Source organism: Canis lupus, chromosome 2 (genome assembly GCF_048164855.1).
Source record: "Canis lupus baileyi chromosome 2, mCanLup2.hap1, whole genome shotgun sequence".
NCBI lineage: Eukaryota > Metazoa > Chordata > Mammalia > Carnivora > Canidae > Canis > Canis lupus.
In genome coordinates, this window is record NC_132839.1 from 54,872,637 (window position 1) to 55,004,467 (window position 131,831).

Sequence of the window (131,831 nt, forward strand, 5' to 3'; positions counted from 1 at the left end):
GTGCCCGCGCAGCCAGAGGCCTGAGCCCGCCGCCCCACTCCGGGCGGGCCTGGTCAGGGCGGATCGCTCGGCGCCTCCCGCCTCCCGCCAGCCCGTCCAAACCGTCCGTGAGGCCACGTGGGGGCCGCGGCAGCTGCCGAGGGAGGGAGAAGTGGCTGCGGGAGCCTCTCGGGGACTCCGCCCGGCCCTCCCGAAGGGCCCATGACGCCCTTGTCTCTCCGGCCAGAGGCCTCTGCCCCGGTGGGAGCCCAGGGCCTGGGGAGACCCAGGACGGCCGCCAACCCCGGCAACCGCTCAGGGTAGAGACACTGGGCTGGGGCCCGGCGGGGCCTCCCAAGGATAGGGGAGCCTTGGGGGCTCAGAGCAGCTCCAGGTTGTAGGAGAAACAGTTTCTTAAGAAGAGCAAGGGGGCCCAGACCACAGCCTCCACTTCCTCTTCTGGAGAAAAACCGCAGCTCAGCTGTGCCAGCTGGTAGTTGTGCAGCTCTATCCCTGGAGCCTGCCCCGAGGGGTCTGATGTTTCAGCAGGTAGTGGCAGGTGGCCCCTGGGGCTTTGGATGGAAAAAATGGGGTCGAGAGAGGAGGCCGGATTGTCCAGGGAAAGAGCACAGATCTGGATTCCTTACAGTGCATTGTCTAAACTGGAACACTTTCAGGAATGAAAGGGAGCGGTCTTATTACACCAGGACAGCAAATGCAACCTGGGACTCTTCGGGGCAAACCGGGATGTGTTACCCTACTTATCACCACTTCTTAGCTGTGCAGATCTGGGCAATTACATAACCTCTCTGAATTCTGGTTTCTGCATAAAGAAGGCTAATATCATGTGCCTGCCTCCCAGGGCTGTTGGAGGGATTAAAGGAGTGAATTAAATTATGTGAAAATCTCTGGAACAGCCTTTGACATGGAGTGGGCTTTGCAGGTTCTCCCCCGTGAGGAAGTGGGGTCCCTGTCTTTCAAAGTAAGCAAGGACCTATCAGCTTGCTGGAGTCCTCATGGTGGGAGAGCCCAGGGAGGCAGATCCCAATCTTTCTTGTGTCCTCCACAGCCCTGATGAGGGAAGGTGGTAGAGGCCCAGACCCCTCCTCACCCTCAGGCCTTCCCGTACCTGGGGAGGGTGGGCTGGGAAGTGTCCCAGGCTGGAACTCATCCCCCATCTTCCTTCCAGCCGTGGTGGTGTGCACAGAGGCTCTGCTAGGGCCTAGTGGCTTGGTGGTCACTGGCTCTCCTTGGCTGTCAGGGGCACAAAGTCCCTGTGCTTCTGCTGTCCTGAGATTGCCCAAGTGCATGTGACCGCATCCCACCCTCCACCCCCAGGGAGATCCGAGAAGGCTGGAGGCTGGAATGAAGGAGGCCACTAACATTTTCCATGCCTATTGCTGGGGCCTGAGAACTGAACAGAGCGCATTCCAACTCAGAATTTTTAAGAGGGGAGTGTGGGGCCCTGCTCTGCCACTGGACCCTGGACTGGCCGCAGGCATCCAGACCTCAGGTTCCTGCCTCGAGGCGAGTTAGTAGGTTTAGGGTCAGAGTCAGCTCCATCCCCCTCAGCACCCAACTCTGGGGGCACCCTCTGCACTGCCCTTTTCTGTCCCAAGGCCCTGGGAGCCCCAAGATAGTGGGTACACCCTCGGGAGACAGTGGTCTCCAGTATCTGGGCAGAAGAAGCCTCAGGAAAGGAATGAGTGAGGCTGGAGCCAGGAAGTAAACCAATGTCTGTGGCATCAGCTCTGTGCAGAGGCCACCCTCTAAACTGCCCCCCCCCCCCCCAAACAAGCCAAAGCTGCCACAGGTGGATGTGACCTCCAGCCAGATGCCAACACTCCCAGGTGACCTTACCCAGCAGCCTCAGCTATAGGCCACTTTGTCCTGTTTCCTTTTCTCATCCCAAGAAGGTTCTTCTGGTTACTTGAGTAAGAGCTTGATGGTATCTTTGAAAATGTTAGCTCTGTAAGACTTTTTTATTTTATTTTATTTATTTATTCATAAGAGACACAGAGAAGCAGAAACATAGGTAGACGTAGAGGCTCTCCTATAGGGAGCCTGATGTGGGACTCGATCCCAGAATCATGACCTGAGCCAAAGGCAGACTCTCAACCACGGAGCCACCCAGGTGCCCCATATGGAAGACATCTTGAGAGAAGAGGACATAGTCCTCAGTGGACTTCTGTCTGGCCAGTTTCCTCTGTGTTACACGTGGAGCCCCAAACCCCCAGGTAGCAGTCGAGGAAGTAAGGAGTCGTGTGCAGCTGAGGGCTGCCCCTCAGGGTGGGTACAAGACCCGCCTCAGTACTCAGCCTCCAGGCAGAGCCCACAAGGCTTCCAGCCACATCCCATCCATTACCTTTGGCCCAGGCAGGGCCTCCTCTCTCTGACTGAGGTCCAGGAGAGAATTGGGACACCAAGCAGGTCTCTAAAGTTACTGACAGCTAAGAAACTGTCTCCAAAATTGAGGTACTAAAGCTCCCCAAAGAGGTGCCACATTAAGACTTTCTGGCCAATCAGCCTACCAGTTGAAGGTCTTGGAAAGTGAGACACCCCCCACCTAAATATTAAACATGATCAGCTCCGATATTCTCACCAAGAAAATGTTTGATCATTCTCTTGTTGGCTCCAGATTTGGGGATATTATCCAGTGTTGACAACTTAATAGGCAGAAGGATGGCATCCTCATTGTCCTAATTTATACTTGTAACTGGGGAGACTGGGCATTTTTCACATATTTGTGGGCCAGTTGCACTTTTTCTGGAAGAGCCTTTTACATCCCCTGTTCATTTTTCTGCTGAGCTGGTTTTCTTCTTTTTCATGATTTGTATAGGACTCTGTATTGTGGATATTAATTGTCAGATCTTTTTGTTTTCTCTGTCATTTGTCTTTTAATTTTGTTTATGTCACCTTCTGCAGAGTTTTACAGTTTCACAATGTCCCATGCATGTCTCTTCTGCGGCTTCTGTGTTTCATGTCGTGCTTAGAATTTCTCTCACTGAGATGATTCAGCTGCTGCTTCAGACGTTCTGAGAAACGACGGCCACAAGGCTTGCAGTGGCAGCAAATCATGCTTATTCAAAAGAAAACGTTTATTTTAAAAATAAGAACTGTCACCCCAAGCATTTATTTAAATATTAATAGTTACGGGTAAAAATTATAAATGGTATAACAAAACTAACAGCTTTACATTCACAGATGGTGAGATGCTGACAAACAAGAAATAAGATCTATGTACATTGAGATTTGGTTGTTATGAAAATGCATATGAAGGCTTAAGAAACGGTCTATTTATAGGCTTTGGGGGAGCCATAATCCCCAATTTTCTAGCGGCTCCTGATGCTGCTTGAGAACCATGCAAAGATGAATGAGGTCCAAATATGTTGGAGGATTTACTTTTAGAAGATGTCTTTCTGCATGCGGTGGACCCCCTAAGAGGTGACAAAGAAAAGAAAATTAAAATGTTAAATAAAATCAAAAGTGAACAGTCTTCTTTCTCTTAAACCTGCACAGAGCTATATAATCGGTCTGTGATGTTTTCCTTGTTCTGTGTCTCTGTTCATCTCCTCCTATAAATCCCCTGTAAGTTTCCTTTATAATTCAAGGAATAGAGGACTGCTGCCCTTTGCACAATTTTGTCCTAAATTTGTCTTCCTAAAATGGCAAGGACTATTTCTTAATTTTGTGACCTGAGACTGACCCCTGTGTCTGCACCCCCACCTACACCTCTCACTGCTGATAATCAAACCCCTCCCTCTGGACAAGAGCCCAGACCCACGTTCCTCGATCTGACCAAATAAAGGAAGTGAGAATACCTTGATTTAAGATCCCAACTGTCAGGACAATAGACACTCTGGAATTATTGTGCTTGCCCAGTTCTGAGAAAGGTAGCTTTGTAGGTGAGTGGAGCTGGGTCCTGCTTTGAGCCTAGCGGGGCGGGAGCAGAGCACCGCGGAGCTTCCTCCTGGCGGGACCCAGCTCACCCAGCAGCAGGGGAGTCTGCACAAGTGGTTCCCAGGGGAGGTGCTTGGGTCTGGCGCCTGTGTCATGGCCACGTCGCCAGCAGCTCCCTCTCTTGCCCACTCTCCTCTCCTACTCACTGCCTTCAAAACCAGGCAAGACGCCCTGCCACAGCTTATTACAAAGTCCTGCCAGCACCTCACTTCCCTGACTGACCTGAAGATACCAGCTCTTTTTTTTCCTCCCAAATGAAACAAAAGCAAAGAGCCACGAGGCCAGCATTTTACAAGGATAACAGGAGAAGCCTTTCCAAACGATGTGGGTTATTTCCCATGGTTTGTAACCAGTCTGAATCCATGCCAGAGTTAATTCCATAACACTAGGGCAGGCAAAGGGCCTCCTGCCTCTGAATTTAGGGGTCAGGGTCTCAGGGCCACCCACCTGTGGTAAAGGCATTCTGGTGGGCTGGGCTGCAGAGTGGTTTTTCAACATTTTTAAACTCTTGCTTGAGGGCAGTTTTACTGCAGAACTGGCAAAGATCTGCTGCACCGGCAGAGAAGCAGCCTTGAATTTCCCTACGCTGATTTCCTGCTGAGAAATTAAGCCCTGAGCAAAAACCTGCTGTTTATGTTGATTTACAGAATGAATCCGCCAACTGCGGTCTCTGCCTCTCCTGGGCCATCCATTTCACTCCCACTTGGAGAGCCCAGAACACAACTGGTTCATTGTGTGTTATTCTGAAGATGTAAAACTCTGAGGGTAGGGTGGGGAGTTAAGGTATCTGGCAAAGAGCCACTTGTATTCCGTTGCTGTGAGGACTCTCAGCCAGGTAAGCAGCTGGAAACTGTGGGAAACCATCACCGTGGTTCAGTGGGAGTGAGAATGAAAGCACGTGTACAAAGAGGCTGCTACGAGGGTTGAAAAAAAAAGTTACAAAACTCACTGGTTTCGGTTGGTAGGGATTAGAAAAGAAACCCGTTGTAAACACATAGGCTAATTAACAACTAGCATCAAAATTGGTACTGGTTTTTGGAGAAGTGTGAGTTTTACTACTACTCCCTAGATGAGGTTCTAACCCACAAGGCGAAGTGCTTCACTCTTACAAACAGAAGTTGGAAAAACTGCAAAGGGAGCCAAGGGCAATCGAACATCGAAATATGGCAAGCTTTGTTCGAACAAGTAAGAATGAGGAGATCATAATCATGGGTAAGGGATCTCCGCGGGCAACATGCAGAAATGAAAGTACTCTGGGTAGGCGTGGGTGAGCCAGAGGCCAGTCCTACCTGGGAAATTGAGACCTCCCTGGGAAAAGCCTCACGCAAGCCTTCCCCAGGCCAGGCCTCAGCTTCCTCATCATAAACCCCAAGGGGCTGCACCAGATGCCTTTTAAATTCTCCTTCAACTCTGTGAGCTCCTAAGGAAATGAGTATTTCCCAAAACAGAGGAATAGATGAGGAAAATAAGAAAATGTCCCCACCAGAGAACATCTGCTGGTCACTTGCGCACTAAAAACCACAAAATTAAACTAACATTTAGTAATGCCTTTAATTTCTGTACCCTGGCAGAAGGATTAGCACATACAAGATGTTTGTTTATGGACTTAACAAGAAAACGACAATTTGGTAACATTTGCCTTCCTTTTCTCTTCCCCCACTCAATTTTTATTATTACCCAGAAGGAAAAGAGGTAGAAAAACTGCAAAAGAAAAACACAACAGCTTGCAAAAGTTTTCCGAGGACTTGTTTCCCTTTTCCTGTAAGCAGTTCTGTTAGATCATCCAGTTATTTGGGGGCCACATTCTCCAGACTGATGGGGTGGTCCCCATCCTGCCAGACTTCACTTACCTGCAAGGTCAGGGCAGGGGCTGTCAGAACTAGTGCTATTATGAAGATGTCAGAACACTGTACAAATCACCAGCCAGGACCTGACAACACCCCATTCCCCACTGGCATGCAGGGAGCACCCTAAAGCTGCCGCATCCCGGCCCAGGGACATCCTGGCCCAGGGACGGGAGGTGGAAGGCCTGGCTTAACTGATCTTTCAGTTTGCCTGTTGTGGCCTTTTGTCTGCTGCCCTGTGAAGGTTGGGAGGCGGGTTCTTCCAGGTATTAATGAGGGGCAGGAGCACTGGCAGGGAGCATGCAGGGCTTCCGGGTGCAGGCCTGCAGATTCCACAGCAATACGGGCAGGGTAGCAGGTACTGATGCAATCATAAAAGCAACATGGAAACAAAACCCTTTGTTTGCTCAGCTAGTGTATGATTTATAACATTTTAGGTGGAAAAGTCCCTTAAGAAGAGCAATCATAAAACACTTTCGTTTTTTTCCCCCAAATACAAGGTCAAAACTGGAGACACTGGGGCAGCCGGGTGGCCCAGCAGTTTGGCGCCACCTTCCACCCGGGGTGTGATCCTGGAGACCTGGAATCGAGTTCCGTGTCAGGCTCCTGCATGGAGCCTGCTTCTCCCTCTGCCTGTGTCTCTGCCCCCCTGTGTCTGTCACAAATAAATAAAAAAAAATCTTAAAAAACAAAACAAAACAAAACTGGAGACATTTTCGGTCAAGTAGAAAACTTGAGTGATAATCAATTTAGGAGTAGAGATTTTAAAATCTGAAACAAATGTTCCTGTTTTGGATTCAATCTTAATCATCACTCCATTAACTAGGGAGGCAAACACTGAACAATGGATTATTTTAATGAAAGCTTCAAAGCGACCCGGAGCACTTGCGCTTTTGTACTTTCCTCCCCGATTCACTGCGACCCAGACTGCGGGCCAGGACATACCCTTTTGTCTTGGAGCCACCAAAGCCAGTTCTCCTCCTCTTAGACCTCTGGGTGGCTGACATCCTTTTCCTCTTTCTTTCATTTTTGGTTTTATTTGCAAAGTAGTGAGAAGATACGGATGTTTCCTCGTCGAACTCCTCAGGGGCACTTCTCCTGGTGCTTCTGCTGCTGCTCGGGCTGATTCGTGGGGAACCATCGTCAGCTACAAATGGACAAGGCAGACAAGTGTCCGTGACGCTGTGCTGGCCCAGGTCTTGTTACAGTCCATGTGGAGGTACACAACCAGGGGTGCAGTTTGGCTGCTACCTTATGCTTTCCTGGTGTCCTCCTGCCACATGGGTTCAACAATTCTACAAGAATAGAACAGTTCTCTTTTATGTGAACAGAGCCCCAAAGTCCTCACTGGAAATTTAAAGTAAGGAGATCAGAATTCATTAAAGAAATCCGTGATACTTTTTTCCTTTTTTCTTTTTTTTAAGTTTTTTTAATTTATTTATGATAGTCACAGAGAAAGAGAGAGAGAGAGGCAGAGACATAGGCAGAGGGAGAAGCAGGCTCCATGCACCAGGAGCCTGATGTGGGATTCGATCCTGGGTCTCCAGGATCGTGCCCTGGGCCAAAGGCAGGCACCAAACCTCTGCGCCACCCAGGGATCCCTCTTTTCTATTTTTTAAAGTAAGCCCTACTAGCCCCAATGTGGGCGTTGAACTTACAATCCTGAGACCATGAGTCCCATGTCCAACTGCCTGAGCCAGCTGGGCGCTCCAGAAATTTGTGATACTCTTTAGCTTAGAGACATCAGGTAAGCTCATATTCTGTTGTGTGGCCTGTGTCCCTGTTATCATTTGGGTAGTAAGTCCTGACAAGCTCTTTGAAAAGTATAAAGTGCGGGGATCCCTGGGTGGCTCAGCAGTTTAGAGCCTGCCTTCAGCCCAGGGCATGATCCTGGAGTCCCGGGATCAAGTCCCACGTTGGGCTCCCGGCATGGAGCCTGCTTCTCCCTCTGCCTGTGTCTCTGCCTCTCTTTCTCTCTCTGTATCTCATGAATAAATAAAATCTTTAAAAAAAAAAGTATAAAGTGCTATATAAAAGAAAATTTTATTTATCAGTTTACACATGCTGAAAAAAAAAAAGCCCAATATAAGAGAAACATTATGCTCTGCACCTCATCTTTGAACAATGGTTACTTAGTAAATGCGTGTCAGAAAAGCCTAGGACCTATTATACTCTTCAAAGACAAAAAAACACTTCTTTACATTACAGTTGTGAACATGTCACATGCTATGCAGTAAATGGGTCTGTATGAAAGCACTGGTTTGCACAAAAAAGGTGGTATTTTCCCTAAGTATTAGCATCCTAAGGCACCTGAAAAGCATGAAACCTCTCTATGGGTCAACAGGGATCTCAGCTCCATTCTCTGAAGGAAGGAGTTTCCGGGCTGGTCTGGCTCCCCTTCCTGCCCCCCACCCCGCCCCACCCCGACTGGCAGGAAGGGCCCTAACCCACAGGATTCCTTGTCTGTCCAACACTAGTTCACACGGGGAGGCAGTACAGCTCTGGTGAAGCTGTCATCCCATCATCCTAGCTGTGGGACTTGGAAATAAAAAGGCTGTGAAATGGGGTGTTGTGAGGACTGAATGATACTAGCAGGCAAAGCTCTTGGCACGGCGTCTGTCCCTCACTAAGTGGGAGCAATCATCACCACGCTGTGGGCTGTTTCCACAGAGCAGCCCGTCTTCTGTGGGCAAGAATCCCCTTCCAAATGAGTTACTACACTAAACAAATGTTAAGTTCCTACCAATATTCAAAGCAAGGCTCTTAATGGAATAATTACCACACAGAGGAATTTACAAAAACCCCACCTTTCAGCATTTTGTTAATGGGTAAAAAGAGGAAGAGGGACAGAATTTGCAACAGACGCTCACTCATTCCTCATTCTGCTTACCTTTTCCATTAACCTTGGGTAGAAACAGGGAAAACACTGACATTGTTACAGAAGCAGGGAAAACACTGACATTGGCCTGTCTCTGTGTCTTACTGCATGGCACGATGCTGGAGATGGGCACGGGGCCTCGTATCCCCTACAACACAATCTCCCTGTCTCTATCTTCCTGAGGTTAAAGCTGTCTGTGGCTCAGGGATGAGGTTCACAGTGAGGGGCTACAAGATGGGCCCAATGTAACCCTGGGGACAGTCTGCTAATTGCGCTCACTTGGGCTGATTCCTTCTGATAAGGATGATTATCTAGCATTCCAACCGCACGTTCATTTTCCCGAAACATTTAAACTCTACTCTTAAATTTTATCTTTAGACACGCTTGTCAGACAACATGCTCCTCCCGCAGATAAGGAAACCAAACACAAAGAGGTTATTTGTGGTCTGCCAAGGATAGCAGAGTAAGATGGGATTCCTCGAGAACTGGAATTCCTGGGTCCAAAGATCCTTCTCTGGATCCTACTAGCAGGTCCAGTACCTGCCTGGCATTCTCCAGGGGTAGGGGTGGGGCTAAGCACCAGTGTCCTCGAAGAGGTGCCTGGCACACCGCTGGGGGCTGCTCTGAGCACTTTGGTGCCCATATGACCGGCTGCAGGAAGCATTCACACAACCCAGAAACCACACAATTCTAATCCAGTGAGATGCAGTGCTTAACACGAAAACAGGCTTTTAGAAGACACGTATTTAGCAGTGTACCGAACCTGGCAATGTCCACTCAGAGTATTTCTGTAATATTGGAATCACTTCTGCACCATATTTTTCCAGTTTGTCTTCAGTAACACCATCAATTTGAAGCAAAACCTCGGGATCAGAAGATAGAGATTCTGTGCAGGGGCATAAAATCAGGAATTCAAATTACCACCCATAGAAAACCCACCGAGTTCATGCTCATTCACTCATTCAGCACATTTGTCAAGTGCCAACTAACTGCAGGGCACCAGGCACATAGGCCAATTTTCTAAAAGGCAGTTTGTGCTGACAGAGACAGCATACAGGCCCAGAGAACAGGAGTCCATCATACAGTTCCAGCAGCAAAGGCACATAGAGCGGGGGCAGGCGGAGACAGTGAGGGGCACGAATGGGGGAGGGGGATCAGAGGCGATGTGTCTCAGCCTTGAACCTGACTTTGCTCTCACCTGCTGTTCTCACAACAATGACTTGTCTAGCTGTCACAATGATGCTCCCTGTTTTTGGAGAACGCCCACATTTGTATTTCTGGCTCTGACTGCTCCCCTGTACTCCAGACATGTAGATCCTACTCCATAAGGCCACAGTTGAATTCTTACTCTGCCCCCACCCTAAACCCGTTCTTCTTCTAGTCTCTCCCATGTGGGGTGAAGTAAGTATTTGGACTTGAACAATGGACCATTACGAGTCCCCTGCATATAGATGGTGCATCAGTCTTGGAGTTAGACAAGCTTGTCATTTTAAGGATCGCTCCGGCTGCTCATGGAAAATGAACCATAAGGGAGAGAGGAAACTGGAAGTCCCTGAAGACCCCCTGCAGGAGAAGGCAAGGATGCAGTCAACTACAACACGGTAGTGGGTTCTGACTGAAGAGAGAGATCTGGGTCTGTAGGACTCATTGATGGACTGCCTCTTGGGGAGTAAGGAAGTGATAATTTCTACTATTTGAGCAAAGAAAAGGTAGACCTCAAATCTGTGATTTTCGCATCATTTCTATGTTTGGAGGAAAAGGAACAGGCCTGTGGGACAGATCAGCAGGTTTATGGGCGGCTGATGGAAGATGAAATTGGATGGGCAAGCAGAAATTCAGGTGCTGCTTGCCGAACGGCCGTGGTCCCCTGGATGCATGAGGCCTGGTCACTGCTGATGGTGCTGTGGGCACATCGGCAATGTCCCAGTCATGCTGGTGCCACCTGAGTGGAGTCTGACCGTCACAGGAATGGCCGCCAGAAGATGAGAGTGTGAGAGCCCTGGGAAAGTGACTGTGATGCCCAAAAGTGCAGGGTCATGGGGGAAGGATCTGCAAGAATATAGCTAATATCCTTCTTTGAGGAAAAGGCCACGAGGCCATGACACCTGTGAGCAACATCCTAGCACTTAATGGGACCCAAAAAGGATGCCTCACGTTGGTGGGGCAGCATTACATGTGTGTGCCTGAGAGATGTGTGGCCTCCTGTTGTCACTTCCTGGCATCATCAGGGAAATGCCACCATCAAATCAGGACGGCTGACACGGGATTTGATTAAAATGCAGGGGTAAAGAGTGGAGCGTGCCTAAAAGGCTGTGTCATTCTCAGTGACAGAGTTATGTATGATAAAAAATCTGTACTTAAATAAGTCAAAAGCAATTCTTTCCATAAAAGCACTGTGTCATTGTTTAATTAGCACCATTTTTGCTTTCTTAGTAGTACACAAAATAGCAGTGTCTGAAAACAGACAGCATCTCAGAGTTGATGAGACACTGTGATGATCTAGGATGGTAGGAATGGGAACAGAACAGAGAGGTGTGGATCATAAGATGTGATGAAGGAAGAACGCAGAAGGTAACACATACATTAATCAGTCAGCTATGTGAGTGACTTATTTTATTTTCCAGGGGTTTTCCTATTAGGGTTCTGGGCTGAGCTGTTGGGAGCAATGGAAATAACTCAGGTCAGCACATATTTCTTAACTCAAGATAAGCGGTGTGCTAGATTCGGGCTCAAAGAAGCATGAAACATCATGTCTTTTCATAAAGAACATAGCTCCTTGCAGAGACATTTGTACATAACATAGCCAAATGTCATAAAGCAGGCAGATAATAAACACAAAATCAATGAGTGAAGGCTAGTATTAGTGATTACAATTATCCACATCCTGACATCTGGCATTAGAGGGAAAACTATAAAATTAAAATTATACTATGTGTCCAAATAACACAGTACTGTACATATCTTAAAGACTGCATTTCATCTCAAGTTTAAGTTATTTCTTTGAGCTTTTAGTTTAGAGATTATATAAAAATAGTGAAAATAAACTGAGCTAGATCTCTGCACTTAAAAAGTTCCTTAGTGAGATAAACTTTTGGCTTATTAAATCATGCCAATAACAGAGGACTCACCCACACCTACCTGCAAGCTTCTTGAGAGTCACAGTATTAAAAATATTAAAGTAGTGGACACCAAAAACTTTTCCCAGAGATTTACACACTTCTGTCAGTTCTCCAAGACACTTCTTTACCACTTCTTCTCTCTGAGACATCTTTGCCACTAAAGCAGCTTTCTGTTTTTTTATACTGGTAGAATTTTCCGTTTCTATAAAGTCTACCTTTGTGAGAGAGAAAGTGATCACAGGAGTGGGTACATGCACACTTGTATCTAAATACAGGCTTCATTTAATTCTTAACTGCATTTTTTAGTTTTTTGGTGTTTTCTTTTTTTTTTTTTTTTTGGTATTTCTGTTATGTCAAGCAGTTACAGCAAGCCCCTCAGGAATAGGGGCTGTGCATTCCTCATCTTTACATGTCCAGTGCCTGGTGCAGTACAGCTTCTTGATAAATGTTTACCTAATGAATGTATGGTGATTCAGAGATCAGACGAATTCACTTTGACAGGTACTACATTACTTGGGTTAAATTTTAAGATCTCTTTCAAATTAAGAGGAACAAAATATGTTCATATAGGACAGTATATATAAATGGACAGTATATATCCATAAACTTTGGAGAAGACCCTCTAATTTACAGTAATGTATTTTTAGTTTTACCCACTCATTATAAGATAATTAAATAAAATAAACATTTAAAATACCATACCTTTAAATGCCCATTTAGTACAGTTTGGGCTTTATTTCCTGGCATCACATACGCAATTGGTTGGTCATTGGCATTGATATATAAGTCTTCATCCAAAATCTTGTCAAGTATCAATTTCTTAAAAAGTCTTTCGGCATTGTGTCGTGAATAAGTAGATCCCTGTCCAAATATCCCCGACTGAATTTTTGCACTCTTACTCCCTGGTAAGAAGGCCCCAGAAGCTAGATTAGTAAATGTAGGTTCTTCAGAAGCCTCTAATAGGAGAGGTTGAAAAAATCATTTATGGACAAGTCCTGATAAGTGGAGTAAATAATCTGTTCCACAGGAAAACCCACAGCACAAATAAACACCCATTTCCATAAAATGAGAATATTGGAATAGAACTCTAAACTTTCTACAGTTCTATATACTTTTCCTGATCTTTTTTATAACATGCATTGACCAAAACCAGCAGCAAAATAAAGCTTCTCATTTTAGGATGTTGCATTTATACCTTATACAATTACATTAGAGCAAAGAAATCAGATTTACATAAACTTTAAGCACTTCATATCACTGTGTTACATTAGGATAACTGCATTACTGATTTACTTACAAAAAGTTTGGACAATCATTTTTACAAATGCCATCTCTGGTCTTGTACTGAAAGCACTACTTGTTTGCGGTCCAATTATTTAAGCCTATACTTTTTATGATCTTTATAACCTGTAAAACAAAAGCACCTCCCTCCATGAGACTGCACTGCCCCCCCCCCCCGCCCCCCACTGGCTGAGAGTACCACCCTGGGCTGGATCTTTGGTTTCATATCCAATCTGCTGTAATTATTAATGTCTTCATTATAAACACAACTTTATTATAGCAATCTACTTGAGAAGACTTGTGACACTGATTATAATCAGAATTAACAGTTACTTTGTAAAGCTTTAGCTCTATTTTAAGAGTTCCAAATAATTACGTTATTGTAAATGTCAGATGGCTTCTGGTCACATACGCCCCATGATTCAAGTTTTCCTTCCTTCAAGTGGTTTGTATCCCTGAAACGTCACATTACAGGATCAGGACCACTGCTCTGGTAATAGTGGGTTTGGGTAATGTGGACCAGCCTGGTGCTGCAGATAACTAAGAAAACTGGAAAAATAAACTTAAAAAAAAAAAAAAAGTTGGGGGATGGGGGAGCTAGCTTGCTCAGTCGGAGGAACATAGGACTCTTTTTTTTTTTTTTTTTAAGATTTTATTTATTCATTCATGAGAAACACACACAAAGAGAGGCAGAGACACAGGCAGAGGGAGAAGCAGGCTGCTTGTAGGGAGCCCAATGTGGGACCTGATCCCGGGACTCCAGGATTGCACTCCTGGCCGAAGGCAGGCACCAAACCGCTGAGCCACCCGGGGATCCCCTGAACACAGGACTCTTGATCTCAGGGTTATAAGTTTGAGCCCCACACTGGTTGTAGACATTACTAAAAACAAACAAACTTTGGAAAAAAAAGAAAGCTGAGTGAAACAATTTTCTTAACATGAGAAAGAGCTAACAAGAAACTGATATGTCGGGAATCCCTGGGTGGCTCAGTGGTTTAGCACCTGCCTTCGGCCCAGGGCATGATCCTGGAGTCTCCGGATTGAGTCCCACATTGGGCTCCCGGCATGGAGCCTGCTTCTCCCTCTGCCTGTGTCTCTGCCTCTCTCTCTCTCTGATGAATAAAAAAAAAAAAAAAAAAACAAAACCCAGAATGTCAGGAAATTGTTTGACTTAGTAATCTTTCTAAGAATCCACATGAAAGGTGCAATCAGTGATGCAACTGAAGGTGTATTTAAGAGGCCATTTATCATGTCATTATGTGTAATAGAAAAATATGTCCTTAAGTAAGACTACTTAAATACATCTCATCAGTATGATAAAATATAAATTACTAAAAGCTATTCTAGAATAAAAAATTAAGAAATGCTTATCTTATTAAATAGAAATGATATAAATTATATGTACAATGATATGTGATTGTGAACATATACACATTAAAATATTAGCAGTTTTGGGCAGCCCGGGTGGCTCAGCGGTTTAGCGCTGCCTTCAGCCCAGGGCATGATCCTGGAGACTGGGATCGAGTCCCGCGTCAGGCTCCCTGCATGGAGTCTGTTTCTCCCTCTGCCTGTGTCTCTGCCTCTCTCTCAATCTGTGTCCCTCATGAATAAATAAATAAAATCTTAAAAAATTATAAATAAAATATTAGCAGTTTTTTTCTGGAGTTACTTACATTTTCTACATATTGCAATGTGGAGTGATTATGTATCACTCTTATAATACATTATTTCATCTGCAACCCCTTATTCCCCCAGGCCCCCCAAAGAGGTCCAAACTAGAAGGCAAGAATCCAGAAAGAGGGAGCATTTGGGTGGCTTAGTCAGTTAAGCATCTACCTTTGGCTCTGGCACATGATCTCAGGGTCCTGGGATGGAGCCCTGTGTCAGGCTCCCTGCTCAGCAGGGAGTCTGCTTCCCCCTCTCCTCCTCTCCCCCTGCTTGTGCTCTTTCCTCTTCAAATAAACACAATCTTAAAAGGGTGGGGGAGGGGTGGGAACACCTGGGTGGCTCAGTTGGTTAAACATCTGTCTTCAGCTCAGGTTGTGATGCCGGGGTCCTGGGATGGAGCCCTATGTAGGGTCAGGCTCCCTGCTCAGCAGGGAGTCTACTTCTCCCTTTCTTTCCCTCTGCTGCTCCCCCTGCTCATGCTCTCTCAATCTCAAATAAATAAATAAAATCTTAAAAAGAATCCAGAGTGTGAAGATCAATGCTGAAAGTTGCTTTTGTCCTGAGGAATGAAGGTCCAGAAGGAACAGCTGAGAAACTGAGTAAACCATATTCCTATGTCAATCTAGGTATGTTTTAATAAATAAATGCATCTATTAATTGCTTTATCTATTTTTTAAATTAAAGTAAGGCATGTCCATGGGAAAAATAATAGTACAGAAAGGTTTGGAATAAAAAGCAACATTCCTTTTTAAAAAAATATTTTATATACTTATTAGAGAGAGAGCGTGTATGCAGGCACAGGCCTGGGGCAGGGGAGGAGCAGAGGGGGAAGGAGAGGAAGGGCGAAAGAATCCCAAGCAGACTCATGAGCCCATTTCATGAGCCTGAGATCATGACCTGGGCGGAAACCAAGAGTAGGATGCCTAACTGACTGAGGCAGCTGGGTGCCCCAGGCAGTCCTGTTTTAAATAGCTTTTGTTTTCAGCTCTTCTGGTGGCTCCTTCTAGGAGGAACCCAAACTCTTGCTGTCTAGTCATTCTACTAGCCAGTGCTACCATCTGACATTTACCTACTAACTCCCCACTATGAAAGATGGGGCTTCATCTCATTTAGACCACTCCCTGCGGGCAGCCCTGGTGGCGCAGCAGTTTGGCGCTGCCTGCAGCCCAGGGTGTGATCCTGGGGACTGGGGATTGAGTCCCACGTCGGGCTCCTTGCATGGAGCCTGCTTCTCCCTCTGCCTGTGTCTCTGCCTCTCTCTCTCACAAATAAATAAATAAAGTCTTAAAAAAAAAAAAAAAGACCACTCCCTGCATTTCATCTTGCCCCATATTTGGCTAGTTATCTAATATCGGCTCATTTCTTGATTATTTTGTAATTTTAGACAGAACTTGTGGCTACTCTACCTTCTACCTAGGAGAAATGAGCTCCCCAAGTACTCTCCCCTTTTGTTAATTGTACTTTTATTTTTACATCATCAAGATTAACACATCTTGTCCTGTGCTCTAAACAATTTACCGTTTATACATTGACTCTGTCACAGCCCGTCAGCAGTGTTTATGACAAGTTTCCTTCCCTACTTAGAAGGTCCTGACTCCTGTGCAATCCTCAGGAGAATGTTTATTGCACCCAGACAACTGGATTATTTTTTGTACATTTTATCAATTCCTCAAAATCATGTAACAATTTCCTTGGTTTTACACATTTGACCTTGGCTCTTTTTGTATAATCTTTCACATGAAATTTCTCAGTGTCTTTCTTCTTGTTGAAAATTAATATTTGCATTCTTAAAATTGTCATCAAAAAATTTCATTTCTTATTCCTTCTCACATTGCTTTGGACCTATTTGTCTTGATTTTCTGTTATAATTTGCACAGACTGCTTATTGGACCTGCTGCATAGCTTGTGGATCTGGGCTTTCTTCTCCCTGGACCCATGGGTCAGCTCCCGTTTATGGTATTAGAATGTGTGCACTCACTTTGCCTTCGAGCTTCTAGGGTTGCTGACATTAACTGCCAGTTTGGCTTTGGTTTCTGTCTTTCCAAAGTTTTCATAATTATCTCTGAAGGGGTCCAGAACATGCCACTGTGGCATAAACATTATTTTAAGCAGAAGGCATTTGAGTTCCTGAGACCTCTTATCTGCAAAAAAGCAGAGACCCCCCAAAACTCAATTGTCCGAAGTTCTTTCCCTGGGAGCAACCAAATTAGACTGATTCTTATCATTGAAGATGAGAAGTCTCCATACCACTCCTAAACACTGTCACAAACTATCTTATCTCCCTCTCATCTCTTCTCCTAGAAGGGCCCATTTATCTTTCCAAAAAACCATTTGTTTTCCCCTAAGTGCTCTTTTCCCCCTTCTGCTAGTAAGATGGTATATAAGCCCCAACTCTAATTGGCCCTTTGAATCTTCCCACCTTTTTAAAGATTTTATTTATTTATTCATGAGAGACACAGAGATAGAAGCAGAGACATAGGCAGAGGGAGAAGCAGGCTCCCTGTAAGCCTGATGTGGGACTTGATGCCAGGACTCCGGGATCACGCCCTGAGCCAAAGGCAGACATTTAACCACTGAGCCACTCAGGTGCCCCTGAGTCACATTTTGATGAAATCTGTCTTTTGTCAGATGAATTTACAGGCCCCCAACCACTAAATATAACAGGATAGAGGAAGTTTTTCTTCCCCAACATCATTTTATTCTTGGCATTCTCAAATCTCATCTTATAAAGTATCTCCTTTGGCCTTCAGTGGAAGGTTTTATTCTGAAGGCCTTTTTCTTTCACTCAGAAATTTTCTATTATCACTGATTTGATAACTCCCTCTACTTTCTATTTCTTCTTTTTTTTAAAGATTTTATTTATTCATGAGAGACACAGAGAGAGAGAGAGAGAGAGAGAACCAGAGACACAGGCAGAGGGAGAAGCAGGCTCCACGCAGGGAGCCCAACGTGGGACTCAATCCCAGGACTCCAGGATCACGCCCTGGACTGCAGGCGGCGCTAAACCGCTGCGCCACCAGGGCTGCCCTCTACTTTCTATTTCAAAAATTATGTCAGATTTCACATCTCCAAAGAACTGATCTATATTATTTCTCTCATACTTTTCATGTATCTTTTTGCTCAGGTCCCAGAAAATTTACTGACTTTATCTTTCAACATTTCCACTAAACTTACTTTGTCAATCATTAAAAAATTTTAATGATTTTTGGGGCGCCTGGTCAGCTCAGTTGAAGGAGGCTGAGTCTCTCGATCTCAGGGTTCTAAGTTTGAGCCCCATGCTGGGGATAGAGATTATTTAAAAATATATAAATAAAATAATAATAAAAGAAGATTTATTTGAGAGAGAGCATGAGCAGGGAGGAGGGGCAGAAGGAGAAGCAGACACCCTGACTGAGCAGGGAGCCCAACGTGGGGCTCAATCCCAGGACCATGAGATCATGACCTGAGCTGAAGACAGATGCTTTGCTGACTGAGCCACCCAGGTGGCCCAATAAGTAAAATTTTTAACAGTTCTCCCTCATTCTTTGTATCTTTTCCATAACATTATTACTTAAGTCTTTGTGAAGATTCAAAATTAGGAGTTTTTCCTCCCTTCTCCCTAAAGCTACTGATTATTTTCTAAATTCTCTATATCCCAGGGTCAAATACTTACTTGGGTTTTCTTGATCGTCCAGTTGTATTTAACCTGCAGGCATCAGGTTAAACTTTTGAGGTGGATTTCCTGTTATTTAATTTTTCTTAATCCGAAAAAAAACCACTATATTTTATTTGAGAGAAAGAAAGAGAGTGCATGAATGTGCAAGGGGAGGGGCAGATGGTGAGGGAGAGAATCTCAAGCAGACTCCTCACTGAATGTGGAACCTGACGCAGTGCTCCATCTCATGACCCTGAAATCATGACCTGAGCCAAAATTAAGAGTAGGATGCTTAACTAAGATATCTAGATGCCCTTCCTCTGTTATTTTGTATCTATTTCCCCTCAAATTCCTCCCATGAATAGGAATACCCAGGTTTGTTTTAGGGTGAGTGGGTGGGCTGGGTGGTCCCCAAATGCCACTTAGGGGCTCGGGCCCCTAACTCAGCTGCCTTTCTATTCCTTTTTTAAGAAGCTTTATGTTTATTTTTAAGATTTTATTTATTTATTAATGAGAGACAGAGAGAGAGAGAGGCAGAGACACAGGCAGAGAGAGAAGCAGGCTCCATGCAGGGAGCCTGACATGGGACCCGATCCCTGGTCTCCAGGATCACAACCTGGGCCGAAGGAGGCACCAAACTGCTGAGCCACCCAGGCATCCCTGCCTTTCTATTCCTTAGGCAGTTTTGTTCTAGAATCAATTCCAGGCTGGTATTTGATACAGTTCTCTTGTGGGCAGACTTTAACTGCTCCCTCCTATTTCTGGCTCCCCTACTCTCGCTCCCATCCCCTGGGCCTGTAGACTAGTCTGAGGCTCACTGATAATGGACTTCTGCCTGGCTGACAGTCCTTCCTCTTCTATGACTCTCTCCCTACATTCATTTTGCATGGTGGCCTTTTGTGTTTCAGTACACTTGGCACCATGCTTCTATCCATTTCCTAAAAGATTTGAAAAACCTTGAATCTGATGATGGTCTCTTTCTGGTGCTCTATGCCCTAATGAATTGAATCCCCATTTTATTTCCTTACTATTACTTTAATAGGGCCTCAAACAAACAAAAAGACATACTTTTGCCCAGGCTGCCATCTGGAACTAGAAGTCATTCAACAGATAATTCTCCAATTAAGTTATTTTTTTTTTCTTTTTTTTTTTTTTAATTTTTATTTATTTATGACAGTCACACAGAGAGAGAGGCAGAGACACAGGCAGAGGGAGAAGCAGGCTCCATGCACCGGGAGCCCAACGTGGGATTTGATCCCGGGTCTCCAGGATCGCGCCCTGGGCCAAAGGCAGGCACCAAACCACTGCGCCACCCAGGGATCCCTCCAATTAAGTTATATATTCCACTCATTCAGATGGAATTTTGATGCTTTAATATTTTCTTTGTATTAATTTTTATTATTACTATCTTTTTGACATATAATTGATATATAATAATATATCAGTTTCATGTGTACAGCATAGAAATTCAACAATTCTAGACATTGTGTCTTGCTTACCATGAGAGGTTGTCACCAGTTGTCACCATACGTTATTACAATATTACTGTTGACATTTTCTATCCTGCACTTCTCATTCCCATGATGTATTCATTTTATTTTACTTTATTTTTAAGATTTTTATTTATTTATTCATGAGAGACACAGAGAGGCAGAGACATAGGCAGAGGGAGAAGCAGGCTCCCTATGGGGAGCCTGATGCAGGACTCAATCCCCAGGATCACGACATGAGCTGAAGGCAGATGCTCAACTGCTGAGCCACCCAAGTGTCCCGATGTATTCATTTTATAACTGGAGGTTTGCACCTCTTAATTCCTATTACTCATTTACCCTATTATTTCCTTTTCTGAATATGAAGAGCTCACCTTAGTGACATATAAATTCTATATAAATAATTAGTAAAATTAATAAAAGCTTATTTTTGTTTGTAACTCATAAAAGTTTTATTCTGAAATCCTTAATTTCATTTTTAAATGGTTTAAAATTTTTATTTACTTGAGAGAGACAGAAAGAGACAGAGTGTGTACATAAGCAAGGGGAGGGGGAGAGGGGGAAGCAGATTCCTCACTGAGCAGGGTGCCTCATGCAGAGCTTGATCTCAGGACCCTGAAATCATGACCTGAGCCTAAGGCAAATACTTAACTGAGTCACCCAGGTGCCCCCGAAATCCTTAATTTCTACAAGAAAATAGATGAGAGATTTTTTTCTGTGTACTTGTGATGAATTCTTTAGATGCTCAATCTTAATTACTATAACTCAAACAATAAAACAGACAACTTACCCAAGAAAATGTCAACTAGCATATTCATAGTAAATCTCCCAGAAGGACCTAATTGGTTTTTAATTCTTGTTCCTTGTGATGAACTATGTTCTTGAACAAATCTTACAATATTTTTTACATCATCAGTCACATCTCTTGTCTTATAATCCTATGAATAAAAAGAGATTACCAAAAAAGAAAAAAGAAAAAAAAGGAGATTACCTTCTGCTGTAATGAAGCCAATACCTAAGTTGCTAGGGTTTAATCTTACCTGCGGTAGTCTTACAACCAATTTCCACACCAAAACCAAGACCCAAACCCAAATTTCGTTTTTTAAAAGATTAAAAAAAAATGTATTCATTTGATGGGCAGCCCAGGTGGCTCAGTGGTTTGGTGCCACCTTCAGCGCAGGGGGTGATCCTAGGATCCCAGGATTGAGTCCTGCATTGGGCTCCCTGCATGGGGCCTGCTTCTCCCTCTGCTGGTGTCTCTGCCTCTCTCTCTGTGTCTCTCATGAATAAATAAATAAAATCATTAAAAGAAAAAATGTATTCATTTGAGAGAGAAAGAGTGCACTTGTGTGCACACACGAGCAGGGGGAGGGGAGGAGCAGAGGGAGAGGGAGAAACAGACCCCGCTGACCAGGTAGCCTGACTCAGGGCTCTATCCCAGGACCCTGGGATCATGACCTGAGCCAAAGACAGATGCTTAACTGACTGAGCCACCCAGGTGCCCCCAAACCCTAATTTCCAATGTTCTTTCTTTTCTAAGTTCTTACATTAACCTTGTGCCTAGAACAATTAGCACTCTACCATATCTACTTTACTACTGTGACATTCCTCTCCTTACAGACATTCTTCCATTCCTCTTCCATTCTGTTACTTGGATGGTGACTTCTGCAATCAAAAACACTGCCCCCCCCCCCCCAAAAAAAAACCCACTGCCCAACCATGCAAATCTATGAGTTCTGACTGCTTTTGGGCCTTTGGTGCCGTAGTCAACCATTTTAATGATGGCCTGGCAGCTCCCTTTCTTCTCCTCTCTGGTCTCCAAACTCAGCCTACTTTTTAAAGTATTATTGTATGATTTATCTGCTTTCATCTATCCTAGATCTCCAAACTAGTGATTCTAACCACTCACTGTTCTCAAAAGCGGCATCAAGCTCCTGGCCTCTGCCTATGCAGCCAGCCGCCTCACCTTCTACCCCTTGTTCCTCTGCCACAGTCTCACAACAACAAGACAAACAGGTTTCTTGTCTTATTCTAACAGTTGGTAGTGATTCTGAGGTTCTATCTAGAACCATCATGAAACAGTGCTCTGTCACTCTAACACAATTCCTGCCTTAATTCTTGGTGACTCAGCAGACAGATGCTCCACCTTGGCCTCTGGCATCTTGATCTCCTCTGCCCCAGTGACCCTGTCTTCCATGTTTGCAGCAGCTCACTCCCCTGGTCACACCTACCACCTTGGCCTCACTAAAAGCGGCAACCCCTTCATTCTTTGACTGCCACCTTATGCCATCTTGTATATTCTGACTCCAACAACCCACTCATTCCCATCCTCATCTGATCTCCTAACTCAGCTTAAATTCCACAGCCTGTCATTACAATACTACCTTTCATGTACCTTAAGTTCCCTTGCCTTTAGGTCACTTCATCACATTCATTGTTCAACGGATGATACACATTAGATCCAACTCTTCATCATTCCATGCCCGAGCCTTGGTGGCTGACCTTGGCTGGAGAACATGTGCAGCCATGTTGAAAGTCTGCACTTTCAACAAATGGCCAGAAACCTCAAGTGAATCCTTCACTCGGCCAGGTCATCATCACACACCCTTGGTCTAGTACCCCTCCATTCAGGGATCAGCACACTGTGGCCCATGAGCTGTACTCCTGTTTCCGTACATCAAATTTTATTGGAACAAAGCCATGGAAAATTGATGTATTTACTGTTTATATTTGCTTTTGGGCTAAAAGAGCAGAGTACTTGGTTTTTTTTTTTTGTTTTTTTTGTTTTTTTAGAGTTGAGTACTTGTGACAGAGACCATGATTCCAGGACCCACAAAGCCTGGAGTATACACTCTGGTCCTTTAAGATAAAGTTTGCTGACCACTGTCCTAGATGACTACTTCTCTTGCTCCTTTATCTTCAATTCTCTTTTCCTGACCATCAGCTGACCACCTCATCTGCTACTTCACAGAAAATGAAAGCAACCACAGAGAGCTTTCACAAACTTCCCTCACATCATCTATCACTGGCAAAGGCTCCATAGTCTTCTTCCTCCTGCTATTACGGATGGACTATCTCGGTTCCTAAGAGCCAACTCTGGACTTGTGCACTAGATCCCTCCACCACCCACCCTCTTCAAGCTCTTCAAGGACATTGCATCTGTGGTTCTCCCCTCTTCTGACACATCAAGTTTTCACCCTATACAGGTACATTTTTTTTTTTTTTTTAGATTTTATTTATTTATTCATGAGAGACACACAGAAAGAGGTAGAAACACAGGCAGAGGGAGAAGCAGGCTCCATGCAGGGAGCCTGACATGGGACTTGATCTTGGGACTCCAGGATCACACCCTGGGCTTAAGGCTGCGCTAAACCGCTGACCCACCCAGGCTGCCCCTACAGGTACATTCTTATCAGAGACAAATATTACTTCTGTCTTTTCCTGATTCCACTTCCCCTGCCAGCTGCTATCTCATTTTTCTGATCATCCTTGAAGCAGAACTTAAGAGAGTTTTCTATTTTCACTACCTCCAGTTTGGCCCCACGCTACTGAAACTGGCCAAACAAATCTAAGCTACCATGATTCCTGTGGTGCTAACGCCAGCAGCATATTCTCAGTCCCTTTTCTTCTTGGCTTAGGAGCAGCATTTGAGGTGTGAGTACTCCCTCCTCCCTAAAACGCTTTCTGTCTGTATGTTTTCCTCTTACCTTGCTAATTCTCTTTCTTGGTCTCCTTTCCTAGCCCCTCCTCTTCTCCTTAAACTCTTAATGTCCTAGGACTCAATGCTTTGGTTTTCTTCTCTTTGGTCTAACCTTAGACGTCTGAAGATTTCATCTGCTCTTATGGCTCAATACCATCTGTGTACCAACCACTCCCAAATTTGTAGGTACCACAAGCCTCTTTTCAGAATTCCTGAATCTAACAGACACATCTAACTCAAAACACCCCAAACTGAACTTATTTGCCCTGCCAAATGGCCATCCCCAAACATTCTGGTTGAGAGTCATATCACACCACCCCTCCAGTGGCTTCTCTGGCCTGCCATTTCCTTTCCTTCAACTGACTCTTAGCTGTGCCCAGCTAAACGGGCTCCCCTGCCATCCTTCAAATACACAGGCATACCCGCCCTCGCCTCTAATACCCTGAGGCTAAGAATGCCCATATCCAGGGAGCTGCTCAGCTAACTACAAGTATCCTCTCAGGTAGGCTGCATCTCTGTGCTAAGACTTCCCTGGGCCAATTTACCTGATCCTGAACCTTCATCCCATCCATTATTCTGGGCTCCTTACGTTGCTGTGCTTGCATGCCCTTACACTGTGCTCAGACTCCCTCTGTGAGGATGTAAGCCCCATAGGAGTAGGGATCTTTTTATTTTGTTCAGTTACGCATCCCAATCTCCTAGAATGGTACCCTCACACAGCAGGCACTCAATAAACATTTGTTAAACAAGAACTGATCAGCAATGTGCGCGGGGTAGGGCTTGAGGAATCTGGAGATCCTACCCTGAGAGAGAGTACACCACCCTCTGATCTGGCTACTGCTGCATATCTTTGTGACTGTGTTTATCACGTGGCATTACAATCATGTGGATACATGTATGTCTGTCCCCCTCCAGTCTATGAACTGGCCCATAGCACACTCATTTGTGAATCTCCAGCATCGTGCACAGACATTTCAAATAATGTATCAAATGTGAAAACACTCTGTAAACTGCAATGTCTCTGTACAGAGACATTAAAACACAGAATTACCATGAGAGGTAAAATTAAGTACCTAATGATTGAATTTAACAACTTCTCATGGTTATTTTTAGGACAGATGATAGCAAACTCATCTAGAATCTATTGCCATTAATTCTTTATAGTTTTTATTTTATTTTTTTTAAAGATTTATTTATTTATTTATGAGAGAGAGAGAGAGAGAGAGAGAGAGAGAGAGAGAGAGAGGCAGAGACACAGGAGGAGGGAGAAGCAGGCTCCATGCCGGGAGCCCGACGTGGGACTCGATCTCGAGACTCCAGGATCGCGCCCCGGGCCAAAGGCAGGCGCTAAACCGCTGAGCCACCCAGGGATCCCCTCTTTATAGTTTTTAAATAACCAATTTATAGTATAACACAATTAACCTGATTCAAACACACAATATACTAGTTACTATAACTCTCTTCAGAATGACAACTTCAAATATATATTGGGATTGAATCTAAATATTCTATCTGCCCATGTTGGATCTTTCTGGATCTTTACAGATAAGTGATATTTCTAAAATACCCTATAAGCCTTATTGCACATATAAAACCTTAATATTTTATTTTATTTTTAAATTTTATTTATTTAATCATGAGAGACACAGAGAGAGAGGGGCAGAGACACAGGCAGAGAGAGAAGCAGGCTCCATGCAGGAAGCCTGACGTGGAACTCGATCCCATGACTCAAGGACCGTGCCTTGGGCCGAAGGCAGGCACTAAACTGCTGAGCCATCCAGGGATCCCCAAAACCTCAATATTTTAGATAGGTCCGGTATATTTTTTTATAGGCTTCTAATCTGAAAGCTATTCCACAGAATTACTATTAAATGTTTCTATTCCAAATTACTATGGGGAGGAAGCCATCTTTCCCCAGCTCAATCCCTGAGGGCACACTTATAGTAACCTAACTTGTACCTCACTTCGCTAAATTAAGAAAGAAAAAAAGTGCTGGCAATTTCCTGAATTACAAGGAATTTAAAACTTTCTTTTTTTACCTTTGTTTTACAGCAATTATCACAAGAAACATCAGGGTATTTCTTACAAAAATCAGGATTAAATCCACTTTCGCCAAAGTAAGCCAAAAGCTGTATTCTCCTGCATTCTGTTATATTTTCACAGTAATGCACCATACTATACAAATTATTGAAGTGAGTCTCTCTTGTATGACGGTTTCCATCTTTTTCCACTAAAAGAGGTGAAGAACAAAGTAAAAATACTTATTAGTATTAAGTAGAAAAAATAGAAGCAAATATCATAGAAATATACAGAATAGATTCATATAACTTTAAATATTAAATGAAACAAAATTACTAATAGCATAGATATCAGTATGGTATCATTCTATATTCTATACTATGACCAATAGGGTATTTATGTTTATCCCTCAAATTTTTAGTTTTATAGGAATAAATGAAGATTGTCATCAGGAATATCTGAAAAATTTCTTCAGATCTTCATGATTCCCACTGATGAAGATTTGAATCAAATTTACTGTATTTATCAGATAAGCACATACTTAGCTGGATGTTCAAAGTCAGCAGGGCATGGAACCATGGCAGTGAGCCATGCACGTCCCTGGGCATCTAGGGTCAAAAGAGTTAAGCCAGTGGTTCCCGAGGTGTGTGCCAAGGAGCCCCGGGGTGCTGCAGTGAACTCACAGGGATGTTGGCAGGGTATTTTAAATCTAAGCACAGCAATATCTGACATCTGTTGAACACCACACAAACCACTAGTCCGAGGTAGCTCAGGGTGCTACATTCCTTCCAATGCCATCTCTGTGAAACTCAAGTTTTGGCAGTTGTCGTGATAAATACAAGTACCTCCAGAAAAATCCACGTGAAACAGGAAATAAGGGTGGCAGTGTCTAATCTCATGTCAAGGTTTGAGAATCATATGCACATACTTTCTTTGTAAGCAATTGAGGTTAGCTAAGAATAAAAATAAAAAAATTGGGATCCCTGGGTGGCACAGCAGTTTGGCGCCTGCCGTTGGCCCAGGGCGCGATCCTGGAGACCCAGGATCGAGTCCCGCGTCGGGCTCCCGGTGCATGGAGCCTGCTTCTCCCTCTGCCTGTGTCTCTGCCTCTCTCTTTATCTCTGTGTGACTATCGTAGATAAATAAAAAATTAAAAAAAAAAATGAAAATAAAAAAATTAAATTTTTTTCCCCTGATTTATGAGTATTATTTTTTTCAAAATATTGCTAAGTGTTAAAAACTTAAAATACTTATTGAATTGTTTGGACCTAAATTAATACAGGTTCTTTTTTTTTAAATATTTTATTTATTTATTCATGAGAGAGAGAGAGGCAGACACAGGTAGAGGGAGAAGCAGGCTCCCTGCAGGAAGCCTGATGTGGGACTCAATTCAGGGACTCCAGGATCATGCCCTGGGCCGAAGGCAGGCGCTAAACCACTGAGCTACCCAGGGATCCCCAATACAGGTTCTTTTTTTTTTTTTTAATTTTTATTTATTTATGATAGTCACAGAGAGAGAGAGAGAGATAGAGAGGCAGAGACATAGGCAGAGGGAGAAGCAGGCTCCATGCACCGGGAGCCTGATGTGGGATTCGATCCCGGGTCTCCAGGATCGCGCCCTGGGCCAAAGGCAGGCGCCAAACCGCTGCGCCACCCAGGGATCCCACCCAATACAGGTTCTGTTTAAAACCACAAAAGGACATGCTGAGATTAAAAGTCCATTTTTTCACTGAGAATCATCTTGGTATATAGTGCAAGGGACATGGACTTTGGGGTTCAGATAGACCTGGGCCCCATCAGAGCTCTGCCACTTACTAGCTCTACATCTCTCGTCCTGCTATGTGAAATGAGGAGAGTAACAGCATTACCCATTAGGCCTGTTGTGAAGACTGGGTAAAGGGATATAATCAAGCAGTTAAGATAGCGCACAGAGCAGGTGCTAAGCAATGCCATCTATCTGTATTGCTGATACAACGTACTCTTGCCCCAACCCCCAGTCCTATTGCTGCTGCTGCTCATCAGTGCTCTTGGGGGCAAGTCACAAAGGTTTCATGAAACTCCCTTTTACCATGGGATAAACTACCTCAAAAGCTAGGGATTATGGGCACAAAAGGGGAAATGATACTTGGCACGGTGCCTGGTAAATGTCATGTCCATGTGTAGTATCTCTGGAAGGATCCATTCAAAAGTGGTCTCAAAATAGCAATTTTATTTGGGAAATGTATTTAACTACCACAATTTAGTAGAAAAATGGGCAAAGGGCATAATAAAAGATTCTAAAATATGTATTCACTTTAACCTAGCAAGTCTAAGTCTGGAAATTTGTTCTATAAAGACTGTTTGCACATATGCCCAAAGATACCCGTAAAAGATGCTCAATGCTGTACTGCTGATAACTGTGAAAAGCAATAAATAATCTAGGTATCGATTCCAACAGGACTGGTTAAAAAGCCATGGAATTCTACGTAGTTGAACAATACGTTATCAACCCGAGTCATAATTACATCCTCATGTAGACTGAAAACAATCAGCTTGCTATCAGTCTACAAAAAAAGGCATACAAAACCCCATTTACAAATTTTATTTCAATTAATTAATTAATTAATCAGATAGAGAGAGAGGCAGAGACACAAGCAGAGGGAGAAGTAGGCTCCATGCAGGGAGCCCAACGTGGGACTCAATCCCAGGCCTCCAGGATCTCATCCCGGGCTGCAGGCAGCGCTAAACTGCTGCGCCACCGGGGCTGCCCCGAATTTACAAATTTTAAAATGTATGCATTTGGCAGGGGTAGACACACTAAATATCAGATACTGCTTCTCTCTGATGGGGGAGTAGAAGGCTGAGATGGGAAAGAAAGACATGGGGGGTTTTATTTCTTAACCTGGTGATATGTGAAGGTTCGTTATTTCTCCCATTTGACCTTTCTGCGTGTTTGAAATCTATGTTACATGCAAGGATGCACACAGAGACGGGATCTGGAAGGATACAAAGGAAGCCAATAGCTGGAATTATTTCTTAGGGCAGGACCACATACAAGGCATGGTTTGGACATTGTCTGCTGCTGTATCATTTGAGTGTTACATGACAAGCATGTAATACGTTTATAACTATTTAAAGAAAACTGGACCGAAAGTACCCCAATGGCAGGACAAGGTTCTATCACGAGACTGAAGAGGACAGGAGCTTGGCTTACTCAGGATGAGTCTCTTGAGTCGTGTCACATCATGATAGGTATAGAACAGCAGGCAGTGAGAAATTTCCCCATCTCTTCCAGCTCTGCCAGATTCTTGGTAGTAGCCCTCCACAGACTTAGGGAGAGATGCATGAATCACGAATCGCACATCAGGTTTGTCAATCCCCATTCCGAACGCTATTGTTGCACAGATGACCTGATGAAAAAGCAGAAGCCTTTTAGACTCATAATAGATTTACAGGAACATTTACAGGCACCTCTAAAAGCTCCAGCCTCTATTTTATTTTATTTATTTATTTTTAAAAAATATTTTATTTATTTATTCACAAGAGACACACAGAGAAGCAGAGATGTAGGCAGAAGGAGCCTGATGTGGGACTCGATCCTGGAACTCCGGGAACACACCTAGAGCCAAAGGCAGATGCTCAACTGCTGAGCTACCCAGGCGTCCCTTTATTTTACTTTAAAGTATACTCTATACAACAATCTAATATCGTAACTTGGTCCCATTATTTAGCATGACTTATATGAGATCTTCATATGCAAGATAATTGGCAATTTTATTAAGACCCAAGGAGGTAAAGAGAAACTTGCTATAGCAGGCACTTTTTTGTGTGATTTGGAGTCATTATGGAAGAGGCCCAGAATCAAGAGCAGTCACCTCTTGGTGTGTTGCCATTGCTTATTCTCTTACATTTTTGATATGGAGGTGTGAGGAGCACTATCCACATGGCCATGATCACCAGGTCTATGATCATGAACACGTTGCTCAGGAGCCCACGTTACTCAGGCTGTTTCCAGGGCTTGAACTTCCAGCGGCCACCGCTGCCAGCTTCTCTGATGCTTTGGGAGCAATGGCATTCTCCCCTGCTCCGCTGCTTACCGTCTATGTTCCCAGGTGGGGCAGCTGATGGATCACACACCAGCAACTTCTCCTCAACAGCTGATTTCAAAGTAAAAACTTGTGACATTTTTATTGGAACTCACGTGGGTGAAAGTCTAAGTTGCTTATACTAGAAAAAAAAAAAAAAAGACTGGAGATTGTGCCTATGCAAATGACTTAGTAGGACAAGCCAGGTGACAGTTAAATTTCAGGAGCTTCATAAATTGGTTTTTAGTAAAAAGATCATTTTTAAGAATATCTATTTCAGTTGCAAATTTAGGACTTATTAAGTCAGACCAAAAAGTTACATCTCCAGGTAAAATTATATTATACAAATAAAGCTGCAAGGCTTTATTTGATTTTTTTAGCTCTTAATAAACAGCGGCTGCAAGAACAGGATTTCAAAAGCAACTGAGCTACCTAGCAGCCAGACTGAGTCCTTGGTGCCTGAACAGTAGAAATAGCAACTGCAGGCTGTGAAGTGTGAGGCAGCAAATAAATGTGCTTGGCAACATTGGGTCTGGCTGCGGCCTGAGCTATAGGCCAGTCAGCCCTCTAAATTTATGGCACTTTGATCAAAGGGAATGTCCTTGGAAAAGAGAAAGTCTACTGGAGGCTCTAGTGGTGGGGAGCAGGTGGAGAGGTCGGGCAGGGAGGTGTGGCAACCCATAGGCCCGTAGCAGTCCAAGAAGCAGGGGTGCATTTCCCCAGGTCAGGTGGGCCTAGGGCAGTGAGAGAGCAAGCATGTAGGCTCCCAGTGAGTCGACATAGATGCCAAGTCCCCCTGAAAGCCTTTACTCCTCATCACTGGGAAAAACTTGCTTGATCCAGCTGTTATTTCCTTATTTCTGTGTTACTTTTAAAACTATAGACTAGACTATAATAATTTCTTTGTGAAGAAAAACAAGGAAGTTTTATTCTATCTTACAAATCTAACAAGATCAGAGTTGTCCAGTGATGGTATAATTAGCTACTCTGAAAATGGAAACAGAAACTCACCAATTTTTTAAACTATATTTTTGATCAAAGTGTTTTATATATATGTATACAAATATGTACATATGTGTGCATGGGTATTTATACTATAAATATTTTTTTTCAAGAATTTATTTATATATTCATGAGAGAGAAAGAGAAGCAGAGACATAGACGGAGAAGCAGGCTCCTCACAGCAAGCCTGATGGGGGACTGGATCCCAGGACTCCAGGATCACTCTCTGAGCCAAAGGCAGACGCTCAACCCCTGAGCCACCCAGGAGTCCCTTTTTTATGGTTTTAGATTCTATTTGTTCCTATGTTTCTCCATCATTTACATCTGAACATTTGCATATCATTACGAAATTCTTCATAAATCATTTTCAATGTCAGGAATGCACTATAATACAGTCACTCTCTCAGGACACTTAGGCTACTTACGATTAAAAATAATATTATTATACAGTCGATGATATTCTAATAACTTTGTGGTAAGTGGCTAGTACAAGTATTGTGGTAAGTAGCTAGTACAATTATTGTGGTGTGCATGCGACAATGTATATAATTGCTAAGTCACTGTGTTGTATACCTGAAAGTAATATAATATTGTATATATCAGCTATACTTCAATTAACAAAAAACCCAGAAAACCATAAACAAACACTGATATGAATTCCATTCGTGTGTTTCAAATCAGAAGCTCCTGTAATAGTCTGCTATGTTCTCTTCCAGAAAGGCTCTCAGAAGCATTGCAGGAAACTGCCTCTTATAGCACCATCCCCAACAATTAATAGAAGTTTCCTAATACAAGAAGTGAAAATGGTCTTTCACTGTTTTAAGTTTGGCTTCCTTTAATAACTAGCAAAGCTGCCCTTTGAGAAACAATTCTACTTAGCTTTTCGTGGCTCCTTTTTGATGTCTCTTGATAGCCTGGGGAAATTTATTAATTGAGACTCATGTTTTTCTTATCGAAGTTTTACATGCTCTTTGGTATGTTTTATTTGCTGGAGACATTATTTTCCTAGTTTTGCTATTTGCTATTGCCTTTAATTTTATCAATTAATAACTGTTTATTTAGGTTTTTAATTGTTTCTAGCAATTATTTCCTTTTGAGCTCTTTTTAAGGTTGGGTTCTCTTCTAGTCAGAGTTCATACATTTAAAAATACCAATACTGGGGCATCTGGATGGCTCAGTGGTTGAGTGTCTGCCTTTGGCTCGGGTTGTGATCCTGGGGACCTGGGATCAAGTCTGGCATCAGGCTCCCTGGAGGGGGCCTGCTTCTCCCTGACTCTGCTTCTCTCTCTGTGTCTCTCATGAATAAATAAATAAAATCTTCAAAAAAATTAAAAATATCAATACCTTTATTTACCTATAATTAATTTTGATAGGAGGATTCAAAATGATTGCCCCCCAGCAGGTAAGAGGTACCAGTGGTTGGATTGTCCTCCTTTACTCATTATTTTTCAATGTCATCCTTACCACATATTGTTTTTATAATGCCTTTTTAAAAAAAGATTTATTCATTTTGGGGGAGGGGTGGGGGGAGAGTTTCAAGCAGACTCCGCCCTAAGCAGGGAACCCTGCTTATGGGGCTTGATCTCACAACCCTGAGATCACAACTTGAGCTGAAACCAAGAGCTGGGACACTCAATTGACTGCACCACCCACCGGTGTGCTCTGTTTTCCAGTCTAATTCTGGACTTCTGTGTCATTGATCTGTCTGTAATGTACTGCAAAGCCAGTGTTCACGTGTTTTCATTTTCTTGCCCAAGTCTTTCAGTTACTTGAACTTGAATATTCTTCCAGATAAACTTTAGAAAAAGTTTATCAAAGAAAAAAAAACCCACTGGAATTCTGCTTAGTTAAATATACAAATTAGGGAAGACTGGCATCTGTGATTACTTCAGTGGAGATAAGCTGGTGATACATTTTGGACTTTACATATCTGAGAGTGCTTTTCTGTTGTGTCCAACATCTGTGATGAGAGCTGGCTGTGAAATCCTACAGCTCCAGGCTTCCCTCCTTTGATTCTGAAGATGGTGTGTTCTGCTTTTGTTCTTCAGTGAAACAGTCTCAGGCCTGTCTGTTTTTTTGTAGAGTATCCTATTTCTCTATCTTCGTGAATGTAATTTCTTTCAGCTCTCTGCAAATCAAACAAAGTGGTGAACTCTGTCTACATGTAAGTTTTCCCCCAGCGACTCTGAGAAAATGCTTTTAAATTTGTTAAATATTTGTTATGTATTCATTCAGAACACATCTGACTACTGTATCTACTTCAGCCATCTTGATTTCTTCCTTGGATACACTGATTATTCTTAAGCTGACATTTTCAAGATATTCACTACCTCGCTGATCCAAATGTCTGCACCAAGGTGAATGAATCATTTATGTCTTGATACATAATTGGATTTGTTTTGCCTTTTTGTGAATTTTCTTATCTAGATAAACTGAATTTTTATTTGTGCCTTCATCTCTGTGTTCTTCTTATGGCAAAGTACTTCTAGTTCATATATTGAGTCTTCTGGCATCTTTCCAAGGACCCCAAGCTAATACCCTCTAAGACTTTTTTGTTTCCATTATGAAATAATTTTGAGAGGTATTTTTCCTTTGAATCTTCGGGGTAATTTCTTTTTTTGTGAACTGAAAACTTCATAGGCTAAGAAAAAAAGTTATCAGTCATTTTCCTCAAATTCATCTTTGTATTTAGAGAGATCTATCCAAGGCTACAACACTGGCACCTGTTGCCATACGGGATGTCTAGAGGGTTCTTAGTTCCATGTCTCTTGATCCACTTGGGTGAAAAATCTGTCATCTCAGAATCTCAACACAATTAATTATCAGGGAAATGCAAATTAAAATCACAATGAGATGCTGCTTCACATTCCCTAGGATGGATATGGTTAAAAAAATAAAGTCATAATAATAATAAGGAAGCATGGACACTAGAACCTCATATATCACTGGTGGAAATGTAAAATTTAAAATTCTGTAGCTGCTTTAGAAAACAGTTTGGTAGTTCCTCAAAACATTAAATACAGTTACCATATGACTAAACAATTCCACTCTAGGTATCTATCCAAGAGAACTGAAAACATATTCATACAAAAACATGTACACAGATGTTCGCAGAAGCATTATTCACAATAGCCAGAAAGTGGGTACAACAAAATGTCCATTAACTGATGAATGGATAACAAACTAGGATATATTCATACAACAGAATGTGATCTGGTGCACAAAGAAAGTACTGATACATGCTACAACAAGATACATAATGCCTTGAAAACATTATGCTAAATAAGAGAAATTAGTCACAAAAGAACACATACTGTATAATTTCATTTATATGAAATGTCCAGAATAGGAAAAACTATAGAGACAGATTAGCAGTGGTTCTATTAGTTTTTGTCAGAGACGGGAGTTTGTGGAGTGGGGAGTGGCTGCTAACGGGTATGGAGTTTCTTTTTGCGATGATGAAATATTCTGGAATTAGATAATGGTGATGCTTGCACAACCCTGTGAATACACTAAAACCTACTGACTCGTAAACTTCGAAAGGGCGAATTTTATGGTATGTAAATTACAACTGATTAAGAAAAAAAGTTTTTTGATTTAGGAAAGAAAAAGCAACTTTAGAAGTCTCAAAAAAATCTGTTTTTAAATTTCAGTCTTATTTTGATGTTTGCTGTCTTTTCAGTAGAAAGAATTTTTATACTGCATGTGCAAGTTTGTTCATATACTATAAAAGATTATTTCCTTTATTTTAAAAAATGTTACCTGGCAGCCATCCTGATTAATCCACTTGTGCTGTACTTCATCCCTTGCAGAATCACTGAGGCCAGCATGATAAGCAAGAGCAGCAAGACCATCTTTCTGTAAAGTGTCAGCCATTGTATCACATTCTCGTCTGGAGAGGCAATAGATTATCCCGGAGTCATCTGCCAAGAAACCAAAACAGTATTGAGACACGAGAGCTTTTAACATAAGTAACAAAACAATTTCCTTTTTTTTTTAAGTTGGCTCTAATTCCAGCATGGAGTCCAATGTGGGGCTCGAACCCATGACCCTGAGATCAAGACCCAAACTGAGATCAAGGGTGGGATGCTCAACCAACTTAGCCACTTGTTATGTTCTTAGAAATACACAAACCATAAGCAGACCTCCAGTCTTCTAATAGTAGCAGGTAACAGAGTAATTTAAGCAAGGAGTTCAGGTGGACTGGAAATGACAAGATGTGACCTTCTGGGGGCATGTGGGTGGCTCAGTTGTTTAAGCGTCTGCCTTCAGCTCAGTTCATGATCCCAGGGGTCATGGGATTGAGCCCCACGTCGGGCTCCCTGCTCAGTGACGGGGGGGGGGGGGGGGGGGCTGTTTCTCCCTCAGCCTCTACTTTTCCCAGTGTTTGTGTTTCCTCTCTCTCTCAAATAAATTAAAAAAAAAAAGTGACCTTTTGTTCTATCTGTTCCCTGAATAACTCCTTATGTGGACGTGGAGGAAGCCTGGGCTCTATTTCATGCTGGCAATAAAATGGAAAGAGGGTACCCTTACACAAATGCTGCGGAAAGCGTATAGCTGTATGTATCAGCCTTAGAAATGCATCTAGGAAGCTAATCTAGGAAATAAAGTGGTACAAGGACTTCTGTGAAAAGTTTTGTTTCTACTTTTTAAAATTAGAAATTTTTTTTTTTAATTTTTTTTTTTTTATTTATTTATGATAGGCACACAGTGAGAGAGAGAGAGGCAGAGACACAGGCAGAGGGAGAAGCAGGCTCCATGCACTGGGAGCCCGACGTGGGATTCGATCCCGGGTCTCCAGGATCGCGCCCTGGGCCAAAGGCAGGCGCCAAACCGCTGCGCCACCCAGGGATCCTCTAAAATTAGAAAAATTTTAATGGCCAACAGTAACAAATAAGTTACTGGGGATCCCTGGGTGGCTCAGTGGTTTGGTGCCTGCCTTTGGCCCAAGGAGCAGTCCTGGAATCCCGGGATCGAGTCTCGTGTCGGGATCCTGGCATGGAGCCTGCTTCTCTCTCTGCCTCTCAATCTCTATGTCTATCATGAATAAATAAATAAAATCTTAAAAAAAAAAAAGAAAAAGAAATAAGATACACTGAAACTTTTTTTTTAAAGATTTCATTCATTTATTTATTTATTTTTTTTACCTTTTTTTTAATTTTAATTTTTATTTATTTATGTATGATAGTCACAGAGAGAGAGAGAGGCAGAGACGCAGGCAGAGGGAGAAGCAGGCCCCATGCACCGGGAGCCCGATGTGGGATTCGATCCCGGGTCTCCAGGATCGCGCCCCGGGTCAAAGCCAGGCGCTAAACCGCTGCACCACCCAGGGATCCCCATTTATTTGTTCATGAGACACACAGAGAGAGGCAGAGACATAGGCAAGAGGGAGGAGCAGGCTCCCTGCGGGGAGCCCGATGTGGGACTTGATCCCAGGACCCCGGGATCACAACCTGAGCCAAAGGTAGACAGTTAACTACTGAGCCACCCAGGCATCCTGATATGCTGAAACTTTTAAGTGACCTCTAAGTTTAAAAAATAAAACACGAAAATGCTCAAGATATAAAACAGGTTAAGGGTTGAAAAACTATACACAGAAGCTAATGGAAAAATGCACACAGCAACTGCTGGAAGGAAATGAACCCCCAAATGGTAATGGTGACTTGTCTTGAGGTAAGGTTTATCTTTTGCTTCTTTCTTCTTGTTACTTTCTCAGTTTTCTTCAGTAAGCACATGTTATATGTATTGTTTTGAAAAATCACAAAACAAGGGATGCCTGGGTGGCTCAGCAGTTAAGCTTCTGCCTTTGGCTCAGGGCATGATCCTGGAATCCTGAGATCCAGTCCTAGATTGGGCTTCCTGCATGGAGCCTGCTTCTCTCTCTGCCTGTGTCTCTGCCTTTCTCTCTTTCTGGGTCTCTCATGAATAAATAAATAAAATCTTAAAAAAAATCATAAAACGAAAGGTATGAGATTTGTCTGCTCTCCATGGCAAAGTCAAGGTTATAGACACACACACTGCCTATGTTCTTCACTGCCTGAGAAAAGGAGGCCTAGAAGGGAGATTATGAATGACTTCTTGGTCTATCCCTGTATCATTTGATTTGTTCAAAAAAATACATATAGGACTTTTTAAGGATTTTTTTTTAAGATTTATTTACTTACTTATTCATGAGAAACACACAGATAGATAGAGAGAGAGAGAGAGAGAGAGGCAGAGACACAAACAGAGGGAGAAGCAGGCTCCATGCAGGGAGCCCGATGTGGGACTTGATTCCGGGTCTCCAAGATCACATCCGGGGCTGCAGGCGGCGCTTAACCGCTGCGCCACCGGGGCTGCCCCAAGGATTTTTTTTTTTAAAGTGATCGCTACACCCAATGTGGGGGCTCGAACTCATGATCCCCGAGATCAAGAGTCACACGCTCCACTGATAGAGCCAGCCAGGTGCCCCACAAACATGTGTACTGGTTTTTTAAAAATCAAAGAGAGGTGGCTAACAGAAACAATTTTCTATGGGGAAGTAGAAAAAGGGTTACATGGAAAACCACCATGCATTTCAGGATCTCATTCCAGTTAACAGAACTTAGAGGCAGACACTCTTGGGAGAAGACCCTAACCCAGACAGCGGTATAATTCCTACCAACAGAAACCAGGGGAGATACACTGAAACCACAAATCATAACACAGGTGTGTAGGAGGGAGTATTTCATACACTTTTTCTTAGGGTTTATTGTTACTAAACGCAATTTTATAATTTCTAGGATTCAGAGAGTTGCAGTATTCTATTCTATAAATAGCTAGTTAGTGCTATTATAACGAGAAAAGAAATGTTTAATATGCACGTTTATTCTATTGTGATACTGAAACGACATTTATTACTTCTAGACAGTTTGTCACATGGCTGTACTCACGTGGGTGATACTTTCTGATCCATTCTAAGCAATCAAATGCCACCTTCTTGGGTTTTTTTGGTAACACGTAGTATTTCAGATTATGTCTGTTAAAGCTCATGCTAAACCTAGAAGTCCCAAACATAAAATTCTGTTATTATGAGAAAGTATAGTTTCAGTCACCTTCACACATTAAACACAGATTTTGCATTCTGCAAACCTAATTATCAAGCTGTCTTAAGCTGAATATGGTCCCTGGCAGCTTAGGTAAGAGAACCATGGGAGGGAAGTCAGGTGAAGGGTCCACAGATAGAGGGAGTAAATGTCTGTAGGCCGAGGTGTACAAAAGACAGGTGAGTTGGGAGCCCAGTCGCCAGGATGAGGTTGATTACAAGCAGAGGCCGATAAAACATTACTTAAAACATTAAGAAAATCAGAGAATGGTGTTTTTTTTTTTTTTTTTAACACCACCAATGTTCTCAAATTTTGACTGCATCCATGAAGAGTTGATTGTAGGGCAGCAGCAGGAGCTGACGCCCTACGCATCAGGGATCCCTGTCCTGTGGTCTGCGCCCCAGAGAGCAGGTCTGTCTCCCCTTTTGCTGGTCCTTTGTTCTCCGCCCACTTCCACCCTCCTGCTTCCTCAGTGAGCTTTTCTCTATTCTCTCCTCTCCTGTATTTCAGTCTCTTCCTTTTGCCTGAGTATGTTCTAGGGCCACCAATCCTAAAAACAGAAGCTCCTCTGGATCCTTACATTCCACTGCATCTGGCACCTCACCTCTTTCTTTTCCCTCCAACGGCAAGTTTCTCAGAAGACACTTATGCCCCCAACCAACCATATGTCCAATTTCAATTCTTGGCACCTCCATTTCCGGTTTTTGCCATCACCATTCTACTCAAATTGTTCTAGCTAAGCTTTTAAAACCAAAGAAATGGGACCCCTAGGTGGCTCAGCGGTTGAGCATCTGCCTTTGGCTCAGGGCGTGGTCTTCGAGTTCTGTGATCCAGTCCCACATTGGGCTCCCTGCATGGAGCCTTCTTCTCCCTCTGCCTGTGTCTCTGTCTCTCTGTCATGAATGAATAAATAAAATCTTAAAAAAGAGAAACAAAAAACTAAAGGAAGGTGAGAGGATTGTGCCTGGGTCCCCCCACTTCACCAGGTTCCAACATCTCTATAGGAAGAAGGTAACACTGCAGAACAGTTAAGGTTAGAGCATAAAGACAAGTCAGTGCCCATGCTGATGGAAGAAAAGAGACTGTAACTCTAACAACTTGTGGTTAAGGAAGACACCTAGTACAGGGAATGGGGATTGGAGGGAAGGATGATGGTGAATAAAACCACTGGCTTTCTGTCTTTGTATCTAAATCCAAGCTGGTTGGGCCCAAGTTTTGTTGCCAGTGGTAGGATACACTTATTTGGCTTTAGGGTGAAAGAATGCCTTGCATGTGGAGGGCAGCCATATTCCTGAATGGACTTCTATGTAGGTAAGGCGGCCATGCAACGGGCAGCGGTCTCCCCACTGTGTGCACTGTGCCCACTGGTCTTTATTCAGACCTCACTCTCTCTGACCTCTCCAGCACTCCACGTAGTTGGCTGTCCTCACAGAAAACCCCTCACAGCAGCTACAAGTTCACAGTCCATGGACTTGCCCTCCCCCCCCGCACTCGCTCCTCTGAGTTGTCTCATTTTCTTTTATTTTTTTTAAAATATTTTATTTATTCATGAGACACACACAGAGAAAGGCAGAGGGAGAAGCAGGCTCCCTGTGGGGAGCCCGATGTGGGACTCGATCCCAGGACTTCGGGATCATGCCCTGAGCCGAAGGCAGAACCTCAACCACTAAGCCTCCCAGATGCCCCTGTCTCTTCTTCCTTTGCTTACTCCTTAAGTGGGGACTACTTAAGTGTTCAGTGCTCCTCTTCTCCCTCATGTTGCTTTCTTCAGAGACCTCACTCCCCGCTTTAAGCACCACCTAGTGCCATCCCCACATGCCCCAATTTCTGCTATTGTCCACCTTAGACCTTATAGTTCTGAACTACAGTCCAACTTCTTTTTAAAATCAGCGGCTTGAAACTGGGGTACACACAACACGGGTTCTCAAAGACTTTTTCTTTTAAAGATTTATTTATTCATTCATAAGAGAGGCAGAGACACAGAGGGTGAATCAGGCTCCCCGAGGGGAGCCTGATGTGGGACTTGATCCCGGGACTCCAGGATCATGCCCTGGGCCGAAGGCAGACACTCAACCACTGAGCCACCCAGGCATCCCATCAAAGACTTTCTAAAGGTACAGAAGCAAAGACAACTATAAAGGAATCAATTTGCAGATCTTTCATCTTCACGTGTACTTTCTTCCAGAAGACTGATCTGGGTGTACCTGCAGTCCAGACATCCTGCTCGTGACCCCTGCCCTGCCTTTCCCTTTTAAAACGGTCTCCTCACTTCCTAAAAATAAACAAATCCTACTTTTCACCCATACTGAACCTCACGATCACACATTCGTCTGGCAATAAAAACCTCCAGGGCACTGTGCAGAACAAATGCAATATAGTATGGGTGCAGCTGAAACTTTATTTTTATTTATTTATTTATTTTTTAAGAGAGAGAAGGGGACTCCCTGGCTGGCTCAGTTGGTTAAAGGTCCAAGTCTTGATTTTGGCTGAGGCCAAGATCTTAGGGGTGTGGGGTTGAGCCCTGCATCAGGCTCTGTGCTCAGCATGGAGTCTGCTCAACTGACTGAGCCACCCAAGCACCCCTGAAACTTTCTTTAATCAAAGTACTAGAAACCCTGGGTAGAGCTCCATACCTTGTAAGGGTTTTGCATATTTATGCTAAGAATAAAGTGTGACATGAGGAATGAAGTACATTGGCCCTTGTTGGGATATTCTGATTTCAGACACACGGAGAGCAAAGTGGTGGGGGTAGAGATGATTTTTATCATATGATGTTGCTTCTTGTATTGCTATTATCTCAGGATGCCTTGCTTCTGAGAGTCTTGAGACATCTGTTAATCAATACTTTGAAACCATCCCTCTTATGCTATTTATATGCACAGAACACTGAGAGCTCTCTTCTAGGGCTGGAAATGGCAGAAGAACATGTAATGGATTGTGACAAGAAAAGGCAACAGGTAAAAAGACTGATATATCTATGGACTATTTCGATCATTCTAAATTATTTACAACCACTGCTCTAGCAAAGAAACCACAGTCTTGACAGAATGATGTCATAACAAGAACGGCCCAGGTATACAAACAATGTAGACTATCTGAGTTAATTTGGGCTTTAGTTGGGAATGGTGTATGAGTCTCCCTACCCATATGAATGCTAAAATGACTATAGACAAGAATTGCCTTGTTACCTTTTATTACATTTTACACTATGCTTTAATTTCAGAATAATGTTTTATGAATAAAAAAAAAGTATGGGCCAAAAAAGAGACAATAGCAAGTGTAGGTGGCATCAGAACCCATGACACTGCAGATGGGAATGGGAAACAGTATGGCTCCTTTGGAAAACAGCCTGGTAGTTCTGCAAAAGGTTAAAAATAGAGTCACCCTGTAAGTGCACACTTCCACTCCTGGGTGCATGCCCATGAGAAAGGAAGACAGAGGTTCACACAAAAACCTGTCTGTGAACACAGAGTTTAGCATTAGTCATAAGAGCCAAAAATGGAAACAACCCTGATATTCACCAACAGATAAAATGGGCCACACCCATACAATGGAATATTATTCAGCAATAAACTTTGAAAACATCATGTTAAAGAAGCCAGTTATAGAAGACCAAGGATAGAATGATTTTATTTATATGAGATATCCAAAATAGGCAAATCTAGAAACAGAAGGTAGATAGATTAGTGGTTGCTGTGGGTGGACAGGGGAGTGGGGGAGGGAATGACTATTAGTGGACGTGGTGTTTTTGCAAGGTGATAAAGATGTTGTAAAATTGATTATGGTGATGGTTGTATAACTGTACTAAAACCACTGAATTGTACATTTTGCTTTTTTTAAAAATTAAAAAAAAAAAAGTCTCAAGTGAGACAGAAAGAGCATAAGCAGGGGGAGGGGCAGAGGGAGAAGCAGAAGCAGGCTGCCCAGTGAGCAGGGAGCCCAACGCAGGGCTCAATCCGAGGGCCCCAGGATCACAACCTGAGCCAAAGGCAGATGCTTAACTGACTGAGCCACCCACATACCCTGAACTGTATACTTTAAATAGATGAACTGTATGATATGTGGATTTTATCTCAATAAAGCAGTTACCAAAAGCTGGCACATAATCTGAAAAATTTTTAATATTTGTGATGTAATTGAAAAAACTTAGAAATACTAATTAACTTAGTCAATGGATTACTAAAAATAAAATGACATGAGATTAGGAAATAAAGTTACCAATTCCAAACTCAATTAAAATGAAAACAGGTGTCTCTACTGCAGAAGGACAGCTAACCTCCAGCACATGGGCCACTGAGTAAAAGTAGCTTGTACACAACTTGCTGTGATGGGAACATTAATGGTTCCTTAGGGTTTGTCTTACTTGGCCTTTTGGAAAATGGGATGTTTGGAATTACCAAGTATTCTAGTCAGAGACAGGTCCCATCAACCAATGAATGCATAAACAAACATGGAATGCCCATTCCATGGAAGATTACTCAGTCATAACAAGGAACTACATACTGATGCATGCGGCAACATGGACGAACCATGAAAACACTTGGCTAGGGGAAAGACAATGGGCACACATGAGGTGGGGAGCATGGGAAATGACTGCTAATGAGTACGAGGTTTATTTTCGGGGTGATGAAAATGTTCTATGCTTAGACTTGGGGGATGGCTACATAACTGTGAAAATACAAAAACCCCACTAAATTCTAACCTTTAAATGGGTGAATTTTATGATGTGTCAATTATCACTCTCTCTTATTATTATCATTTTTTTTAAGGAGGCTCTGCCTAACATTAGGCTTGAACTCATGACCCAGAGATCAAGGGTCTCATGCTCTACTAAGTCAGCCAGGTGCCCCCACTATATTTCAATAAAGTTTTCATTTTTTTTTTTTTTTATTTATTTATGATAGTCACACACAGATAGAGAGAGAGGGGCAGAGACACAGGCAGAGGGAGAAGCAGGCTCCATGCACCGGGAGCCCGACGTGGGATTCGATCCCGGGTCTCCAGGATCGCGCCCTGGGCCAAAGGCAGGCGCCAAACCGCTGCGCCACCCAGGGATCCCAAGTTTTCATTTTTTAAAAAAAGTTTGAGATTCCACTGTATCTTCACTAAGAGAATACTATATCAGCTGACATTAACATGGCAACTATGATTAGGTCCAGGGTGTCAAACTCATGTCATTTTAAGTGATGTGTTAGGAAACGGAATCAATTTGTGCTCAGCTCTTGTTGTTTTTGAAACTGAGATAGTTGTCATGGGGATGTGTACTAAACAGTTTATATGAACTGAGAAACAAAGTCAGAGTTTTCCTTTTAAAAATGAAAGTAAGCTTAATTTAGGTGATGGGTTTGGCACTGAATACTAGCTTTGCCAACCAGATTAGATAGTAGTCACATCCCAGCATTTGAAAGTGCTAAATGGTAGCCACAAAAATTGGATGAAACTATCATTTAAAAGCATATCCCACAATAAAAATACCTGTCAAAAATATATTAGAAAAAATGTACTAAAACTAACAGCATTTTGGTTTCCCAACTCTTCCAAATATAATGGATATAAGATTCATTTCAGTGCAAGAGGAACAAGAGTATTTATTTACTTTGGCGGGGGAGACAGAGGAAGCGGGAGAGAGAATCTCAAGCAGACTCCACACCCAATGCAGAGCCTGACTTGGGGTTCAATCTCACAACCCTGCAATCATGAACTGAGCCAAAACCAAGAGTTGGCCACTAACCAAACTGAGCCCCAGGAACAAGACTATTTAATAGTCATTAGATAAGTCTTGGTATTTTTTATAGTATGCTTCCCAGAAAAAATAAAGTGAGTAATGATCTGACTTATTTTGCCAGTTAGATTGTTACAATACTTTGCTTTCCACAAAATTTAAAGAACCTAAGTTGAGTCATCAGTTGACAGATCATTAAAAATAATTTTTATGACATATTATGTAATTTTGGCATATATGTCAGAAAAATTCAAATAATTGAGTGTTACTGCTCTAATAAAATGCTTTCCATTCCCATCTACATGTGTATGTGAGCAATGGTTCTCAATGCTTACATCTGTAAAAATAAGAAATATGAACCAACTTGATTTGTCCATGGATGTATCAGCTAATTGAAAAGTCCTATCTCATTAAATTACACATTCCCAATCAAAATATAGGCTTAAATTTTTAAAAAGATAATTAAACTATTTCAATCAGTAATATATTACTAATGATTATAGTAATTCAATCTGGAAAAAAATTTTGGTATGGGAAATTCAAAAACAACTTTTAATTTATATACACAGATTTTTTTCATATTTTTCTTATAGGTAAGTATGATATAGTAAGTAATAAGACTTCAAGCATAAAAATATATTACCCTAGGATAAAAATCTGTGGGGAAACTGAAAGAGAAATAGGAGTTCAAAGAGAAAAAGGAAAGATATAATAAAAAATCTGTTAAATATTTTTTAAAGATTTTATTTATTTATTTATTCATGAGAGGCACAGAGACAGAGAGAGGCAGAGATCCAGGCAGAGGGAGAAGCAGGCTCCAAGCAGGGAGCCCGATGTGGGACTCGATCCGGGTCTCCAGGATCACACCCTGGGCTGAAGGCGGCGCTAAACTTCTGAGCCACTGGGGCTGCCCAAGATATATATAAAGATTTTAGTTGTTTATTCATCAGAGACAGAAAGAGAGAGAGGCAGAGACATAGGCAGAGGGAGAAGCAGGCTCCATGCAGGGAACCCAATGTGGGACTCGATCCTGGAACTCCGAGGATCACACCCTGGGCAGAAGGCAGGCGCTCAACCATTGAGCCACCCAGGTGTCCCTGTTAAAGACATTTTTGAATGTCTAATGATATTTAAAGTTAAAAAAATTTTTTTTAAAGTCAAAAATTTTTTTTTAATTTTTTTTTATTTTTATTTATTTATGATAGTCACAGAGAGAGAGAGAGAGAGAGAGAGAGAGAGGCAGAGACACAGGCAGAGGGAGAAGCAGGCTCCATGCACTGGGAGCCCGACGTGGGATTCGATCCCGGGTCTCCAGGATCGCGCCCTGGGCCAAAGGCAGGCGCCAAACCGCTGCGCCACCCAGGGATCCCTAAAGTTAAAATTTTTTAATGTGTTTTTTAAGTGAGTGAAAGTAGATACAAAATTACTATTATATTTATATTCTACTGGATACATTTAAAAGGGCTAGGTTAAAGATTTAATTTAAAAACATTATTTACAACAGACTACATTCTCTTATTTAAAATTCATGTTGAAAAATTTTTGGTGTCAAGTTAGAAATATATAGGTGATACAGTTTTCTAAAATTCTTTCAGGAGGCCCATAAAACCAAAGAAAGTACTAAGGGGCACCTGGGTGGCTCAGTTGAATGTCTGCCTTTGGCTCAGGTCATGATCCTGGAGTCCTGAGATCGAGCTCTGCCTCGTGCTTCCTGCTCAGAAGGGGGTCTGCTTCTCCCTCTTCCCCCTGCTCATGTTCTCTCTCTTGGTCTCTCTCAAATAAATAAAATCTTAAAAGAAAGAAAGTATGAAAACTGAGGTCATGACTTTCTCCACTCATTCCTTAACCCCCACCCCAACCACAGATCTAAAAATCAAATTCATTACCCACCCCTTCACCTCTTCTCCCCTCCTGCATGTCACCTGCACCAGAAACTAGTATAAACTTTACAATGTCTGTCTTTCTTACTCCATCAGTTGTCAGTCTTCCTGATTCAGCTGTGTCTTCCCTCAAACTGGTCCCCTGGGTCCTCTTCTGCTGTTGCCAGCACTGTCACCTCTCTTCTAGAATGCTACAATGGGGTTTCCAGGGGCCATTTGGCCTCTGATCCCTTGTTCGTCTGCTCCATCTTCGGTTCCACTGCCAGGGTGATTATTCTATCCTAAGGTTCAGCTCAAGCCATTTTCCAGGTCAAGTTGCCCAAAGAATGAATCCCAAACACCATACCACCACAAAACGCAAGATCCCCATGATGGGGTGTTAAGCCCTCCCAGGTCTCTCCTCTTATCCCATGTATTATTCTCCATTCCTTGGATCCCGCTTGTACTCTGATACCTGAAACTTCAGCCCTGAATTCTCCCTCTCTGCCTGTGGAAGCACCATTCTCATCACTTCACACCCACTAGGACAGGTATAATAAAAGATGTCCTGTAACACGTGTTGATGTGTACAGGGAGCAACCATAGCCCTCACACACTGCTGGAGCTCTGTGGTCTGCCATGGCTGCTGCACGGATGCCCCAGAGAAACAAAAACACACACCCACAACTTAAGACACCAAGGCCCGTAGTAGTCTTCATAATAACAACGGCCACAAAATGGAAACAACTGAAATATCTACCATATGATAAATGAAAAAATGTAGAGAGCACACGTGTGATGGAATAGTTTTTGTCAGTAGGACAGAAAGCAGTACTGACAGGAACCAACACATGGATGAACCCTGAACACATGAAGCTGCGTGAGAGGCCAGTCACAGAGGCCACTTTCCGCAAAATGCTGTTTCTATGAAATGTCCAGCTTAGGCAAAAATCTATAAAGACACAAAATAGATCAGTGGTTGTCTAGGGCTAGGGATATGGGGAATAGTGGGAACTGACTGCTGATGGGTATGGAGTTTCTTTCAAGGGAGACAGATTATGTTCTAAAATTAGATATGGTGGGGGTGCACAACTCTGTGAATAAATAAAAAAAAATCATAGCATTGCATACTTAAATAGGTGACTCTTAAAGTATGTAAATGGTATCTCAGTACAGCTGCTGACAACAAAGACTCCTCATCCTACCAAGCCCGCTTCCTTTATAAAAGCCCATCCGACCCCTCCTCATTAACAACTGGTTGTTATTTTGGGTTAGAGTCACTCTTGCCTTCCTGAGTTCCTGCAGTCATAATTTACATCTCTAATTAATACGTACTTCATCCTGCAATTTATTAAGAAGTACTTAAAGGGTTCTAAAACCAGACTGTCTGGGTTTAAGTCCTCCCTCCGGCACTTGCGAGGCCTATGACCTTGTGCAAGTTATTTCTCTGTGCCTTCGTTTCCTCATCCAAAAGTGAGGAAAGTAGGAGTACTTAGCTCATGAGCCTTTTGTGTGGATAAATGAGTTCATACACATAAACTGTCAAGAATAGCGCCTGGCCCATTGAATAGGCTAAATATGTAACTAGTAGCTCTCATTATTGTTTTGGGATATTATTGTTGTATCAACTGTCTACGTGTCTGCCTTTTCCTTCTCAGTTTATATTTTAAGGTCCTAAGGAAAAGAAATAAAGTCTCTATTTTATTATTATCTATCCTATTTTCCAAAGAAGAACATTACCACACACTAGCTGTAGAAGAGGAGCATGGGGGTGCTGTGGCTCCAACCCTAGGGAGACCTGCCTTCTCCGGGGTCATGATACAGCAGCAGTTGGGTATGTTTAATTGAAGCAAGGGCCTACTGGCAAAAAAGATCAGGAAAAAATGTACCAGAAAGTGTTTGTTAAAATCTTTTTACTTCCACTAAGAGATTTAAACTCTCCCAAATATAGAAGTACCAAATATATTAAGGAATCAACAGACTTGCCCAAATTTTCATATTTTACCCACATTTACCAAAATTCCTCCATATGTTCCATTTATTCATTCTTACTGAGTGCCAATTATGCACAGGGCGCCACATGCTAGACTCAGGAAATGTACAATCTATTGCTTTTCCAGGCTGATCTCCTCACACGACCAGGAAAAGATATTAAAGGTGTCTATCTCTATATGCATATGTGCAATGTTTACGCAAACAAAAATGACAAATTCTGTACTTACAAAAAGTTATTCAAAAGGTGAAGTGAATTCATACAATTTCTTTTAACTATGTGCATTTGGCAATTAATATTACTGGCCTAGAAGATGAGCAGACCGCATCTGGCATAAATTTGATGGAAAAAAGCTAAAAACACTGCCTATTAAAAAAAAGAAAGGCTTTCACAGATCAATGTAGTACTTATAGCAGTGAATTTCTGGCAGGTAGGTTACTCACTAGAACCTAAAGCATAATATGACACCTTAGATATGTTGTCATGTACATCAATTATGGAAGCAAAATCTCTCCCCACCCCCAAATTCTACAAAAACACCCTTTCTCAAGTGAGATTAAAGTAAGATATTCCATTCCAAATTTTGTGATTTCACACAAAAAATTCTGAGGACTCTAAAGTTCATGTGCTGGAGAATGCCAGTTTAATCTGCAAAGGTCCCTGCAGCTGTCTTAACCTCATGGTCCCCCATATCCTTCATATGGTGCTTTTGGTTCTTCCCTAAGCTGCTGAGGGATGCTGCTGTTTTTATTGACCACAGTATTTAGAGAGCCATCTTACTGTCTTTATTTCCAAATGAGCAAAAGGTGTGCTTTAAAAATTCACCCCAATATACCGGTCATTCCTTCAAGCATTCCTCAAACTCAAAGCACCCACTAATAAATTAGAAGGGACAAGTATTTTTAACCTTGGCACACAGCAGCTGTTAAGTAAATATTTGCTGAGTGAATGAACCTATCAGAGAATGCACCTGTCTCTACAGACTCATGCAGAGGTATGAAACAATCCAGTACAACCTAGATATGTGGGGATTTTTTTTTATAGTAGTTTCTATTGTAATTATGGATTTGGTGGCAATGAAAAGCACCTCTGCTTTTGAGATGAAAACAAAGCATAAAAACTGTAAAACATAGTTCCTGGATTGTTTTCAATATCCTGGATATAAGTGGAACTTCAGGGAAAATGACAAAATAGGGTCATCTGTGTACTTCCTGATGTATACCCTAGGATGTATGGGAACCAGGATAGATAAATAAAAGCTAATTTACTACAGGGACCATTCTAGAGTTAACAGGTACAGCACACACTTTATCTCTACTTCCAAAATAGGTATTTGGATAGAGTTTGAATTTCAGTAAGTAAAAAGCCCTCAGGCCTTGGTTCCCAAATTTTGCTGCACGCTGGAATCATTTGGGGGTTTTTAAAAACATAATGGCTCCCAGCCCCCCAAATTCTTGTCTAATTGACAGAGTGCAATCTGTGCACTGGGATTTTAAAGCTCAGTACACGATTCTACTGTGTGGCAATCTGGGAACCACTGCCCCAGGGTTTTTAAATTCAGGACTTTGAGCAACTTACACCTGAGGCTGGAGGATCTTCAGCTGAGTGAGGATGTCCTTCTGTACCCTGGGATTAGCTGTGGCAGTAAGGGCCATCACTGGAACAGAGGGAAACTTCTGGCGAAGCATATTCATTCTTTTATAATCTTGGCGAAAATCATGTCCCCACTAGTTGGAAAAAAAAAATAACGCCTTTCAGACTATTTGGATCTTCCTACATAAAAAGGAAGCATATACTGCATATACTGCTCACTGTATTGAGAAACATTTTATTCTTCAGTGAGCTAGGATAATTCATTGTTTTTCCTCTATTCTGAAAAGACATATACTGTTGGTAGTATATATTCATTGTCACATAAACCAGTGTTTACCTGACTGACACAATGCGCTTCATCAATGACAAAACGTGCCAGGAGCTTCCTCTCATACAGATTCTCCAGAGTGGAAAGCAGTCTATTACTTGCACAGACCTAGACCAGAGATGTATTCATTAGAGATCTGAAAATATTTAAACACCACAGCACCTTAAGGACTCTGCTGTCTTTAGTTCCACTACAACTTCAGCTGTATTAAAACCTCCACATAAAATGAGTTATTTCAATGTATGAAGAAAATTAGCAGAATAGAGAATTGCAAATGAAACCTTCTAGAATATTCACCCACATTTAGCAAGCAGTTGTGTATTAGGTCAGTGGTTCTAAAACTTTTTTCCTGCCTCAATATGCCTGAGGTTCACCACGTTTACACTGGTAACAGGGTTACAGGTTTAGGTTGTCGGCATGCATGTTGTTTTGGGGGGCGGGGGGGGTACGCACATACACACATGTATGTATATATGTATGTGTTTCATGATTCTGTCTGTGACAGGGTCTAGAAGCAATGATATCCCAGTAGAAATGACAACATCTGGCATCCATGTCTTGACAGGGACACGTCAACAGGATACAGAAGCAGTGTGATGGAGCTCTCCCACTGGCCAAATCTAGGACAATTAGAACATCCACATAAACAATGAGAGTGGATTATAGCCCCCTGATAAATTAAGAACCCATGATTTCATGTTGGTATAAATAAATATGTAGGTAAAAGGGAAAGCTCTTCCTTACAGGAGAATGCTGGCTAAGTTAGAAAACTCTTCATTTGGCATCCATTACAGAAATCACTGACAGGGAGTCATCAATGGATGATAAAAACTCTTTTGGGTCAAAGTCTGATGAGTAACAGGATATTTATACAATCTCAAGAGTACTCCACAGCAGGATACCCACTAATTACAAAAGCAAAAGATTTAGGTTTATTTTTGTAATTACCAATTGCAACAACACAAAAGAAGTCATTTTATAGTGGAGAATCTGGCAGACACCACCTCAACCAGTGATCAAAGTTAACACCACCAACAAAAGGATAAACAGACATCAAGTGCATCCCAATCTGATGCACTGAGAACAATTGTCACCTCTATGATATTCCTGCCAAAATGAGTAACATAAATCTCATCGTGAGGAAACAGAAGATACATTTAAACTGAGGGACAGGCCTCAAAGCAACTGGCCTTCACTCTTCACAACTGTCAAAATCATGAAGGACAGAGAGAAACTTTAAAGAGACATGACAACCGAATGCAATCTAGGATTTTCTTTTGCAGTAAAGGACATTACTGGGACAACTAGAAAGACTATAATAATAATAATGTTTACAGATTAAGTCATTGTATCAATAAACATTTTTTCATTTTAATGATTGTCCTGAGGTTATGATGCAAGAGAATTTGTTTTTAGGAAACGCATGGTGAAGTGTTTAGGGTTGAAAGGGTTATCATGTCTACAACCTACTCTCAAATATTTTAGGAAAAAGGCAGAGAGAGGGAAAGGACAATAAAGCAATTATAGTAAAATGTTACCACTTAGGGTTTCTGGGTAAAAGTTATACAGGAATCCTTGTACTATATTGTGTATCAGAAATTATGTCAAAAATTTAAAAATATTATGTATTCTAGTGGGCTTTTATGAGATAATAGAAAAATATATTGGTCTCTGCTTTCAGTTCCTGGCACAAGTTCTTGAAACCCTTGTAATTTGCTAAGTGATAAGAGTAGAAGCATCCCTCACTCCAATATCTGTCTCTGACCCCATCCCTGACGCAGGGATCCTAAATCCCTTCTAAATTCTTAAGTGATAGGAGCACTGGGAGTGTCTTTTGTTCTAGTGCAGTGACTCTGGGTGGGGGCCACTCACCAGACAGACCGAGCCATGATCAGAAACTTGGAATTTTCAGTAGCACTCCATCCTCTTGAGAGGGGAGAGGGGCTGGACATGATCATGCCTATGTGAGGAGGCTACTATAAATTCTCAATAGTAGGAGGTTTGGTGAGCTTCCATTGTGGATGGTTATGCATCCCAGCACCACCGGAACAGAAGCTCCCGTGTTTTGGACCCCCTCCCCCCAAGTCCCTACACTGTGTCTCTCTCATCTGGCTGTTCATCTGCATCATCTGTCATGTCCTTTAATAAACTGGTAAATGTTAAGTGTTTCCCTGAGTTTTGTGGGCTGCTCTAGCACATTAATCAAAACCGAGGAGGGGATCACCGGAATCTCTGCTTTGTTAGCCAAATCCAACAGAAGTTATGGGTGCCTGGGGACCTTCTAGTTGCTACCGGCATCTAAAAGAGGGTGGGAATCATCTTGTGGGACTGAGCCCTTCACCTGGGGGGACCCAATGCTCTCTCTGTGTAGACACTGTCAGAGCCGTGTTAAATTGTAGGACTCTCTGCTGTAGGACTCTCTGGTCACAGAGAGCTGCTTAGAATAAGGAAAAAATGTCCACACCTTTGGTCACCAGGAGTAAAATACTCCATGTGATGGTAAAGGAGAGAGACATCGGAAGGGAAGCCTGGGTTCTTCCCTACTCAGGAGACAGAACTGGGTTGTTTTTCTAACACAGCTTTAATATTTTTATTTATTTCATTACTTTTTAAAGATTTTATTTATTCATGACAGACACACAGAGAGAGGTAGAGACACAGGCAGAGAGAGAAGCAGGCTCCCAGTGTGAGACTCCATCCCAGGACCTCGGGATCACGACCTGAGCCAAAGGCAGCCACTCAACCACTGAGCCATCCAGGTGCCCCTAATATCATATTTTAAAATAATGGTATCAATACGAACCTTCTCTGGAGTAACATATAGAAGTTTTATAATTGGGTCTTTCTTGGATAATTGCAGGTAAATACTTGTTGCTTCCGAGTCAGTCTTATCACCTGTCAGATATGTAGCTGGAATCTAAGTACAAAAGTCATAAACATAAGCATATATTTATCTTTAGGTTCTATATATACTTTATAAGTTTCATATCAAACCTGGGTCAAAGGAAAGCTAATGTCAATGCGGTGAAAGTAAATAATTAGCACATATTAAAAAAAACCCAAAACTTTTCTTAGCCATAACTTAGAATATTCCCATTGTTTATTTCCTTCTTTTTTCTTCTCTTTTCTTTACTGCCATTGCTTTTCACATCTGTAAGTAAGATAAATATGAATTCAGTGCCCAAGAGAGTCACATCCTAATGCACAGCTCATTTTTGTTTAGGCAAATGTATCTCCAGTGCGTTAAAGCATGAGGACGATGAGAGGGCCATAGCATCAGGAATAGCTGAACACTGGTGATTGGCGCTGCACACACACATTCTTTGGCAGAAAAATCAAACTGGCGGTCTTGTTGAGGGGTGGTGGCTCACGACTTCGAATATATGTGGGGTTTGGTAGAATACATTTTATACTTTCTTAACCTCAGCTGGAGGAAAAAGGACACATGTGTGGGTGTGCTCATGTGTATTTTAAGATATTATATGCTGATCTTGCAGTAATAGAAATCCTTTCACATTAATAAAAGAAATGTACATCAGCAAAATACAGGTTAAAAGTTCTTGATAAGATACATTTTTCTAGAATAAAATTAGACTGAACTGAGAAGGTTATCTGTACTAGAATTTTCAACGACTTGTACAACTTACTCAAACTGCTGTGCTTGATTCTTCTAATTTATGAACTACTTAATAAAAAATGTTACCCAGAGTACTGAAATATAATTACTTTTATGTCTTTATTAGTATTTTTAATTATAATTGGTAGTGTTTTGTTTCAACTTACATCCAAGGAAGTCAGCTTTTGGACTTGATCTACTATAAGTGATCTCAAAGGAGAAATGACAATAGTGACACCAGGAGAGACACAGGCAGGGAGCTGGTAACACAGACTCTTACCACCTCCTGAAAGGACAAAAAACAAAAACAAAAAACTACCTGTCAGGTTCTATCTTGTGAGCATGAAGGCAGAAGTTACAAACTAAATCATACAGTAATATTTAAAAGTAAGAGAACACCAAGTGACATTCCCTATGGTGCCAATAATTTGCCACACTGGAATAAGCCAAAATATTTAGACAATTTAAATGTGTGAAATTTATCTTTTAGGAGATCTTATGTAGGTATACATGAATGCAAAAACAGGAATCAGGGCAGGAAACTTAAATGCAATAGAAGTGCTTTAAAAAGCTACTTGGGAAATCCAAGTGCAGTATGAGGGATATTCTATCACAGTATTAGGGTGAAAATAATTACCTTGTATAATATTTAATTTTAAAGAGTTAAAATGTTATAAAACATACATCACTTAAGACTGTAGTAAACATGGTTTAATATTTCTTTGATGATCCAGAAAGCACTTTTAGGATCTCACTTTTTTAAACCATTAATATGAACCTTTCAACGCTGAATATCCGCACTTTGACTCCCTGTACTCTTATCAGTAAGAAAATATTCCCAATCTTCCTTTGAGATAGAAGATGTAGAGAACTAACAGAAGATGAAGAGAAAGTCATTCTGAGATGCATCCCCATTTCTCTGGGTAACTCTAATTCAAAATGGTAAGACAATTGGTCTACATTTAATGATTAGTCTCTTAATTTTCAACTTCTCCCATCCACTAATGGTAGAAACTTGTGCCTGGCAGTTTCTAGGACTCTGTTTTTGTTTTTTTTTTAAATACTATACATCACATTCCACCTTTTTTGCATGTTGGGTAAGTACATTATATCTTGGTATATATGTATGTGTAAATGTCAAGAAAAGATCAAGAAGCTGTGTTCCAGCTTCTGCTCCATCACTTAGACTGTCTGACTTTGACACTCAAGCTACCCTTACCATGCCTCAATTCTCTCACCTGCAAAATGTTTTTTTGTCTGAAAGAAACCTTATTGGAATCTTTATCTATATAAATCAACAGGTTGAAACTGGGGTGGGAAGAACCACAAAAAGCCCCCTGAAACCCTAAAGGACCATGAAAAACCCTGAAACCACTGACTAGATCATTGTCAGGATCACTTCCAGCTTCCATTTTGAAATACCAAACTAGAGCCAGAGCAGCAGAGTGAACAAGTTAATAAAATACAAAATGTTGGTTATTAAGCCAATGTTGTCTGAGTTCTAAAATCAGTTTGAAAGAACTCAGATGCTTAGCAACATAATTTTAAAACGGTAATAACTAATTACTAAAGGTCATAGCAAGGTGAGTAAAAGGCAGAGGGAAGGCTCTGAGGAAGCACTGCAACTCAGATTCCTGTGCTCCTTATCCTAACTGTTGATTTAATAACCTCACTTGGATGACTGTAAACCATCAAACAGCTGTTACAGATGTGAATGGCACAATGACAAGTCCTGGATCTCTTAAAAACTGAGGCCAAGCAAGAACTATGGCTAAAGGCCTTCTGCTTACTCCTCACGACATTATGTGAAGTAGGTACTTGGTTATCACCCCCCGCTGCACACATGAGGAAGCTGGTGCTTGGGGTGAAGTGCTCCGCTCCAGGTCACGCTGCAAGTAAGTGGCAGCGCTGCACACTGGAGCCAGGCCGTCACTCCAGAGCCGATGATCTTAACCACCCTTCGACAGCAGACTGTACCAAATAAAGTGCCAGAGATGTTCAAGGTCTCTGACGATGATAACTTTTTGTTCAAGTTCCAGATTAATACAGACTAAAAAGAGAGAGAGAAATTCTAGATCGATTCAACACAACAAGCTTTGAGGTGAAAATCTTAAAGGGTTATAAATGTTATCATGTCAGCAGAGGACGTGAGGTAATACATTTTCTCACTATGGCATGGGAGGTATAGAGGTCTCTTAATGATGGAAATGCCATGTGGGTGTTCATTTTATTTCTATTAAAGGGCTTTCATTTAACATCTGCCAATGGACTCTTGCCAATTTACATCTAAAAATACATACCAGTGGGCATTAAGATAAAACAGTCTTCACCCAGCAGTGCAGCATTGATCGCCTCTAGCTGATTAGTTCTAAAATTATGCAGGCCAAATTTTTTATGAAAAATCTTCATCATTTCTTTTGTATGAGGAAAACTAAGACTTTGGAAACGTTCATGTTTCAGATTTCTGGATGCTAAATTTTGCGCCGACTTGTCTGAGAAAATAATTGATGTTAAGAAAAATCAGTGCGTTATTGTTAACAAGTCAGTTTTAGCATTTACCCTTTGCCATACAAAATCAAAGGCATACATGTCCCTGCAGCACATCTTTCTTCAACCGCTAATCAGGGTTTCATCCCCACCAAATGTCAAAGCTGCCAGAGGCTTCCCGAGGCCAAATTCCAGTCTTTTCCTTGATCTTTTTGCAGCACCTACCACTATTTCATTTATTCCCTTCTTCCTCCTCTCTTGACCTTCAAGACAATCATAGTTTTTCTATTTAAATTCTCTCTCCTGGCTCCATTTCCTCCACCTGCCCCTTACACTTGGGAGTCTTTGCAGATGCTTGGGACTTTTGGCCATTCTTTCTTTGTAATTCTCCTAGTCCTCAGATCTTGAACATCACGTATGTGCACAGATTGCCTAGATCTCTTTTGTAAAGCCCTACTGACACCCACCTAAGTTCCAGTCCTGCATGCATCTCCAAATGTCTGCAAGACATTTCTACCTGAATGACTTTACCAACACTTTAAGCTCCACGAGTCTTAAAATAGCCCTCCTCAGCTTTTCTCCCAATCTGCTCTGCCTCCTGACTTCCCTGCTCTGCTAATGGTGTCACATATTTCCCAGTCACCGGGTCTGGAACCTCCAAGGCATCTCAGTTTCCTCTGGCTCCTCTTCCACTACGTCTCTCACATCTGCCCCCCTGCTCTGCAGCCCTGGTTCGGCACACTGAACAAGAGGTGCTCACACCAGCTCTGGCAGTCTCTCCAAACCCAACACTCAACTGTCTCAAAGATAAATGCAAACATTAAGTATGACACATTCTAACTTGACACAAAAATAAATCCATTAATGGTTATTTTAAAGGTCAACAGCATAACTGTCAGAACAACCTCCATGGTATTAAGTCATCAATGGCAAAAATAGGGAACGCTGTACTTTATAAATCTTACACATATAAACTTGCTTCAGTTAAAAAACACTTGGTGATAACTTTATAGGGTTGATGTAAGGTTTTAAAATTAATTTTGGCTTCTCCTGCAGCCTTTCCAGTGGTTAACTGCACTCCTCCACAAACTTCTACTAAGAGGAAAGGGACTACTCATTACTCAACTATGACCAGAACCCAACATAAACCAGGGTCTGGAGTGGGAACTCCATAAACATCTGCTGAATTGAATTAAAAAGATTTTAGGCCCAGAGAGATCATTTGTCTTAAGACATTTCTGACTCCATGTCTTTCTTAGGTGGCCTTGCATTTTAATATTTTAACACATAAAACATGTTTTACTACTTTATAAATTGATTGGTTCTCATCAGAGTTCTAAAAATACATGCAGTTACATTTTTTAACATATAAACTCAGCTTTGCTTTTACTTATCTCCCAAATCATTAAAAACTTGGTGCTCATGAGCTTTATTGTTTCCAGGACTAAAAGATGTTAATTTAAAGGCAAAGCACATTTGTAATGACTTTAGAGCTTTACTACAATAGGTTATAATTACTCATTTTATAAAACTACAGCTGCTACGGAGACAAAGGAGTGACTTGCTATTGAAATTGTGATTTGTAATTCATATTATCAACAGGAATTTGCATAGAAACAATGCACTTTTCAGGCAAGGATGATTTCCTCTTGGTTTTCTTACCCAATTGCGATTTTGGACAGTTCCGTTTTCATATAAAATATAAGCATTCAATTTAAACTTACCAGTGTAATTCTGAATTGACTCTGAGTTTTTATTTTGAGCAGTAGATGCCACTGGAAGACAGTTTGTCTTGGCTGAAGAAATTCTTTCTGATACTGGCTTAACTGGCCGACCTTCCTTAATAGGTAGACAGGCAGCTGTGGAAGATCTGCTGGCCGCTAAATCATGCATTATATCTTCCCAGTCATCATCATCATCAAAGCCATCTATGTCAAAATTATCAATATCACAGGCAGCCTGAATTTCTAAGTCATTTATTGGAGCAGCACGTTTATTCTGATCTCTCACAGCCGTGCTTGTGAGAACATTTCCCAGGAAGTAAGAGCTCTCGTTCCTTTTTTCTATCCGTGGTGTTTCAGCCCAGTTGCTACTTACAAAGGACTTCTGTAAATGGGGACTGAATAACAGTCTTTCAGAGGGATTCTTCATGGTGCCGGAGAATCCTGTCTTTCCTGGGGTAGTAGCCAGTAAACACTCCCCAGTGGAACTGGAATGTGAGGGAAGGTGTGGAAAATTTAACTCCTTAACAGAATTCCCGGTAGGATGGGAATTGCCCTTTGGAAACACATCAGGAGCAGAAAGAGATGCCATATCCTCCACAGGGCTTCCCAGTGAATCAGGCCCGCGTGTCCACACCGAAGCAAGAACACTGGCATCACTTGTATTAAAGTCGGCTTCAGCTAGGAGCTTCCTTCTGAAGAGGAAACAGAACTCCACATGAAACATGAGTAGTCTGCCAGGGCAGGCCACACAAGTGTATCTTTAGTTTTCATCCCCAATCGTGGCGAAGTCTATCCTTTATATCCTCTTTTCCTTAATCTCAATAATGTGAACACAAATGCTAAAGGGGCAGTTTGAAAAAGTACACAAATTCAAAATATAAAACATAATGCCAATTATCCGATACGATTTCCTGTTCAGAACACCTCAAAATTCTGCCCGGTACATTTCTAACTCAGGTCAGTTGAAATGCAATCAGATATACTGCAAGAGAAGGAAAAGTAAGATACCTTATGTCCCGCTGCTGATGCAGTGCATTCCCACAAGTCAGAGCTTTCAGTTCATCATCAGGAATAGTATCTACTAATTTACAGATCTGGTCCATCACGTGAATAAGCTGCTGCTGTAAACTTGGCTGTCTAGCTATAAAATGTAATTTCGTTAATATTTTTCCTTGAAAAAGACTTAAAATTTTGACAGTCATGCATGTAAAACTGGCAGTACTTTAACAACAAGATCATAAACTATCATGTATCACCCTATTATCTGCCTGTGAAAGAATCTGAAATCATGTTGTCTCTATTCTATATCATGAGAGCCCCAAATTGTGTTATCTTCATTTTGTTTTATGTCAATTCTTAATATTTCTCTTAGGGTAACCAACATCATTGTAAGATGCAAAAGTTTATCAGCTTACTATCATTTTTTTTAAAAGATTTATTTATTCGTGAGACACACAGAGAGAGAGAAGCAGAGACACAGGCAGAGAGAGAAGCAGGCTCCATGCAGGGAGCCCGATGCAGGACTCAATCTGGGCACCCCAGGATCACACCCTGGGCCAAAGGCAGACACTCAACCACTGAGCCACCCAGGCATCCCAGGTTACTATCATTTTTAACTAACTTGAGGGGTAAATCTCGCCATGCCCATACAAGGTATCATACAGGGCTGGACTGGCAGGGCTCCCACACCACCTGTAGTTCCAGTCCACCCGGCATCCACACTGTTTTCAAGGTAACAGCACAGCACTGAGACTTTCTTTTCGGGGACCCCAACCTCAGTGGGCCTTTGATGTGAGGCAGCTCAAAGAGAATTAGGTCTGGGAGTTTTCTGACTGGAAAAGAAGACTTCTCTTTTCAATGAGCTGGACAAGCTGCTGGTGGCCACCCCTGCCACCACCCTGGGACACACAGCTTGAGAATAAGACCCATGCAAGGGAAAGTGGAAAACAGAGATAGAAAGGAAGGGGGCTGAGATAGGAAGGGAGGGTGGAAGAGAGGAGAGAAGACAGGTGTGAGGGAGAGAAATGCCTAATGACAGTGTTTACACATCAGAATCCAGACAGTCTGGTCCACATTTATTTAATTGACATTATAGACTAAAAAACAGAATGTAAAAGGAGGTAAGGCTATAAATGAAGGAAGAAAAGAATGGGTTAGGCCAATAAAGGGAAACGAGGAAGATGCCCACTCCACCCTGAGGGTCTATGGATGTGGGAGAAAGAAACGGTTTCAGTGGGCTGCAGAGGAGACTATTCTCAGGAGACAATCTGAGAGCTGACAGCAAGAGAATGAGGTTGCTGGGAAATTGCTGAGGAGAGTAGCCCGTCGTACGGTCCAACGGGCAGAAAGGAGATGGAGAGATGACAGATGGGTCGGGAGGACAAGTGTTTGTGTCAAAATGACTTGGGAAATATGGAATTTGGTGACTGGCACAGATAGGGATGTGGGGTCTGAGATGGTGGGTGGATGGTGGCTGAATCCCCGTTTTGCCTGTTTTCTCTACACAGAGAACGGCTATCAGAATGGGAAGAAGAGAATGAATAATGGTCTGAAAGAAATGAAAGCCAGACAGGCTCAGAGAGAGATATGGGTATTGAAAAGGAGCTCGGGTCTCCCTGTCTAGGCAGATTATACCTCAGAACACAAAGGAAACCCTCAAAGAAGATCCCGCTGATATGTGAGGCATCCAGTGAACAGGACAGTTGATGGAAGAGTGAAGACAGGCAAACATTGTTCTAATTTTCAAAAAATTCTAAACTGATTGCCAAAAGCTACAGGCTGGTGCTCTGGCTGTTAATTCAAGGCAAAATTCTGGAACATGTTATCAAATAGCTGCTTTGTGAACTCTAAGGAGAGGAAACAATTATAGAGTTAGCAAGAGTTTATATAAATAAATCAGTAATCTCATGTATTTCCTTCTTTGAAGGGATTACCAGACTGGCATATAACAATAGCCACCATTTATTGAAGGCCGACAGTACACTGGGCACTTTACCCTGCATCCTGACAAACACCCAGCAAGGTATTTCAGAGAAGAAGAAACTGAGGTTCAGAGAAGCATAACTGATTTGCTCCAGTCTCCCCGCCAGGAGCCAAGGGAGACAGGTTTGTGCCCCAGGACCGCATCACTCTGGAGCCCATATCCCAGCCGTTCCCTCTTGCTGCCTCAGACCCAGATCTGTGCAGTCACGTGAGTCTTCTGCAGCCCTGTGGCCAGGGAGAGAAGCATGGGCTCCAGGCAGGTTTGTACAGAATGGAATAAGAAGTGATGGGTTCACGTCTGCTGTGAGGAAGACCTCTAATGTCATCCTGGAGGACCATGGCCTTGCCCCCAACCGAGTAACCACTTTATAAGCAAGACCATGCCCACAAGCAGCACAGTGCAGGAGCCTCCCCACCACTGGGTTTAAACCCTGCCTGTGCTAATTCTAGTTCACTCTCCTGTGCCTCGGGGTCTTTATTCGTAAAATGGGGATAATAGACACTACCTTAAAAGCCACTGTGAGGATGAATTTAGTTAACAGCGGAAAACACGTACAAAAGCGCCCAGGACAGCAGATGTTTCAGGGACATCTCTAACAATAAATTTGGACACCAAAATAAGGAAACAAAATGGGGAGGAAACAGAAACAACACACACATGCTGTGCATACACCCCACCATACATATCACCACATATGTGCACACACACCACACACATGCCTGTGCATGCACACACCTCCACACACGTGCATGACACACCCACTATGACACACATGTGCACACACACTCATCATGAGTACAGAACCCATCAAAAAGGACCAGAACATGTTATAGAAATATTCAGAGAATGAAAAAAAGGCTCTTGGAAAATCCCATATAGACAAGTTAAAGATAAAATTGAGTAAATCTCCCAGAAAGCAGAGAAGCAAGAGGCTGAAAAGATGAAAGATAACTCAGGGAAGCCTAATATACAAATAATAGAAGTTTCAGGAAGAGTGAAAAACAAAAGAAAAAGAAAAAGAAAAAGAAAAAGGAAATATACCGGAAAACTTTCTAGGATAGAAGGACATAGATCTCAGGACTGACAGAGCCCCAGGGAAGTAGAAATCACAGTGGGAAAGGAGGCTGCTCCTTTTCAAAGTAGTGTGGCTGCACTATTTATACTAGATACTTGATAGAAAGTCTAAAAATGAACTGGAAACAAATCAAACAAAAAGCATTAAACTTTGCATGGCCATCAAGATGTAAACCCAGAGTACAAATAAGGAAGAGTCAGGAGGATGGAAGGTCTAGAAACCATTATCTATAGAGAAGAATTAAAAGACCTAACGATATTTAGCCCTTAAAAAAAAAAAGAGGGGGATGGGGGAAGAAAGTTTCTAGGAGCTTTAGACCTTCCTCACAAGGATTAAAGTTCCAGGAAGGCAAATTCTGGCTCAATGTGAGAAATAATTTTCTAACAAATAGTGTTTCCACTATTTCTTTCGAGAACACAAATTTCTGAGTTGTTCAAGCAAATGCTAGCTAACCAGCAGCCAAAGGTGGTTCTGTGTTAGAGGTGAGGAACTGCAAATTTGCCATCTAACACTGGACAGCCACAGGTTAAAAATACAACCGTACTGTTTCCAAATGTTAGGTAGTTAAAATATGTGCTATGTCGAAATACTTTTTGTACCGTCACAGTTTGTGCTGGTCTCTTGATTGGGCTGCTGTGTTGTCATCCCCTTGGGTGTTGGCAAGTCCTCGGATGTGCTAGGACCATCCTCTGTGCCAGAGGCATCAAGGTCCTTTAACATACTGTGAATTTAAAAATATAAAACTAAATGAGACTTAAGCCAAATGTATAGTTTTTCCTCTCATGTTTTCCCACAACGGGTCAGACAAATAAGAGAAGCATGTTTTTTTTTAATCTCCTCTAGTCTAGAACCTCTTTGGCAGGTCTTCAAAATCTCCCATCTTCTGGCCCCAAGAGATCTTTTCAATTCTCCTTCCAATGATGTTCTTTTAGTAACACTATGTGGCGTCACAGGGCATCACTTACATTCCTCACAGGAGCCTGGCGTGGTCTACTTGGTCTATGTGAGGGATTCTGTCTCCCTCTCCTCTCAATTTGGAAAACTCATCATCCAATCTTCTCTGATAATGTATAGTTTTATACAAAAATTATTAACACATATAAACATGGTCAGTCTGACTGGATACAAAAAATACTTTAAAAGTAACAAATGGGCACTAAACACAAATGGGCACTAAAGTGTTAGAGAGAGGGTACCATGGAAATCCAGACAAAGACAACATCTTCTGGAACTTGAGCAGGCTTTGCCAAGGAGGGAGATATGAGGAAGCCCTGAATGACAGGTATTGGAAAAGTGACAGACCAAGTGTCTCTCTGAGTGAGGAGAGACAAAGATAATTCTCTTTACTTGGTATCAACTGTGCTTCCCTAAGGCTGGAATGCAATCTTCTAACTAGATTGAACAGTGATGAATAACTATGCTTTATATAGTCTTAAAAAATGATAATATAATTAAAGAAAAGGCCTTATAGTTTTAGCAATGTTTTCTAGATTGTCAGTTTGTCTCATTTGGTTCACTGGAGCTTATTGTTATCCTAAGAGCATAACTAGGGATAGAATTGAAGAGGTGATGTGGGGTCTGAAGATGGGAGGACTCTGAAGGCTGGCTCAAGAGGTTTGGCACACAGGAGATACAAAAACACGTTTCTCTTTTCTGTTACATATTACCTGAGCGTTACACCTCTGAAATTAATCCAAAACTCACAATCCAAAACCTTGTTTTAAGACAAGATAAAATACAAAAGAAAATTTAATTATGTACTGCACATACTGAGAGCATCATTTGTGAAAATTCTATTTCAGTTTTAAAATATATGCAAATATGGGCAGCCCCGGTGGCGCAGCGGTTTGGCGCCGCCTACAGCCTGGGGTGTGATTCTGGACCCGGGATCGAGTCCCACATCGGACTCCCTGCATGGAGCCTGCTTCTCCCTCTGTCTGTGTCTCTGCCTCTCTCTCTCTGTGCCTATGAATAAATAAATAAAATATTAAAAAAAATATATATGCAAATATGTATTCGAGGTCACAATGGAAACTATATAGATAGACTTCACCTTTGGGGAAACCTTGGAAATAAACATTTTCCAACTGCCAAAAATCTAGGTAAAGTTAACCATGGTATGACAACTCAATAAATTAGGTAGCCATTAAAAATAATAAAAATAAAGACTATGTAGCAGTATGAAAAATGTCTAAAAATAACATAAGAGAAAAGCAGAATAAAAAATTAAGGTTACATGTTGATTACAACATGTAAAAATGATTACAATGTAAAAATCACACACACATGTGAAGAAGGATCAAAACCTAACATGGGTAAGGAAAACGTCTGGTTTGTTGGAACTGCAAGACTACAAGCATCCTGTTAAGCTGGATACAAGGTTGTCTGTGCAACACACTTTTTTAGTAAACAGAGGGAAAAACCCAGGTGTTCAGTAGGAATTGGTATGGTCCAGAAAATAGCCCTACACTGGATCTTATTTTTCTTTTTGATTTTTTTATTGGTGTTCAATTTGCCAACATATAGAATAACACCCAGTACTCATCCCATCAAGTGCCCCCCCTCAGTGCCCGTCACCCAGTCACCCCCACCCTACACGTGCCATTGATTGTATCATCCTGGACAATCCCCTGGGCCTTGGCTGCTTCATTGTTAAATGGGAATCTGGTTTAGAATCTACACTCTATAGAAACTCTTGTTCAGTTCTTTCACTTTTTATAATGTTGTCTGAAATTCTATGGGATGGGATTAAGAGGACAGCTCTTACAGTTTTTTAGTTTTTTATCAAATAGTAATTATGTTTCGACCTTTCCCTCCTCTTTAAACAAGCCAACCTACATGTTAAAACACAATCTCAGAGAAGTGAGGTTATGTAGGCAAATACCTCCTTCTTGCCTGCCTTCTTTAATTAAGGTGGTATACTAGGGGGACATGTTTCTCATAAAAATATTGGTTCACAGTAAATACTCCACCACTCAAATGCACCATGATCTAGATTGGGTCAAAGATGGAGGTAAGACTGATTAGTATTTTAAGCTATCGATGGCTTATGTATACCATGTCTTTTTCCTATAATACTGTCAATTAACCACAACCACATCACTAATTTACTAAAATTTAGTGAATGACAAATATAATGGCCAATTCTATCCTGCAGGATAAAAAGAAAAGGACACAATGTTAACTAAATCACTTCCCAAATAAGTGACTTTTCATTTGTGTCATTTCAGGTGTAGGAGTTTGAAAATATATAGTATTTTTAGGAATATATTTCACATGTCAAAATCAACTAAATAGAACCGTTTGGAGGTCCCACATAATTAATCATAATAGAACTTTACAGCTTTATACCACCGATTAAATAAAGTGTATAAACAGGGATTTTTTGATGCTTTCATGGGGATAGAAAACTTTGCAAAAGCATCAAACAAATCTATACAGAAATGATACTAGGTAGCTAAACAAAATTCTTTTCTTTCTTTTTTTTTAAGATTTTATTTATTCATGAGACACACACACAGAGAGAGGCAGAGACACAGGCAGAGGGAGAAACAGGCTCCATGCAGAGAACCGGATGTGGAACTCGATTTTGGGACTCCAGGATCACGCCCTAGACTGAAGGTAGGCACTCAACCGCTGAGCCACCCAGGTGTCCTAAACAAAATTATTTCAGATATCCCAGAAATACACAGTAACATTTATTAATTTGCTGTTTTACCTAAAACACTTTAAAGAGGAAGAAGAGGCAGAAATTACTTCTGGAGAAGGTAGAACAAAATCTGTATCGTAATCATCTTCGTCAAGCTCTACACATGGCGACTTCTCCAATGAACATAACTCTGTTTCTTCCCAGTTCTTCTTTTCGCTATCTAAAGTACAACCATTGACAAGCACAGGTTACTTTCATCACTACTGAGACAGGAAGTGCTGGGCACAAGCACTCAAGTGGGTGCTCCAGACGAGTCACACCAATGCCAGCACTCTATGTGTGCCCACCTTCCACATGTCCATGCTGGGGGCTTCTTCACAAATCATCACTGAGTCACCTGGATTAAGACCAATGGATGCGGGAAAGAAGGCTAAAGATCTGCTGAAGGATTCTCAGGACTCTCCAGTTCAACTATGAAACCCCTACTTAGTATCAGCACTTCCGTTTTTTCTATTTTTTTTTTTTTAGGATCATTTTTTCTATTTTTCACTCATATTTCAGTAAGTGAAGTATGACATAGGAGTGTGTAACTGTACCAACCCTGTTAACTTGACTATGAGGGCCTCCTAGTTACTGAAGTCTGCCACACTCAGTGTCTTTCTCTCGACTATGTGTGATAACAATGCCCGATGGTTGCTTTCCAGCTTACCTGTGACCCCATTTTCTCTTCATAAACAGCAATGCATTTGATTAGACTACAGTTTTGCTTCTCATCAATCACCTTTCTGTCCCTTCGCACCCTGTGGTAACCTTGATGGGATTCGGGTGTTTAGAAGTATTAGTCTCACATTTACAATCATTTCATGAGGTGGGTACTTCCACACATGGCTAATCTCAGCTGAGGTTCTGGGCACCTAATAACTAGAAGACCTAAACAGAAAAGGATTTGAGTGTCATCTGTAATACTTTAATAGCACAATTAGATCGTATCATACATCCACATCCGGCGGAAGCAAGCCATAAAGGACTTATAATGGAAAGGCTTTATTTCATGTCCCATTTCTGCCATGAGCTAGTCAGTAGACCGTTAGGAAACCATTTAACCTCTATGGACCTTACAGAGCTATCCTTGGTGTTTATATAAAAATTATATTACTAGAATAAAATTTTCATTTCATCTGTAGAACCTGCTTCAAAGAAGTGGCCACACGCTGTGCAACAGGTATCTCCACAGAGCTAAGGACAAAAGCTGTATCTATCTGCTATTGTTTCAGGGCCTTGCTTTGAATAAATTAATATAATCAATATATTGAAATGAGATAAAATAAAATTTTTACCTCTTTCCTCTTCCAAATGAGTTTTTAAAGAATGACTCTCCTGAGGATCTCCATGTATAAGCTCTTCAGGATTGGGGTCATCATCAATGCAAATCACATCATTACTAAACCATTCCGAGTCGTCGTTCTGTTTTTTAGTCAAACATGCTTGCTTACTTTCAAAGGAGGATGGAGTCAAATCAGCCTTTACTGTATTTGCTTGAGGAAGCTGTGCTTTCAAAAAGTTTCTCTTAGGTTTTTTTGACTTCTGAGCAGTGCTAACTCTCACAAAGTGATTTTTGCATGGTGTAACAAGCTTTGAATTTCCAGAAGTATCAAAGTCATCCATATCATCCCAATCATTGATGGTAACAAAAGAATCTGATGAAGAGCTAAATTCCAATTTCTTGAAAGTAGCATTACTGGATTTCTTTACAATCGGTGTGTTCTGGGTATTACATAAAACTCGTGAAACCAGTGACAAATCTGGCAATAATGGTTTTGAAACAGTTCTCCTGGTTTGCTGTCCTGCTGGAGTATTTTTGAGGTCACTGGGCCTTGTCTGCTGACTTGTGGCGTGGGGCAGAGGTTCACTGAAGGGAAAGGCCTCAGTGACATTAACATCTTTGTCATTTAACACAGGTGTTTTTGCTACTGACACACTAGTGACAGACACATTGTTGGCTGATGTTTTCTTCTTAAAAGTGAAAACTCTGAAAAATAATTGAAAAACTGAATTAGACTGATTAATTTTAGCAAACCCACCAACTATACAAAACTCTAAAGTCTGTTACTGATTTATACAGCAACTCCTTCACTGTAGCACAGATAAGCAAAGAATCCATCTCCTTGTTTTTTATTTTATTTTTTTAAGATTTTATTTATTTATTCATGAGAGGCACACAGAGACAGAGAGAGGCAGAGACATAGGCAGAGGGAGAAGCAGGCTCCATGCAGGGAGCCCAACGTGGGACTTGATCCCGGGTCTCCAGGATCACACCCCGGGCCGAAGGCGGCACCAAACCGCTGAGCCAGCGGGGCTGCCCTCCCTCTCTGGTTTTAAGATTTATACAGTAACTTAAAATTATAATTTGTATGCTCTGATCTTTCCAATTTAGAAGCTAATTATTTGGTTTTGAGAGTATCCAGGCCACTCCCACTACTTTATTTCTCACATGGATCATCTGTAATTAAGGAGAGGGACAGCATAAAAGAAAAAGAGAAGAGACTCAAATGTGAGGTTGAGTTGCTTGTCTGGTACAAGTTTTCTTTTTTTTTTTTGGTACAAGTTCTTTTTTTTTTTTTTTTTTGGTACAAGTTCTTATGGGGAAGAGAGATGAAAACTGAACAGGCTATGCTGGAACCGGAAGGACAAAGTCCCTTGGATGTCTGCTGGGCGTGGTGGCATGAAGTTCAATGGTAACTTTAAAGTCCAGCACTCACATCAGTGTCTAGAATTTGGTAAAGTTCTAGAAATTATTTTTTTTAAGTTCTAGAAATTATTAAACAGAATAGAAATATTAAAGAATAAAAATTATTACTAAATATCATCAGAAGGAGTTTGGAGCCTCGCTTGGAGGAGAGAAAACTGGAGAGCTGTAGGGTTCCTCATAAACTGTTGTTGGAATAGATATAAAATTATATTAAAATATTGAAAATACCTATTTGCCCAAACTTATAGGAAGATTCATTATTCATTCATGCCACAGATATTAACTGAGCAAGTAATATGTGCCAGGAACAATGCGGAAGTACTGAATATTTATTACCTGGAGCTACTAAAACATGCTCTATCGTTAATGTGCAAAGTAGGGACATGACTGAGCCCTCAGCTTCATTTCCTTATCTGCACAGTGAAAGTGCTGAAAGAGAAGTGTTTCATTCATACAATACTCTGGGTCAGTGCCTGTATGACAGCCAAAATACTTACGAAGATTTCGGTTTGGAAGGACTTAATTTGTTACTAAGTTTTCTGGCTGAATGGCGTTCTAGTTGCTCCTGTAGATTATTCTGGGGAACGGCAGCCATGATCCTAAACAGGGAGGAAAAGAATGATCAGGGGAGTTAAGTACTTTGCATTAATCATAGTATTTCTGGAGGGGGACGCATGGAGCACTGTTTCAACTGTGCCTAGATGAATGACGTTTTTTTGGGTCAATAAATTGTTTTGATTTTTCTTTTTTTTTTTTTTAACATCTGGTGATACCTGAAATATATAGCCTTTAACTCAGTGAAGGCTCACTTAAATAGCAAAATGACCTGGTTTCCCCCAAAGCTAAAATAAGCACAATAGACATAAGAGAAGAGATTATTTGTAAAGGGTTTAGAGAAAAACAAGACCTAGCTTGGGCTGGAAGAGTAAATGGAAGCTGGATGGGAGCGAGGTGGGAGTGAACGATGAAAGCATATGGAAAACCCCCAAGAACAGATGAAAGGCAAAGAAGAAAGGGCTCACCTATGAGAATAGTGCACTTTGCCAGCAAGATGCCGTGCTTCATGATTATAGGGTCTCAGTCTGAAAGAGTACTTTCACCAAGCACATTTATACTCCTCGTGGGACAAATGTGATATTGCTGAGCTACTATGCAGGATAATGCACAGTCTCAGCCACCTTAAAATTCCTGAGGCTGAAGGGAGACGGGATAGCTGGAATCTATGCATAGTTAAAAATTCTCATTCAGGCTGAGTGTTATAATCTCCTCTCCCACTCCATCTTTACCAGAGACCCACTTTTATTTTATGCCATGTACCTTAGGAGGAAGGGTTAAAAACACTAGATGTTTATGGAAATAGGAAGTTTTATATCATATTCCACTCATTGATTATTAAAATAATCTGTTTAACAACTGTTTTACTTGATTTTTAAAAAAGTTTATTTATTTTAGTAATCTCTATGTTCAATGTGGGGCTTGAACTCTTGACACCAAGATCAAGAGTCACACACTCCTCCAACCGAGCCAGCCAGGCACCATTTCACTTTAGATAGTAGTGAAAAGAAGAACTTGGAAGAAATGCAATTATATTCAATTGAAAATTTTCCATTTGTTGAGCTTGATGAAGATGATTATGATACAAATTTTCTTCCACATTCTCCAGAAGGAATGATTTCTGCCTCTTCTTCCCCTTTAGTATGCTTCAGGTAAAATAGCTAATTAATTAATAGCATTGAATAATTCATATCGATAATGTGAATTATATCTTAGTAAAGATGTTATCAAAATAATGATTAAAAAATAGACAGGAAGGGGGACACCTGGGTGGCTCAGTGATTGAGTGTCTCTGTCTTTGGCTCGGGGTGTGATCCCCGGGTCCGAGATTGAGCCCTGCATCAGGCTCCCTGCATGGAGCCTGCTTCTCCCTCTGCCTCTGTCTCTGCCTCTCTCTCTCTCTGTCTTTCATGAATAATAAATAAAATTAAAAAAATAGACTGAAGGGTTGTAATGAACTCCTACATACCCGTCACCCAGAGTCAACAATTGTCAACTCACATCCAATGTTGTTTCATCTGTACTCACACACATCCCACTGTCCTCACTTTACCATTCTGGAAGTTGACCTCCTCAAATGATGTATTTTAATTCTGTTGTCCCTTCTTTATTCATTACCTAGTATATTTCTATCAACAGAAGTCTCTTCTGACCTAGTTTGTTACCTAGTATAATACAGGTAAGTATTCACACAGGAAAGTCACAGGAAAGTCAGGATGTTAGATTCTTTCCTTTATTAATTTTCAAAACAATGACTTGATTTTCTAACAACCCCCAATGGTTAATTTTTTTTCAGATTATAAACTCATCACTTAAATGTATTAGGCATATTTCAGTCCAATAATTATCATTCATCCTTATTGATTCTCCAATTGTTTCATGTGTGGCTAGTGGGAATCTCCTTAGTCCTTCTGACATAACCTAGTCTTTGTGAGCTCCCTCACTATCTGGAATGAATACATATTCCAGGCTAATATTGTGCATTTTCTGCCCCAGAATTAGAATTAGCCATTTCCCCCAAAGAGTCCTAATTTTTTTTACATGGACAATATGTTAAGGCCAGTTTCTGTGTGTCCAAAGGCACATTCCCATTTTGTCCTAACAAGGGGCTTGAACTCACAGCTCCAAGATCAAGAGTCGCAGGCTCCTCTGACTGAGCCAGCCAGGAACTCTAGCACTTCCCCATTTTATATCCAGTTTAAAAGGATTTTTTTTTTTAGAATTTTTTTTATTTATTCATGAGAGACACACAGAGAGAGAGACATAGGCAGAGAGAGGGAGAAGTAGGATCCCTGCGGGACTTGATCCCAGGACCCTAGGATCATGACCTGAGCCAAAGGTAGACCCTCAACCACTGAGGCACCCAGTTGTCCCTCTTTTTTTTTTTTTTTTTAACAAATAAAGATTTTATTTATTTATTTGATAGAGAGTGAGCGCTCACACAAGCAGGAGAGGGGCAGAGGCAGAGAGAGAGAGAGAGAGAGAGAGAGAGAGAGAGAAGCAGACTCCCCACTGAGCAGGGAGCCCGACATAGGGTTCGATCCCAGGACCCCAGGATCATGACCCAACCCAAAGGCAGAAACTCAACCAGTTGAGCCACCCAGGCACCTCTCTAAAAAAGACTGGTCTTTTGTTGAAATATGCTCTCTCCAAGATCTGTCCAGTGTGGAAATTCTTCACAGTATAAATGAGAAAGAGTGAAGTCACACTGCTGCCTCTCAGAATTTCAACCTCAGCTGCTGACACAGAGGTGGAGGCACAAGATCTTCAACCTTAAGACATTGAGCAGAACAAAATGGTCCACGGCATCATTACTTAATTTTTCCCCACATTCCTTCTAAGATTTTATAGTTTTTATCTCATCCTTCTATGAATTTTCCATGTCTTATTTATTTTTGGATCAAAATCAGCCATGGTACTCTGAGATTTCCAACATCACTCCAAAACATGATGATATGTATTTAACCACCTCAATAGGACAAATGTTTGATTAAATATTTCATAACTGTAGTGACACATTATGGATTCATAGTTAGCATGCAGTCAGCCTTAACCCTGGGGCACTTTCCCTACTTTTAAGCTACATGACTCTTTGGTTATTCCCAGAGGGTACCATCCTCTAGTCAGAGACACAGTCCAGAGCCTGGTAGCAAGCACACAAATTTTCTACTCAATATCCTTCAGTGGGATCGCCTTTAAGAAGTTGGTGAGTGCTGAGAAGCAAAAAGTGTCTCCCTTGTACCTATTCCATTAGAACATTAAATTGTTTGACACACAAAAAATTGTTCACTAACAGCAAAAATCTATGATATAAAATTAATGGAGGAAAATTAACTGAAAATAGAGATCAGTGAAAAGTTTCACAATACCAAAGAATAGGAACAGAGCAACGAGCCCAGAAAACTTTAAGTAAAATAAACTTCTGAATTAGACTCACCAGTGGAATCATAAGAATACTTTTTTTTTTTTTAAAGATTGTATTTATTTATGCATGAGAGACAGAGAGAGAGAGAGGCAGAGACACAGGCAGAGGGAGAAGCAGGCTCCATGCAGGGAGCCAGACATGGCATTTGATCCTGGATCTCCAGGATCCCACCCTGGGCCAAAGGCAACACTAAACCGCTGAGCCACCGGGGCTGCCCCACAAGAATACTTCGGTAAATGATTAACAATTTTCTCTCACTTACAAGAGGGGTAAGTCATTCTTAAGCCATTGTGATAAGCAAAATACTGATTCAATAGTTATAAAAAATTTGCTGAATGAAACAAAATGAACCACAAAACGACATCCAAGCACAGAATAAATAAGAATAAATAAATCAGTGAAAAGAGGAATGAGAGAATAACAACAATCCAGAGCTGGAATTCAAAACATATACCCAGTAAACGAGACTTCAAGTTTTTGTAAATTAAAAAAAAAAACCAATGGCAAAGAATAAACGACTAAAGGGGTCCTATCTGAACAGTATCTTGAATAAAGAAAAATGGTTTAGGCCAGAAACTGAGGATTTTTATTTAACAAGCAGGCTGTGATACTAAGAAGTAGTCTAAGGACATGAAAAGGAAAAAAAATAGTTAAGTAATCTCTGCACTCAACATGGGGCTTGAACTCACAACCCCAAGATCAAGAGTCACATGCTCCACGGATTGAGCCAGCCAGGAACCCCTAAAAGGAAAAAAAAAAAGATAAAGTCCTACATGTAGCAAAGCAAGAAAAGTATCACATTTGTAATAATAAATAGAATTACTTCCAACTACTTGAGGGATATAGCTGTTAATAAGATCCTCAGCATAAAAGATCCAAGCAACTTTTGTTCATTCTCCAAAGAGTAATCTTTTTGGAGTTTTTTGTTTGTTTGTTTGTTTTTTAAAGATTTATTTATTTGAGAGAGAGCACGCTTGTGTGCAAAAGGGGGCAGGGAAAAGAGGGAGAGAATCTCAGGCAGCCTTCATGCTGATGTGGAACATGATAGGGGGCTCAATCTCACAACCCTAAAATCATGACCTGAGTCCAAACCAAGAGTCAGATGCTCATCTGCACCACCCAGGTGTCCCTGGAGTTTTAACATTTTAAGATTCAAGCCTTATCTCCAAAACTGTCTGTTAAGAAATGTTCACAGATGGGGCTCCAAGCTCAGCAGAATCTTCTTTCCCTCTCTGCCTCTCCCCCAGCTTGCACATGCATGTGTGCACACTTTCTAAAATAAATAAATAAATCTTTAAAAAAATGTTCAAATAGTAACACTGACTTTAAAAACATAAATTTAGGTAGACACAAGCAGGTGGCTTGAAGACTCTATGTCCCTCCCACATCAGGAAACTACTAAAGGTCCTGTGAAAGTGAAGCAGAATTTCCTAAGAATATGAGAGGTGGAGAAGAGAAAACCTATAATGGCTGTGAAGGCCCTGACACCATGGATGTCAAATTGATGTCTTTCGATGGTCATGAACTTATTGTGGAAAGAGAACATATACTAACATCTGGAACAATATAAGCCACATTGTGCAGCCTGAATCAGTCTGCTGAGAACAAGACTACTGAGGTCAATTTCAGAGAGATCCCTTCATGTATGCTATCAAAAGTACGTGTAGGGGCGCCTGGGTGGCTCAGTCATTTAGGCATCTGACTTGATTTCCATGCAGGTCATGATCTTGGGTTATGAGATCACCTGGCATGGGGCTCCCCACTGGGTGTGGAGCCTGCTTGGGATTCTCTCTCCTCCTCTGCCCCTACCAGCCCTCTCACTTAAAACAAACAAACAAACAAACAAACAACAAACAAGACTTATGTATTTTACCTACAAGGTTTGCTATACTAACAGCTCCATGGAATATGCCAAATATACCTGAAATTGTACCAGAACTGCTGACAGCTGGGAACTTTTAGATTGTTAAATAAAATACATTGTAATAACCTGTTAACTTCTTTCAGTGTTTAAAAATAAACAAAAATTTAAAAAGTTAGTGGAAGGAATGGCTCATCTGAGTTAACCAGGTCTATTAGACATATTCTGAAAACACTGGTGGGAAAAAGACTGTTGCTATGAAATGCAGAATTATTACAACAAAAGTTAAGGTTAAAAAAAGACTGCAGGAAAACAAAGGGCAGAAAAAGCAAAGTTTTCTCTCTTTTTTAACGCAGAATTCCTTTTCTTTCAAATAAATGTGACTAAAGTTACTATTTTGGGATCTATCAAAATCAGTAGCACTACCTTCTCTCTAGGTCAAGTCTTTCTTTTATTCTTTTTGTTGTCGTAAGGTGGCTACTTTAGGACATGAGGACAGACTAGCCAAAAAGACTACTCTTAAGAAATTCACTGCCGGGATCCCTGGGTGGCGCAGTGGTTTAGCGCCTGCCTTTAGCCCAGGGCGCGATCCTGGAGACCTGGGATCGAATCCCACGTCGGGCTCCCGGTGCATGAAGCCTGCTTCTCCCTCTGCCTGTGTCTCTGCCCCTCTCTCTCTCTGTGTGACTATCATAAATGAAAGAAAAGAAAAGAAAAGAAAAGAAAAGAAAGAAAGAAAGAAATTCACTGCCAACTAACATTCAAGTATGTCTTGTACTGTTTTCAGTTTTCTGCTGGAAGTAGAGGTTTCAGGGGTGAGCTTCACTTGGTTACTGTTACTTCACTTGGTTACTTCACTTGGTTACTGTTACTTCACTTGGTTACTGTTCAAAGGGAGGAGCTACCTTTCCTGCGGCAAAAGTGAGGGCAAATTTTAACCTTATAAACCTCAACTTCACCTTGACAGGGCACCAGAGACAAGCAACACTTTCTCCTCTAATCAAACATTATGCAAACACAATTTCTAAATGAAGAGAGACTTCTGACTAGGATTTCATAAATGTTATTTTCTTCATTTACTGTCATGCATAGTTTATCTTCTGGGAAGAGGCATATCTCTGTGTGACTTAACTATGAAAAGCAAAGCTGTCAAAATGTGTAATCCCACTGTATCTCATAAGAAAGGGAAATTTATTAATTATAGGGTTATCGGGTGGTTACCAAATCCATTTGCCCACAGTTCTTCCATACCACTATTTTTATTATGTAGGTTTTAATTATCTTTCTTTTTAAAATTCATGGTAAAAATGTAAAGTAATTCTCCAGGCAGCCCTGGTGGCTCAGCGGTTTAGCGCCGCCTTCAAGCCCAGGGCGTGATCCTGGAGTCCTGGGATCAAGTCCCACGTCGGACTCCCTGCATGGAGCCTGCTTCTCCCTCTGCCTGTGTTCTGCCTCTCTCTCTCTGTGTCTCTCATGAATGAATAAATAAAATCTTAATAAATAAATAAATACTCCAACTTTTAGACTTTTAACTTCCAGTTATATTTAATAAGTAAAATTAAAACAGCTGCTAAGAGCTAAAAAAAGAAAGAACCTACATATTATATCAAAGAGCCCAAGGCAAAGGGAATAAATAAAAAGTCATTGCAGAATGATAAAAAAAAGTCCAAACTATACTTAATCTCTATGACCCAAATACCACAGCAAAAAAATGAATAAAGCTAAAACTGTTAAAAATGCAAGGAGAGATAATGGAAAGAAACAGAACTGTAAGGAGATCACAGCATCAATTTAGTACAAAATGCAAAGACCAGTGGGAATGAGAACTGTATTAAAGAACCCAGCTTCTTTGGTTAATCCTACCACAAATTCATGGTGTACCTTGGAGGAATTCATTTACTCTCTCTAGCACCCTCATTTGTAAAGTAAGGAGGTTGGGTTGGAGAATTTCTGTGTTTCCTTCTAAAATTAGCTTTCTATGATTTCAGAACTAAGCAGGTATTTGGAAGGAATAAAATGAGAAGTAGAGAATATAATCCCAAAATGTTGATGAGCAATAAAAAAAAAATTGTCAAAGAAATAATATATACTAAAAAGTAGAGACTACATAGTTTCAAGTTGGAGGCACAAGTTAATAAAAACAAATTAATAGGGAAAATAAAAACAAAATTTAGAAAGTTTAAATTATGGTCTAAATAAAACTGGAACTGATAAAAAAATCTCAATATTATAAAATAATACTATTTTTAAAGAGTGATAATTAAAACACTATATATTGAACACTTAGTTGGCAGTAGTTCTTAGCATTTTAGGTCATAGATTCTGTTAACAATCTTATGAAAATAATGGACCCTCTGTCTGAAAAATGAACACAATTTTGTAATAAGTTTCAAGGGGTTCTGAGTCCCACCAGGAGCCCACCACAGCCTTTGGTAACAACCTGTTTTATTTGAATATAGCTGAAGGAGAGGAAAATAATGAAGTAATTACACATGTGTATAATCTTAGAAAAAGTACAGAATAACAATTAAAAAAAATTAAGGGCATAAAAGTCAATAAGGAAAAAATAGGGGAACTGATAACACCAAGAGGTGTTTCTAGAGCACAATGAAGAGACAAACAGGGATCCCTGGGTGGTGCAGCGGTTTAGCGCCTGCCTTTGGCCCAGGGCGCGATCCTGGAGACCCGGGATCGAGTCCCACGTCGGGCTCCCGGTGCATGGTGCCTGCTTCTCCCTCTGCCTGTGTCTCTGCCTCTCTCTCTCTCTCTCTCTGTGACTATCATAAGTTAAAAATAAAAAAATAAGAAAAGTAAACTATAAAAAAAAATAAAACATAACGAGAAACATATAAACACTAACATCAAAGCATGATGGTTGATTTGAAAAATCTAAATTAAATAGACGTTTTAAAAAAATGTAAGTACTCAATATTGATATGAGAAATAGGAAGCCAAAATGAACAGTTAAAATGGAAAGAACTATAAAAAGTTTCTCTAAAAAGCACCAAATTCATTGTACAAATTCATTGTCCAAAACAAGCATGGTCCTGACTCTAAAATATCATAAGTACAAAGAAACTTAAGTTGATGCTCACCAACCTCAAATGGGCCTGCAGCTCTGCCAAGAAAAAGTACATTTCTCTGGTCAATTTACTCTCATTTTACTTCCTCAAACTTCTACTCTTCTCTCCAAACAGATGACTTCCTTTCTATATTACAGAGAACATGGAAACCACCACAGGAAACCCCCACTTTTCTGCCAAATTGCAAGCCCCCTCTTTATGTGGAGCCGGGCTACCCTCTTTGACAAAGTTCTCCACCTGAATCTTTAGATCCCCTACACATCCTTCACCTTTCCAAAAACCTTACTCTATTTATTACTAATCTTTCTCTTTCTTGTATAATTAGTCCATTCTTCTTGACTGGCATCCCTTTAGATTTTAAACATGTGAAAGCCTCTCCCTTTGAGGAAAGAAAACCCCAAAACATAACACCTATATGACTCCATATCTCCTTCCCTGTAGAGCCAACCTTTTTTTTTTTTAAATTTTATCAAAGAGAGCGAGTGAGCACATGCACAAGCAGGGGAAGAGGGGCAAAGGGACAGAGAGAGGGAGAAGCAGACTCCTCGCTGAGCAGGGAGCCCAACTTGGGGCTCGATCCCAGGACCCTGAATGACTTGAGCCAAAGGCAGTTGCTTAACCAACTGAGCCACCCAAGCGCTCCTTTTAAAAAAGATTTTATTTATTTGAGAGAGAGTACACACACAAACACACACACACACAAAGGAGGAGCAGAGGGAGAGGGACAAGCAGACTCTGCACCAGGTGTAAAGCCCAATGTGGGACTCCATCCCACGACTCTGAGATCATGACCTGAGCTGAAGAGTCAGACACTTACATGACTGAGCCACCCAGGTGCCCCTACAGCCAAACTTCTTGAAAGACTTACCTTCACTCTCCATTTCCCAACCCTCAATCATCTTTTCCTCATATAAATCTGGCTTCTACCTGACCACAAAGCTAAAACCCTTACTAGGGCCACTAACGATCTCTATATTACTTAATCCAATAGCCTTTTTGACCCTTCTCTTTTCTGACCTCTTAATATATGACATAGTTGACTACATGTTCCTTTTTGAAACAGGAGCCTTCTATCAGACCCTCTTGACACAGTTTGCTCCTACTCATCCTTCAGTATGTCATCTGAATCATTACTTCCTTAAGGAAAACCCGTATTTAGGGAGGAGGTTAAAAGCATGGGTTCTGAGCCAAAGTACATGGGTTTGTATCCTGGCTCTGCCATTTATTAAGTGCCCTTGGACACTGCCATTTAACCTCTCTGTCCCTCAGATTACTCATCTATACAATGCCCCCCAACCTCAAGTGGTTGTTCCGTGAATTTGAGCAAATCAGTATTTGTGAAGTGTTTAGAATGTTATCTGGGAGACAACAAGTATATAGATATCTGTGTTTGATAAAGAATAATTCCTCTATAATACATTTTTATGATAATAAATACCTCTTAATTGCAGCTCTTATCACAGTTGTAACTCTACATTCACTTTTGTAATTACTTGATTGGTTATTTCTTCTACTAGATTTTGAGTACTATGCAGATTGGGCCACTATTGGTTTTATGACCCACAGCATCTCTAAATACCTAGCGCTTTATTAACACTTATTAAATTAAAGAATAAAAAACAATTTTAAAGAATATAGAAAGGATGGTTCAAAGGACTTTATTTATTTGAAAGACTTATTTACTTATTTATTTATCTGAGGGAGAGAGAAAGTGAGAATGAGAGAGAGCACACATGCATGGGGTGGGAGGTAAGGGGCAGAGAGAGAGGGAGAGGGAAACTCAAACAGACTCAGCTCTGAGATCACAGCCTGAACTGAAACCAAGAGTCAAGTGCTTAACCAACTGTACCACCCAGGTTCCACTCAAAAGAATAACTGTGATCAACTACGGCTTATGCCAGAAATATAAAGCTGTTTAATATTAAGTAAAACCATTAACACGTCATCTTAACAGTTTACTTAATAATAGTATGATCAGATCCATAGATTCTAAAAATATATTTCTATTGGGGTAAAACATACATGGAGTAAAGTGCATTGATCTTAAATGTACCTCTCAATACAGTTTTACTTATATATTCAATTAAATAAATAACATTCAATTATAATATAGAATATCGGTAACACCTCAGTATGCTTTCTTGTTTTCTTTCCCAGTTAATATACCCTAGATGTAACCACTACTTGACTCTATCACCAGTGATTAGTTTTGCCTATTCTTGAACTTCATTCATATATATAGAATAATATACTATGTACTATCAATGTATTTTTGAAAAGCCAGCTGATAAAACTCAAATCATTTCTAATAGGTAGACTGAAACACAGAATTAGAATTTGAAACAAAAAAAAAAAAAAAGAAATTGAAACCAAGACTCACTGTAATATATTTTACAGTAGGGATGAATCCATTAAAAATAGGGCCAAAAAACAAGGGTGTTCACTTATTTTCACTCTCACATTTTCACATATTTGCCAATGTGAAAATATTCAAAAAGGAAAATACTAGAAGAGATGAGAATATCATTACATGTAGACAATATGATTATATACCAACACAATCCAAAGAAAATCAGTCATAACAATAGATAATTAAAACTTCAGCAAAGTGGTTAAATAAAAGATAAATATAAATCCACAGAAGGCAAGTGTATTCGTGTGTAGTGGTAATAACTAACTAGAAAATCCAAATTTTAAAAAGCATTCAGTTAACAATAGCAATGAAAAGTATTAAACTACCAATTAACCTAACAAAAGATATACATCTTCATGATATAAAGAAAATGACCAAATATTACTAGGAGAAATAAAGAAAAATTGGAAAAATAGACAAATATTTCATATTCTTCAATGAAAGCTTTAAATGTCATTAAGATAGCAGTCTTTCATAAATTAATTCAAGAGTTTAACAAAATTCCAATTAAAACACCACAAGAATACTTTACAAAACTCAACAAAAATGCTTCTAAAGTTCTTTTGTCAAAAGCACAATATTGGGGCTGGAACCAGCATTAGAAATACAATTATGTTAAATGTGACAGTAATTTAAAAGGCATGGTACTCATCTTTAAAAAAGAAAAACCTGGTCTCTAAAACGTAATGTTTAATGTGTGATGAGAAAAACATAACAAAATAGGGAAAATAATCAGTATTTAACAAGTGTTACTGGGATGTTCAGTAAGCAATATACTCTAGATCAGGAGCTGGCAAACTACAGACACACAGGCCAAATCTGGCCTGCAGCCAGGTTTTGTAAGCAATGTTTTCCTGAAACACAACTATGCTTATTTGTTCACATACTACCTATAGCTAGCTGCTTTAACACCATAGTTGCGTAGTTATGGCAGAGACTATCTGGTCTGCAAAGCCTAAAATGTTTACTATCTGGCTTTTTTTAGAAAAGATTTGTTGATAGTTACTCTAGATTATTGTTGAGTAAAAAAATAATTATTAAATACATCAAATCCCTGATTAGAAGTAAAAAAAAAAATTAAAACTTTCTTTTAAAGATTTTATTTTTCATGAGAGACACACAGAGAGAGGCAGAAACATAGACAAAAGAAGCAGGCTCCTTGCGGGGAGCCCGAAGCGGGACTCTATTCCTGGATCCAGGATCATGTCCTGAGCTGAAGGCAGATGCTCAACCGCTCGCTGAGCCACTCAGGTGCCCCTAACAGGCCAAAACCTAAATCAAAGTGGACAACTAGAGAGTTAAGGAGAGCACTGAAACTGCTTTTGTCCTAAGACAGATGTCTAAATCCTGAGAATCTGGGTATCAATTTTGATAGCCTTGGAGGGAAAAGACAGAATGAAAGTTAGGCCTAACCAGGGGGGAAAGTCCCCCTATAAAATCGGCAACCCCAACGGCCTTATCGTTTGGGAAAAGGTAAACTAATATTAAATCCCACTTCTTTTTTTTTTTTTTTTTTTATTCATGAAAGACACAGAGAGAGAAAGAGGCAGACACATAGGCAGAGGGAGAAGCAGGCTCCAGGCAGGGAGCCCGGTGTGGGACTTGATCCTGAGACCGCGGATCACGCCCTGAGCCAAGGGCAGGTGCTCAACCGCTGAGCCACCCAGGAGTCCCTTAAATCCCACTTCTATTGCTGGTGTTTGTAAGTGAATAGAAGTTACCAATTGAGAGGGGCTATGTGGGAAAGATCCTGAGATCACAAGCCCAAGAATATTTTCTTATTTATTTATTTATTTATGACAGTCACACACACACACAGAGAGAGAGAGAGAGAGAGAGAGAGGGGCAGAGACACAGGCAGAGGGAGAAGCAGGCTCCATGCACCGGGAGCCCGATGTGGGATTTGATCCTGGGTCTCCAGGATCGCGCCCTGGGCCAAAGGCAGGCTCCAAACCGCTGCACCACCCAGGGATCCCCCAAGAATATTTTCAAATCAATTTGTACACCTGAATAATTTCTTAAAACTTCAAGTCATTAATTTAGATTGAAGTGATCCTAGCTCCAAAGTACCTGGCAGAAGCAAATGCAAAAATGTCTCTGGAGAAATATATATCTTAGGGCTTAAATAATTTCCATAAATAATTTTTCAAGACAATGTATAGCAAACACAGACAAAAATAGCCAAGCACACAAGGAAACAAGGCACCAGGAATGAGACCTTGCAGTAATAGAAATGGTCGAACAGGCATAAAAGTGTAAGGCAACTAAACTTATGTTTAGAAAAATCAAAGACAAGCTTGGAAATAACTGCAGTATGATCTTGCCAAAAGGACTTCTAAAAATGAAAAATACAATAACCAAAACTAAGAATTCAATGAATGGATTTACCAATACATTACACACAACTAAAGAGATATTAGTAAATGGGAGGGAAAATCAGAAAAAAGTGTCCAAGATCCGTCTCCAGGGATTTCTCACCTTCTTACCTGGTCCAAGCCTTTTGAGCAAAGGACATGTTAAGTCTTTGGCAGCTAGAGATAGCATGTCCCTCCAGAGAGATCTGGAGTCAGACCTCCCGAGAGACATCCCACAGTAGTAAAGACAAAGCCCTCTCCTTTCTCTCCCTTGAGATATTTCCTTACATTTCAGGGTAATAAACCTTAAGACACCCTCCCCATCTCACCCCAGGGTAGACCTGCCTACATCCTAAGGTAACAAGTAATCTCTCTGGAAGGAAGGATGTGCATATGTGTCAGCAATTCAGTGCTCAAAGTCTCTGGGTTTTGGAGTTCCTTTTCTGTGATGCACTAAACTGCATGTACGTACAGGTATCACCTAGTCCTTATTGCCTCACCCTGTGGGAATCAGGGCACAAGAAACTGATATAAGATATTGCTGGCTGTTTTTGCTGTAATAAATTGTCTATATCTCTGATCCAGGGGTCTTGGGTCTTGTCAGTACATATATAAATGTGTATAAAAAACTATGACAAGGTAACTTACTAGTTTAAAAACAGGACAAAATCTAAGATCCTTCATGGTTTCTGACATAACAAATGCATACACAGAGAGATAAAGAAAACAGGTGGAAAATAAGAGAAGTTAAAAGACACAGAAGATATAGTGATTCTAACAGAAATCTCGTTCCAGAAAGAGGAGAAACTGAGGCAGAATTTATACTTAAAAAGATAACAGCTCAGATGTTTCCTCCAGAATCAAAGACATGAATCTTCAGATTCAAGAAACCAAACAAATTCTGAGCAGGATAGATAAAAAGAAATCCATACCAAAATACATCATTGTGCAACATTTGAACAGAAAATTGATTTCTCTTCAGCAAAAATGAAAATCACTTTCCATGTGCTGACAGAAAATAACCTAGAACTCTTTTCCCAGCAAAACTATCCTTCAAAAATTGAGATTGAATTATATACTTTAAAAGGATGAATTTTGTGATTTGTGAATTACATCTCAGTAAAGTTGTTACTTTTAAAACTGACTATAACAAAAGCAACGGATAAGTGCTGAGGATGCAGAGAAATTGGAACCCTCATACACTGTTGTGAGAGCATAAAATGGTGCAGCTGTGTTGGAAAAGTCTGGCAGTATTTCAGAAGATTAAACACAGAGAAACCAGCAATTTCACTCCTAGATATATACTCAAAAGAACAGAAAACATGGATTCAAACAAATACTTGTACCTGAATGTTCACAGAGGCAGTATTCATAATACCCAAAAAGCAAAACAACCCAAATGTCCATCCACTGATGAATGGAAAAATAAAACATAGGTATCCCTGTGAGGAAATATTTGGTCATACAAAGGAATATAGTACTGTTTCATGCTACAATAATGAGAACCTTGAAATATTACACTAAGGCAAAGAAACCAGTCATAAGAACCACATATGATATGATATGATTCTATTTATATGAAATGTCCAGAATAAGCAAAGCTGTATAAACAAAGTAGCTTGTGAGTGCCTGGGAGTGAGGTGGTGATCAGATTGGGGGATGATGGTGAAGGGTGTGGAGGTTGTCTTTGGGTTGAGGAAAATGTTTTGAAATCAGTCATGACAATGGCTGCACAAGTCTATGAACATAGTAAGAGCCACTGAGTTGTTCTCGAAATGGGTGAATTTTACACTATGTGAATTACCTCTCAAAGTTGTTAGGAAAGAAATCAAGGCAGAGCGCCTGGGTGGCTCAGTGGTTGAGCATCTGAGTTCAGCTCAGGGCATGATCCCAGGGTCCTGGGATCGAGTCCTGCATCGGGCTCCCCACAGAGAGCCTGCTTCTCCCTCTGCCTGTCTCTGCCTCTCTCTCTGTCTCTCTCATGAATAAATAAATAAATGGTGCTGGGAAAATTGGACAGCCACATGCAGAAGAATGAAACTAGACCATTCTCTTACACCATACACAAAGATAAACTCAAAATGGATGAAAGATCTAAAGTGAGACAAGAATCCATCAAAATCCTAGAGGAGAACACAGGCAGCACCCTTTTTGAACTTGGCCACAGTAACTTCTTGCAGGATACATCTATGAAGGCAAGGGAAACAAAAGCAAAAATGAATTATTGGGACTTCATCAAGATAAAAAGCTTCTGCACAGCAAAAGAAACAGTCAACAAAACTAAAGGACAACCTACAGAATGGGAGAAGATATTTGCAAATGACATATCAGATAAAGAGCTAGTATCCAAGATCTATAAAGAACTTATTAAACTCAACAGCAAAGAAACAAACAATCCAATCGTGAAATGGGCGAAAGACATGAACAGAAATTTCACAGAGGAAGACTTAGACGTGGCCAACAAGCACATGAGAAAATGCTCCGCATCACTTGTCATCAGGGAAATACAAATCAAAACCACAATGACATACCACCTCACACCAATGAGAATGGTAAAAATTAACAAGACAGGAAACAACAAATGTTGGAGAGGATGTGGAGAAAGGGGAACCCTCTTGCACTGTTGGTGGGAATGTGAACTGGTGCAGCAGCCACTCTGGAAAACTGTGTGGCTCAAAGAGTTAAAAATAGAACTGCCCTACGACCCAGCAATTGCACTGCTGGGGCTTTACCCCAAAGATACAGATGCAGTGAAACGCCGGAACACCTGCACCCCGATGTTTATAGCAGCAATGTCCACAATAGCCAAACTGTGGAAGGAGCCATGGTCTCCATATAAGGATGAATGGATAAAGAAGCTGTGGTCTATGTATACAATGGAATATTACTCAGCCATTAGAAACGACAAATACTCACCATTTGCTTCAATATGGATGGAACTGGAGGTTATTATGCTGAGTGAAATAAGTCAATCGGAGAAGGACAAAGATTATATGGTCTCATTCATTTGGGGAATATAAAAAATAGTGAAAGGGAATAAAGGGGAAAAGGAAAAAAATGAGTGAAAATATCAGTGAGGGTGACAGAACATGAGAGACTCCTAACTCTGGGAAATGAACAAGGGGTGGTGGAAAGAGAAGTGGGCGGGGGGTTGGGGTGACTCAGTGACAGGCACTGAGGGGGGCACTTGACGGGATGAGCACTGGGTGTTATGCTATATGTTGGCAAATTGAACTCCAATAAAAAAATTAAAAAATAAAATAAAATCTTAAAAAAAAAGAAAAAAAGAAAGAAATCAAGGCAATATAAAAAATTTTCAGATCACCAAAACCAATAGTTTGCCACCAGTGACTCTCATTAAATGAGATTCTGAAGGAAGTATTTAAGGCAGTAGAAAAGTAAGCCTAGATGGAAGTTCTCACATGATAGGTGGACTGAAGGAAGTCAAGAAAGTGGTAAATACATGACTAAATCTATGCAAGCCTTGACTGCACAAAGCAATAATAATAATGTCTTGTAGGGTGAAAAATAAAATAGTTAAAATACCCAACAGTAATGACACATAAGTGAGGTGCTCCAAGGCCTCTGTGATTTAAGGGGTGTATGGTGTTGTTTAGTTTTAGACTTTGAGAGGACAAATATGCATGCTGCACATTCTAGGGTAACCACTAGAATGAAGAATAAAAATAGAATAACTTAAAATCTAGAAGGTGAAAATGAAATGATTAAAAAAAAAAAAAAACTCACCTAAAAGAAAGCTATACAGGCTCCTAGGTGGCTCAGTTGGTTAAGTGCCTGACTCTTGATTTTTGCTCAGGTCATAATCTCAGGGTGGTGGGATCGAGTCCCACATGGGGCTCTGCGCTCCGTAGGGAATCTGCTTGAGATTCTCTCCCTCTGCCCACCTGCCCCACTCATGCCTGCTCTCTCTCAAATAAATAAAATTTTTAATTTTATTTTTAAAATTTTTATGTAATTTTTTTAATATGGAGAACTGAAGGTTTAATTTTAATTCCAGTATAGTTAACATACAATGTAATATTAGTTCTAGATGTACAATACAGTTATTCAAAAATTCTATATATTACTCAGTGCTCATCATGATAAGTGTACTTTTAAATCCCCATCACCTGTTTCATCCATCTTCCCACTTACCTCCCCTCCAGTAATCATCCATTCTCTATATTTAAGAGCCTGTTTTTTGGTTTATTTCCTTTTTCCTTTGCTCATTTGTAGAAGTAGCACTATTTAAAAAATAAGGGTTGGGCAGCTTGGGTGGCTCAGCGGTTTAGTACCGCCTTCAGCCCAGGGCCTGATCCTGGAGACCTGGGATCGAGTCCCACATTGGTCTCCCTGCATGGAGCCTGCTTTTCCCTCTGCCTGTATCTCTGCCTCTCTGCCTCTGTGTCTCTCATGAATAAATAAATAAAATCTTAAAGAAAAAAAAATAAGGGTTATCTCCAAATTAATCCATTTATTCAGTGCAATCCAAATCAAATAGCCAACAGGAGGTTTTTTAAATTCAATTAACTAACATATACTGTATTATTGGTTTCAGAGGTAGAATTCGGTGATTCATCAGTCTTATATAACATCCAGCGATCATTACATTACGTGCCTTCCATCATGTCCAACCCCCAGTTACCCTACCCTCCACCTCTTCCCTTCCAGCTACTCTCCGTTTCTTTCTTATGATTAAGTCTTGTGTTTTATCTTGTTTTATTTTTTCCTCTCTTCCCCTATAGTCCTCTGTTTTGTTTCTTAAATTTCACACATGAGTGATATAAAATTGTCTTTCTCTGACTGACTTATTTCGCTGAGCATCATACCCTCTAGTTTCATCTATGTCGTTGCAAACAGTAAGATTTCATTCTTTGTGATGGCTGAGTAGTATTCCATTGTGGACATTGCTGCTATAAACATCGGGTGCAGGTGCCCCTTCGGATCACTACATTTGTATCTTTGGGGTAAATATCTAGTAGTGCAATTGCTGGCTAATAGGGCAGCTCTATTTTCAACTTCTTGAGGAACCTCCATACTGTTTTCCAGAGTGGCTGCACTAACTTGCATTCCCTCCAATAGTGTACGAGGGTCCCCCTTTCTCTGCATCCTTGCCAATATCTGTTGTTTCCTGACTTGTTAATTTTAGCCATTCTGACTGCTGTGTGAGGTGTATCTCACTGTGGTTTTGATTTGTATTTCGCTGCTGCTGAGTAATGCTGGGCATTTTTTCATGTGTCTGTTGGCCATTTGTAGGTCTTCTTTGGAGAAATGTCTGTTAATGACTTCTGCCCATTTCTTGATAGGATTATTAGTTCTCTGGGTGTTGAGTTTGATAAGTTCTTTATAGATTTTGGATACTAGCCCTTTATCTGATATGTCATTTGCAAATATCTTTTCCCACTCTGTTGTCTTTTGGTTTTGTCGACTGTTTCCTTTGCTGTGTAAAATCTTTTTATCTTAATGAAATACCAATAGTTCATTTTTGCCTTTGCCTTTGTTTCCCTTGCCTTTGGAGATGTGTCTAGTAAGAAGTTGCTGTGGCCAAGGTCACGAAAGTTGCTGTCTATATTCTCCTCTAGGATTTTGATGGATTCCTGTCTCACATTTAGGTCTTTCATCTATTTTGAGTCTATTTTTGTGTATGGTGTGAGGAAATGATCCAGTTTCATTCTTTTGCATATGGCTGTCCAATTTCCCCAACACCATTTGTTGAAGAGACTTTTTTCCATGGGATATTTTTTCCTGTTTTGTCGAAGATTAGTTGACCATATAGCTGAGGGTCCATTTCTGGATTCTCTATTCTGTTCCATTGATCTATGTGTTTGTTTTTGTGCCAGTACCACACTGTCTTGATGACTACAGCTTCATAATAGAGCTTGAAGTCCAGAATTGTGTTTGGTTTTCTTTTTCAACATTCCTCTGGCTATTAGGGGTCTTTTCTGGTTCCTTACAAATTTTAGGATTATTTGTTCTAACTTTGTGAAATAAGGTGATGGTATTTTGATAGGGATTGCACTGAATGTGTAGATTGCTCTAGGTAGCCTAAACATTTTAACAATATTTATTCTCCTAATCTATAAGCATTGAACGTTTTTCCATTTGTGTCTTCAATTTCTTCCATAACTGTTCTATAGTTTTCTGAGCACAGATCCTTTGCCTCTTTGTTAGTTTTATTCCTAGGTATCTTATGATTTTGTGTGCAACTGTAAATGGGATTGATTTCTTCATTTCTCTTTCTTCTGTCTCATTTTTAGTATACAAAAGTGCAACTGATTTCTGTGCATTGATTTTATATCCTGCCACTTTGCTGAATTCCTGTATGAGTTCTAGGAATTTTGGGGTCAAGTCTTCTGGGTTTTCCATACAGAATATCATGTCATCTGCAAAGAGGGAGAGCTTGACTTCTTTGCTGATTCGGATGCCTTTTATTTTTTCTTGTTGTCTGACTGCTGAGCCTAGGACTTCTAGTACTATGTTGAATAACAGTGGTGATAGTGGACATCTCTGCCATGTTCCTGACCTTAGGGGAAAAGCTCTCAGTTTTTCCCCATTGAGATTACTATTCTTGCTGTGGGCTTTTTTATAGATGGCTCTATGATATTGAGGTATGTTCCCTCTATCCCTACATTGAAAGTTTTAATCAAGAAAGGATGCTGTACTTTTGAAATATTTTTTCTGCATCAACTAGAGGATCATATGGTTCTTATCCCTTCCTTTATTAATGTAGTGTATCACATTGATTGATTTGCAGATGTTGAACCACCCAGGAATAAATCCCCCTGGGTCATGGCAAATAATCCTTTTAATGTACTGTTGGATCCTACTGACTAGTATCTTGGTGAGAATTTTGCATCCATGCTCATCTGGGATATTGGTCTGTAATTCTCCTTTGTGGTGGGGTCTTTGGTTTTGGGATCAAGGTAATGTTGGCCTCATAGAACGAGTTTGGAAGTTTTCCTTACATTTCTATTTTTTGAAACAGCTTCAGAAGAATAGATGTTAATTCTTCTTTAAACGTTTGGTAGAATTCCCTTGGGGAGCCATCTGGCCCTGGACTCATTTATTGGGAGATTTTCGATGACTGCTTCAATTTCCTTACTGGTTATGGGTCTGCTCAGGTTTTCTATTTCTTCCTGTTTCAGTTTTGGTAGTTTATATGTCTCCAGGAATGCATCCATTTCTTCCAGATTCCCTAATTTTTGGCATATAATTGCTCATAATACGTTCTTATAATTGTTTGTATTTCTTCAATGTTGGTTGTGATCTTTCATTCATGATTTTATTTATCCAGGTCCTTTTTCTTTGCTTTTCGATAAGTCTGGCCAGGGGTTTATCAATCTTATTAATACTTTCAAAGAACTAGCTTCTCATGGCATTGATCTGCCCTACTGTTCTTTTGGTTTCTATTTCATTTATTTCTGCTCTAATCTTTATTATTTCTCTTCTCCTGCTGGGTTAGGCTTTACTTGCTGTTCTTTCTCCAGCTCTGTTAGGTGTAAGGTTAGCTTGTGTATTTGAGACCCTTCTTGTTACTTTAGAAAGGCTCATATTGCTATAAACTTCCCTCTTAAGACCACCTTTGGTGCATCCCAAAGGTTTTGAACAGCTGTGCTTTCATTTTCATTTGTTTCCATGAATATTCTTAATTCTTCTTTAATTTTCTGGTTGACCCATTCATTCTTTAGTAGGATGCTCTTTAGTCTACATTTATTTGAGTTCTTTCCAAATTTCCTCTTGTAATTGAGTTCCAGTTTCAAAGCATTGGTTTGAAAATATGTAGGGAATGATCACAATCTTTTGGTACCGGTTGAGACCTGATTTGTAACCCAGTATGTGATCTATCCTGGAGAATGTTCCATGTGCACTCGAGAAGAATGTGTATTTTGGTGCTTTAGGATGGAATGTTCTGACTATATCTGTGAAGTCCATCTGGTCCAGTGTGTTATCAAAGCTCTTGTTTCATTGTTGATCTTCTGCTTAGATGATAGGTTCGCTGCAGTGAATGGGGTGTTAAAGTCCACTACTATTATTGTATTATTATCAATGTGTTTCTTTAAATTTTGTTTTATTGTTTTTTTTTTAATTTTTATTTTATTTATGATAGTCACAGAGAGAGAGAGAGAGAGAGAGAGAGGCAGAGACACAGGCAGAGGGAGAAGCAGGCTCCATGCACCGGGAGCCGGACGTGGGATTCGATTCCGGGTCTCCAGGATCGCGCCCTGGGCCAAAGGCAGGCGCCAAACCGCTGCACCACCCAGGGATCCCTTTCTTTAAATTTTGTTATTAATTGGCTGCTCCCATGTTAGAGGCATAAATATTTACAACTGTTAGATCTTCTCGTTGGAGAGACCCTTTAATAATGACATAGTGTCCTTCCTCATCTCTTATTACAGTCTTTGGTTTAAAATCTAATTTGTCTGATATAAGAATTGCTACCTCAGCTATCTTTTGATGTCTATTAGCATTATAAGTGGTTTTCCACCCTCTCACTTGAAGTCTGGAGGTGTCTTTGGGTCTAAAATGAGTCTCTTGCAGATAGCATATCTATGATCTTGCCTTTTGTTTTTTTAATCCAATCTGATACCCTGTGTCCTTTGATTGGGGCATTAAGCCCATTTACATTCAAAATAACTATTGAAATATATTAATTTAGTGTCATTATATTACATGTAAAGTCACTGTTTTTGTATATTGTCTCTGTCCCTTTCTGGTCTATGTAACTTTTGGGCTCTCTTCACTTCAAGGACCCTTTTAAAACTTTCTGTAGGGCTGGTCTGGTGATCACAGGGAGTGTGCTTGAGATTCTCTTCCTCTGCCTCTCTCCCTGCTCACATGCACTCTCTCTCAAATAAATATAAATCTTTTTTAAAAAGCTATAAAAATTAAGAACTTAGGAAACAACAGATCTGGTGAGGATGTGGAGAAAGGGAAACCGTCTTACACTGTTGGTGAAAATGCAAACTGATGCAGCCACTCTGGAAAACAATATGGAGGTTCCTCAAAAAGTTAAAAATAGAGCTAGCCTATGACCCAGGAATTACACTACTAGGTATACAGAGTGATTCAAAAGAACACCTGCACCCCAATGTTTATAGCAGCAATGTCCACAATAGTCAGACTATGGAAAAAGCCCAGATGTTCACTGGCAGATGAATGGATAAAGATGTGCTGTGTGTGTGTACATAGGAATATTACTCAGCCATCAAAAAGAATGAAATTTTGCCATTTGCAATGACACAGATGGAACTAGAGGGTACTACGCTAAGCAAAATAAGTCAGTCAGAGAAAGACAAATACCATATGATTTCATTCATATGTATAATTTAAGAAACAAAACAGGGCAGCCCCGGTGGTGCAGCGGTTTATCACCGTCTGCAGCCCAGGGCGTGATCCTGGAGACCCGGGATCAAGTCCCACGTCAGGCTCTCTGTGTGGTGCCTGCTTCTCCCTCTGCCTGTGTCTCTGCCTCTCTCTCTCTCTGTCTCTATGAATAAATAAAATAAAATCTTAAAAAAAAAAAAAGAAACAAAACATGAACATAGGGGAAAGCAAGGAAAAATTAAGATGAAAATTGAGTGGGAGGCAAACCAAGAGACACCGAACTCTAGGGAATAAACTGAGGGTTGCTGGAGGAGAGGTAGGTGGAGGTGATGGACATTAAGGAGGGTACATGATGTAATGAACACTGGGCACTATTTGAAACTGATGAATCACTAAATTCTACCTCTGAAACTTAAAAAATAAAAAAGCTATAAAAAAAAATAAAAGAAAAATATAATACAAATTAAGAGATAAGTTAGTAGTAGATTTAAATCCAAATATTTGTTAGTTATAATAAATATAAACTGACAAATTACTTTGGCTAAAAAGATTATCTGAACTTAAAAATGAAATCTATTATATTTGTTATTTGTTAGAGACATGTCTAAAACAGGAGATGTGTAGAAAACTGAATGTAAGATGAAAAAATAGGTAAAAACTCCCCAGAAGAAAGCTGAGACTGCTACATTAATATCAGACAAAATCGATTTTAAGACAGAAAGCCTTACTAGAGATAAAGAGGGTCACTGTATAATGATAAAGAATTTAATTCACCAGAAAGATATAACAACTTTAAATCTGTATGGCCCATAAAATAACTGTAAAATACATGAACCAAACTGATAGAACTATAACAAACAGAAAAAGACTATAATTATAGACTTAAAATGACCTCTCAGTAATTGCAAGAACAAGTAACTAAACAGTAACGACCCTGAAGATTTGAATAACACAACCTTTACAACTTATAAAATGTGCATTCTTTTCAAGAAGAGATGCTTACAGAAGCTGACCGTGTACTAGGCCATAAGGCAAGTCTCAGTAATTACAATGGACTGAAATCACAACATGTTTTCCAACCCAATATAATTATGCCACAAATCAATAATTGGAAAAAGTAACTGTTGTAGTATCCATTGATGATTCACGCCTGAAGAAATAATGGTATGACTGTAAACAGTAGGATTGTGTAATGATGGTTTTCATAACCCCATCCATCATTCTTTGTATTGGCATCATCGTTCAGCAGCTGACATGCTACTGTAAAGAACTTTCCTTTCTCCCCTATTTGCTTTTTATCAGTCAGGATTCTTAATGTATTTGGTGGGTTGTAATCCATTACTGTCACTATTTTCACGCTCAAGTAGTTTCATATTTGATTAGTGGAGCTCCTTCAAGCTGGCTCCTGAATCCTTTTTTATTTTTAATTGTGCTAAAATACATGTAATATAAAATTTACCATCTTAATCATTTTTAAGCATACACTTCTGTGGAATAAGTATATTCACACTGTCACACAACCAATTGCCAGAACTTTTTCATCTTGCAAAACTGAAACTCCATACCTGTTAAACAGTAACTTTTCCCTTCCCCGGCCCCTAACAATTACCATTCTTTCTGCTTCTATGAATTTAACTACTTCGGAGGACCATACAGTATTGTCTTTTTGTGACTGGCTTGTTTCACTTGGCATATTGTCTTCAAGGTTTATTCACACTGCAGCATGTGTCAGAATTTCCTTCCTTTTTAAAGTTTAATGATATTTCATTGTATGGCTCTAACACATTTTGTTTATCCATTCTTCTGTCCATGGACATTTGGGTTGTTTCCACTTTTTGGCTATTGTGAATAATGTTGCTGTGAACATTTGTGTACAAATGTCTCTGAAACTCTGCTTTCAATTCTTTTGGGTCTATACCCAGAAGTGGAATTCCTGGATCCTATGCTAATTCTATTATTTTCAAAAAGATTTTATTTATTCATGAGAGACACAGAGAGAGGCAGAGACATAGGCAGAGAAAGAAACAGGCTCCATGCAGGGAGCCCGATGTGGGACTAGATTCCAGGACTCCAGGATCACGCCCTGGGCCAAAGGCAGGGGTTCAACCGCTGAGCTACCCAGATGTTCCTAATTCTATTATTTTTAATTTTTGTGGAATAGTCATACTATAGTTCACAGTAGCTGCACCATTCTACATTCCCAGCAACAGGGCACAATTTCTCCACATCCTCACCAATACTTGTTATCATCTAGGTTTTTTTAATGGTAACCATCCTAGTGAGTGTGAAATGATATCTTGTGTCTTTGATTTGCATTTTTCTAATAAATTAGTGATGCTGAGCATCTTTTCGTGTGCTTTTTGATCATCTGTGTATCTTCTTTGACAAAATGTCCATTCAAATCCTTTGTCTAGGGGATCCCTGGGTGGCGCAGCGGTTTGGAGCCTGCCTTTGGCCCAGGGTGCGATCCTGGAGACCTGGGATCGAATCCCATGTCCGGCTCCCGGTGCATGGAGCCTGCTTCTCCCTCTGCTTGTGTCTCTGCCTCTCTCTCTCTCTGTGACTATCATAAATAAATAAATAAAAATTTAAAAAATTAAAAAAACAAAAACAAATCCTTTGTCTACTTTTAACTGAGTTGTTTGTTTTAAGGAACTATAGGAGGTTTTTTTTTTTTTTTTAAGATTTTATTTATTTATTTGAGAAGCAAAAGAGAGCTGAAGAGGGAGAGGGAGAGGCAAACTTCCTACTGGGCAGGGAGATGCAGGGCTTGATCCCAGGACCCTGGGATCATGACCCAAGCCAAAGGCAGATGCCTAACCACTGAGTCACTCCTATGCCCCAAACCATAGGGGTTCTTCATTCTGGAGTAGGGGACGGGGAGCAGAAGGGAGGCATTTTTAAAGAGACATAAGAAAACTTTTGGGGGAGATGAATATGTTGACAAACCTGACTGTAGTGATGATATCTCCTATCAAACTGATCAAATTGTACACTTTACAGGGTTATCTGGGATGGCTCAGTTGGCTGAGCAACTGAGTCTTGATTCTGGCTCAGGTCATGGGGGGATTGTGCCCCGCATTTGACTCTGCACTCAGCATGAAGTTGGCTTGGGATTCTTAGCCTCTCCCTCTGCTCCCACCCCCCTCCACCCCTACTTGCATGCACATGCACTCTCTCAAAAAAAAAAAAAAAAAACAAAAAAAAAACACCCTAATTATATGCAGTTTATTGTAGATCAATAAATCTGCTTTAAAAAAAAAAGAAAACAAAACAAAACCCAAAGACCTCTAGAAGACTGAAAAGTTTTGGGGAAATTTTATTTCACTTTAGCCCTTCAACAGCTAAAGGCAGATGACTAAACCAACAATTGTAAGAATACAAAGTAACTAAGAAAAAAAGAATTTGGAAGTTTTCCTTCATTTCCTATGCTCTGAAACAATGAATTTTAACACTGGGATTATGTGGACTCCTAAAATTTTCAATAGAATTTCTCTGTGAAACCATTTAGATCTAGTGTTTTGTTTCCAATGGGACAGTTCTTTCATAACCTCATTCTATGAAAATTGAGTTATTTAACTCCCATCTTTGCTGGCGTCAATTTTGGTAAACTGTATTTTCTTAAATTGTTTTTTCATTTCATTTGAATTTTCAAATTCATTTAACACAGAAGTATGCAAATTAATATTATTAAAACATTTTTTTTCCACTTGTCATTTGTTATTTTGTATTTGTGATTTCTCCCAAAGTTGCTCAGGTCGTGATCCTGGGATCTGGGATCGAGTTTTGCATCAAGCTCCCTATGAGGAGCCTGTTTCTCCCTCTGCCTATGTCTCTGCCTCTCTCAGTTTGTGTCTCTCATGAATAAATAAATCTTAAAAAAAAAAAACTAAGATTATTATTTCTCAATCAGATGTTTCTCTGTTCTTCATCTCATTAACCTATTTCAATCTTTATTATTTTTTATTCTTTTGTGCTTTCGTTTTACTTTGTCTTTTAAATTGAGATTTTTTTTTTAAGATTTTATTTATTTTTTCATGAGAGACAGAGAGAGAGAGGCAGAGACACAGGCAGAGGGAGAAGCAAGCTCCACACAGGGAGCCCAATGTGGGACTCGATCCTGGGTCTCGGGGATCCCGTGCTGGGCTGACCACTGAGCCACCCAGGCTGCCCCAATTGAGGGTTTAATTTTCCACATGAAAGGGTCTTTTTGCTTTTTTAAAATTTCATTTTAAATTTCTAGTTTTGTTATATAGTGATAAGGACTGTTTGTAACACTTCTACTTTATGGAAATTACTAATCTTCCTTGCAACTTAACAGATGAACTGTTTTTATGAATGTAAATGTACACTTAAGAAAATAGATCATGGGATTCCTGGGTCACTAAGCACCTGAGTCTTGGTTTCAGATCGGGTCATGATCTCAGAGTCCTGAGACAGAGCCCTGCCTCTGGCTCCATGCTCAGCCCAGAATCTTTCTCCCTCTCCCTCTTCCTCTCTTCTACTACTCTCTCAAATAAATAAAATCTTTAAAAAAATAAAGTTTCTGGAGAATAATATAGAATAACTTCTAAGAGATTTCTCAGTTAAGATACAAAAAGCACTAACAAAAAAGAAAGATAATTGAATTACATTTTAATTTAAGAACTTTTACGTGTCAAATAGCTTTTAACAGTGCCAAGACTTTTGAGACAACAGAATATAAAGAAAAGCAAGGTAATGGCTGCACAAAAGTCAGGATAATGGTTATCTTTGGGGTAGAGGATGAGATGGGGTAGACACAGGGGCCTCTGACGGTGTTAGCTACATGCTATTTCTTACCTGAGACCTAGGTACAGGGGTATTTTTGACAAATATGTTATTAAGCTATTTTGGGGTTACCAGAGACTACCCCCTCACTGTCGGTGATTCACTGAAACAACCTGCAGACTCAGCATGTAGTCTTATTTACAGCTAAAATCTATTACAGCTACAAAGAGCAGGAACACACAGCTGGATGTGCAAGGACACACAGCGAGATCAGCAAGAGACCCATCGGGGCTGTATGACTGTTCTCTACCTCCCAAGGAGCACTCTCGCTCTCTCAGGGAAGATGCAGCAAGGTGTGTGCACCATTTCTGCCCCAGGAAACCTGTCAGAGACTCAAAATCTAGGGTTTTTCCTGGGGGCTGGTCACACAGGAACCGTTCCTCTGCCCACCAAAAATTGAGACTCTCAGAATGAAAGCTGGTGTTAGTATCTCAGGTAGGCAAAACAACCATATTGGCTTAGGAAAGGCTTTAAAAGCCAAGTTCCCACTCATCAGCCAAGAAGCAATCTTGTAAGCAGGTCTTTCTAAAGGTAAGTTTCAGGCTTACTATGTGAATTCATTCCTGCACAGCTTATGTAGATGTTTTTTGCACTTTCCTCTATGATATTTCACAATAAAAGATGCTTAAAAATGGTTGACTAAAATATACTAAGTCTATGTTTAAAAGCCACAAAGAATATTTGCAATACATGTAACTGACAAATAAGTAGTGTATGGAATGTATAAACAATTCCTACAAAATAATGAGATAAAGGCAAGACAGCTGCAAAGAAAGACAAAAAAACTTGGACACTTAAAAATAAGGAAACAGTCCAGAAACACAAGGCACTCAACTTGACTAATAATCTAGGGAGTTAAAACCACAAGAAAATACTATACGTATGTCTACTAAATGGGAAAAAATAACACAGTATCAAATCTTAGCAAGAAGGTGGGGCAATGGAATTCTCACAGGCTAGTAGAAGGGAGCGCAACAACTTTTGAAAACAATTTGACCTGATATAGGAAGGTAAAAAGGAAACATACTCTGACCCAGGATTTCTCTTAATCACATATACAAACTAATGAACACATACAAGAACATTCACCACAAACATCAATAGCCAAAACCTGAAAACAATGCAAATGCCATCAAAAAGCAGGATGGATAAAAATAAACCAAAACCAAAAAAACACGATGGATAAACTGTGGCACAATCACACAAAGGAATATTCTACAGCAATCATATGAATTTTTATTAAAAATTATTTCAAAAATTAAAAAAAAAACCTATATCCACAGTATGGAAGACTCTCACAAACATAATGTTGAACCAAACAAGACAAAGTAGAAATACATAAACTCTCAAAAACAGGTAAAACTGAACTACATTATTTATGGATGCATGTATAAGGTAAATGATGAAGGTAAGAAAATTATCACAAAAATCACAACAGTTCTCTCTAGTGTGGGGAGGAGGTTATGATGAGGGAAAGCACACTCCTGGGGCACCAGTAATATCCTATGTCTTGATTTGTTTAATGGTTATGTGTAATTATCATTTTACAGTCATCTTTATGTTTAATAAACATAGTTTATTTAGTTTTAATGTATAATTAAGCTATAATTTTTTAAACTTTGTAATTTTATTTTATTTTATTTTATTTATTTTTTTTTTAATATTTTATTTATTTATTTAGGATAGTCACAGAGAGAGAGAGAGAGAGAGAGGCAGAGACACAGGCAGAGGGAGAAGCAGGCTCGATGCACCGGGAGCCCCACGTGGGATTCGACCCGGGGTCTCCAGGATCGCGCCCTGGGCCAAAGGCAGGCGCCAAACCGCTGCGCCACCCAGGGATCCCTAACCTTTGTAATTTTAAAATAATTATTCTTTAAATTGTATATATATACACTAAGTACTTCCTAAGATACTATGTATCTTCTTTCTCAAAAAATTCTTTGAGAGGACATGGGGTGGCTCAGTAGGTTAAGCATCTGACTCTTGGTTTCAGGTCAGGTCATGATGTCAGGGTCCTGCAATCAAATCCGAATCATACTCTGCACTCAGCTCAGTGTCTGCTTTGAATTTTCCCTTCCTCCCCCTCTTCCTCTGCCCCCTCCCCACATGCACGTGGCTCTCTCTGACTCTTTCTAAAATAAATAAACTTTTAAAACAAAATTTCTGAGAAAAAGTTACCAAAAACAAATAAATATTAAAAACATACAAAGAACACCCAATTTCCCATGAACGAATGATCAGACTGTAAACACACAGTTCACCAAAATACAGACACTAAACTTACGAAAAAACATTCTTTTCTAATAATTAACAGCATTAAGCAACACTGCATACCTATTAAGCCAAGGAGAGTGCAATACTGTGATAATTTATAAGATAAATGACAACCATGAAGAGTAGCTACATGGAATGATTTAATATTGGAAAAACAAAAGACTAAATTATTAGTACATTATGCTTACAGCTAAGAAATCTGTATAGCTAAAATTTGGAAAGGACTCATGACAAAGGAAAATAGCTGATGTGGTTGAAGGACAGGATTGTGTCTGCAATATTTTTTCCTTGATATTGTGTGTGTTTCATTAAGATACAGGAATTTTTATTTTATTTTATTTAAAAAAATTATTTTATTTTATTTTATTTTATTTTATTTTATTTTATTTATGATAGGCACACAGTGAGAGAGAGAGGCAGAGACATAGGCAGAGGGAGAAGCAGGCTCCATGCACCGGGAGCCTGATGTGGGATTCGATCCCGGGTCTCCAGGATCACGCCCTGGGCCAAAGGCAGGCGCTAAACTGCTGCGCCACCCAGGGATCCCGATACAGGAATTTTTAAACAAAGTAAATGCAATAGGTCCTTGCAATTTTTTTTTTTTTTTACAGATTTTATTTATTTATTCATGAGAGACACAGAGAGAGGCAGAGACACAGGCAGAGGGAGAAGCAGGCTCCCTGCAGGGAGCCCAATGTGGGACTTGATCCCAGGACCCCAGGATCATGCCCGAACTGAAGGCAGACACTTAACCACTGAGCCACCCAGGTGCTCCAGGTCCTTGCAATTCTAGAGAATAAAGTCCTTACGTCATAACCCCAAGACCTTCCACAAGGTGACTTCAACATGTATTTTTTACTTGGTGCCACGCACCATGCTGGGCACTGGAGTACAGAGACAGGCAAGACATAATTACTCCCCTCAACAAGCTTCTAGGCTGGCAGGAAACAGACATGTCAACAAATAATTACCACCCAAGGAAGTAAGTCCCACAAAAAAAGTCTCTTCATGAAAGTCTAGGACTTCCCACATGATCAGACCCATAAATACAGAGAACAAACTAATGGTTGCCAGAGAGGAGGGGTCGGGGGATGGGCAAAATGGGTGAAGGGAAGTGGGAGGTCCAGGCTTCTAGTTAGGAAATGAAGAAGTCACAGGGATCAAAGCTACCTCACAGGGAATATCATCAATGATGCTGTAATAGCCTTAGGTGGTGAAAGGTGGTAGCTACACTTGCAGTAATCACAGCATGAAATCTAGAGTTGTCAAATCACTATGCTGTACACCTGAAACAAATGTAACATTGTGTCAACTACAATTTAAAAAACAAAATGGAAAAAAGGGGGGGGGCAAGTGGGGGCCAGTCTACAGCTTCCCTGATGAAGTAAAAACTCAGGAAAATCACAGAGCTTTCCAAAGAACACTGAATTGAATCTTGAAGGATAGGTGAAAGCTTCCAGACAGGGTGGAGGTGTGAAGGGTGTCTATGCAGTATTTGTGCCAAGTCTGAGGTAGAAGAGGAGGTGGCTAGAGAAGGAGCCTGCTTAAAGACATGCTACAGGCAATGGAGAACCACTAGGGCTTTTAGAATTTAGTTCCCAAGAGTACTTTGCAATTATCTTGGGCCTCTTTGTTCTATCCTTTCTTTCCTTAAAAGAAATATAATACACACACACACACATTATATATCAGAATATATATTTAGTTAAAATTAGTATTAAAATGTATTTGAGGGCAGCCCCGATGGCCCAGTGTTTTAGCACTGCCTGCAGCCCGGGGTGTGATCCTGGAGATCCGGGATCGAGTCCCACATCAGGCTTCCTGCATGGAGCCTGTTTCTCCCTCTGCCTGTGTCTCTGCCTTTCTCACTCTCTCTGAATAAATAAATAAATAAATCTTAAAAATAAAATAAAATAAAATAAAACGTATTTGAGAATATATGTTGGAATATTTAAAATTAGTATTAAAATATATTTATTTTTATATATCATGTATTTCTTTTAATTTTAAATATTTCAAACATAAAAAAATGATACCCATGTACCCAGCAACTAAATTTAAGAACTCAAATTCTCTCCTACTCTCTTTCAAAGGCATAAAATGTTTCAGATATATTTGAAATCCCACTCACTCCTCTTTTCTCCTCTTCCCTCTACCCTCATAGATAATACTATCTCAAAGTGGATGCCTACGATTTCTCTGTACATTGTTCTTTCACTGCATATCTAACACCATGGGCTTTGCCCAGTTTTTAAACTCTGGGTTTCCTTATCAGTAAAATGAAGGCAGTAGCTACTTCTCCCAGTTAGTGGATTAGAAATAGAATGTATATGGTGGCTATCATGGTGACTGGCACTGAAAAGAACTGAAGACCCAGAAATTTCATTCCCTCCTCCTAGACCATAAGCTACTCTCCAAAAGCAGCTTTGGTAACAAAATGTTGGTTCAATTTCATTCTTTTTTTTTATTATTACTATTATTATTATTAATTTATTAATGAGAAACGCAGAGAGAGGCAGAGACTTAGGCAGAGGGAGAAGCAGGCTCCTTGTGGGGAGCTCGATGTGGGACTCAATCCCAGGACCCTGGGATCATGACCTGAGCCAAAGGCAGACACTCAACCACTGAGCCACCCAGGCCTCCTGGTTCAATTTAGCTCTATTTATATTCCCCAAACGCAATACTTCTGCCTCTCTTCCTTCCCAATTGCTGACCTTTACCATGCTCTCTGCCATTACTGCCCGTTAACCTTGACAGGGACACAAATGCTACTTATCTATTATCTACACTGGTGGGGATCCCTGGGTGGCGCAGCGGTTTGGCGCCTGCCTTTGGCCCAGGGCGAGATCCTGGGGACCCGGGATCGAGTCCCACATCGGGCTCCCGGTGCATGGAGCCTGCTTCTCACTCTGCCTGTGTCTCTGCCTCTCTCTCTCTGTGACTATCATAAATTAAAAAAAAAAAAAAAATTTTTATCTACACTGGTGGCACCAGGAGCTGTCAGGCCATTAAATGTCTAAAGTGCTGAGTAACCTGAGAGCAGGTGGGACGTATGGGAGAAAGCCTGGTGTCGTGGAAGATGCCTTGGAGTTAGGCAGCTCAACAAAGGGACAGCCTCTTGATGCTTCAGATTCTTCTAGTCAAAAATCAGGACAATTTCACCTACTTCTCTGGATGCTGGTGATAACAGAACCCTAACTATGTACCAAGTACTCTTTGAAGCATTTATTGTATATAATAAGCCATTTAATCCCAACAAAACCTCCAGGGTGTAGAAGAAATAATTCTCCCCATATGACAGAAGGAAAGGAAAGCACTGAGTTTAAGTGACGAGTGGGACAGGCACTGAGCTGTTGCGTGGAAGAGCTGGGATCCGACTCCCCTCCCCCCCCCGCAAGGGGATGCACTCGGCGTCCTTAACCACTCCCCAGTGCGGAGGTAGGGCGGAGCTGCATTTGTAAGACAACGGGTCCCAAGCACGAGGCACGCAGTGCACCCAAAACAACAGCAGCCCGGCACGTGACCGTGGAAGGGTCCGGGACGAGTAGAGCGTTTTGACGTTCCGGGGGAGATGGGCAGCGCCGGGGGTCTGGGCTAGGATCACCAGTGACCGCTCTGTGCCGGGCACCCCGGCAAGTGGGCACCGGAGTACGCGAACAACAAGACGGGGGCTAGACCGGCTCTTCCCTCGACGCCCAGGGCGACCCTGGCCCACGCCCGGGCCTCTGCTCGCGGGTCCGCGAATACGCGTGCTTCTCTGCTCTCCCCCCTGGGCTGCTAGCCGCTACGGAGAGCTCTGCGGGCCTCGCCGCGCGGGGGGTGGCGGGCAACGGGGGAACCGACGAGCCTCCCTCTCCAGCCCCGGAGCCGGGTCGCCGGGAGCGGGGATGGGCCGGGCTAGGGCTCGGGCCCCTAGGCCCGTAGGTCTGAGCGCGCTGCACTCACCTTTCACGCTGGCTCACAGCTGGCAAAACCTCGGTCCAAACTCCCCGCGCCGCCTCCGCAGCCTCCGCGCCGCGCGCCAGCTCACTGCGCGCCGGAAGCCGGCCGATCCCGATTGGCTGCTTCCTGGGGAAGCCGACCAGTGGCGTCGTCGCGTGGCACCTGTCCCCGCCCCCGGGGGCTGCCGGGGCCGGATCTTGCCAATGCCCAATCAGAACGCGGAAAACAGGTCACGTGATGGCGACGCCCCGCCCCCGGGCTTCCGGCACTCTCGCGATGTTTGTTTTCCATGTGTATTTTGGTATCGGTGGAGGTTTTGAGTAAGGGGATCAGGAAACCCGGCTGTGACGGGAGTGAAAAACCCCGGAGTTTGAGAGGAGCGTGAGGCAATTCGACAGGCCAGGCGGAGAGTTTGGCGGATTGTCCCCTCTACCTCCTTGCAACGCTGGCTTCCCCCCGCCCCCCAGCTCCCGAGCGGGAGCGACTGAAAATTGTCATCGACGGGTAAGGGTCGCAAACTCAGAGGGCTCGAGGACGTGTGCAGGACCCGAGGGAGAAGCTACGCCGGACTCTGGGCTCTGTGATGCCAGATTTTTTTTTCCTTCCCTTCCTTCTCCCCCCCATCTCTTTTCCCTTCCTCCCTCCCTTTCTCCCTTCTTTCCTTTCTCTAAGAAAAGTTGAAAATGTGTTTATGTGTGAAATCTGCTGATTTTAAAATGCTACAAAAATAACATGCTGCAGTCAAACAAAACACATTGGGAAAAGGCAAAAGCAGGTTTTAAATTTTTTTTAAAAAGATTTTATTTATTCATGAGAGACCCAGAAAGAGGCAGAGACACAGGCAGAGGGAGAAGCAGGCTTCCTGCAGGGAGCCCGACGGGGGACTCCATCCCAGAACTCCAGGATCACGACTTTAGCTGAAGGCAGATGCTCCACCACTGAGCCACCACTGAGCCACCCAAAAGCAGGTTTTTAATACCAAAATGGCTACCTAGGAAGCGGGATAGAGACAAAGTACAAGGTATTAAAAATCTACCAAAAGAGAAAGCTCTTAACACTTAGACTCAAAGGGTACCATCCAGAATGATAAGTAGGATCCGTGCTGACACTTGTACATGGATGACAAGAGTTATAGGAACACTGGTCGAGGTTTTAGGAGCACCCAGGAGGGACACACACACACACACACACTCGCAGTGTTAGGTGAGACTCTGAGAGATAAATAGGAGGTAAGATTTGGAGGCAAAGGCCAGGAAATGGGAAAGACCACAGTAAGGTACCTTAGAGGAAATGTCAGGAAAATGAGCAACGGACAGAGATAACACTTGAGAGGAAACAGAGACCAGATCTCAGTTTGGACTTCACCGGAAAGGTAAATGGCAATTGTTGGATCTGGTAAATGGCAAGTAGGATAGGGAGAGCCTTGTTCACTAATTTTAAGGAAACCCAACGACTTTACATTTATGTACATATATATGTATCTCCACCACCTAAATCAAGGTATATACCATTTCCAGCACCTGGTACGGTTCCCTTGGGAGCTTCCCATCTCTCTGTGTCCTGAGAGGTAATCTGGTATCACACAGTGTATACTCCTCCACATCTGCCTTTTTTGGATCAACATAATATCTGTGAGCTTCATTTATATTGTGTGTACCAGTAACTCATTCTCTTTTATTACTGCAGAATGTAGAGAAAATTCGTGAAAACTTTGAAATGGCCCCCCAATAGTACTTTTTTTGTCCAATGAAAAATAAGGTGTTGTCTAGCACATCCTCAGGGAGAGCTGATTCTATGTGGGCTCTACACCTTTCATTGTCTTCAATATAAAGAACTCTGCAAGGTTTTTCAAAAAATGATTCTTGTCTATAGAAATGCAAGCTATGTCCAGTGGAATGCATTGAATTATTGTTGATTTCATTAGTTCTGCCAGTTTTGCAAGGTATTTCATTATTTCTCATTGAACTACAGTATATATGTGCAGTACTTTGAATTATCCTTTAAATCAGTTGTAATATCTTTTCGGATCTCATTAAAGAGTTAAATAAAACCTTTGACATGTGTTTATATCTTTATGAGAGTCATGATTATACTTGATTTTAAAAATTATTCTTTAACACCAGTACGCTATTGTATGAGCATGCCACAATTTATTTATCCATTCATCTACTGATGGACACTTGAGTTTTTCCCCTTTGGCTATTATAAATGAAGCTGCTATGGACATTTTTGTATAAATCTCTTGTGATTGCATGTATTACTTTTTCTTCGGTAAACAGTATCTAGGAATGGGATTTGTGGACCACAGGGGTGTGTATTTCACTTTGGTAGAAACAGTCATGTTTCCTAAGTGGTTATATTGTTTTATATATATAGTATATATAGTGTATATATACTAACACTGTGTAGATGTCCCATTGTCTGCATCCTTGCCAACACAGAAACTGCCAATCCTTTTCATTTTAGCTGTTCTGTAGGGTGTTTAATGGTATGTCATTGTTGCTTACTTAATTAACCATAGTAGGTTTTCAGGAGGGAAGTTGAATGGGTTTTTAGAAAGCGCTTTTGGTTGTTACGTGGAGAATGGCATTTGTACACCAGCGCTCAACAGCAACATCAATTACAATCACCAAAAGGTGGAAACAAACCAGGAGTCCATTGGCAGATGAATGTATAAACATATGTGTTGTATTCAGGCAATAGAGTATGATTCAGTCTTGAAAAGGAGTAAAATTCTGACACATGTAACAGTGTGAGCCCTGAAGAAGTACAGTAAATAAATTCAGCCAGGAACAAAAGGACAATTATTGTATGACTCCACTTATATCAGGTACCCAGAATTCAGAGACAGAAAATAAAATGGTAAATACCAGGGTTTGGGGTGGGGTGTATAATGAATAGTTTGTTTCACAGGTAGAATTTGTGTTTGGGATGATGAAATAATTCTGGAGATGGATGGTAGGGATGGTTGCACAGCACTATGAATGGAATTAATGTCACCGACCTGTGCACTTATAATGGTTAATGGTAAAATTTGTATCATATACACTTACACACACACACACACGGACACACAGGTATGCCTGATGTTCTGGGTCTGAGAACTGAGCAGTGGCTCTTGTCTCAATTGTACCTGCAAAATTTTAATTTATGGAAGTGACTGAATGAGGACACAGAAGATTTTATTCCTTAATGTTTCCTGAAAGGAGGAAGCACACTGCACACAGGTTTGGCTAGGATGCAGGAAGGAGCAAGGGAAAACCTAAGCCAGAGCCCTTATTGGGGTTTGTGCAGGCAAGGCAAGCCAGGGCAGAGAAAATAGTTTAGGATTGGCTAGTATGAATAATCCCGGTGGCTTTGGAGCAGAGGAGCTGTTCCTAGGTGCCTCATACCTGGCTCTGAATTTACTTCAGCCAGGGGAAATGTTGGCGTGGTGTGTGAGTCAGATAAGGAGGTGGCTGTGGTTATGGACTCAAGATGGGAGGCAGAGTTTGTAATATGCCTTTCTGTGCTTGAAAAAACAGGATCACAGACTTCGGCCATTCATTTCGCTGTGAGGTTAATAGATGTCAAAAGGACAAATATGGAAAACAAACAAACAAACAAAAAACAAAAAAACACAGAACAGTTGGCCCTGTGGCTACCTGGCATCATTTCAAGGAAACTTTCGAGTGATGACAGTGGAGACTTTCAGGAAGTACTGTCTAAGTTGTTCTAAACAACACAGGAAACATTTTACATGAGCATGAAATGGAGGAAAAGGTGAAGTATAAGGAGTCCTTCTAGGCCAGCACATAACTAGGTTTCCCACTTATACAACATTAGCCAAAAAAAAAACATCTGAAATTTTTGGAATCTCTAACAATATTCTGGTTGGTTTGTAAAAACCATGAGGTTTTTACATGTAAAAACATGAGGTTAATAATAATGTCTTGGTATATTTCTCAGGTCAATTTGTACTCTATGGTCAGGTATATTTCTCAGCAGTTATGTTGATGGAGGATATAAGCTGATATTTAGAAAAGTCTTATGTTGGGACACCTGGGTGGTTCAGTGGTTGAGCATCTGCCTTTGGCTCAGGGCATGATCCTGGAGTCCCGGGATCGAGTCCCACATCGGGCTCCCTGCATGGAGCCTGCTTCTCCTCTGCCTGTGTCTCTGCCTCTCTGTGTGTCTCTCATGAATAAATAAATAAAATCTTTTTTAAAAAAAAGTCTATGTAAAGATGAGTGGTATTGTATATAACCTCGGGGAAGGAGTGATTATGGTTGGGGACCTAGGGTAGGAGCATAAGACACTGGAGAATGAGTGGTCCTCTCCCTGAGGGGGTCAAGGAGTTGACTGATATGAGGCAGGTACCTCGTGGGATACAGCTTCCATGACCCAAAGCACAATGGATATGGAAAGACACAAACTCAAGGTCTATGAAAGCTCAATTTCCAGGAAATCCCAGTGTGTAGCCAATTATTTGTTGTTTTAATAGCATATAGCATGAAGCCAAGAGAGCTAGTTTCTTGTATCACAAGCTCTTGGGCAACTTATGTCTATCATATATAGTCTAGAAACTCCAGGAGGCATAAGAAGTGGTTACCGAAGTCTCTAGAGTGAAGGAGTTTCTGAGGGTGCTAATGGAAGTGCCTGTTGATTTTAATTTGGAAGTAAAATTTGTAAATGAGGAATATGTCATCACCAGCCCTAAAAGGACCAAAAGATATGGGACTTAGATGACTGCAGTGAGCATGTCAAGTGAGTCTCCTTGGAGAAGGATGTCATCAATCATGGCATACCTGTGCTTCTGGTGGACAACGTGAAGATCTTGTCTGCACAGACTGTATGTGGTGGCAAAGCTGTTGAGGTTCCCTGTGCCTGGAAAAAGTATGTTGTATCCTTTTGGGGGTGAAGGCAAAATGCAGCTGAGAGGCTGTTGAAATAGGCACTTGATATATTAGCCACATTTATAAGAGCAATATATATATACCTATTAGCAATATATATATACCAATATATATATACCACATTTATAAGAGCAATATATATATATATATACCTATATATATATATATATACCTATTAGCAATATATATATACCTATTAGTGAAATAGGCACTTGATATATTAGCCACATTTATAAGAGCAATATATATATACCTATTAGCAATATATATATATATACCTCTATATATATATATACACACACCTATATATATATTAGATGAGACTAGAGCATTAATGGGACCCAATGGATGGGACCAGAGCATTAATGTAGTAATCCACCATGAGTCACCTGTTATGGACTGAATATGACTGTCCTTCCAAAATTGAGAGGTTGATGCCCCAACCCCCAATGTGACTAGATTTGGAGTAAGGCCTTTATGAAGATGACTAAGATTCAATGAGATCATAAGGGTGGGACCCTAATCCAAAAAGACTGGTGGCTTTACAAGAGAGACTTCTCTTTCTCTGCACTACCAGAGGGAAAGACATGTGAGGACACAGTGAGAAAGCCTACAAGCCATGAAGAGAGGCCTGACCAGAAACTGAATCAGCTGACACCTTGATCTTGCATTTCCCAGCTTTCACAACTTTTGGAAAACCAATTTCTGCTGGTTAAGTCACCCAGTCTGTGGTACCCAAGCTAACCACTACTGCACCCTTTACTTTGTCTAGGTTTAAGAACAGGTGAAATTGGGCTGTCAAATGGAGAAGCAGCAGGAATAATTATCCCTTTGTTAATTAGGTTTTATATAATAAGTTTTAATCCTCCAAGGCCCTGTTTTAACTTACATAGGGCCAGCATAGCTATTTTAACTAAGGGGTCCGTGGAGTTCCATTGTATTAAGCCAATTTGCAAGTGCCAAAGATTTGGCTTTAATTTATTATTCATTGTGCTAGAGTGTGTGTGCCCAATATGGGATATTTTTAGGACAATGGGTATTATGACTATGGGAAATTTAGGCAAAGCTATAGTTAAAGTGAGACATTCCTAGTTTTTTTCTCTATCTTATATTTAGTTACTTTCTTAAGATTATAGCAGGCATGATGTTTAAATTTAGTGGAATCTCTAGATATAACTATAATTTGAGCCCGAGTATTAAGACCGTGAGGTTGCGTCAATTGGTGCATTTTAGCAAATGCTAAAGTTAATTTAGAACATAGGTTGCAGATGCACAAAAGACAATCAGCACCATTTTTATCTTTTTTGTTATATAAATTCAGTGTATACATTTTTTGGATGCAAATTTTGGATTTCCAATTAGGTCAAATGAAGAACAGATCTTTTCGTTAGCTCTCACAAAGACCTATGTAATGTACCTAATTTACCTTTGTGTTAAAATATTTTATAGACACATTTAGTTACATTTTATTTTTCTCCCCCTGTATCTAAAGTTTGGTGTGGTTTTGTTCTTTTTTTTTTTTCTCTGCCTACTGTTTTTTTCTTGTTTCAGGCTTTTAGCTCCCTGAAGCAGTGGTTTTTAGTTTCTGTCTCTGGCTGATAAGAGGAAAGAAGGAGGGGGAAGAGCCCTATGCTTCTAGGCAGCAGCCTCTCCTTGCCCGCAGCCTAATCTGTCCCCCTCTTACCATCCCCCCAACATGCACCTTTTTTCCTCTTAAGCAAAGTCTTTTAGAACAGCCATACAGCTGTATCTCTAGGTGGGTAAAGTGCCCCCCCCCCCTTTTTCTTTCCTCTCCTGTCTGTCCCTGACAGTTCCCACCCACCCCTCTGTTTTGCTTTTGAGTGTTTACCTGATAAAGTCTTAGCTTGAATAATTCCAGCAGATCTGAGGGGCATAGGGGCTGTCTCTAGATTTCTGGTTCCTAGCCATGGGTTGATTTAGGACTGGGGAATATTGGTAAGGGATGTGGGGGTTACAGAAAGGAGGTGGCTGTCGGTGTGGGCTTGGGATGGGTTGGAGGGTTTGTAATAGGACTTTCCGAGCTTGCAAAAGTGGATAGCAGGTGAGGTGTAAACAACTTTGGCCTTGTGGTTAACAGATGCCAAAGAGACATATACAGAATCCAGGCAGTTTTAGCAACCCTTTTCCACCCTGGGGCATTTTCCAAGAAGCTAGTGCTGCTGGCTATGTGTCACCTCAGCTGCACATGTGTTAGGCATAACCACACAGCTTCCAGCCATGAAAGAGCCAAAACAAAAACAAAAACAAACAAAAAAACACCCCCAAACACCCAAAGACAATGAAAGAACACCTTTTGCAGTAGATAGCTGTCACTTTCACTTGTCTGCTTGCAGCACCTTGATATTCCCTGGGGGAGCCACCCCTTCCCAACTCTCAGCGTAGCGGACTCACGCCTTGTGGAACTGACTCCTTAAGCCTAGAGTGCCTGACATGGTCATGTGACTTCCGCTTGGACAATCTGCATCTCCTGCTGTCTTGGCCTCTGTTACTGGTTCAGGGATGGGCCTGTGAGTCCAGTTAGTCCATTGCTGAACATACTGGGAGTCTGGCAGGTGCATCCTTTCTGGTGAGGTTGCCACCCTTTAGGGTGTCCTCTTGGAGCTGGGATTGGGAGGGGAGCACCAGGTGGAGGAGAAGTGGGACCTACCCTAGGTAAAAACCACCACAGAGAAGAGTACAGGCAAGAGTGGGAAAGAAACTGGGTTCTGATTGGATTGTTCCACACCCTGGATCCCACAGTTCGGTAAAGTATGGGAACTGATAAGTTCCCTTTCATACTTAAAAAAATTCAAGGTGCAAACTGGTGGACCTACTCTACTATATTACTGTTTGTGTGATAAAAGGAGGAGAAAATAGCGTTTATACATATCTGCTTGCAAATGCATTTAATCTTTTCTGTTAAGTAGGAAACTGATAATCAAGGATACCTATTATGGAATAGAAACTGAGTAAATGGGGAAAAAATCATAGATGTCACTGTATATTCTTTTCTATCTTTTGACATTTACATTTCTAAGAATGTTACCTATTCATAGTATTAAATACAGAATTCTAAAAATACAAAATCTAGAGGTTGCAATGGTATTTGATAAACCTTAGGAAGAACAAATCTTATTACATCAACAATATTGAATTTTCAAAGACTATGCTAGTAAGATAAGTATATTTACATTCTGAACCGCCGAGAAACAAAGTAAGAAAAAGAACAGTTAAGAGAACAGGTAGATGGAGAAAGATCTTAATTAAATCTAAGGTTAGCGGTGCCTGGCTGGCTCAGTCAGAGCAGCACGCAACTCTTGATCTCTTTGGGAGTCGTCAATTTGAGCCCCACATTGGGTGTAGAGATTATTAAAAAAATAAAACCTAAAAAAAAATAAGTAGGAGTGCCTGGATGGCAAAGTTGGTTGAGCATCTGACTTGTGATCTCAGCTGAGGTCCTGATCTCAGGTCATGAGTTAAAACCCTGTGTTGGGCTCCATGCTGGATGTGGAGCCTACTGTAACAAACAAATAAGTAAATTTAAGGGTGTGTATACATAGCCTGCCTTGTACTTGTAGTATGTTTACTGAGAGGATGCAAGAAGCTTTCTGAGATATCTAGTGATAACTGCAAAGTTCTTGCAGAACATTCAATGTTATCCACAAGGAACTTCTGTCTCTGAGTAAGATGTAGTTAGGTATCAGTAGGTCATCATTCCTGCTGCAGCAATTTGGCAGGCAGCAGGGGGTAAACTACAAAAATCATACATATTTCTAAAGATTTTATTTATTTATTCAAGAGAGACACAGAGAGAGAGAGGCAGAAACATAGGCAGAGAGAGAAGCTGGCTCCCCGCAGAGAGCCTGATGTGGGACTCGATCTCAGGACCCTGGAATCACGCCCTGAGCTGAAGGCAGATGCTCAACCACTGAGCCACCCAGGCATCCCCAAAAATCATATATTTTTTTAATTTTTTATTTATTTATGATAGTCACAGAGAAAGAGAGAGAGAGAGAGAGAGAGAGAGAGAGAAGCAGAGACATAGGCAGAGGGAGAAGCAGGCTCCATGCACTGGGAGCCCGATGTGGGATTCGATCCCGGGTCTCCAGGATCGTGCCCTGGGCCAAAGGCAGGCGCCAAACCGCTGCGCCACCCAGGGATCCCCAAAAATCATATTTTTAAAGATATCAGAGAACAGTGGAAGCAGAGAAGGAAGAGCCCATTTTAGGTGAGCTGAGATTGTTGGTCCTTTTTCCTTGGGTCATTTGTGAAGTCTGGGCATAGGCTAAAGACTGAGATTGGCTTACATTGAATTGTTGAGGCCACTCAGGCTATTGTTATAGGCCAGAATCTAGATATGATGCTTTTTTCCCCATGGGTAATTGGTAAGTGCTGGGATAGATTGGGGGTGGGAGAGGGGAGGACCCAGCCAGGGCTTGGACTGGAAAGGCAGAGTAAGATCTGCTGTCTCTTAGTGTTTGGAAGGTGGAGTCCTGCTAGAGGGAAGGGCCTGTAACACAAGGCAGGCCTCATTCTCAGGATAATTAAAAACAGGAGTAGACAGAGTCTAATTAAAGCTGCAACTCACTCCAACTCAGCTCAGTTCCTGATTGGATTGAGGCATCATCCCTTTGAGCTACATTGCCTTAAAGACGATGGGTAAACCCTCCAGGTGAAAATGTGATTAACTTTAACTTCTGTGAGTCGTTTATACACAATATTTGGCATAACAGAAAGCTACAAGTCATAGAAAAAGCAGGTATGGTAGACTGAACAACAGCCTCCCAAAGATATGTGTGTCCTGATTCCTGAAACCTGTGGATGTAGAGACTTTGCAGATGTGATTGAGGATCTTTTTTTTTTTTTTTTTAAGATTTTATTTATTTATTCATGAGAGACACACAGAGAGAGAGGCAGGCAGAGGGAGAGGGAGAAGCAGACTCCAAACAGGGAGCCCGAGATTGAGGGTCTTAAAATGGAGAGATTATCCTGGCTTATTGGGATGGGGGGCTAATAAAAGCACAAGGGTCCTTACAAGAGAGAGGCAGGAGGGTCAGAGTCAGTAGTAGGAGATGTGAGGATGGAAGCCAGAAGTTGGAGTTATGTGAAGAAGAGGTCACAAGGCAAAGAATGCAGGTGGCCCCTAGAAGCTGGAAAAGACAAATGTATTCTCTCTTCTGAAGCCTTCAGAAGGAACCAACACTGCCAACACCTTGACTTGAGCCCAGTGAGACTGGTTCTGGACTTCTGACCTCCGGAACTCTAAGATAATAAATCAGTGGTGTCTTAGATCACTAATTTTGTGGTTATTTATCATAGCAGCAATAGGAAACTAATACAGGAGGGCAATGCAACTGATAATCAAGAGGGAAAAAAATGGGGATCCCTGGGTGGCGCAGCGGTTTGGCGCCTGCCTTTGGCCCAGGGCGCGATCCTGGAGACCCAGGATCGAGTCCCACATCGGGCTCCCGGTGCATGGAGCCTGCTTCTCCCTCTGCCTGTGTCTCTGCTTCTCTCTCTCTCTGTGTGACTATCATAAATAAAAAAAAAAAAATTCAAATCATTTAAAAAAAAAAAAGAGGGAAAAAAATGAGACAGTAAAGGTAGACCCACATCTGATCTGGATGTCAAGGACTTAAAATAATTATTTAAATATGTTAAAGAAAGGGCATCTGGGCTGTTCTGTCTGTTGAGCTTCCAACTCTTGATTTCGGCACAGGTCATGATTTCAGGTCTAAGCCCGGGACTAAACCCCAGGTGGTGGTCCTCACTCAGCTGGGAGCCTGCTTGAGACCCTCCCTTTCCCTCTCCCCCTCCCTCTTCCCACTCCCTCTCTCTCTTCCTAAAATGAATAAATAAAATCTTTTTAAAAATATGTTAAAGAAAATAGTGGGAGCAGTGGACAAAATGGTGATGAAATGGGGAATTTCAATAGAGATTTGGAATACGTGAACATTCTAGAATTGACATATAATATCTGAAATGATAATTCAGATATTATTATTATTTAATATCTCTGAGCAGCAGAGTAGACACAAGAGAGGCAAGAGATTAGTAACCTAAACTTGAAGACAGGCCAATGGAAAATATCCAAACTGAAGTTCAGAAAGATGAAAGAATAGAACGAACAATGTTAACTGCAAAGTTTTTGTTTAACGTCTTTCCAGAATACAGTATTTAGCCAAGAAGATTATTCTGTTGATCTTAGAATGTTTGTTTTAAAAAATAAAAGGGAATTTGTATATTTGAACTATAAATAAACTCACTTTCTAAATCCTATTGTAGATGCTCCTATTAGATCTTGTTTTCTCTCGTGGATTATAAATAACATAAAGCAAAGCTTCTAGCAGGCTTGAATCGGAAAGCCACATCATTTGACAGACAACTCTGAATTTGTTTTCACATTTGTAAAATGGAGGTGGTAGCACATGTCTCCTAGTTTTAGGGTGAGGATTCAGTGACATAAGGCCCTTTGCATAATGCCTGGCACACGGTAAATATCTGTTTTTATTTTTTTATTTTAAAGATTTTATTTATTTATTCATGACAGACAGAGAGAGAGAGAGAGGCAGAGATACAGGCAGAGGGAGAAGCAGGCTCCATGCAGGCAGCCCGATGTGGGACTCCATCCCGGATCCTGGGATCAGGCCCTGGGCCGAAGGCGGCACCAAACCACTGGGCCACCCGGGCTGCCCAATATCTGTGTTTTCTCAGGCGAGTACTTCTGGTTGGTCAGAAGATTCATCGGGGGAGTCTGAGAGGGTGAACTCTCATCACATAAAATGAGCTTAAATGAGATAATGAGTAATAAGAATAAATAAGACTTATTTATATTCTTAAATAAGAAAAATAAGACTCTCTATAAAGTCCTCACAAACGGTGTCTTGTCCTGTTATGGCATGAATTTCAGCTTACCAACCCCGGTGGGCAATAAATAGCATTTTCGTTCCCTTTTAAAAGATTTTATTTATTGTTTTGAGACAGAATGCACAAGCAGGGGGACAGGGAGAGGGAGACAGAGAAGCAGACTCCCCATTGAGCAGGGAGCCCCACCTGGAGCTTGATCCCAGTGCCCCAGGATCATGACCTGAGCCAAAGGCAGATGCTTCATTGACTGAGCCACCCAGGCACCCCCGATAAATAGCAATTTTCTTTATTTTTAGATAATTTATGTTTTGGGCTCCCCACCAGCTAGAGTGACAGCAAATGAATCTCCAGAATTTGGGATCTTCTTTCCTCTCTGCCGAATGGTGTGTCTTACGTTCTAGAGGCTCATGTTGTGCCAATGTGTCAAGAGCGGGTGGTCCTTAAATACCTTTCCCCAGGGGATCCCTGGGTGGCACAGCGGTTTAGCGCCTGCCTTTGGCCCAGGGCGCGATCCTGGAGACCCGGGATCGAATCCCACATCGGGCTCCCAGTGCATGGAGCCTGCTTCTCCCTCTGCCTATGTCTCTGCCTCTCTTTCTCTCTCTCTCTCTGTGACTATCATAAAAAAAAACAAACAAACAAAAAAACCTTTCCCCATAGCCACCGAGAAGTATCTTGTTCCTGTGTATGTGCCTTCCTCAGGCTCCTGGACTCCCTCCTCAACTTCTTTTCCCGGTTTGGGGGCGGGAATCTTTCTGCTGCTACTGTGCTGACCAAGGGCATGGGGATGTTGGAGAGTCTGCCCAGAGCACAGCTTCCCCAGATACCCTAGACAGCAGTGCCCTCTCTTCAATCATGTTCCCTGGGGAGCTGGCCAGGAAGCAGGGCCCCAGGCCTTTTTCTTGAACCCACTGAACTCATCCCTGTTCTCATAAATCAATTCCTCGTTTATTTTTCCCCTGCTTGAGGGGCTTTTATCTAGTCTCCGTAGAGAAACCCTCTTCTTAATCAGTGAAGGCCTCTGAGAACTATTGGTTTCAGACTAGAGTAGTCTCCCTTTATCTTCAGAGGGTACATTCCAAGACCCCTCCCAGGGGATGCCTGAAATCCCAGAAGTACTGAACCTATATGCTGTTTTTGCCTCTATACACACATACCTATGATGAAGTTTCATTTATAAATCAAGAAATTAACAACGATACCTAATAATAGTAGAACAATTCTAACACTATACTATAATGAAAGTTATGTGAATGTGGTCTCCCTCTCAAACTAACTTATTGTTCTGTACTCACTCTTTTTCTTTCCTTTGAAGATTTATTAATGCATTTGAGAAAGAGAGAGAGTACACAGGGGAGAAGGAGAGGGAGAGAGAGTCTTAAGCAGACTCTCCACTGAGCACAGAGCCCCACGCAGGGCTCAATCCTGTGGCTCTGAGATCACAACCTGAGTCAAAACCAAGAGTTGGATGCTTAGCTGACTACACCACTAGGTGCTGCTTTGGACTCATTCTTATGAAGATGGACGATGACAGAATGCCTATGTCATTGATGAGATAAAGTGAGGTGAATGACATAGGGACTCTGACGTAGCATTAGGCTACTGCTGACCTGATGATACATCAGGAGGAGAATCATCTGCTTCTGAACTGTAGTGACCATGGGTAACTGAAACCATGGAAAATGAAAGAGCAGATAAGGCAGGGGGCGGGGGGGACTTCTGTATTTTCTGCTTTCATTATTGCTTCATCTCTCATCTGAGCCAATAAACACAGACCTGGCTTAAATGGATGAAGAAGGAGAGGAGGAAAGATGCCATAAGAAAATAAAAATCCGGGAGTGCCAGGGTGGCTTAGTTGGTTAGGCATCCAACTCTTGGTTTCGGATCAGGTCATGATCTCAGGATTGTGGGATTGAGTTCAGCAAGGAATCTGTGTCTCCCTCTGCCTCTCCCCTCCTCCACTTGTGTGCTCTCTCTTTCTCTCAAATAAATAAATAAAATCTTTTTTAAAAAAGAAAGAGGGACACCTGGGTGCCTCAGTGGTTGAGTGCCTGCCTTCAGCCCAGGGCGCGATCCTGGAGACCCGGGATCGAGTCCCACAGTGAGCTCCCTGCATGGAGTCTGCTTCTCTCTCTGCCTGTGTCTCTGCCTCTCTGTCTCTCATGAGTAAATAAATAAAATCTTTAAAAATAATAAAAAAATAAAAATTAAAAAAATAAAAAGAAAATAAAAATCTAGCATGGGAGGGTTCCAGTGATAGTATAATCCTGGTGCCAGATTAGCTTGCCTAATAACAACAGTAAAGGTGACCAGAAGAAGGAGCAACCATTCTCCAGGCACTGGACAACTGGCAGTGCATGACAGTGACCTCCAAGAGAAGGGGAACACAGGAGATATACTCCAAATCATTTTGGCCTTCTATTGAGGAACAGTTTTCCAACCATAGCATAGTGAGCTGGACTCCTAGCAGAGTAGAGATGCCCTGCTGTGTTGAAGAGTAGAATTCAGGGCTGCTGAAGCAGACACAATCTATAGGTCATGACACCGGAAAGAATGTTGTCTCATCTGTGGGAAGCAGAAATCTATGTAGCGGGTCCCCTGAGACTTGCTGTCTGAGAGATGGGATGCACATGTGTTGGGGAAGACTGTCAGGCTTCCAAGAGAGAAGCTGCTACAGAGTTGAGAATCAAACATATATGAGAGATCTAGCAGATAACGCAATCTAGAGCATCTACAGCATCTCATCCAGTAGATGCTCTGGAAAACAGGAACATGTGGCCCAAACTAACAACAAGATACAGATGTTGGATTTAGCAAAGACTTTAAGGAAAATATTATAAACATGTTCAAGAATGTAAAAGAAAGTATGTTCAAAGAATTCAACAAAAATATGGTCATAATGAGTGTGCTGATGGGAAACCAGCCCAAATGGATGTAATAGGTGAGAGGATCCAGGGATTTAACTACTTTCAAACTGCCTTTGCCCAGTACTCATTATTTTAGGCCTTCCTTCACTCCTAATTCCAGAGATACCTTATTCTTCTGACAGCTGTTCCTTTTTAGGATTCTGTGGTAGAAACTGAGTTGGTTTTCACCTTATCCCACTATTGGCTCAGGAATGGCCCCTTTTCAGATCTACTAAGACAATCACCATTCCTCTTCTGTTGTGGCCTCCAAAATTTTGTTACTGGTGTCTCCTCTGTTCTCCTCATCCTTGCAAGTTTATTGTAGTCTTTTTTAATCAGTTTACTATGGTTTTAGTAAAGGTTTTAGAGGGAGTGAATGTAGATGTGCATGTTTAATCTGCAGCTGTAGCCCAGAACTCCTGTACTAAGTCTTAAAAGTGATTTAAATAACAACATTTCCTGGAAATGTTCTCATCCAATATGTGAACAGCCTTCTGTTTGCCTCCTCCTCACTAAAAGGCCTCAAATGAGATTTCTTAATCTTTCTTCTTGTGTTCTCAAGGGCCACAAAGCCTCTAAAATAAATTATAGTTATGCCAGTCCCAAGCCCATTACTTGGACATGACAAATCATAAGAGAGAGACACACATTTTCTTCTAAGGAAGTAGCCATCCTCAGGGGACTTGGGCTCACCACAGTTTTACAAATGCATACCTTCTTAGACATGTCTGGCTTTTGATGACAGTTAATATTAAATTATGCTTCAAATATAAAACCCCTACTGCATCTAACTCAAGCTAACAACATTAAGTGATTACCTAGGTTTAAAAGGCTTCTTCTTCCCTTAAACAAGTCCTGTCAGCCTCAGTATTAATTATTCTGGGTTCTAGTAAACACTTCACTCTTTTTTGCCATTGGGGGGGGGGGGGGGGAAGCACCTTTGTTGCACAAAGACTAATAGAAACAATTCCCTTTTGCCTATTGTAAGTCTCCATGCAGTTGGAAGCACTGGATGTGCCTCCAGCCTGTGTTCTGTGATTGGAACATCTATCTAGTTGGAGCTTTCTTCTACTTTTGGCTTGGCTGCCCTCTGAATGGGGAGCAGGCTGCTCTACTTCAGGTACAGCACTCCTTCTAAAACCAAACTACAATTCCTACCTACCCCCCAAGTATATTAGTATTGATTTTTACCTATCTCAGCTGGTCATATTGTCATCATACATCATATATCAGGCCCAAGTAGAACCTGCATCTTCATGTCCAACTCCAACATACTAGAAACTATCATTGTCTGAAGGTGTTTTCACACCCTGTTTGCTTTCAGACAAGCTTTCTGCCTTCTTTTTTGTTAACAGAATCTTGATTTTGTGCAAGAATCTATGCACATCCTTCTTCTCTTACAAACTGACACTGTCCCTAGCTTGAGAGAAAATTTGATTAGTTGGGTACCATTTCCCTAGATGGGATTCTTCCTGTGTGGATAAAGTTCTTCCAGTGATGCATGGAAACACATCTCCTGGGGAAACTTCTGCCAAAGATTTTATTCATTCCCAAAAAGATACTCCCAGAGTCATTCTCTTTTGCTGATGATTGTCAGGTCTTCATGTGGCACCTGGAGCTACAGCAAACTTCTTGTGGTGGGGACAGAATCCCAGCCATAGAAGGACAGGGGAGAAAGATGGAAAGCCTTTGGGTCCTCCATGACATCCCCAATTATACCAATCATGGAGCTTCCCCACTTCAGGAAATTTTTTTTTAAATTTTATTTATTCATTCATGAGAGATACACAGAGAAAGGCAGAGACACAGGCAGAGGGAGAAGCAGGCTCCCTGCGGGGAGCCCAATGCAGGACTCAATCCCAGGACCCTGGGATCATGACCTGAGCCAAAGGCAGATGTTCAACCACTGAGCCACCCAAGTGCCCCAGGAAATCTTGTTAAATAAATAAACTACTCTTATTTTTAAAAGCCAAATTGATGTTGAGTATACTACATTTTTTCTGTTAGGTCCTTCAGATCCACTGTCCACTCCTCTCTGAATCATGAAGTTGAGTTTGGCCAATGGCATTTATCAATAGTAGATCAAAGGATGGTAATAGAGAGCAGTTCCCATAACCACTCCTTCTCCTTGCCCTCTCAGGTATGAGGGTAGCCTCTCTCTGTTACTGGTGACATCCCTAGTTGGTTTCCTGAACCCTGCCCATACCTTTGTAATCCCTCCATTTAACCTCTCTGAAATGTCCCCTTTTCAGCTCTCTTCTGTAGGGACCCTGACTGATACATTGGGTTTTCAACTGAGGCACTTGCTGTCTACCTGACTGAACTATCATGGCCTCAAAGACATTTTACTGTCGTCTTTTACATAGATGGATCTGTTCACTTGTCTCAGTTCATGAGGAAGGTCATGTCCCTCTTTGATGTCTGACATTTGCCGGCTGCTTTCATAAGCATATGTATCCTTTTAATAAATCCACCAATGTTTGTATTGACTCCAGGCGACTTTGGGGTTGTTCAAATTTTTTTTTTTTTATTTATGATAGTCACAGAGAGAGAGAGAGAGAGGCAGAGACACAGGCAGAGGGAGAAGCAGGCTCCATGCACCGGGAGCCCGACGTGGGATTCGATCCCGGGTCTCCAGGATCGCGCCCCAGGCCAAAGGCAGGCGCCAAACTGCTGTGCCACCCAGGGATCCCCGGGGTTGTTCAAATTTATGGCCAACTGGAAAAACAATGGAGAGAAATAAATCTCCAAATGTCTTTAGATGAAGGACTTTATATATGCCTCACCACTGTCTTCTGAAGAAGCCTTGTGAAATGCTCCAGCTGAAAATGTTTTGGTTGCTGCAACCGTTTCTCTCCTCTCAGGCCATCACTTTGTTTTCTTCACCCACCAACCAGGTTCCTCTGACAACTTTCTGGAAAGTTGCTTTGCTCCAAAACCAGGCCTCACATTGAGGAGGGAAATCGGAGATGCCCTACAGTCTTCACCTAGATGACCTTAGGTAATACCCCATATGGCCACTTGATGGCGCCCAAGAATCTTCTCCTTCACTTTGCTCACATGATCCAGGAATGGCTCACATGAATAAAGCAGGTATGATAAAGAAGTCCAAAAAAAGCTGTTGATATGTTCTGACATGTTCCATTATGGGTCATAGTACTGTCTTGCCTGCCATTTTTATTCTTTCAATATCTATCTATCTATCTATTTATTTATTTATTTATTTATTTATTTATTTATTTATTTATTTATGAGAGAGAGATTGAACACAAGCAGAAAGGAGGGCTAGAGGGAAAAGGGAAAGGGAGAAGCAGACTCACCTCAAGCAAGGAGCTCATCTCTGGTCTGGATCCCAGGACCCCGAGATTGTGACCTGAGCCAAAGGCAGACACTTAACTGTCGTAGCCACCCAGGTGCCCCCATGCCTGCTATTTTTAAAGCATACAACAGAAAGGCACAATCCACAGCAGGATTATTCTGTTTAATTTTATCCAGATAAAAAATTACTGATCACATAAATAGAAATGTATGTTCACAGGATATATAGAAATATCACCATATGCAAAGTGTAATACACTATTGTCATCAAAGAGTTGTGAAAGGGTTTCACAGATCTGAAATACCTCCGTCTTTTACTTTAATGAGACACACACTTTATAGATTATACTGAAAAGGAAGTTTGTGAAGCCTCTCAGAAACAGCAAGAAATTCACTGTAGACTTTTGGCAAGGGGGTAAAGTGGCAAAATAGGATTTTGAAAATTAGATTGTCCAAGATATGTGCAGATACCTGAATCAAACAACCTAGCTCTTGCCCTTAGTTCTTGCAAGCATAAGATGCATAGCTATCAAAGAGACATGACTTTCTTATCTTGAAATATTAATGGGTTGACTCATGAAGTTTTCTGCTGTGCGCTCTGTGGCACCCACTTAAAAAGCATCATATACTAAATGCCATCTTACTAAAGTAGTGCAAAGCATTTTTTTTTAAGTATATCAATCTCTTCCATTTGTAAGTGTCCTACCATAGCAAATGCTGTTGGCGCTTCACCTATATCTCTTTCAATCCCTCTGATTCTGATCCCAATTCCAACATGTATTGTTTTTTTCCCCACACCAGGTAATTCTCTGTATCACCAGCTGTTCAACAGTTCGACTCAATTCTGGCACTATCTACCTGGAGGTAACATCAGATCCCATGGGTTAAGATAAAGTTGTACAAGATTGTCTCCCTCTTCAGATGCCAGTCATAACTCAAGGTTGTCACCTGGGCTTCTGACCAAACATGATAGATTGGAGGTTCCCAGGGCCCCTTCCTTGGGTTTGATTAATTTGCTAGAGTGGCTCACAGAACTCAAAGAAACATTGTACTCATTAAATCACGAATTTATTATAAAACAATGTAACTCAGGAACCACCAGATGGAAGAGATGCACAGGGTGAATGAGGTATGGGAACGAGGTACAGAGCTTCCATGTCTTCTCCAAGCACCCTTCTCCCCAGAGATCTGTTCTGTTCAGATCAGATCTCTGTTCACCAACCTGGAAACTCCCCAAACTCCATCCTTCTGGTTTTTCATTTTATCAATCATAACCATGATTGATAAAATCATTAGTCACTGGCAAATGATTAACCTCAAGCCCCTTTCCCCTCCATGGAGGTCAGGGGGTTCCAACCCTCTAATCACAAATTTAGTTCCCTTGGAAAGACCTTTCCCTTAGGAAGACCTAAAGGCTTCCCAGTTCACCTCATTCATACAACTTTAAAAGGTACTTTTATGACTCTCATCGCTTAGGAAATTCCAAGGATTTTAGGAGCTCTGTTCCAGGAATACGGACAAAGACCAAACATGTATTTCATTTTTTTAAGATATTATTTTGTTTGAGAGAGAGAGGGGGAGGGAGAGAGAGAGAGAGAGAGAGAGAGAGAGAGAGAGCATGAGCAGGGGGATGGGGCAGATGGAGAGGGAGAAGCAGGCTCCCCGCTGAGCAGAGAGCCAAATGTGGGGCTCCATAACAGGACCCTGGGATCATGACCTGAGCCAAAGGCAGATGCTTCACTGACTGAGCCACCCAGGTGCCCCCAAATATATATTTCTTGTTATAAATCACAATATCACAATCTCTTTCACCATTTCTATCTTGTAATCCTCCAGCTTCCAGGCCATTCATTTCCAACAGCTTCTACCTGTGACTGTTCAGTATCTGTCTTGGGGCTATGGAGATTGCTCTGCACATCAGCACACAAAACTTGCCAGTATTACCCGGGAGTTAATGTGTCCTTACTCCAAGTCTGTGGCTATTGACTGGTGCGAGGGTATGAGGAAGGACACACTCTGAGGCGTAGTTTACCCTTCAGAACTCCCTTCTGTATCTGTTGGTGCTTGACCAACGTCATACTCTTGTTGGCTTTTACCTTTCTCATATGTCTTTCCCCCATTCCTTCTCTTGTTTCTCCCTGGAGCACTTTCTTAATAAATCATTTGCACATGACTTCTGTCTCAATATTTGCTTTTGGGAACCCAACCTAAGAAACCAACATCCCAATAAACCATGTGGCCATGGATAGCCTTATGTTGGGATACACATCAAAGTCCACCAGAAAAAAACCTTTACTGAAACATTGCAGAAAGTCTTTAGCCTTGAATCCATTACTGCAAAGAGAATTCTGCTTCGGTGTAGGTAGGGAGGTGGGTAGAGAGGTAGAGTAATAATGCCTATAGCTTTGCTCCTGACAAGCAAACAAGGGCTGCCATGGAAATGCCCACTAGAGTCCTTTATGCTTTTAAGAGGAGCAGTCACAGGGACTCTTGGTAGGGAGTCTCTTCTTCCTGACTGCTATGGAATGATCCTGGATCTCTGTTGTAATTTCCTATACAGCTGAAGATTTGCAGCCCCAAGACAAACAAGTTTTTAATAGTGAAATGCCTACCAGAGTCTTTTGTACTTATATGAGGAGCAGTCACAGTGGCTCTTGGTAGGGACTCTCTTCTTCCTGACTGTTATGGAATGATCCTGGATCCTGGATCTCTGTTTTAATTTCCTATGCAGTTGAAGAATTGCAGCCCCAAGACAAACAAGTTTTTAAAAACCCAGTGTCTCCAGAACAATTGGCCACATCCTGGCTACAAATATGATTTTCTCACTCTGCCCAATAACCACAGAATATGCTCTTTTTTATTAAGAACACACAGGACAGGGCACCTGGGTGGCTCAATGGTAGAGCATCTGCCTTTGGCTCAGATTGTGACCTGGAGTCCCGGGATTGAGTCCTGTGTTGGGCTCCCCACAGGGAGTCTGCTTCTCCCTCTGCCTGTGTCTCTGCCTCTCTCTCTGTGTCTCTCATGAATAAATAAATAAAATCTTCAAAAAAAAATACATGGAACATTCCCCAAGATAAGTCATATGCTAGACCATGAAATAAATAGATAAACAAATAAATAAACAATGAAGGATTTTGATATCTTATAGATATGTTCTCTGATAACAATGGAATTATAAATGTTAAAAAAAAAACATTTAGCCAAGTAAATTTGAAGATCTAAAGGATTTTATTAAAGATTCATGAATTGGGATCCCTGGGTGGCGCAGTGGTTTGGCGCCTGCCTTTGGCCCAGGGCGCGATCCTGGAGACCCGGGATCGAATCCCACGTCGGGCTCCCGGTGCATGGAGCCTGCTTCTCCCTCTGCCTGTGTCTCTGCCTCTCTCTCTCTCTCTCTCTCTCTCTCTCTCTGTGACTATCATAAATAAATAAAAATAAAATATTATAAAAAAATAAAATAAAGATTCATGAATTGGGCAGCACCCCTTCTAGCAAGGAGAGTGGAGTTCCAAAGGGTTACAGAAAAGGGAAGGTTTTTAAAGGTAGAGCAGTAGTGGAAAAAAGGAAATTAGCAAAGAATCCATTCTTCTAGGCAAAGTTACCTAAGCAGAACAGAAGGAGCCTACCAGTATATTTCCTAAGGTTAATCAGGAAATCCCCATGTCAACTAGTTAAAGGTTACATTTGTGGGGAGTTGAAACTGCAGTTAGGTTAGGTGTTAAGTCCTGGTTTACTGACTTCGTGCCTTAAGTGATACAATCTTGGGTCTGTTTTGTTATTATTATTGAGAAATAATAACAAAAACAAACCTAGAAGGGCCTCTAGTATTGGAAATTAAGCAACACCTGCTAAAAAACTCATGAGTCAAAGAAAAAAATCCACAAGGAAAATTTTAAAATATCTTACAGACGTTTGGGTGGCTCAGTTGGTTGAGCGTCTGACTTCTGGTTTTAGCTTAGGTTGCAATCTCAGGGCTGAGGGATGGAACACCACATTGGGCTCCTTGCTCAGCAGTGTCTGCTTGGGATACTCCCTCTCTCTCTTCCTCTGACCCTCCCCCGTAAAATTAATATATAAATAAATGAACAAAATCTTTAATAAATAAAAGTAAAGTGTCTTAAACTAAAAGAGAACCAAAGTACAACATATCAGAATATGTGGGATGCAGGTAAAGCTGTGTTTAGAGGAAAATTTATGGTTTTAATTGCTTATGTTACAGAAGAAAAGTTTTGAATCAATGATCTAAGTGGTCACCTGAAGTAGTGAGGAAAAGAAGAAATTAAATTGAAAGTAACAGGAAGAAAGGCAATAATAAAGACAAGAGTAGAAATCTGTGAAATAGAAAACCAACAAAAATAAAGAAATCCAAAAGTTGGGTCTTGGAAAAGGTGAATGAAATTAATAAACCCTATAAAGACTTAGCAAAAAAAGAGACAGAAAATAAAAGTGAGACCAGTGTACACAAAAATAGACACACAGATTAATAGAACAGAATAGAGAGCCCAGAAATAAACCCATGATTATATGGTCAATTAACCTACAACAACAGAGGCAAGAATATCCAAGGGGAAAAGACAGGCTCAATGAATGGTGTTGGGAAAACTGGACAGCTCCATGCAGAAGAATGAAACTGGACCATTTTCTTTCACCACACACAAAAACAAATTCAAAATGGATTAAAGAGCTCATGTGACACCTGAAACTATAAAACTCCTGAAAGAAAATAGGCAGTAATTTCTTTGACATCGGCCATCGCAACATGTCTCTAGCTGTCTCCTCAAGCAAGAAAAACAAAAGAAAAAATAAACTGTTAGAACTATACCAACATAAAAAGCTTTTGTGCAGTGAAGGAAATCAACAAAATGAAAAGACAACTTGAGGTGCCTCGGTGGCATAGTTGGTTAAGTATCTGACTCTTGGTTTCAGCTTAAGTTGTGATCTCAGGGTCATGGGGTCGAGCCCTGAATCAGGTCTATGTTCTGGGGGGGTCTGCTTAAGATTTTCTTTCCCTCTCTCCCTGCCCCTCCTTCCATGCTCTTTTTTGTTCTCTCTCTCTAAAATAAACCTTCAAAGAACCTCAACACTAAAACACAACTCAACACTAAAAAAAACAAGTAATCTGATTAAAAATGGGCAGAGGACATGAATAGTCAGGTTCTCTTTTCCAAAGTAGACCTACAGATGCCCAACAGACACATGAAAAGATGCTCAACACCACTCATCATCAGGGAAATACAAATCAAAACCACAATGAGAGATCAGTTTGAAGCTGTCTGAATGGCTAAAATAAAACACACAAGAAACAATAAATGTTGGTGATGATGTGGAGAAAAAGGAACCCTTGTGTACTGTTGGTGGGAATGCAAACTGGTGCAGCCACGGTGGAAAGCAGGCATTCCTCAAGTTACAAAAAGAATTACCATATGAACCAGTAATTCCACTTCTGGGTATTTCCCAAGGAAAATGAAAATACTAATTCAGAAAGTTATATACACCCCTATGTTGATAGCAGCGTTATTTACAAGAGCCAAGATATGGAGGCAGCCCAAGTGTCCACTGAGAGATGAATGGATAAAGAAGATGTGGTGTATACATACAGGAATATTACTCAACCATTTTTTAAAAAGTATGAGATTGTTCCACTTGCAATAATATAGTTGAACCTCTAGGGCATTACGCTTTGTGAAATAAATAAGAAAGATAAATGCCATATGATTTCACTTGAACATGGAATCTAAAAAACAGAACAAACAAAAGAGGGAAACAGACTCATGAAAGAAGGCCACCAACGGCCTAACGCAAGGTCATCATGTCTATGTCATCCTGTTCACAGAGGCATTTTATCATCTCACATCCTCACAAGAAGAAGGGGGGTTACAGACAGTAAGATATTCAGAGAAAGAGATCATGTTCACCTAACTTTTATCAGAGTATTGTTATAAATGTTCTATTTTTATCATTAGTTATTGCTGCTAATCTCTTACTGTGCCTAATTTATAAATGAATTTATTTACCTTTTATTATAGGGATGTACATGTAGTAGAAAACACCGAGTATATAGAGTTTGGTACTATCTGCGATTTCAGCATCCACGGGGCGAGGGGTGGGGGGACTTGGAACGTATTCCCCGTGGGTAAGGGGTGACCACCATATATCAGAATACAAATTTAAACACAGTAGGTGAGATGTGCAAACCAATAATATTGAGCGACTCAAATTTTTGTCAAGAGAGTTGTCTTTGCTGAACCAAAGATGAGAGGGGGCAAAGCGTGGGAAAGAATAAAAGTGATGGTTAAAGAAATGGAAGGCCTGAGCCCTCAGATACCCCCAGCGCTCGCTCAGCTGGGGGGTCAGGAGCCCAGTCTCTCTCATGTGGGTCAGGAGCCCACATGCCTGCACCAGAGCTCTCTGAGCTGCAGCACCTTTCCGCTTCAGTTTGCGTCCTCTTCTGGACATTTCTTACCCTCCCCCCCACCTAAACTCCTCTTGCAGCTCTAACCTAAACACCATGTGAAGCCAAGACTTCTCTACCATGTTACAAGGAAGAGGCCTGAGTCTTATGGGAGGGAGAAGGCAGGCTTTTAAATTTAGACATGGTGAATGAAAGCAAGTCTCATGCTGCATCTGAATCAGAAACGAGGCAGAGACCCTTCTTTATTCTAAAAGCCAACAGCTGCTCAGAGGCAAGCAGATTGAACCACTTCCTCCTAGCTCAGAAACTCTGAGTACACACACACACACACACACACACACACACACACCCCGCATGCACACACACACATACACACACATTTATATACGCATATGGTTAGAAGAACGAAAGGAAGGAGCACAAAGAAAAATAATTCATTGATGATGTCATTTGCATCTTTGGTGCACAGCTATGTGTTTCATGTCACATGGTGTCCTGCAAAAAAGCACGTTCATGAGTCCAGGCAATTCTCTCAAGGCAGGAGGTTAAGGATTACATTACAGATAAGCACTAACTGACCAATTAAGACAGACTAGTCACTTTTATAAAACACACACAGAGAGATGGTACTTCTTTTTTTAGATTCTCATGAAAAATTTCAAACACACACAGAATAGTGTCATGGTCCCCTCCTATACCCATCACCCAGACGGAACATTCCAATTACACTGAGTTGGAAGAAATCATGAAACAGGAAGTCTGCAGTTTGGGATACAGAATAGGGCATAGTTAAATTTAGCTTTACTGGGAACTCGCTCCAATTTGATTAATCAGCTAATCAAAGCTCTTTGTCTGATTTCAGTTCCCTGATCGGCGTAAAGAAAGGCTATTCACAGCTCACCATCTGTGCCAGGTTTCTATAGGTCCGGGTCGAATGCTCATGCTCTGTTCAAGATTCTCGTTCTTAACCGATCCCTTTCTAATTGGGTTGGGGAAAAAAGATGATTTACATTATTTTCTGTATTTCTTTCAACAAAAAGGAGACTTTTTAAACTGTGATCTGCCGTGTTTGAGAGGGTGGCAGGGTCCCCATGTGGAGATGATCCCTTGGTCAAGGGAGCTCTGCCTCTGGCCCTCAGGACGGCACGTCTGTTAGAAGGATAGTTCATAGCCCCAGAGACGATGTCAGGAAAGAAGAGTGCAGGGGAACCTGGGCGGCTCAGTGTTTGAGCGGCTGCCTTCAGCTCAGGGTGTGATCCTGGGGTCCTGGGATTGAGTCCCACATCAGGCTCCCTGCATGGAGCCTGCTTCTCCCTCTGCCTGTGTCTCTGTCTCTCTCTGTGTGTCTCTCATGAACAAATAAGTAAAGTCTTTAAAAAAATTAATTAAAAAAAAAAAAGAAAAGAATACAGACGGAGGGGAAAGCCCGAGTGGAATTCTGTGGGACACTCCCATTGGGCACAGGTCAGAGCGAGGTCCTGAGACACAGCCCTGGGAGAACAGAGGAAACGCATGGCTAGCCCTACAGAGGGAACCTCAGGTGCTGACATCCCTCAGCAGGAGAAGGGCATGGCACAGAGACGATGAGGCAGAGATAAAAATCTAATTTTGACACAGCCTGTCTCATCCCTCTCCCCCTGCCTCGTTGGTCTCTTGTCCTTCTGGAATCCCTGGTCCCCTGGGGAAAACTACCCTTACTCCTTTACCCTGGTCCCCTTGTCACCGTCTTCCTGGGGAGACTAGTTCCTCCGGGACTAGTTAATGCCTACTCAAGGGTCTCATCTCAGCCTCAAGTTGTCTTTCCTGACCTTCCAGTGACATCAGACCCCACCATTCTTTGCTCTGTGCTTTTCCTCTCTAAAATATCTAAGTGATTATTGTGTATCTTCCTGACTCTTCATTCGTTAACTACTGCCCTGAGTACATGGTCAACTCCTTGAGGGTAGAGACTAGGTCTGTTTTGTTCACAAGGTGAATACCAATTGCCTCCCTCAGTGGCTGGCCTGAGTTGTGCTCAATAGAAACAGAACAAATGAATGAGTGAATGAATGAATGAAGGCAAGGAGGTGTTGGCCCACTCCCAGGACTCAAGGCCAGATATTCTTTCTGGATCTGCTCAGAAGTTCCAATCAATCGTCTGCAGTTCTGCTCCCAAGCCTGGGGAAGGCCAGCCGTTGCCGTCCCCTCCTGCTGCTCCCACGGCCAGAGTCCCGGCTGGGGTCAGGCCAGCCTCCTGCGCTCTGGCCTCAGCTCAGCCCTGCCCGGTCATGATCATTCTAGCAGGATCTGTCTCAGGGGCCTGGGGAGGGTGGAGGCCAGACTGAAGCGAGTGGGAGGTGAGGACAGAGAGACAGTGGGTGCAGACAGTGTTTTCACGAGTTTGGCTTTGAAGGGGAGGAGAGAATTAGGGTGGTAGCTGCAAGGAGCCCGAAGGGGGTCACAGCAGGGTTTTTTGTTGTTGTTGTTGTTTTTGTTTTTTTAATTTGGGGAGAGATTTAAACACATTTAAAGGTTTCAGTTAGGAGGAGGAGGCTGAATAAACAGAAGAGAGAAAGAATCCAGGGAAGAGGAGCAAAGTCACCTCCAAAAGGCCCACGGATGTTAATGCCAGCTCCTTCTGCCTCACGGCTGGCTGAGGCCTCTGACAAGTGGGGCTGCCGCTCCCCCATTTCCACGTGGGATGCTGGAGCTCCCAAGCGGGGCCAGGAAGGGAAATGTCAGAGCACTGGTTCTGAGTCACTACACTGACCGCCCACCTCCAGCTTATAAAGGGTTGGATAGGCCCAGGGAGGAAGCAGGAATTCTGAAGTCGATTTCTGCAGGAGAAACATGCACTGTAGAGCCCACCCCAGGCCCCCCTGGGAGAAGGGAGGGGTGCTTTGCTCTTTTCTCACATCAGCTGAGGGGGGCCATTTGCAGGACCTGAAGGGTGGTTCCTAGAGCCAGGAAGACACAGGGGTGACTGAGGCATGCCTGGAAATCTACAGGGGAGGCTGTGGCTGTTAGTGGCTGGGCTTTCCACGAAGGGCTCTATTTGAGAGGTAGGTGAAGGTTGGTCAAATGTTATGTACTGTCTATGGATCAGATGTGGGCCACAAGTGTGAGACAGAGTGATTGATAGTTGTTCTAGATCAATGGGTCTCACCTGGGGTGACATTACATTCCTGGGGACACTTGGCAACGTCTGGAGACATTTCGACTATCGTTGACTCATGAGGGGGCTGGTCATCTAGTGGACAGAGGCCAGGAATGTTGCTACACACCCTGCAGTGCACAGGCCAGGGCAGCATAGAGGGGAAGGAGGTGTAGGTTTTGTGTCAGCAAGTTGAAGGAGGCCCTGGATCGTGGTCTAAACTTTTTCTGTGGAATAAGAAACTCATCTTCTACAGGTGCCTGGGTGGCTCAGTGGTTGAGCATCTGCCTTTGGCTCAGGTTGTGATCCCAGGGTCTTGAGATCAAGTCCCACATTGGATCCCCCACAGAGAGGATGCTTCTCCCTCTGCCTATGTCTTTGCTTCTCTCTCTGCCTATATCTCTGCCTCTCTCTGTGTGCCTTTCATGAATAAATAAAAATCTTAAAAAAAAAAAAAGAAAGAAAGAAACTTGTCTTCTGGGAGTAAGGGAGATAGGAAGGCATGGAGATTGGGAAGAATGAATAATTGAGACAGTCATTTCAGGAGTGGGGGAGCTAGGTGACACATAGTAGGACTGTGAGACTACAGGCAAAAGAAACGGACAATCTATAAGGTGATGGAGGGGTCCAGAGGCAGAGCTGGGACAGGTTCGGGTGGCCCCCCAGTGGCTAAGCCTGTGTGCCCAGGCCACCAGCACAGCACTGCCAGAACCTGGAGGGGTTCTGGGGTCCTCCCTGTTAATAGGCTCATTTTCGGGGATCCCTGGGTGGCGCAGCGGTTTGGCGCCTGCCTTTGGCCCAGGGCGCGATCCTGGAGACCCGGGATCGAATCCCACATCGGGCTCCCGGTGCATGGAGCCTGCTTCTCCCTCTGCCTGTGTCTCTGACTCTCTCTCTCTCTCTCTCTGTGACTATCATGAATAAATAAAAAATCTTAAAAAAAAAAAAAAATAGGCTCATTTTCCCTTGCTGCCAGAGGTCGCAGTCCCTTGTTGGCCCTCCCCACCAGCCCATGTCGATGGGCCGGGTCCTTGGCCAGTGATGATGCAGCAAGTGCAGAGAGGTCTCAGCCTCAATCGCTCCCACTTTGCCTTACAGCGAGGAGACCTTCTGACTTGCACCTCATAAATGTCATCGAGGATGGCTCTAGCCCCACACGGTCTGGGCAGGAAGTGCCCTGCTCAGCGCCTTTCCCAGAAGGACTTGGTGCCGCGGTGGTGAGCAACAGATGCCGGCCCTGACCACAACGGAGTTCACTGCCAGGACACGGCCCTCACAAGATGAAGGAAAAGGTGAGGAAGCTACCTGTAAAGGACAGAAGCCGGGGAGGCCTTGGGAACCCAAAAACGGACACCGATTGAGAGTCTCATCCAGCCACTGCAGGGATGTGTCAGCCTCCACCCCTTCTCTGCTTTTTCCTCCTTCCATTAAAGGGTCAGAGTCCCAGGAGAGTGTGCCCGGGGGCGGGGGGGGGGGGTTGCCCTCCGCCTGCAGGGAGGACAGACCCTGGTTCCAACTCCCATAGGCAAACTGTGTGCTGGTCCCCGAATCCAGGGAAGTAGAGGCAGGCTCTTTGGGAGGGAGGTCTGGATGCTCATTTCCTGGAGGCCCTCCACAGCTCCCAAGAGCCCCTTCCTCCCTGGTTAGAGATTCCTATGCTCTGAATCTCAGATGGAAGCAGGGCTGCCGAAGAGTTCCAGGGGGTCACTGGGGCCCCAGTCTAGACGCACCTCCTGCAGCCAGCATCTGCCTGGCTCGGCTGCGGGCCTCACACGCTGCCTCGCTGGGGACGTGCGCTTCACCCTTTCACCCCTGCTGACACGTGGGTTATGCAAGCAGGGCCCTAAGTCTGTTCTTAACCTCGTAATTTTTTTTTTCTAAAAGGGAAAAACACTATTTTAGTCACTGTTTTGCAGAGAGAAAAAAGTCCTGTTTGTCCTTATGATTCATGTTGGTGGTTTTTGGATGATGTTGTATTGATTCATGACGACTCACTCAGCATCTGGTATGAATTAAGTGGGACTTTCTCTTGGTGACAGTAAAATGAAAGATCTTAAACAGGACTAACATTAAAAGGAGCCTGGTGGGAACCCAGAGTTTGAGCAATCTTCAGGGCTTGAGTCTGTTCAATCAGATGCTGCACAGTCTCAGCAAGGTTAGCAAAAAGCGACATGTGGCTTCAGTGTGGTGCTGCTCATGACGTAATGTCTGATCCTCACTTTTGCGCCGATGACTCCTTGCGGGTCAAACTGTTTCCCATAATGTGTTGTTTTATCCTGTAGCCATTATCCCAATTAGACCCATGGGGGATGTAGGGGGTCCTGAGGTTTCTCTGGTTTGTTCCAAGACGCTTCCCATAGAGAATCCCAGAGCCTCTCCAGTGGTTCTGAATGAGGGATGATTTTAGCACCCCAAGGAGCATCTGGCAACATCTGGAGACGTTTTTGGCTGCCACAGCTGGCATCTAGTGTGTAGAGGGCAGGGATGCTGCTGAACATTCTACAGTGCACAGAACAGTTTCCACAGCAAAGAATTTTCCAGCCCCAGATGTCAATAGTGCTGAGGTTGAGAAACTGCTCTAATCCAAACCAACCCTTAATCCCAAGTGACTTGATGGTTTCAGGTCACTGACTTAATGAAAAGACCTCTAGTTATGGTAAGAAAAGAAAAGAAAAAAAAAACCTGAAAAAACAAAAACAAAAAAAAACACAAACAGATCTTTTGTTTAAAAAGTATGCAGTTGAAAAAAAAAAAAAAAAGTATGCAGTTGACCCTTGA

The 131,831-nt window shown here is 41.5% G+C and overlaps 1 protein-coding gene and 1 long non-coding RNA gene across 9 annotated transcripts; one reads left to right on the plus strand and one right to left on the minus strand.

Annotated features, from left to right (window-relative positions):
* Nucleotides 1–1,954: 1,954 nt before the first annotated feature.
* Nucleotides 1,955–101,648, minus strand: BLM (BLM RecQ like helicase). 7 transcript variants are annotated; one of them, XM_072800477.1, is made up of 22 exons: nt 101,523–101,648; nt 67,978–68,079; nt 66,069–66,760; nt 64,801–64,951; nt 61,682–61,803; nt 58,033–58,165; nt 57,025–57,716; nt 55,114–55,305; nt 52,981–53,099; nt 52,001–52,114; nt 49,207–49,305; nt 48,855–49,003; nt 37,550–37,656; nt 34,401–34,561; nt 28,766–28,961; nt 25,593–25,783; nt 20,644–20,791; nt 12,483–12,682; nt 11,800–11,995; nt 9,425–9,547; nt 6,729–6,930; nt 1,955–3,416 (listed from the first exon to the last, which is right to left on the minus strand). In XM_072800477.1, the coding sequence occupies exons 2-22, from the start codon at nt 68,073–68,075 to the stop codon at nt 3,239–3,241; spliced, it is 4,263 nt and encodes a 1,420-aa protein (XP_072656578.1). In that variant the 5' UTR covers nt 68,076–68,079; nt 101,523–101,648; the 3' UTR covers nt 1,955–3,238. The 7 variants fall into 7 exon arrangements, with proteins under 7 accessions (XP_072656578.1, XP_072656562.1, XP_072656569.1 ...); XM_072800461.1 differs by having other exon boundaries at nt 61,673–61,803; XM_072800468.1 differs by lacking the exon at nt 101,523–101,648 and adding an exon at nt 72,149–72,174 and having other exon boundaries at nt 61,673–61,803.
* A 131-nt stretch (nt 101,649–101,779) lies between these two features.
* On the plus strand, nt 101,780–121,678 carry LOC140618313 (uncharacterized). 2 transcript variants are annotated; one of them, XR_012018496.1, is made up of 4 exons: nt 101,780–102,023; nt 119,085–119,280; nt 120,307–120,369; nt 121,342–121,678. It is a non-coding gene; the product is annotated as an uncharacterized lncRNA (long non-coding RNA). The 2 variants fall into 2 exon arrangements; XR_012018495.1 differs by having other exon boundaries at nt 120,307–121,678.
* The last annotated feature ends 10,153 nt before the right edge of the window (nt 121,679–131,831 follow it).

Coding starts and splice junctions, on each gene's coding strand:
- BLM (XM_072800461.1), bottom strand. CDS start 68,075: ATGGCTGCCGTTCCCCAGAATAATCTACAGGAGCAACTAGAACGCCAT. Junction 37,657..48,854: donor AAGATCCTCCAGCCTCAGGT/GTAAGTTGCTCA, acceptor TGGGACTTCTAG/GTTTAGCATGAGCTTTAACA. Junction 9,548..11,799: donor GACTCTCAAGAAGCTTGCAG/GTAGGTGTGGGT, acceptor GCCCCTGCACAG/AATCTCTATCTTCTGATCCC.